Here is a 144179-nt window from a genome sequence, read left to right as displayed (position 1 = left end):
TAAGTTTGCCAATGACCATTTGGATGATCCAGAGGAGTCATTGGAGAAAGTCATGTGGTCAGATGAGACCAAAATATAACTTTTTGGTCATAATTCCACTAAACGTGTTTGGAGGAAGAAGAATGATGAGTACCATCCCAAGAACACCATCCCTACTGTGAAGCATGGGGGTGGTAGCATCATGCTTTGGGGGTGTTTTTCTGCACATGGGACAGGGCGACTGCACTGTATTAAGGAGAGGATGACCGGGGCCATGTATTGCGAGATTTTGGGGAACAACCTCCTTCTCTCAGTTAGAGCATTGAAGATGGGTCGAGGCTGGGTCTTCCAACATGACAATGACCCGAAGCACACAGCCAGGATAACCAAGGAGTGGCTCTGTAAGAAGCATATCAAGGTTCTGGCGTGGCCTAGCCAGTCTCCAGACCTAAACACAATAGAGAATCTTTGGAGGGAGCTCAAACTCCGTGTTTCTCAGCGACAGCCCAGAAACCTGACTGATCTAGAGAAGATCTATGTGGAGGAGTGGGCCAAAATCCCTCCTGCAGTGTGTGCAAACCTGGTGAAAAACTACAGGAAACGTTTGACCTCTGTAATTGCAAACAAAGGCTACTGTACCAAATATTAACATTGATTTTCTCAGGTGTTCAAATACTTATTTGCAGCTGTATCATACAAATAAATAGTTAAAAAATCATACATTGTGATTTCTGGATTTTTTTTTTTAGATTATGTCTCTCACAGTGGACATGCACCTACGATGACAATTTCAGACCCCTCCATGATTCCTAAGTGGGAGAACTTGAAAAATAGCAGGGTGTTCAAATACTTATTTTCCTCACTGTATATATATATATATATATATATATATATATATATATATATATATATCCAGTGCCTCAGTCCCGGGTCTGGAAGCACACTCTGCGGTTTCTTCCGCCCAGGCTGAGGCACCAGTACTGCAATTATCCAGCTCTGAGGAGCTGGATGTTGTTAGTATTGAAACAGGAGATATTGAGGACTCGTCACTTCAGTCTCCTACAAGTGAGGAGTTAATGGAGGTGCTCACTCGAGCTGTACAAAAATTAAGTATTGCGTGGCCAGCAGATAGGCAGGAGTCTAGACCGAAAAGCAAGCTAGATGAACGTTTTCTGCCTTCTTGTATGCAGCCTCCACATCGGTGCCTTCCATTTTTTTCCAGACCTCCACACTGAGGTGTCGAAGTCCTGGAAGAAACCAGTTTCTTCCCGTATTTATAGTCCTCAAACATCCACTTATTCTAATATATCTGGGGCTAGTCAATATGGGTATGAGGCGATGTCTGGGGCTGAAGAGACGCTTGCTAGCCATCTCTCTCCCGAATCAGCATCGTCTCTCAAAACACCGGCATTACCCACCAAACCGCTTAGAAACACCTCGGCTTTGGTGGGTAAAGCATATTCGGCGGTTGGTGCGTTCAATGTCAATATTGTAGGCATACCAGGCTGACCTGTTAAAGGACATGAGTGAGAGGGAGGAGGTTAGTTCTGACGTAATTCGCAGGCAGTGGCATTCCAAAAATATCTTCCTCTCAGAGTTCAGGTCCCAGGGACTGCTGGGCGGGAGCAGTCCCGGCTGTCGACTAGCTCCTCACACCGGGCGCAGCAGAAACAGTGTCGCGTCTCGCGCTCCCCCACTGAGAAACTGTGGCGCGGCGCTCGCAGGCGAAGTCTTCAAAGGGTAAAACTGATCTGAGGACAGTTATTATCGCTAAGAAGGCTTCGTCTAATAAGAAGTCCTGACGCCACCGAGAGAAAACTGAGTTCACTGCATCACACGGTACCGTTCTCTCTCGGTGCCATCAGGGGCCCGTTCTACCAACCCTGCCTTTATACCGGGGCGTAGGAGGTCCCAGAGAGCTTTTCCCCGAGGGATGCTCGCTCCCTCCGAGGAGGGGTCTAAAGCAGTTAGACCAGTTGTTCCCTGCCGGTCTGTGTCTGCAGCTCAAAGTATTCCAGAGGCCAGCCTCGAGAGACTGGTACCCTTAGTAGATTTTCTGGCAGAGTGGAAAAGTCTTCCAAATATTTCTAAGTTTGTCCTGCAGACGATCGAAAACGGTTACGCTATTCAATTCAGGTCTCGTCCACCTCGATTCAGACGGGTCCTGCCCACAGTGGTGGGCCCCGAGCAGGCTCTGGTAATGGAACAGGAGGTAAAAGCTCTTCTGCAGAAGGAGGCTATAGAACGGGTTCCTCCTCCCAGCAGGGAGTCAGGTTGTTACAGCTGGTACTTCATTGTTCCAAAGAAGGATGGGGGGTTGCGTCCAATTTTAGATCTGCGCCTGTTAAATCGCACAGTAGGGAAGCTCAAATTCAAGATGCTCACTCTCAAGCAGATCGTGTCACAAATCAGATCCGAGGACTGGTTTGTCACGATAGATCTAAAGGACGCTTACTTCCATGTTTCCATCCTTCCACAACACTGGAAGTTCCTGAGGTTCGCTTTCGGGGGCGAAGCGTACCAATATCGTGTTCTTCCGTTTGGCCTAGCTCTGTCTCCCCGCACTTTCACGAAATGTATGGATGCAGCTCTGGCTTCGCTGCGATTCCAGGGCATCCGCATTTTGAAATATATAGACGATTGGTTGATTCTAGCTCAATCGGAGCATCAAGCGGTTCGGCATCGAGATGTCGTTCTCGCTCACATCAAGAAGTTGGGGTTGAGGCTGAATGTCAAGAAAAGTGTGCTATCTCCACTACAGAGGACCACGTAGTTTGGAATTCGACGACGATGCAGGCATGCCTGTTCACCCCTGCCCAGATCTGTGGAAACTGTGGGCTTGGCCTCTGAGGGGGCCCAGCTTGTAAGTTCTGGTCTCTCAACTGAGGTTGTTGAGACCATCCTCCACTCCAGAGCTCCGTCCACGAGGAAGTTATATGCCTTGAAGTAGAGATTGTTTACTTCTTGGTGCAGAGAGCACCAGTTCCTGCAGGAGCGCTTCTCCGCAGGGCTATCCCTCTACACACTGAAGGTGTACGTGGCGGCACTAGCGGCTCTTTGAAGCTGAGGCCAGCAGTTTGCATGAGGGTGCCAACATGGGACCTGGCCGTCGTATTAGAAGGCCTCTCCCTAGCTCCATTTGAGCCCATTGAATAGGTTTCTGAGAAATGTATTACTCTCAAGACTATCTTCATTCTTGCTATTTCGTCTCTCAAAAGAATTGGAGACATTCAAGCACTCTCAGTTTCTCCCTCATGCTTGGAATTCTTGCTCGGCATGGTAAAGGCCTTTCTCCATCCTAGACCGGGCTTCCTAAGGTCCCAACTAATATTGTTAGACCTATAGTACTGCAAGCTTTCTGTCCTCCTCCTTTTCTGATGTCAGACCAAGAGAAACTTAATCTGCTGTGCCCAGTTAGGGCATTAGATGCTTACGTTCACAGAGCTACCCTGTGGAGGAAGTCCGAACAATTGTTTGTTTGCTTTGGGTCACCCAGGAAAGGGTGTCCTGCATCTAAGCAAGAGGATGAGCAAGTGGGTGGTTGAGGCTATCTCACTTGCTTATGAGTCGGCTGGTCAGCCTTCACCTTTGGCTGTACGAGCTCACTCGACTAAGAGTATGGCTGCTTCCAAAGCTTTATTGTCAGGAGTTTCACTTCATGATGCTTGTGATGCGGCAGGCTGGTCCTCACCGCACACATTCATCAGATTCTATGATCTTGACCTCAGCTCCACTCCAGGGGCGCAGTTGGTTTCGTCTGAATGTGCGCTCTGACTTCACACGGACGGGCATTTGCTCTTATGGCGACGTGGGTATTAGCGTTCCCGCAGCATTTCGATGCAGCTCGAGTTCCCTTGAAAGGGAATGTCTCGGTTACGTATGTAACCCTAGTTCCCTGAAGAGGGAACGAGACGCTTCCATACTCACCCGCCTATGACGTTCCGTCTCGCCATTGGACTGATTCCATACGTGCTTCATGACGCACTCACGCAGGGGCGTTCCCACAGCGTCTTGTTCCCTCTTCAGGGAACTAGGGTTACATACGTAACCGAGACGTTCCCTGGGACCTTGCATTGACTATCAAGATTTGAAAAGCATCACGGTGTAGGAACTGAGAGCAAATCAGACAGAAGTAACTCGTCAAACTGACCAAGAAGCAGAATTCCATAGAGAGACAGACTCAACACCCAGGACCAGGAAATCAGAAGACCTGCATTTTGGGTGTCATCCAGGCTGAAACAGACTAACTCAGAAACAAAGAACTTGTAAGAGATAACTATTAACCTACATAATGTTTATAACCCATGCAGTTGACTATCATGTTGTAATCACCAATTGTTTATGTCCTTTTTAATAACTATGGAGTGCTTGGTATAGAGGTCTTCACGGGTCCAAAAATTCGTGCCCGAACCCGAAAGAGACCCGTAATGTGCTACACCGAACCGACCCGGACCCGTCTATTATTTCAAAAGCTGGACCCGGACCCGTGCAAAACCGAGAAATGCTTAACCGGACCCGACCCGGACCCGTCTATTATTTGAAAGCTGGACCCGAAACCGCCGGAGACAGACCCGACTGGACCCGATTGTCACATATTCCACCTTAAACTGCTATTACAAGTCAATAAACCTGTTGCGAAAAATACAACTTTTTGTCTTACCTAATTTAAGGAGCCGTAGTAGTGTAGTAGTCTCCCTTCCTTGTACCTGACTGGCTTTTATCATGCATTACAATCCTCCGACAAGAAAGTTATCCATGTTATTCCTCTCGTTATTCCAAGTCCAAGCTTAATCCACTCATTATTTCAGCTTCAAAAGTCCACTTGATGTCACGGTGACGGATAACAAATGCAAATTTACACATGTAACTTACATTATGACTCGAGTTAACTCGCATAATAACTTTGACTGTTTGCCCTTTTGAACTATTATAACGATTGCTCGTTCAGTGCCATGGCCGCTGACGTTTTTTATTTGCTATCATCTCCGTGCTCTCTGCTCTGCATCGAGTCTGAAATGAATCTGACAAACTAAAACTTTAAGATTAAACAAGATGGTTAATTTATATTGTAAAATCTAAAGCGCGGTTTGGCGGTCCCTCACTGAAGCTCTGTGACTGGTTGCCATAGAAACATGACACGCGCTTGAGACTGCACATGCGCGCTAGCTGGATCATCCTAAAATATGCTTTTTAACGCAATTTATTTTGAGCGTAAAAGTAAATATTCATGTGACAGTTCACCTCAGATTATGTTGCTGATTTGAAATATATTAAATATGAGTGTGTCAAGACTCAAGTCTGCAAGCATTTTTGAGATTTGAACTTTTATTTACTACTATGTCACGTAATAGGAACAGAAACTCAAAATGACACTTAGCTACATAGTAGTAGCCTAGTACATATATCAATAATTACTGCCAAGAATAAAACATAGGCCTATAAATAAAACAAACTAATATAGAAAATAATGATCTGATTCCCCACTGCACACAAAACCATGCATGGCAACAAACCATTTAATGATGGCTATATGACTCAATTAAACAAACATAAAACACCTTGAAGTGTGCATTCTGTGCAATCAACGTGCATTCAATTATTTGCTTGCGAGTATATATTTATATTCAACATAAATGTTCTTAAAGCCTTGCCCTAAAAACAATAATAATTAAATATTCAATGCTAATATGCAATGCAACAAAAAATAACATCAGCTCTCTAAGCTGTGCTTGTCTTATCTTTAATAAAGTGGTGCATAGACAGAGGTCTAGTAGGGCTGCTTTCATTTTCATGTTTGGCCTACATGTTGCTATTCAGAAACAGCAATGCATTTACACTAGCAGTGCTGAGGCAGGTCCGACGATTCTCCAACGTGCGACCAGAGATGCTGAAGGCTGACTCACAACTCACACTAGATGCAGGCACACAGAGTATTTTTCTTGCCAGTTGAGCCATTGATGGAAACATATTTTGGTTGTGTTTCCAAAAACTAAGAATGTCTCTTTCATTTTCCATTGTGGGCTTGTGCTTTAAATATTGTTCTAGTTCATTAACCCCGGTATCCAGTTCAGCATCCTCGACGTCAGCCCACTGGCTAAAGTGTTGCACTGGTCCTGGTCCTGGTGCTGGCCCAGCCATCTCCTCTGTATCCTCCTCTTGCATCTGCTGGGCATTCACCTCAGTTGTAGCTCTTTTAGGGAAGCTGGCCAACTCTCCACGTGCACTTTCATATATTTCCTCCCTCTCTTTTGCAGTGAACATCCGAAGCTGCTTGAATTTTGGCCAGAGCAGCACGGCAAGCTTTTCATGGTGTCCCAGAACTATCCGTTCAGCCAAAAGTCCCATGCACCTATTAAATTGAATAGAATTAGTTGAATAATCCATCAAAAAAACAATAAAAAATATAGCAAACGGTGAAAACATAATAATAATAATTCTTTTTTTTTTTTTTAGCACATGTACATACACAGGCAATCTGTTAGAAAATTAGAAGAGTAGTTATTAGACACTTACCTGTGTTTCAGTATTCTGAGCGGGACTGGATCAGCTTGGAACTGTGATATTTGGCAGTGTGTCATCAGCTTGGTTTTCCAGAGGGCCACTAAGTTAATTGTACAATATTTTGAGCCACTGAGCTCTTCAGTTGCCTGCTTAAAAGGCTGCAGGAATTGGACAAGCATCTGAAGAATGTCTTTGGATATGTGACTCATGCGATGCATCTCTCCTCGTTCAAGCAGAATGGGCTGAATATCTTCAAATGCATTAAGCACAGATTTGACCATCTCCAGTTTAGTATTCCATCTTGTTTCACATTCTTGTTTCAAAGACTGCTTAAGTCGTAGTTGTAATCCAGAGTGTATAAAAAATGTTGTCAGGGTCTTGCATTGCTCAATGCAACTTCTTACTTCTTGCAGTTCTTCCTCATCTCCATCATGCTCGTTATCACCTTCCTTAGACTTCTTAAAGGTGTGCTTCAGCACTGTATTCAGTACATGTGCTATACAGCTTTTGTGCACCCATCGGGAGAGCGCTGCCTGCACATTTGCACCTTGGTCACTGACAAACACAAGTCTTTCGATCTCATCTGGGACCAGACCAAATTCACCTAGTTGCTTCAGCAGTTCTGTCTTCAGGTTTAAAGCTGTTTTCTTTGCCCCGGATGGAAATGCACATGTACATATGATCCTGGTATTAAACTCCCAGGCATCATCTATATAATGCAGTGTGATGCAGGTGTAACTGACCTTCCTATGGTCATCTGTCCACATATCTGTGGATGCTCCGCATGCCAGTCCCTCAGCTATGGCTTTCCTAACTGTTGGCAGGAGCTCTGCTTTGAGAATTTCGTATTTTTTCTGTGTGAAACGAGATACCGTCACACCAGAAGGAAGTAAGTCCTTCACATTACAACGGCCATGTGTTGCTCCCGTGTCTAATATTGTCTGCGCCAAGTCGGTGAACGCGGGAGTTTCAAACATGCTAAAGGCCCTTAAATCCTTTGCACAGACTTTAGTGCATTTTTCCAAAATCGCATCCTTTGCTTTTTTTGGAACCACACCCAATCTATGAAAAGGCGCCACTGAAGATTGGGTCAAAACAGTTTTTCCACACGACCTGGTGTGCTTTAAAAGATGCGATGTGCCCGTTTTTGTTGAATCAAACTTCAACAGGGCGTCACACGTTTTACACTTAACTGCACTTACTTTTTTCTGATGTTCGTCTACAATATGCATGAAGGATGCCCAGACAGAAGAGGTGCCCGTAGGTTTTACCTCTTTATACTCGTTGTTTTTGAGCTTTTTTCGCACATCGCTCATGAAGGTATCCATTATTACCGTGCATGCACTTGCATTAACTGAGTCTGCGCGCTCTGCTTCTAACGGGAGAGAGAGAGAGAGAGAGAGAGAGAGAGAGAGAGAGAGAGAGAGAGAGAGAGATCGCCTTGTACTCACAGGTACAGCTCACACTTTTCTTTTCCTAATTTTACAAGTTGCAAGTTACAAAAAAACACAAGCAGTGTCTAATCACGGCCGGGTTTTCTCCGAGTCTGATCTGATGACTCCGATCGCAACGGGTATTACACACAATGTTAAACAGACCCGGGACCCGAAGTAATCGTTTCGGACCCGACCCGGACCCGAAGTAATAGATTCGGACCCGACCCGGACCCGGCTGATCATTTAAAATATAGACCCGAACCCGTACGGGTCCCGGGTTGGGTCCCGGGTCGACGGGTCTCGGGTTCACTGTGAAGACCTCTAGCTTGGTATCAGTGTGAATGTTGTCTCATTTCTTGAATTATGGTATGGATCAAATCTGTGTAAAATGTATTGTACTCATTTGAGAGTCTCGTTTTCTAAGTTAAGTTTTGCAGCAAAGTTTCAGTTAACAACTTTTGCTCACCTTAAACTTCCAACTTCAGCCACTCCGCTTCCATTCATCCGCCAACACACAAGAATGTGATTGGCCACCCAAGATATCACTCCAGACACAACTAGACCTCCAACAAATCAATGAAATTTGGAAATCACTTTCAGCAAGGACTCTTAAGAAGGGAATCCCAACTGATGACAAACAACAAAAGCAATGTGCTGATGAATTTAATGTCTTAAACTGCTGATCTTTTTGCCGTGCTAATAAAGTGTTTTCACTATAGTTTGAATATTAATATCCACTACAGAGTTGACAGCTACGGCTGGTAGGGGTGGGAATCTTTTACCATCTCACGATTCAATTCGATTCCGATTCTTGAGGCCACGATTCGATTCAAAATCGATTTTCGATTCAAAAAGATTTTCGATTCAAAACAATTCGATTTTATTCATAATGATTTCTAATAAGGTTTCTGATCATGATCTACTCTCATCTGCTTTGCTATACAGAATGACAAACGGAGACATTAAAGTGTCTTTCACATTTATTAAGTTAAATTCTCAGGGAAGTGCCTTTTATCAAAAACATTGTCTGGTTCTCAATTGCTACTCATTAGTAGCTAGCTATAAAATAAGTTGGAACAAAAATAAAGTGCTTCTTCATAATACAAAATGGTCGAAAATTAGGGGTGGGAATATCTAGGCACCTCACGATTCGATTCGATTATTATTCAGAGGGTAACGATTATTGATTATTAACGATTATTAAAAAAAAAATTACTACTTGGTACTTTTAAAGCAAAGTATTTATGATGACCCATAACGAACTTACTTCCAATACTTCCTATATTAATTTTATTAATAAAACAAATGGAAGTGATTTGGCAAGTCAACTGTAAGGTTACATTTGCCAGCATATGTCCCAACATTGCTGAGAACCAACAGGAAAATAAATGTGTGCCTGTACTAGCAGCATACTTGTAGTAAATTAATACAAACTTCAGCATATTCTGAATCTCTAGCATTTAATAATAGACTTCTAACCAACATCCTCTTGTTATTTCCAATGAGCAATATAATCCTTCAGACAAAAAACATTTTGCTGTAGCAAATTCACAAACAGTTTTCGTTCAAAAATATAGAATTATGTACCAGAACTTAAGCTATCATATAATGCTTGTGGACTTATGCATATTATGAATAATTAGTCACATACAAAGTCGCTCTTATACACAACTAAATAATAAAGAGTTATGACTTGAAATGTTTGCTGTATACCACAATCAAAAACAGCTTATACAAAAAAAGTGAATGAACATCTGCAGAGAGTAACTTACAGTCAAAATGTAACTTTTTGTGACTGGCATTGCACATATTGCATACAGATCGGTTTACAGCATATTGATGTGAAAACTAAACAATACAGAAATTAGCTCTCATACAAAAAAATACTAAATAGATCACAATGAAATTGCCAATTTTCCATACGTTAGCTTTTAACGAAGAAGGTGCCGTTCGGATTTGGCGCTCAGCCATCATGCGTCTGTTATGTGCGCGTCTCTGTTATGTGCACGCCACAGACTGTCCGCGCACTGCACGTCCGCTTCAGAGTTCCGCCTTTTGCGTTCCGTCAATGTTACGTTATTATTAAAAAAAAATTTATCATTTTTTTTTTTTTTTTGAAAATCGATTTTTGACATTTGTGAATCGATTCAGAATCGTCCACGTCCCGCATCGCGATTCATCTAAGAATCGATTTTTTCCCCCACCCCTAACGGCTGGTTCAATTGAGCACTGCGCGATTCATTTGTTTGGCCGTAAAATAAGCAAATTTTTCTTTCAAATTTCTTTCAAATTTCTTTCAAAATTCCCTATAAATTTACTAATAGGCAAGTTTTATTTTTATTTTGAGGTAAGTTTATTTATATAACACATTTCATACACTATGGCAATTCAAAGTACTTTACATAGAAAGTAATAAAAATAATCAGAAAATAAAAGCAAGGAAAATTAAAACAGTTATTCATAATGCTTTACACAGAAAGGAATTAAAATACCACACTATGGCAATTCAAAGTGCTTTGCATAGAAAATAAGCACAAGGGAAATTAAAACAGTTATAAAAGGAATTAAAAGAGATAAATGATACAGTTATAAAATGAATTAGAGTAAAATGAATTAAAGTGGTAAAAAGATGATACATAGAATAAACTTCTTATCTGGCAAAATGTACTCGGTTACTAATGTAACCTCGGTTCCCTGAGAGTAAGGGAACGAGTATTGCGTAGCTATACACTGTGGGAAAACTCCTTTTCTCAAGAATATTGATTTTAAATTGATTTTAAACCTTTATTTTAAAACGCAGTGCAGCTGCACAGCGAGCACAGAGCAGAGCTGACTAGCGCGCTCATTGGCTGTGCTGCGGGAACTGCACAAACCTATGGCGAAGCGACTGATGCACGCAAACCAATCATGGTGCTTGATCGGGTTCGACCCGCGTCCAGCAGCTCTTGGAGAAAAGAAAGTACCAGTGGTACTTCACTTGAATAAGGGTCCCAGGCTGCGCACCAGTCGGTGAACACTGACCATTTCAGGGCCTAGAGGCGTCTAGTTGTCGGTGCTCTAACCTCAGTGATGGTGTTTAAGACCTTTTCCGGGAGGCTCCCGGGTACCCGTTGAGGGGCCATACGTGGAGGGCCCACAAGTCGGGACGGGGATGCCAGATCATCCCGTTCACCTGCAACCAGACCTGGGTCTTCCAGAGAGGGGCTATTAGGAGGACAGCACTCTTGCTTTTCCTGATCCATTCGATGACCTGAGGGAGCATCGAGACCGGAATGCATAAAGAGGGCGGCTAGGCCAGTAGTGTGCCAGCGCATCCCTGTCTTTGGAAAAGAAGATTGGGCATTGAGAGTTGCCTTCTGAGGCGAAGAGGTCGACCTCTACCTTGACGAAAACACTCCAGATCAGCTGAACCGTCAGGGGGTGAAGAGACCATTCCCCCGGGGGAATGTTGTCTCTGGATAGCACCCTGGTTCAGAATGCCTGGCAAAAGCGCCGCTCTCAACGAGCGGTGGTTGGCATGTGCCCATAAGAAGAGGAGTTTGGCCATGGTGTGCAGGTTGTTCGACCTGAGACCGCCCTGGCGATTTATATAGAATACCACTGACATATTGTCCGTCCGGACCAAGACGTGGTGCCCCGTCAGGTTTGGGAGGAAGGCTTTTAAGGCCAGAAAAAACGCTCTAATTTCGAGGCAGTTGATATGCAAGCGTCTTTCCGGGCTCGACCAAAGGCCGGAAACGGGCCTGCCCTCGAACAGGGCTCCCCAACCTAGGTTGGAGACGTCTGTTGAAATCACCTTCCTCCTCGAGACCACTCCCATGTTCACGCCCGATTGGTACCAGTCGGCTACTTTCCAGATGGGGGGCTATCTGGATATGAAAGTAAGCGTCTTTCAGATCCACTGATAAAAACCAATCCCCCGGGTGAATTTGCATGAAGATTTGTTTGGTTGTCAACATCCTGAATGGCTGTCTCATGAGGGCCTCGTTCAGGTGTCTGAGGTCTAGAATGGGCCTGAATGGGCTCCTTTTGCCAACAGGTTTGATACCTCGGTGCGAAGGACGTGAGCCACGCTGCTTCTCACCTTCGTCTCGACCACGGCACGAAAGCGCGGGGTCTGCGAGCGATTTGGAGCGAGTAACCTTGTTTTATTGTGTTCATGACCCATTCTGACACATCCGGGATGGCTGCCCAGGCCTCGGCCCAATTGGCTAGGGGTTGAATGAAGTCTGGGGGTGGGCCGCCATGCAAAAGGGACCCGGCCACCCAGATGTTGTGAGTTGGAAAAATGCTCTTTTTGTGCTCTATTTGGGTCACTGACAAAACAGCGTTTGTTTGCCGGGGTGCGTGTTGCAGGGGTGCGGGCTGAGAAACCGGTGCTGCTGGCTGAGAGGGCGGTGCTTTCTTGTGGCGGTCCGGGGTCGAACTGGAGCGTGTCGGCAAGAAGTGACGCATGGCCTGCGACGCCTTCTGTGCTTCGGTGAAGCGCTCGGAGAAGCCCTTCACAGCAGGACCGAAAAGGCCAGTGTTAGAGACTAGAGAGTCCAGAAAAGTAGTCTTGTCAGCGTTCTTAATCTCCATCAGGTTGGCACTCTAGCACAATCAAACTGGCCATACTCCTTCCAATAGCCTGGGCGGTGGTTTTAGTGGCACACAGGGCTAGATCAGTGGCGCTGCGCAGGTCCCTAAAAGCCTCGGGGTTAGGTCCAGACTCGTCCATGGAGTGGGGGAGTTTAGCTTGGAACACCTGGAGGACCGCCATGGTGTGCAGGGCCGATGCAGCTTGGCTAGAGGCGGTTTTATGCTCGGCCAGCGAGAGCTGAAGTGGCTCTGCAGGGTTTCGATGGATGAACTGCCTTGGATCTCCATCCTATAGCAGTGGGCGGGCAGAGGTGCGCATCCACTGCTTCCTCTAGGGGGGGGGCAGCTTCTTGTATCCCTTCTCCTCAGCGCCATCAATGGTGGAGAGCGTTGCGGAGGTGGATGTTCTCAGGCGGGCTGGGTAGGGGGGGGCACGCCATGATTTAGTCAGCTTGTCGTGTACCTTAGGAAAGAATGGCGCTGGTCTTTGACGAGGTGCCTGGTGGCGCCCCGGCAGGAACCATTCGTTGAGCCGGCTCTTAGTGGGCTCCTGAGGCGAAGACCAATCGAGCCCAAGGTCTTCAATGGCTTTAGTGAGGACGCGGAGGAGCTCTGAGTCCAAACTCGCCCTCGCGCCTACTTCACTGGACTGAGATGAAGGGGCAGGGTCAGCCGAGCCCGACCAATCCTCACACTCGGATGCAGCCAAAGACAGGCTGTCATCTTCCTCATCTTCCCCCTCGTCTCAATTCGCTCAGGTATCCTCTGGCCCCATTGTTTATTCCTCCGCAGTTCGAGGAGGGCGGGAAACGGGAGAGCGCGAGGGGCGGGGTCGCCCTCTGAGAAGAGAGCTAGCTGCGAGCACAGCATGGAGATCGGCATACTCTCACAGTGAGAGCAGCCGCCTTTGCCGAGTGCAGCTTCCGCGTGGTGACGTCCCAGGCATGAAGTGCACTCACTGTGCCAATCCGGATGCGGCATTTGAAACAACGCCAGAATTTTTAAATTAGCTTTTTTAACAGCGTGTCGCGGCAGTGAACACACTGTAAAACGCTTTAAAATGATATAGGCTTCTCGCCGGATGACCGCAGGTGAACGGCGAATCAGAAGATCCGCCGTCCACCAGGGCCGGATTCAGCCAGCCCCACTAGGAGGTGCAGGTAGAATATCAGGGGGGGCAAGTCATTTTTGGGGTGTCAAATCCCCCCAAACCCCTAAAATGCATAGAAATCTATACTAACTATACTATCATCATATCAGTTCATCTATTCATATATCTATCTTAGGGCTAGGCGATAAAACGATAACGATATCTATCGCGAAATAACATTTTCTCGATAGAAATATGAGACTATTGCATAGAACTCATTTGTCCAATTTTTTTAAAATAGACATAAGAATAGCCAATCAGAATTTAGTAGCGCTGTGCCGAACCAATCATTGTGGGAACAGAGCCATGTTCCCAGACTTCCCACTGTTACCTACAGCACTTGTGAATTAGCAAGCGGTACACATGTGGATGTCTGGGCTGCAGGAGCCGACCGGGCAGCGGAGAACATTAATGTTCCGTCTGATGAAAAATTTACCGAGAACTCCAGCGTTATACCATAAGAGGGAAAAAAAACAAAGAGATTTAAACATTAAAATAAAATAAGCCTTCACACACAGAATATAACCTAGCAGTCAAAAATCCCCCCCCCCCACACACACACACACCTGATTCTGGTCTGATTCTAAACAAAATAATTAACATCTGGCTTGACACTGCTAATAGCTTAGCATTTCATTTAGTTTATGTTGTCTTTGAAAGCTGCTATAATTTGCACCAAGGATTTAAACAAAAATGTATCTATATTCTGTTTGATTTTTTTGTTTTAAAAAAACAATTATTCTGATAATTTGTTGTTAGTTCCTAGCTAATTCATTTCATATTGACAATATTATCTTTTGAAACTTGAAAACCTTCACTTTTTGTTTAGTTTGTAATATGTGTAACTTTTTTTTTAGTTATCTGAAAAAGTTGTGCTGTGAGGCAATAAATGAAGGGAAATGAAATTACAAGTGTCGACCACACTTTGTCGCTCCTTCTCAACAATCTCTCAGCACTCAGAATAAAGCTTTGAAAGTTGTCATGTTCCTTCAGTACGTCTGTCATGTTTAATCTATGACAGGAAAGAAATATTTCAATCCAAACAAGCTGCTGATGATTTCACATCTCACTTATGAGCAACGGAACATTTAAATTTGACAAATATAGTGATTTGATTTATATTGTGATATATATCGATATGGCCAGAAATGAAAAAAATCCTATATCAAAAAAATATATATTGTGAAATGAAAAAATCCTATATCGCCCAGCTCTAATCTATCAGCTCCTTTGATCCATTTGATTTGTCTTATAGGTCTTATAGTGCAAATTACAAGAGAAAGCGATAAAGAGATATGGAGGGAATGAGAACACGCTTACAGAAAGAGTAACCAAATAATGTCAGTGACTGACGGCGAAGGAAACTCAAAACAGGGGCTGAGCTCAGCTGACGACAGTGTGTCTGCGTGCTCCGCTCTGCAGTGACTGACTGAGACGTGAAGCTCAGCAGGTTCACCACAAGCCGGTGAAGCGACTGGCCACGCCCTCCCTATGCATCTACCAATCAGTAGCTACTTTGAATGAGGGATAGAGAGCAGAGAGCGCTCACTCTGACCATTTTTCTTGAAATATTTTTTAAATTTGGGATCTTTGCATGCCATCACGTTTGGGGGGGCAGTCACGGCATTTGGGGGGGCATTGCCCCTCCTTGTCCATGCCTATATCCGGCCCTGCCGTCCACTGAGCTTTTTTTTCTGCAGGTCGCTCGATCCGCTGCTGGGGCTCGTCGACAGCTTCTTAGCAGGAGAAACAGCGAAGTGTAGAGTTCGCTGAAGGAGATTAAATCTGATTCCTATGGCGAAATGGCCCCGCTTATATAGCCAGAAACCACACCCATTCTGGTCAGTCGCTTTGCCATAGGTTCGTGCAGCAGCACAGCCAATGAGCACGCTAGTCAGCTCTGCTCTGTGCTCCTTGGGTTCGCTGCCCCATGACGCCGGTTTCACACTGCACGCGTTAGCAAAGCGTAAGCAGCAAGTATTTTTTTCAGCGCTCACGTTAACAGATTAGAGCATTCACACCGCACGCAGAGGCGCCGCGGCAGCGCGTAGCAGGAGCAGAGCAGAAGCAGCAGTGCCGCGATCGTTTCGGCGCCGAGTCTATTTTTTGTTGCGCCGCTCAAGCTGAATTAAAGTGACACTGCGTTGATCATGCCCAAAATACACAGCAGTTTTACCCAAAAAGCGCATTGATTATATCTATTGTGTTTTAAACAGTCAATCAAATGACCTTCAGCAATTTAAAAATAAAACAAATGTCCAAAAACAAACTTTTTGCCGGAACTAAAATAACAAGTTTAAACAATTTATACTGCCAATTTAGCTTAAGTTACAGATTAATTTAATTATATATATTACTAATCACAAAATCACAAAACCAGTCACATGTCGCACGGGTATATTTGTGGCAATAGCCAACAATACACTGATTGGGTCAAAATTATACATTTTTCTTTTATGCCAAAAATCATTAGGATATTAAGTAAAGATCATGTTCCAAGAAGATATTTTGTAAATTTCCTACCGTAAAGAAATAAAACATTTATTTTTGTGAGTGAATGCAGCACAATCGCGAACATAAATGGACAACTTTCCGGCGATTTTCTCAATGTTTCGATTTTTTTCCACCCTCAGATTCCAGATTTCCATATAGTTGTATCTCGGCCAAATATTGTCCTGTCCTAACAAACCATACATCAATGGAAAGCTTAAACTTTTTGTCAAAGACCAAAAACTTTTGTTTTTGCCCCCATTTTTCATGAGCTGCACTCAAAGATCTAAGACTTTTTCTATGCACACAAAAGGCCTATTTCTCTCAAATACTGTTCACAAATCTGTCTAAATCTGTGTTAGTGAGCACTTCTCCTTTGCCGAGATAATCCATCCACCTCACAGGTGTGGCATATCAAGATGCTTATTATTGCACAGGTGTGCCTTAGGCTGGCCACAATAAAAGGCCACTCTAAAATGTGCAGTTTTATCACACAGCACAATGCCACAGATGTCGCAAGTTTTCAGTGAGCGTGCAATTGGCATGCTGACTGCAGGAATGTCCACCAGAGCTGTTGCCCGTGAATTGAATGTTCAATTCTCTACCATAAGCCATCTCTAAAGGCGTTTCAGAGAATTTGGCAGTATATCCAACCGGCCTCACAACCGCAGACCACGTATAACCACACCAGCCAAGGACCTCCACATCCAGAATCTTCACCTCCAAGATTGACTGAGACCAGCTACCCGGACAGCTGCTGCAACAATCGGTTTGCATAACCAAAGAATTTCTGCACACACTGTCAGAAACCATCTCAGGGAAGCTCATCTGCATGCTCGTTGTCCTCATCGGGGTCTCGACCTGACTGCAGTTTGTCGTCGTAACCGACTTGAGTGGGCAAATGCTCACATTCGATGGCATCTGCCACTTTGGAGAGGTGTTCTCTTCACAGATGAATCCCGGTTTTCACTGTACAGGGCAGATGGCAGACAGCGTGTATGGCGTAGTGTGGGTGAGCGGTTTGCTGATGTCAACGTTGTGGATCGAGTGGCCCATGGTGGCGGTGGGGTTATGGTATGTGCAGGCAAATGTTATGGACAACAAACACAGGTGCATTTTATTGATGGTATTTTGAATGCACAGAGATGACGTGACCGTGACCGCAATAATGACCGTGACGAGATCCTGAGGCCCATTGTTGTGCCATTCATCCACGACCATCACCTCATGTTGCAGCATGATAATGCACAGCCCCATGTTGCAAGGATATGTAAAGAATTCCTGGAAGCTGAAAACATCCCAGTTCTTGCATGGCTAGCATACTCACCGGACATGTCACCCATTGAGCATGTTTGGGATGCTCTGGATCGGCGTATACGACAGCGTGTTCCAGGTCCTGCCAATATCCAGCAACTTCACACAGCCATTGAAGAGGAGTGGACCAACATTCCACAGGCCACAATCAACAACCTGATCAACTCTAAGGCACACCTGTGCAATAACCATGCTGTCTAATCAGCATCTTGATATGCCACACCTGTGATGTGGATGGATTATCTCGGCATAGAAGTGCTCACTTACACCGATTTAGAAAGATTTGCGAACAATATTTGAGAGAAATAGGCCTTTTGTGTACATAGAAAAAGTCTTAGATCTTTGAGTTCAGCTCATGAAAAATGGGGGCAAAAACAAAAGTGTTGCGGTTATAATTTTGTTCAGTGTATATATATGTATATGCACCTGAAAAGACGACAAAAATGGACGACACTCGTCTCATCGTGGAGGTTGAGAAGCATAAAATTATTTATGACCCACATAATGTGCTTTATAAAGACTTTCCGCAAAGGAAAAAGCATGGATGAAGTTGCAGTGGCTCTTGGTGCCGATGGTAATTTAAAAGTGTTTTTGACAACCTTTCCCTGGCCCACGAGCGAACAACTCAACTCAATATAGAAAGGTAAATAGAATAGACAGATTAATATAGCACACATACAGTATAGACATCTATGATGTGCATGATTTTGTTGAATTTTTGACTTTCCAGCAGGTAGGAGAGGTGGGGGTGTAGCTGCACTATTTAAAGATGTCTATCAATGTAAGCAAGTATCATTTGGGAATTACCCGTATTTCGAATATCTGGGTATTGTGTTAAAAGGTGCTCCATGCATTTTACTTATTATTATTTACAGGCCTCCAAAAAACTCTCCAGCCTTTGCTGAGGACTTTACAGAGCTGTTATCAACAATTTCCTCGTGTGGCACTGAGGTCAGACAGATCAGACCACATCCGCAGAAAGTTACTGTGTCTGATTTAATATGTCTGCAGACACTCATAAAAGTAAAGTTAGGAGGGGCTGTTTCATTGAGGACTGTTGCACTGCAGCTGTCTTCTAGCCACGTTTCATTTAGAAGCATAAAATCCAGGTTGTTTGTGGATATTAAGTCATTGACCAAAAGTGATTTATTTTTAAGTGATCGGATGTTTAAAAGTGCTAACTTGACGTATTAATTTTTCCCCCACAGCAATATTAGTTTAACAGGCAGCAGATTAGATTGGTTTGCTGTATGGCTTGGGAAGACCTTAGACTTTCTAGCATGTAATAGAACAGAAATAGAGAAAGATACAGGAACACTGGGTTACCGCTAGTTCTGTTAACATTTGAGAAAGTTACTGTTATCATAGCGGGGACCCGACACATATCACTGAGAGCTGGTATCAGTTGTTTTTGGTACACCTAGATCAGATGGAGGAGGGTGTGGACCCTGGCGTTGTGGCAGAGGCCGAAGAGCTCTCACAGGAGGAGGGGGAGGGCGAGTTGGGCCCACAGGCTTTGGTGGTCGCCCCTTTTTGGTTGATATCTGGGGGCTTGCAGCAAAAGAGTGGGATAGTTTAGTTCCAGCATACATCAGTTCCTCCAATTTCTCGGAGAAGCTCAGAAGCGGGGACGCTGGATAGATAAATAACACGTCTGGTGAGAGGGGCTGTTGCTCTGGTGTTTCCGGTGGCTGTGATATGTTGTCCTGGTTTTCCTGGCTGTTTTTCAGAAAGTCATCCTTGGGTGATGAAACTTCGAGCAGTTCTAATCCGTCACAGTCTGTCTGTGGTGAGCTCTGTGGGCAGGGTTCAGCTGAGATTGTGTCCGTGAGCAGAGGTTGTTGTAGCTGCATGGTGTTATCATTGTCCTGATAACACGGTGGTATAGGCGGTGGTAGGAAACCAGTGTTTGCAATCCTTGTCATAGTCCTATCTGGGGTAGAGGATGCTACTGTGGCAATATGTGATGCTTGTGACAATCTGATGCCTTGAGTGCCTTTGGGTCTCGCTCCGTTTGTGCCATCGATTAGCGTGTTGATCGGCTTGTTTCTCTACACTCAGTATGGCTAGTGGAGGAGCACTAGATTCATGGGACTCACTGGCTGTATGTTGGGGACGTCCATGACAAAGCTCTGTTGTGTGTTCCGTCTGGTTTGGTAACCTTTCGTATCCTGCAGTCCTTTGTTACAGTTTGGGCCACAGTCTGTGGCAGTTTGTGCAGCAAGTAGATTTTAGAAGAGGCATTTTCTTTCTTATCCTTTTGGATGTAGGCAGCTGTGTTTTCCCTTCCCCGGAATGTAAGCTGATGGCAGTGGGAGGCTGAAGTTTTGTCCTTATGTGCAAGTCCTTAGTCCTTGAGGCCCAAAAAAATAATCAAAATATCCTGGAAAAAATGAAATTATCCAATCCACCAAAAGTGATAAAATACCAAAAATCCCAAGTCTTCTCTCAAACCTCGATGACAATTAATCCATAAACAACTTCAATGAAGAAGACGCCAATCTGTAAACAGTTCCCAGAACCATCTTATTCCCCAAACGTTCTGTTTGGTTCAAACAGGTTTTTCTAACATGCATGCTGCCATGCTAATTCCTGGCTTGGCTTTTCCTACTCCAGTAGGCCTTCCTGTTCCAAGGTGCTCTGCTGTTAAAATTAAGTCAATTTTTCCAACTACAGGAAGTTTCTGTACCAAACATAAAAGTCCCATATACAAAAGACAGAGAACTTTAATTAGGGCCTGAAACCATTTTTTTACAGTATTTTATCTTCCTTAATTTTTGTTAAATAACAAAGTAGGTATATATCTCATTTCAGTTGTTTTGACAGTGGTAGACCGGTTCTCAAAGGCGACTCACTTTATTAATCTGCCCAAATTACCTTCAGCCAGAGAGACAGCGTTTGCGTCATTGACACATTCATGGCCTTGGTCTCTGACAGGGGACCTCAGTTTGTGAACAAATTTTGGAGAGAGTTTTGTCCTTTGCTGGGGGTGACTGTGAGTCTTTCCTATGGGTTTCACCCTCAGAGTCAGACTAAATGGGCCAACCAAGATCTGGAGCGGCCCAAAGTTAATAACTAATGATTTTTACAGTGCAAATGAATCAATCAAAAACTTACTTAGGCTAGACAATGACTTTCTTCTAGAGCTGCTGTACAGCCTACCTTTGTTGCATTAAATTCTTATTATCAATGTAAAGCTGATTTGAAACAATCTGTATTGTAAATGAAGGTGACTTGACTTGACATTCCTCTCCACTCCATTTGTTATAAGCTTTCTCCCAAATTCATTGGCCTGTTTCCTGTCACCAAAATCATTAATCCAGTGGCAGTCTGCTAAAACTCCCTCCAGCATACAGGAGAATTTATCCCATCTTTCAGGTGTCCAAATTAAACTTGTTTTTCATTCTCCTCTTAATCTGCCCGTCCTTGTTCCCCCACTGCCACGACTCATAAATGGGGTCTATTTCAGTATTTGGTGGTCTGGGAGAGTTATGGTCCTGAGGAGATGCATTGGGTTCCTGTGAGACACATATTGGATCACTCCCTTATTCAACAGGTAAAACGTCCTACGGGGAAAGGCACTGTCACAGTATATGGGTTTGTGTGTTCAATTTTGTGTGTTTTCCTTGGGTTTCTGTCATTGAAGTGATTTGCTGTCAGCGCTGCTATGGCAAACTCATTGAGCTGGTGAGCTAATCAGGTCAATCTGCACCTGCAGCTCATTCTCTCTGTTCTTTATAAGCTCTAGTGTGTGCATTCATTCTTTGTCAGATCGTTATTCTCATGTCCTGTCGTTTTCTGTTACTGCCCAGTTTCTGAGTATTGCTTGGATTTAATCTCTTGGATTACCCATTTGCTGTGTGCTATTCTTGGATTTCCAAGGGTTCACCGGTCTGTTGGTCTGCTTACCTGCCCAATTCAGGCTGTCACCACGATGCCAAAGCCTGCTTCATTCATCTGTTTTCAACATCTGACCATATGAGTTTCTGCACTGTTTCCCAAAGAAATAAAAGTTTTCTGTGAAGTAAATAAAATAAAAAATCAAATACTTTGGAAATGATAGGTATGTTGAACAGAAACCATTTCAGGAATGGCGCAAAGGTGTGTGATTGTTCAAGTCTCTGTGTTTAGATTAGTGTGCTTAATAATGTGCCTCTTTGTCCTTTATTATGTATATTTGGATTATGTTGTAAAAATGCAACAAATCAAAAAGCCATTATTTTAATCTCCTTACATTCTTTCTTCTAGTCCCATTCAGCTGATAGGGCCACTAAGGGTGAGGAGTCTTTGTCTTCCCAGGTGTGAAACATCAATATTCATGATCATTCACGCTTCACCACATACTGCCTTACTTACACAAAACAAGTCTTACAAATTTTAAATCAATATAGTTTGATAGTTTTGAAGCAAAATTTGTAGGCTACAATATCATGTTTTCAAAAGTCTTGTGAACAAATATTCAGTATGGGTTGGACTTTCAGTGGCATTTTTTTTTTTTACTTGCCACACAAACAGTTTTCTCAAAACTACAAACTTTTACATACATGCTGCTCACATGTTATTGTAGCAGAGTTTGTGCTGAACACAGTGACATTTTATAAGTAACAGAAATAAGCACAAATGTCAGGGCATGTCAAAACACCTCCAGGGCCCAGAAAACACCTCAGACCCCAGAGGGTTAGAAAAGTTAAAATACAGTTGATTTTCTATTCAGGCAGATAAACTTGATAACTTCAAAGTGTTTTGAGAATGTGTATGTCCAATGGGAATTAATCAGCTGCAGCATTCAGTAATGAACACAGAAGTCAGGCTGCTCTCCTACACCTCACAATTAGGAGAGTCATTCAAGGCATGATGAAGAAAGAGCTTTATACTTCACACGGCCATCAGTCAGTCAGAGATGATACTAACCAGAACACTCCTTCTTCTTTCCCTCTCTTCCTACCCTTTTACTTCTTTGCTCTCTCTCTCTCATATATTCTGTCTGGCTCGCAATCTTTTCACATCAGCAACACTTAGCTTCCAGGCCTCGCTAAGGCATGAGACTCCTTGTATACTTTATTGATAATAAATTTATGAACCAAACCTTGGAGGGAGGAGTATTAAACGAGTGAACGAATCGCCGCAGTTCACTTTGCCAAGCCGGCATATCCTTTTCATCAACAAAAATAACTCTTTAAAGGCAGTAAAAGCATGCTTAGAAAGTAAAGGGCCATTTGAGCGAGTATAGAGAGAATTGTAGAGGTGGGGGTGGGACAGATATGATCCAGTATGAAACACCCCCACTCTCATCTAAAAGCTAAACCCAGCCTTTGAAAAACATACAGAGCCTTTAATAATTCAGTCTTTGGAGAGATTGAGTAGCTTCTTTAGCGTAAAAATCTGCAATCTCCTGACATAAGATCAGTCCCCACGGGGGCATCTTGCTGAGTCTCATGCAGTCTCCTTGAGTTCTCACATCTAAGCACTGCGTTCCAAGACAGAATTCTGTACTTACAGCATTCACAATATTCCAAAATTACCTTCCAGATAAATAATTATTGTTATAAACATTGACACATTTCACAAATAGGCAACAAGCAAATTCAGTGAAAAAGTTTAATGTATTGACAATTACTGAAGTTGACTGCCGACTTAATTGCTGTGCCCCACCAATACTAGGCTGTAAATATTTTACAAATTTGCACCCTAAACACATTCATATTTTATCAGGTTTTTCAAGCAGTTTATTCTCAAAGCAAAGTGTTGGACTGCATAATTATTTCAGTTTAGCATTTTTTTTTTTTTTTTTTTGACCTATTACTTACATAAATACAAGAATTTGAGTTATTGCTCCTTGGAGGGCTAATTTGAGCTAAGGCATGCATTAATTAATATAACCTAGATGGAAAAATGATATCTCTAAATAAGCTCTTGGTGAACATCCAGGATGATTGCCTTCTTCAAAGGAAATTGGGACAATTATTGCACAGAAAGGTGGTTCATATTTTATGCTCTCAGATTCACTCCCTTCAAATTGGTAGGTAGCCTGCCTTCATGCGAACCTCAGGAGAACATGTTTCACATCTATCAGTAACCACAAATAATTACATTTCATTGGTGAGGAAGAAGGTCAGAAGATGCATGCAAAACACAGAGGGCCACATTAAGTCAGATACCAGTTCAAGGGCACACTACAAAACACCCCATGTGTTATTGAAAAAGTCAAACATGCTGATTAGGACACAAATACATTTGCAAATGAGATACATTAAATCTTAAATACTTATATCCAAATATTCAGTCATTTTTTGTAACCCTTTCTTTCCCATCCTAGTCTAGCATAGTTTAGTGCCAACTGCCAGTGGAAGGCTTTTCTGCCAGACCTTGTTTTCTCTTTCTTTCTGTTTCTCTTTCTTTCTGTAACAAATGCATTGTCTGCTCATGCTAACCCAATCCATCACTCCTATTCTGGCCATGAAAAAAGCACTTTCCTGGGGTGTGTTTTTTATTTTTGCCAGCACTGCTGTTCCTACAGCACTCGAGAGACCACACTGATGGACACTCTGGTCAACGTAGGCAAGGTGCAGAGGGATGGAGGAATACACTTCCTATGTGCGTCTCCTCCAAACCCCCACTCCAACACTCCCTCCCCAAGCCAACAGCTCTCCCTGTAGGCCATTTCCATGTCCCTTGTGTCTCAGTAGACTGACTCATCCTTATGATAACCTGTGCACTATTAAATCTCCCAAAGGACCACAAGTCTGTCAATGTGCTGCTGTGACAAACAAGAGGGATGCTTTCAAGGAAACAGTGGTGTTGAGGTGTTTATGAGTGAGCAATCAAGAAGCAAACAAAAAAACACACTCTAACTGACCAGAATTTACACTGACAGCTCAGAATACAACTATAAGGTCAGTGACATAAGAGTGTCCATGATTAAAAAATAAATAAATCTTGTTCACATAAGTGCATGCAACCAAAGGTATTCTTTAAGCTTTGAACATGTCATCTTTAATAAAGTAAATAATAAATAAATAAATATTTGTAAAGGTTATAAGTAATTTTTTTAAACATCATGTCGTCATAAACATCATTATTAATTAATAATAAATATCATTACATTTTTTGGGGAGTCACACCACCTTACATTTTACAATATGAACTAACCTTAACTCGTAACACAATGGTCATATTATCTGATATTTTAAGATATTTTTTTCTGCATTAGACCATGACTTTGTTTTGTAAGCAGTGAAGCAGTTTTGGTTAAAAAAAATAAAAATAAAAAAAAATCTAAGAAATATTAATAAAAGACCAATTTTATTAATAAAATTTTAATTTCCAGATGATTAAGTTGTTTTCCCTTTATTATCATATCAATTGTCACCCTGACATTTTAATTAAAATACTCAAATGTATTAGTCACTGTATATATTAATTGCATTTTAATGCATTTTTAAATAATAATAAAAAAATAAAAAAAATCATGTCATTCAATGACCGCTAAGAATATGACTAGATTAAATGGAGGCGTGATCATAGAAGTCTACAAAGAAAATCTATCATTTCTTTACATTTATGTAGGCAATTGCACTACAAATTCTGTTGGCAGTGTTTTAACAGATGTCATTTAGACGTTTTAAAGCTTGCTTTTGTGCAAGCTTTGAGTGATGTGGAGAGATGTGACTATGTATTTGCAGCAATTACTCTATTAAATCTATTCAAATTAGAGTCTGTTTCAGGTTTCCCCTGACAAAATGAAATTTGATTTCCAAAATGTTCTCTCGTCTTTGCTGCACAAAGAAGCCATTGGGGATAGAGCGAGTGATCGCTGGAGAGGGAAGTGGGCTGGAAGGCAAATCTAGGTGATGTGTATGTTCTTAGAGTGCCCCTGGGTCTATCTTGGATAGGCAGGATCTGACAAAAAGATCTGTAAGGAGGAAAAAAATCCTCCACTCTGCTCAAGCACGGGAAATTAAGCCCAGATAAAGATTCTTACTTAAAACACACCCTCAACTCTCGTTTTCTACATCTTTTCTCCCAACAGTCGCAGGAGAAATTACCAATTGTTTCATTATATAAACTCCCAGAAGTACCTGCCGTTAAGACCTGTAGGTTCTGGCGCTGTCCCAGGCTGGCCTCCCTCGGGTATTTGTTCAAAGGGAAACTCCACTGAGCCTCCCGGGGATGTTTAACTGATTGCAACAATAAGTATTTAGAGTATTAACTTCTGTGGGAATTCAACAAGTTTGGTTCTGTCAGAAGCTGAATTTAACTGTCAGGTAGCTTTACTTTCAAAGGGTCCCGACAGAAGTAATGACTATTGGCAGGTGTTTATTTTTTATTATTATTTTATTTCTTCTAATAAACATGCAATTACCATTGGTGCGGTGATACAGAATTTTAAGTCAGGAATTCTCAGTTTATCTCAATCAATTTAGATGATAGTCAAAATTTAGATGATTGGCAAATATTCCAAAAAATGGAAATTGAAAGCCTTGTTTGATTCTTCATATCAAAACCTAGATCGGAAGAAGGTTAAGGGATTTTTTTATGAGAGGAAGGATGAATTATTAAATGTTTTCAGGCGTGAAATATTAAGTTGAAGTATATAATTTAGGGTTTCACATATAGATGTAATTCATATTGTTTAGGTTCAACATCTTTAAATATAGCAATTTGAAAATGAAATTGATTAAATTGAATTGATTAAAAACTAACATTGTGCTAGTTTGATGATTAGATTTAGTAATTGTGGGTAAATTGATAGAATTCCCTCCTGCTATGACAGTGACATATGATGGAATATAACAAGAGCTTTACAAAAGAGAACAGTTATGTGTCAGTTGACATCAAAAGACAAAAGCCTGACTGACACTGAAATGAATCTTTGAATATGTTCAAAAAACTATTCTGCTGAACACTGCAAAGCTATACTATAGCGCCCTCTGTCTTTTGCAACTAGTACACAAATCTTCTGGCTAATAGAGACCAAAGTAAATTTCAAATCACATTTTGATACCAATAAAAATATCCTCTTTATAGCTGCTCCAGCTTTCTGACCTCACACAATCATCAAAGGATAGCAAACTTACCACTGGAGCGCACATGCATGAAAACTAGTTACTAGTTTTGAAGTTCCATAATTCAATAAGTTTACATTTTGAATAATTTATGATGAAAAATGTGAAAGTTTAAGAAGCCATACTGCACAAATAAAAGTTATTTCTGGGGGGGGGGGGGGGGGGGGGGACAGTTATTTCTGTCTGCATGGTGCCCTGCTGGTGTGTAATTTGTGGTGAGGTGTTCTGGCCTTTTCCAGCCCCTTTTGGGCCAATGATTTTCTCTTGTCTCTGTGTAGCACTGACCTTCTGAAAGGCAGCTGTGTGGTTAAAGCAGTCAATTTCCAAGGCCCTTGTAGCTCAACTCAAAACTCCATTATAGATTTTACCTCCGGGGGAACCAGAGGCCTTGCAAGGTTTTTCACAATTTTACCTGTGGAAAAAACCTAAAAGGACGGGCCACTCTCGAGAGGGCTGCTTAGGGTTGATTGGGGATTGTGAGGGACTGAGAGTGCTAGGTGTGTACCCCAGGACACCAGCCTCATCTTCATGTGATAAGAAGGGGGGAAGGCAAGAGCGAAAATGGAGCTTTAAAAACATTCGGATGGCACTGAACCCTTGGCATGACAAGGCCAGCACCTGAGGGAGATAACGAGAACACAGCTCAGAATCTGATAGCAGCTACGTGGAGTTTAAAACACCTCCTAGCAGGAGAAAAAGAAGAGAGACGGAAATGGATATATGACGAAGAATGAGCAAGTAACAGAGGGTGGGAAAGATGGAGGCCTCCGAAGAATACAAGTAACAGTTATTAAAAAAACCAACAGTTCTCTTCCCTTGAACCATGTGTACTAACAAGCCAGGCGGGGGCCAAAGACTCAGCCAGATCCTATCAGGACATCTGTCACTTTGTGGTGACAACCTCCTTTAATAAGTGACAGGGCCTTAGTGCTCGTGGGTGCATGCTGGGGGAGGGTTCCTCCACTCTGAGCAATAGAGAGGCCACTGCATCCATCAAAGTCATGCAGAGGATGCCCTTTTTAAAACAACTTGTCCCAATTACAACCAATAAGCACCAAATGGTGCCCGGAACACCCAGGCGGGGGCATCTGACATCAAAGATTCCAAGTGAAAATGCCCGCGTGAGGTTTGTGTGGCAATTAGAGGACGTAAGCTGCATTTCATCACCAAATGTTTTCAGAATAAGTCTTAATTTAGAGGTGGTAGTAGTAAGAAGAAAGACACTGAGAGAGAGATTGTAAGAGAGGGAGGGGGAGATGCCCTAAAGAAATCATTAAAGCATAATTACTGCTCATCATCTCTGCAAGTGCTTACAAAGTGCCAGTTCTGGATTTGTGCTCTTTTCCCTTGGGCAACACACACACATAAACATACACACAGACACAAATAAATTCAAGGCCATACCCTAGATAAAAGTTTTACAATCAATCTCTCACTGGATTTAATGCCCAATTAAAATTGGAGCTTCAGCATCTAGAACAGACTTTTTTTCTTTCTTTGTATATCAGTAGTTCTTTTTGGTCTTTTCTAATAGAATATCAACATACATTTATTGCACAGTCTGTCACTTGTCTGTATAGTTAAAGCATGTGCTAATAAATTTAGCTTAGCATAGTGATAGTTTTATGATTTTTATAGAAGGTTTTATTTTTATTTTTTTCTGTAAAGCATATGTGTTCCATTTTAAACTTCTGTCATTTCAGACCACATAATGAGTCATGATAATTCAGTGTGAACAATCATTAAAATAATAAGGTTTTGTCATGTTTGGGTATGTACTGTCCCCACCTGACATGGAATTGTGGTCTCCTTAGAGGCAAAGTTAAATTAAATTGCAATCGCAATATTGTTAAAAAAAATATCGCAATTAGATTATTTTCATAAATCATTCAGCCCTACATGTCAAGGGATTAGGACACGTGGTAAAAAGGAAAAAAATAATGACTTAACTTGAAAAAAAAAAAAAAGCCACAGTTGCCATGCTTCAAGAAATGCATCTATCGGATAGTGAGCATCTGAAATTGAATTGGGATTGGGTGGGTCAAGTATATTATTCTTCATGCGCAGCTAACCCAAGGAAAAGAAGTATGATTATTTTAATTATCAAACACTTGCCATTCATTCTTGAAAATCAAATTAGAGACCCAAAGGGTAGATTTACTTTGATCACTGGCCTAATATGTGGCCATCATATTACTGTTAAATGTTTATGCGCCAAATGAAGACTCTCCCAAATTCATATCCAAAATGATTTTGATATTCATAACACTGCAAATGACTAGGAGTCTGCGCCAGAGAATTGCGTGATGGATGAAAGATTGGACAAATCCTCGTCAGGCACTCTAGTCAATCCTAGATCCTCTTTGGTTCTTAAAAAAACTATGCAAAGAGAGTGGTTTAATTGATAGCTGGAGAGAAATGAACCCTCTTAGTAAAGACTATACATTTTATTCCAATCCCCATCGTTCATACTCAAGAATTGATTATATTTTTATCCAAAATAATTCCTTCAATCTTACATCTTTTAGTCAAATTGGCTCAATTGCCATTTCAGATCATGCTCTGGTTCAGATACTGTAGATATTACATTAGGGCCTCCGACAACAAGAAGCAAGGTATGGAAACTGAATCGTCGTCAGACCCCAAAAAATGAGGTATGCAGAGACAATCCGGGATACATTAGCCTATTTCTTATACTGCTGCACATAAAAAGGCCCTGATATCTAAACACCAAGAATTGGAAAGGGAGATTAAAAGATTAGAGCATCTACATAGCACAACACCCACTCAAACTAACTGGTCTGTTAACTGGTTCTAGACCCAAACTCAATCTTGATCACACCAATCATATTAAAACATTTCTTTCCAAACAATATTATTATGAGCACCCAAACAAATCTAGTTGACTGTTAACATATCAGATAAAGAATCATTCTGAGAGAACAATTTAATCTCTAAAGATGTCGGATGGTATCACTACATATGATCCTGCACTTATAAACAATGCATTTCAATCCAATTATGAATCACTATATTGTTCACAAAACAGTGCTTCACAATTAGAATTTGAAACTTTTTTAAAATAATATTTCCCAGTTATTTCAGATGAAGACCGAGATTACACGGTGTAGTTTTTTTAAGTATTTTATTAGCTATAATCAATGTCTTTATTCATAAATATGTCCTCATTGGTGTAAAATTACCACTGCCAATGATCTGACTTATCCTCGTAAGTGAAAAAAGCATCAGGACAGCAAAGGACACCTGCATTCACAAGCTAAACTGGCCGATTACAGACAAAGTCAACAGCCCTATGGCAAAGGTACAGTGCTTGATCAGCTAAACAGAGACAAAGTAAACGTATCTTTTGTGGAGAGAAATCGGGAAGAATTAAAGTTGTGCTTGATATTGTACTTTTTTGTGCTAAGCAAGATATCCCATTGTGTGGTCACAGAGAAAGTGAGGAAGCATTAAACGGGAATTTTTTTGGAATTGTTCCGTTTGCTTTGAAACTATGATCAGGAAATTCAAAAGCGCCTTGACCAGCTGCCTAAAAATGCGACGATGACGACCTCAGATATTCAGAATGATTTACTAAGTCTGCCGCTTCCTTGCTGCTGCGCAAGATAAGAACAGAGTTGCATGTAACACCGAACACATATTATGCCATTGGCAGACGAGTGTAAAGATCTCTCGAAAAGAGAGCTTGTTGCAGTTTGCATTCGATACTTGCATGGAGGATTTGTGAAAGAAAGGGCCATTGGATTTTTTGATACATGTGACCTGACAGCTGATGCGATTTCAGAGAAAATATTTATAGTGTTAGCACCTGGACCCTGAATTGTGCGTGGGATTTTGTTTCACCTCTGTGATGTCAGGTGCAAAAGGCGGAGTACAGGTCATCCTTAAACGTACTTTTCCTCATGGTGTTTATGTACATTATTGTTAACATCGCCTCAATCTTGTTCTCAGCAATGTTGCAAAAGCATCTAGACATGTGAATACGTTCTTTGGAACACTGAATTCTGTTCATGGCTTCATGACTGGAAGCAGCCGTAATGCACGATTTATGGAAAGCAGTGCTTGGAGTTAGAACGGTCCGTGGACACGAGATGGGGCTCTAAGTCAGGCTCAGTCACCAAGATCTTGACACTACTCGATGCGATCCAAGAAACATTTGCCGGGTATTCCGAAACTAGACATGGTCTAACTAAACTAGAAGCTGACTCTCTTTTGCAACAGATGCAAACAAAAAAGTTCTGGTTTATTCTAGTAACATTTGGATTTTTTTTTTTTAGATTAGCAGAAAGGTTTACAATCACCAGCTGTATCGGTCACAAACTGAAATTTAATTGAGGGACTGAAATACAATTTAAAAGTGTTCAGGGACAACACAAAGCACGATTTTGAAAGTGCTTAAATTAAGACAAGACCTGATGGAAAAACAAGACATACGCAAATGGGACATCACTGCCTAGCGAGAAAGGATACTTCCTGCTAAACTGTATGCCTCCGTAGTCACAAGCTCTCTTGGAAAAGGTGGCAACATTAAAAGTGATGAAGATCTGAGGCATCTGTGGAATGGGGTGTTGGATCGACAAATCATGGAGCTAAACAGCCGTTTCCATGACTACACCTATGGCTTCATGCATGCTGCTGTTGGCTGTTTACCTGGTGCGAACACTTTTGGAGACATTGACTCACTAACAGTTGCATGCAAACATTATAGCATAGACATTGGTGATGCTGAGCTTGCAGTGTTCATGCAGCAACTAAAACAGAAGGTGGATGCTGGACAGGGCTTCACATCACTTATGGACGTATTGGATAACAGTCCTGAAAACATGTCTACGGTCCTCAATGCTTACTGGACGCCTAAACAATTTGTCTCTAACAAGCAAGTTAATTAAGAACCTAGTTCGGTCCTAGAGAACCGCTGTCCTGCAGAGTTTAGTTAAAACCCTGAAAAAAAAGAACCCTCACCTGCCTATAGCCCTAGTAATCCTGAAGACATTGATTAGACAAGATAAGACATAATTATATGCTGATGACGTATTAATATTTATGTCTAAACCAGACCAGTCTATTCCTGTATTGAATATCCTTCCCAAACTTTTATATTTATTTCAACCTAGTTATTTAGCAAGCTTTTTTTAAAGACTTCAATAAACACCTTACAAAGTTTATTTGGAATAAAAAAAATGCGCCGGATTGCGCCAAATCTTCAGTTATATTATTGGGTAGCCCAGATAAAAAATATGATTAGTTGGTGCTGTGAGAGGACCATTTTATCTGGTAATAATATGGAAGCAGCAGCTTGCTCTCCACTACCAATTAGATTTGCACCATTTGTTAAGAATTATACAAAGGTAAAAAATAATAATTTAAAAAAAGATTTCATTATTTTGCTGTTTAATGTGTGAGATATAGTTTTTTCCTAAGTGCAAAATATACATTTTGCTAAAATATTTTTTGTTAGAGATTAAATGTGCCATATGTACAATTTTAAACCTACATTTAAGTGTATTGTTATGATATAGCAGTAACTGTAACATGATTATTGTCATGGAGTAATCAAATGTAGACTAATATAATTAATTACTAAGCTCAGATGAGTGAATGCATGTTTCTCTTACCAGTTAACATAAGTCTGCGCTTTTGTTTTTATTCATTTTCACTTTTAGTTTAGTGAATTTAACTTCTGCTTTACAAAGCAGAAGTTTGCAGTCGGTTCATTTTCATTAATAACCACAAAATAACATCTAATAATACAGCTAATACTTCCCACATAATCATGTATTGAATTATAGGCTTGGAATAATGCAAGATGACCACTTGGCCAAAAATGACGTCCACACAATTCAGTATGTTTTGTTGCATCATGACAAATGATACAAAATATCTATTATAAATAATATTTAATAAAAAGTAGGGATGCTCCGATTGATCGTCCACAGATCGGTAACGGCCGATAATCGCATTTTATGGCCCTGTCCCAAATGGAACCCTTGCAATCTTCCTCTAAGACCCCACTTTTGTGACATAATGGCACTTTCATGGGCTCAGCAAAAGTGCGTATCCAAGGGAACATCTTGGCCACCCTTCTGAAACCTAAACAACATGTGGACTTAACGGACATGTGCATACGGTGACCATTGTAAGTCCACAAGACCATAAGTGCACATGAAGTGTGCCATTTGGAACAGTGCCTATGACTTGATCGGTAGTCACTAAATTTGGATGATCTCAGTAACCAATTGCAATTTGATGACATTAAAACCGTAAAAAGTCACCACTGACTTTACGCATGTAAACAGTATACAGAATCAAATTAAGCTTTTGTGCCCCATGCTGCTTTTTAACTTTACAAAACATTAGTAAACCATAATAAATTGCTCAGTATTGTTAAGAGCAGGTTGTTCTTGATTCAAACGAGCCCACACACATAGCATGACCTACTACTTCTGCCATAATTCTAAAGTTCACAACCAATAGACACTTTACTATCCAGTATCCATAGGCCATGGGAGAGGAGTCATGAATACAGGTAAATTACACAACTCACTCTATAGCTCACATGATATCCTCTCTGCGCTCGCAGCTAGCTTTCTTTTTAGATAGCGACCCCGCCCCTCACGCCCTCCCGTTTCCTGCCTGCTAAGAACCTTGGAGGAAGAAACGGCGTGGTCAGAGGACACACGAGCGCACGGAGACGAGTGAGCTCATGCCGGCTCAGACCCCGCATGCCTCACTCTCTCCACAGAGAGAGATTTCGCCGGTGCTCGTGACCAAAGCAGACCAGCTCCCCTCCTTTGAAGAGGCCGGCCTCGTCTCGTTTGGTGGATCGGAGGAAGACCTCCACGATGACAGCCTGTCATTGACGGCCTCTGAAGGAGAGGATTGGTCGGGCTTAGTCATTGACCCCGCCCCCCTGTCTCAGTCTAGCAAAAGTGACGCGAGCACAGACGCCGAGCTTCTCCACGTTCTTGCCAGGGCCGTTGAAGTGCTCGTCCTCGACTGGTCTTCACCGGAAGAGCCCACTAGAAGCCGCCTCGACGAATGGTTCCTGCCGGGGTGTCAACAGGCCCCTCATCAGCGATCAGTGCTGTTCTTCCCTGAAGTTCATGACAAACTGATGAAGTCATGGTGCAGAGGAAAAGGGATATGAAAAACTGCCCCCCCTAGAGGAAGCGGTGGCCGCGCATCTCTGCCCGCCCACCGCCATTGGATGGAGGTCTAAAGTGGCTCATCCGTCCAAACCGTGCAGAACAACTTCAGTTCTCGCCGGCCAAGCCTATGCTTCCGCTGGTCAAGCTGCTTCAGCCCTGCACACTACGACGGTCCTCCAAGTGTTCCAGGCGAAACTCCTCCACTCCATGGACGAGTCTGGACCGGACTACATTGCTTCTTGATAATATTCATACTATACGCATGCATACTGTTGTAACAGTCATGAAGTTCTTCATCAAATGTACCTACTTGTACCTACAAACCTACTAATTATGTGATTTCAGATGCAGTAGATGAGGGGGAAAGGCTTCAGGAAAGACAGCTTAGGCCCAAACAAAGGAAGAGATGCCAACTCTGCTCAAAATTATGCTTAAAAAGGTGCTAATCTTATGTGAAATGGTTTGTCTCTGTCTGCAAAGATTATTTTCACAAGGTCTGAGAGAAATGTGGGGAGTGAAGGTTCAGACTAGAAAATACTTTACAGTAGATATATTAGTTTGGAGTACAACTGCATTTTAAAAAGAATACATTTCATCTTTTGTAATGCATATAAGGAAAGTGGAAAAATAAACATGTTCTATTAAATAATTTATGGATCATCAATTATTTTAATCATTCAATTAATGTGACACTTTTCTGAAGAAAATCATTAATCCCACGTGTCATTCTGACCACCTTTATGCATTTGAGTAGGTTTTTTGGTTCATGCATTCTAGGGTTAAAGAAAAGGCTAAGCAGTAGAAAAAAAAAAAAAAAAAAGAAAAAAAAAGGATTTTGGCATCTGCTAATGTGCCTTAAAGAAAAATCTGAACAATATAGTTCAAATAATAATAATAATAATAATAATCCTGTCATTTACTCACCTTTATATTTCGTAGGGGGAGAGAAAATCCCTTTATGTTTCGTCCTAGGGGGAGAGAAAATCCCACTCCTCTCTGAGCAACCCATTAAAAGCCTGGGGAGGCAGTACACGGCAGAGTTTACGGACAAACAGATGGGGAGAACCGTGATGAAACAGCTCTCAGAAGGACTGGCAAAGATCGATCTAAGCCAACTCCCAAGGAAGTACAAGGTCTGGTGCTACCAGTTTACGCTCTACAGGAGGGTGATGTGGCCACTGAAAATGAGTGAGATCCCCTCATCCACCGCAAGCAAGATGGATGGAAAAGCCAACGCATTCATCCGAAAGTGGTTGGGGCTGCCACAGTGCCTCTCTGAAATGGGCCTCTTCAGAAGGAACACCCTGCAGCTGCCGCTTCAATCAGTTTGGGCTACAAGCAGGAAAAGACCAGGCTTGTTCTCGAGTTGAGAGAGTCCGCTGACCAGGCTGATCGTCCTCCCAGGGACACTACAGATGGCACCACGACCAGGTCCTGAGAAAGCTAGCCGAGGTGATAAAGGGGCATTGACAGGGTAGCAAAGGGGTACCACCAACAGAGAACCACAACCACATCAGCTTTGCCACAGAAGATGGGGGAGAAGAAACCTCAGGCCAAGAGAAACATCTCGGCCGTTTTCCCCTGACCAGGAGTGGAACATGAGAGTCGATCTCGACAGGCAGCTCTGTTTCCCGGTCGAGATCACTGCTACAGCTCTCTGCCCCAACATAGTGGTGTGGTCTACCAAGGCAAAATCTGTGCTCCTCATTGAGCTCATAATACCAGCGGAGAAGGGGATGGAGGCCGCCTACGAACGCAAGAAGGCCAAGTACTCAGAGCTGGCTGCTGAGTGCCAGGAGGCTGGCTGGAAGACCACCATCTGTCCAGTGGAGGTTGGATGCCGAGGCAACGTGGGGCTGTCAACCACACGCCTTCTGAGGGACGCAGGAGCGACCGGAGGGAACCTAAAGAAGTCAACCAAAGAGCTAGCGGAGGAGGCTGAAAAGGGGAGCTTTTGGCTCTGGCTGAGGAGGAAAGACAAGAGCTTGGGAAAGAACAACTAACCCCGACAACAGCCGCAGAGGGTAACACCTATCAGCTGCAGGGGGTGACAGGGAGACGTCCCTGTCACTGCTCCGCCACCAGGAGACATTCCAGGATTAAAGGAGCGAAACGTTGGTGAATGTTGGTTCCTAGCTGATGACCCTGCAGCTGACCCCGGCAGCAATGCCTAGCAGGTGTTCCACCTACCTGTACATTTCACTCCAAACTGTCTGATGTTTTCATCATTGAAACAAAGAGAGTTGAGGTGATAATTGACCCCAAAACGCACTCCAAAAAATTTAAGTTGCTTATAGAGCTGCCATTAGTTTGTTTCCTCCAGTAGAGGGACCTCCAGTATTCTAAGCAGATGTAATGCTCCACGCTGTTAAATATATTTTCACAGCAATCACATCTGGTGTACAGTAAACATTTAATGGTCAACAGATCTAATCTCAGAACAAACAGTGAAAAGGCAAATTTCCAATCCCAAAAATTATCGGGAGCAACACAATCCAACACCTGCATTCAAATATAATACTGTAAAGTTTAATGGCATTCAGAACAGTGGCAAAATATTTTTACTCCAAATATGCATATACTACAGTACAAATTAATCTCAGACTCCACTGAGAAGAGTATAATTTTTTTTCAAGATAGAAAGAAAATGCCTACACTTTGAGCCTACACTTATTAGCATGAATCAATGTGGACTGAATTATGAAATCAAAATGATGAAAAATTTATCTCAGGACTTTTACATTACAAGTTCATCTGAGCATTTGAAGTTATAGAACAAGAAACTACCGTAGAACGAGCCTTTCCCTCTTTTCTCCATTCATTACTTATATCCATTCTTATGAGTCACTCTTCTCTTCGTCTTCCTCTGCTTCATCAGATCTCTCGGGGTCCTGAGAATCAGAGCTTGTGTCTTTGGCATCTGTTGCAAATGGATCTTCTCCCTGTCACATTAGAAGAGAAGAGAAATAACTTCAAATATTCTTTAAAAAAATTAAAACCTTATTTTGTGTTTCAACATGCCACAAATGTTGTTACCTTCATGTACCTCTCATAGCACACTTTCACATTATCATTATTTATTATGGCTTTGGCTGTGACCACGCTGTCTCTTTTTAACTGCTCCTTGTAAGCCTTTGAGGGGGGAACAACATGATAAACAAGATATATACGCTATTATAATATATACAACCCAAACAAACACACCCCTCACTTCATTGCTCCGCCCCAAAATGCACAAACATGCAATGCAAGAGTCGATGACCCTTTATCATAACTGAAGCGAAGCAAAATAATGATACGCAAAACAATGTGAAGATGACGAACAAATGACAAGGAGAACAAAAAGAGAACATACAGTGCACAACAGTATACAAGCAAATGTTTGTTGTTAGCCACCAATAGCACACCAGCTCAAGACAAACAATGACACTCAAAACTGTCCTGTTACTATAGCTAACACTAGAACAACAGCATATCTTAGTTCTGTGAAACATAGCAAAACCAATGTTACTTGTGAATGGAGCAGAAACAGAAAAATCTGATTCATCCAATAATTAAACAGATGAAGTGTTTATGAGTGAGTCATTGAATTATTTTTTAAAACAATCGATTTAATTATTCATTCAAATTAAATATTTTTAAAATAGACTGCGGCAATTACTATTTTGTCAGAACCTCTAGTAAATTACGTTTTTAGTTGTATGTTCAGAATCGTGATCTCTATTTTAAATAAATAAAAAAGTGATTCACAATTTAACCAGAATCGTGCAGCTCTAAAATAAATAAATATATTAAAATAATAATATAAATATACAAATATACAGTCAAACCAAAAAATTTTCAGACACCAGATATAACTTTTGATATGTTTTTACTAGTGGGTGCAGGACACTATAGTTCATTTATGTAAGTGAGGATAGCAAAATAAAGTAAACTGTGACATATTATACCCAAAAATTCTTCATTAAGTGGACTAGCAGTAAAATTTATAAAAAAATTGGGACCAAAAATGATTCACACTTTGACCTGACCACGGTTTAAGTTTTTTTTCTTTAATTGTTAATGTGACCTTTTTACACCACAGACTGAACAAAATTAACCATTGCTTGGTAATTGGTTGACCTAAACTGGTATTATCTAATTGTGTATTTAATTTAACAGCTGACAGCTATTCAACCTAATTCATTTGTGAGACAGTCTAACAGAAAGAATGCCAAAACCAGTTAAATATCAACTGATTTGATAACTCTGAGTTCTTGTCATATTTTATTACCATTTTCTAAACTATAAAAAAAATGTCTCCCAGTTTGTTTGAGTTTAATGTGAGATTTTTTGAGTTTACTGCTTGATGTAGGCATTAAACGCTAGTTACGCATGTAACTGTGGTTCTGTGAATTCTGGATGACCGCCAGAGGCAGTGTAAACACTATGGATTATCGCAGCGCCAGCTAGATAGGTCGAGAAAATATACCAACTAATAGCGCTTTTCCACTACACAGTACTAGCTCACCTTTGTTTGGTTTTCCACTGTGTAAAAGTTGTACCTGTACCTGCTTCCAGGTACTTTTTTTCGTATCACCTCCTGCGAGGTTCTGAGCGAGCTGAGGCGATGCTAAAATGTGACATGAAAACACGGCAGACTGCTGATTGGTCAGAGAGAATCGTCACTATTCACTGTGTCATCATTGCACGCGCCAGACGCGATTTCCTTCATTGTCCTGTGTGTGTGGGTAGCGGGTGTGTGTCGCGTAGAAGATTGCGTCACGGCAGTTTCCTGCGGCGTCGCTATGACGACCAGGTACTATTGTGGAGGTACTATCTACAATGGAAAACGGAGCGAAAAGCGAGCCGAGCCGAGCCGAGGCGAGTTGAGCTGGTACTGGTAATGGAAAAGCGCCTAAATTCACGTGGCGTGACGTATGCTGAGCCCTGGAGGGTTATAGGCTACAGTATCTCAGCACTCTACCTCGGTATGGCTTTCTCGCGCATTCCGAGTGACTGAGAACTCTGGCGGTCATCCAGAATTCACAGAACCACAGTTACATGCGTAACTAGCGTTCTGTTTCATTCTTACTAACTGCCAGAGGCAGTGTAAACACTATGGATGACACATACCAACATAGTCATGAGGAATGCCACCCACCTGATGAAATTAAGGCTGCTCCAGAAGAACCGCAGAACTAACGGCATTATGAGCAGCAACGTTGACCTTATAAAACCGGGCAAACGTGCATGGAGAAGCCCAGGTAGCAGCAGTGCAGATATCCACCAGGAAAACTCCTCTAAAAACAGCCCATGAAGATGAGATGGCCCTAGTGGAATGGCAAGTTAGTCCCCAGGGCAGTGGTCTCCCTGCTGCCTTGTAAGCCAGCGTAATGGTCTCTACTATCCAGTTCGACAACCTCTGCTTCGACACTGGAGCATCTTTCTTCACACCACCATAGCAGACAAATAACTGGTCTGACTGTCTAAATTGAACAGTAGAGTTCAAATAACACTTCAAGGCACGAACAGGACACAAAAGTTGGGCACTTGAATCAGACCCTGAAGAAGTCTGAAAAGAGACCAGTTCAATGTGCTGATTTATGAACTGAGGAAGAAGGACCTTCGGAAGAAAAGAAGGATTGGGTCGTAGAACCACCCCGGAGTCATCCAGTAACTAGCGCAAGCACAGTTCGCTAACAGACAGCGCATGCAACTCACTGACTTGTTTCGCAGTAGCAATAGCTAACAAAAAAGAAGTCTTCAAGGACAACCATTTAATGTCAATGCTTTGCAAGGGCTCAAACTGGGGTGAGCACAGGAATGCAAGCACGAGTGACAAATCCCACACAGGAAAATGAGGATTCCGAGCAGGGTTCAGACGCCGCGCGCCCTTCAGAAAACTGCAAACAAGACTGTGAGAGCCAAGAGAAGAGCCACCAACTGGAACATGATATGCAGAAATCGCAGCTACGTACACTTTCAACGTGGAAGCTGCTTTTCCTTCCTCCAGTAAACGTTGAAGAAAGCTTAAGATACTCTGAATGTCACATGTTGCAGGATCGAGCCCCTGTTCCTCACACCATGCAGAAAAAAGCTTCCAACGGGAAGCATAAATCTGTTGTGTGGAAGAAGCCCTAGCATTAGAGATGGTGTGAATAACAGCAGGGTCACAACGCTCCAGGGAAGGATTTAGCCCAATGGCCAGACCCAAAGCTGCAGACGAGCCGGGTCCGGGTGCCAGACACTGGCCTCCAGCTGGGAGAGGAGGTCCTTCCTGGGGGGAAGCTTCCATGGATTTCCTGTCAGAAGTCTCAGCAACAAAGGAAACCATGATCTGGCTGGCCACCGTGGTGCCACAAGTAACACTCTGTGCTTGCACAGGGAGATCCTGTGAAACGTCTCCCATAACAGAGGAATAGGTGGAAACGCATATAGCAGGCAATTTGGCCATTTGTGAGACAGCGCATCCTGGCCCAGGGGGCTGGACACTTCTGTCCTTGTGAACCATAATCGGCAGTGGGTGGTCATCTCTGAAGCAAAAAGATCCACCTCTGCTCTTCCAAATCGTAGCCAGATCTCCTGCACTACATCTGGATGAAGCCTCCATTCCCCTGGATGTACTTGATCCCTGGAAAGAGCATCCGCTGTCTGGTTGCACGCTCCTGGAATATGAGCTGCCCTCAGTGAAGCGAGTCGTGGCTGACACCATGTCAGGATCTCGTGAGTCAGCCGTAGAGACCTGCGGGATCTCGTGCCGCCCTGGTGGTTCAGATGGAACACTGTTGAGGTACTGTCGGACCGAACGAGAACATGGCGGCCTGCCAGAACCGGCATGAAGTACTTTAGAGCCAAGAACACTGCCCTTAGTTCCAGCAGGTTGATATGTTCTGTGGCCTGGATCGGTGTCCAGTGGCCGCAAATACCCCTCCGATTCCACGTTGCCCCCCCATCCTGTGAGAGAAGCGTCTGTCGTGACCAACTCCCGACGAGAGGGAACAACACCCAGAGGCACTCCTGCCTTCAGAAACTCTAACTGTCTCCACCGTCTCAACGCACATATGCAATGGTGAGAAATTATAACCAGTCGATGGCGATGCCTGGTGGGATCTAGCCTCAAACTGTTGTTCCATAACTGGAGTGGTCTGAGGTGGAGTAAACCCAGGGGGATCACCACTGTAGCCGCTGTTAACATCCCTATCAGTCGTAAGACCACCTCGTACTGCAAAGACACCCCCGGGCGAAAGCGAGCCAAAAGTTGCAGAATGTTCGTCACACGTTCCTGAGACAGGGAAGCAGACATTAGACAGGAATTCAGGGTCATTCCTATGAACGTAGTGGTCCGTGATGGAATCAGACGGCTCTTTTTCTCGTTCACAGAAAACCCCAGCTTCTGTCTCAAAAGCAGTCTGGAGTCTTGTACAGCCTGCCGCTCTGTTGGGGCACAGAGAAGCCAGTCGTCCAAATAAGGAAGGATACGCATACCTCTCATCCAAAGAGGAGACAGAGCTGCGCTCACACACCTTGTGAAGACGCGAGGAGCAAGGGAAAGGCCGAAGGGTAGCACTTTGAACTGGTAAGCTTGATTCAGGAAACTGAAACGCAGAAACTTTCTGTGATGTACAGCAATTGGGACGTGAAAGTATGCATCTTTCAGGTCGACACTTACAAACCAATCGTCTGCGGTCACAGACCGAAGAACATCGGCTGTGCGCAGCATTCGAAAAGGAAGGACCTTCAGGAACAAATTCAGAAGCCTCAAATCGAGAATTGGGCGGAAACCACCGTCCTTCTTCGGAACAAGAAAATATGTTGAATAGAACCCATCTCCCTGAACGAGGGGATGAACTTTTTCTATGGCTCCCTTCTCTAACAGTGAACAAATTTCCAGAGAGAGAGCCACTGCGCGAACCGCGTCTCTGACAATCGTAGGAACAATTCTTGAAAATCTGGGAGGCCGGCGTCGAAACTGTAGAGTATATCCCCTGCTCAGAGTCGCCAACACCCAGGGGTCTGCTGTGTTGGATCTCCAGTACTCCAGTTGATCTATTGAAAAACAATCGACCGCCGGCCTGTGTGCGATTTTTAGTGTTCACGGGGGGACGCTGACGGGGTCCTCCTGGAAACTGTCAATGAGGTGGGCGAAAAACTCTCGCATCTTCAGGAACACAAGGTCTTTGAGGGGGCTGTGACTGAGGTGTAGCGTGCCGGCGGAAACGTTGCTCTGAAGTGGCATAGTGATGTCGGGTCTGAACCGCTGGCATCCTAAAGGTAGGGTTGCGCTGCACCTGTGTCAGTTGACGAGTGGCTTCAGACAGCTTTACCCTCTTTTCCAACAGTTCCGGAACATTTGTACCAAAAAGATGCCCGGGAACAAATGGAAGATCTCTCAAGGTTTTCTTACAGTCCTCCGGCAGTCGTGCTTGGGCAAGCCACACTTGGCAGCGGGCTGCCAGAAGCGTGGCTGTAAGACTACCCAGCTTGCGGGTCACATGGCCTGTTGCCAACAGAGCAGTTTGCAGAAATTGTGAAATAGAGGGATCCGCATTTGCAGGTTCCAGCGTACTGGTGGCAGCAAGAAGTAACTGGCAGATTGTGTTTTCTGCTCAAGTAATGTAGGCAACAGACTCATATATCTTTTTTAGCAAGGAATCCGTACTACCGCATTGCGCACTGGGACATTGCACATTCCCTCATAGAGCCTCATCAGGAGACACCACCAAAGCTGCCACAGGCTGCTCTATTTCCGGAGCACGACCACCCCGATAGAATCTGCTTCAGCAATAGATGCTAGCGTTCAAGCAATCTTTGAGCGCCGCTTAGGTGGACCAGAACCAGTGAGAGCATTTGAGAATTCAGCCACAAAATCCTTACATGGTGGCATGGCAAAAGAAGTTGCAGCTGCACAGCAAAATCCCCAGTGTTAAATTAACACTGCTCAGTGTTTATATGAGTACACACTCAGAGTGTTATAAGTAACACTGAAGCAGTGTTAAAGTTAATGAGATAATTAAGTGATTAATTGTGTGATGATTGACCATTATTGAAGACACCTGATGTCAATAAGCAGAATCACTGAAGGAGAAAATTAATTTTAAAAATGGTCACCATTATGGTGATTTTATTTATTAATTAATTTGATTGATTAATTATCTCATTAACTATCACTGCTTCAGTGTTACTTATAACACTCTGAGTGTGGACTCAAATAAACACTGAGAGTGTTAATTTAACACTGGGGATTTTGCTGTGTGTGGTCTGTCTGAAAAACACATTTGTTTGGGCAGATTGGACAGGTGACTCATCAAGTCCTAGACGAGCAACTGCCATTCGAAGCACAGCCAAAGTATCATCGGAGGAGGACTGGGCTTGTCCATACGACTGAACTGACCCCCCACTAGACCCCTCCACTGCTGAAAACAGCCTGAGGTGATGGTTGTGCAGCAACATCCATAGTATCCCCATGATCATGAAAAAAGGAATCTGAAGCACTTGTAGAAAGCACATCAAACTCTGAACGATGAGAAAAACAAGGGGAATCAAGAGACTCTTCCCCAGCTCCCTGATTCTGAACATTCTCATCCTCCTGTGTCATCTTCACAGGTGTAGCAGATGTGACCGGCTGAAGTGAGTGAAGCAGGCGTTTCAGCTCTGCCATCTCTGAAGAAAGCACCGACACCATCATAGAAAGTGAACTTTTCTCAACATGTGAATGTTCATCACCTCGCGATTTGGCCTTCTTAGATGGGAGGGGAGCACCAGCTGCCGCCGACGCCCTGCGCTTCCGAGTGCGCGAAGGGGCTACATCTAACTGCCCAAGTTTCACTGTTGAATTAGGGTCTAACTCGGCAAGACGGAGCCGTCGTTCCAACATAGGCAAAAGGCTGCAGGGCATGCACGGGTCCGTGAGAGCCTCTCGCAGATGTTGAACACCCAAACAAGATGGGCAGATGTCATGACCGTCATCAGGGAGAAGATGATTAGGGCACAGCTTACAAGTCAGTGGAATACCAGTGGCGATCGAGCTGTGAGCCATAGTTACTCGCTAATAACACCCTCGGATAGCACCGTAAGTTTAAGTTAAGCGGGATGAAAAATTAATAAAAATAAAACAATTACCTCGGGTGAACCAACAGGTAATACCAACAAATATCTCACGAAAAAGAGAAAGTGTCTAAAATGGCCGGCGGATTGAACCGAGGAAAAAACACTCTGAGTAGATATGTCAACGGGAGACCGTTAACTCATAGGCGCGGAAAAACACAAGCCACCAGATTGCACCGAGAGGCACAGAGTGTTACCGATGAAGCAGTATAACTCAAATAGAAATTTAAATTTGATCCAAATCCTTTGAAATGGCGTAGACGCGCGCTGTCACAGCTTGTGAGGAAGAATCTCGCTGCTCTTGTAAGCTGCACTTGACAGCGCGAATAATCACTCAACCAAATACAACCTATCTCAACCAGGCGAGAAAACGAAAGAGGTAGAGTGCTGAGCTACTGTAGCCATAACCCTCCAGGGCTCAGCATACGTCACGCCACGTGACTTTGTTGGTATATTCTCTCGACCTATCTAGCTGGTGCTGCGATAATCCATAGTGTTTACACTGCCTCTGGCGGTCAGTAAGAATGAAACAGAACGACTTTTCACAGTGAAGTAGTTCACCAATACCAGCAGCTAAAAAGGCTCCCCACACAATGACACCTCTTCCTCCATGCTTTACTGTGGTAGAGATGCATTTATTATAATATTTCTCAGCAGATTTTTGAAGACATCGCTCTAGAACATCATAATGCAACTCGTGTTTCATTGTGATTCATCACTCCACACACAATCCACCAAGTAGTGGATTTGCTTAAATTTAGCTAATTTCCTGAACAATAATTTGTGGTTAACAAAATCAAAAGATTTTTTTGTTTGTTTTTTTCTGCCCAAGAGTGTGTGTATGTTATTTTTTTCATTAGATTGATAACATCCATTTTGAAACTAAATGAAAGCATGCAGAGGATTGGTGCGCAAACGGTAGCTCAAGTGGGTCAAAAACACAAGAGGCGAATACAACAGTATATGCATATATATGAATAAACATGAAGGTTCGGAAATTTAGAAGAGACAGAACAGAGATACCTTACCATTTTGCTCTTGAGGTGAGTGAGTGAATGAAGATGTTGCTGTACAGAGCTGAAAACCACAGGAATGTGACTGTCACATGCAACACAGTAAACCACCTCCATCCTTCTCATGTAATCATCTTCTGTCACCCCTGTAAGATTATGAAGTTTGAATAAAGTGTTAATAATCATCTTTGTAGTTGTGTAGGCTAATAAAGCCTATTTCCATCAAGTGGGGAAAAATACCTGTATGCGTTGCAATATACCGTATTTAACAATATAATACAATGTATTTATTAATTTCATATTATGCGTATTTATAACGTTACATCATACCTTCCATTATTTTCACCCACTCATCTTTGCTTCGTCCACAGGAAAACTTTAGTTTGTGTAGAGTAGAGACAGTTTTATGAAATTTGTGAACCATGCAATCCTGTGCAATATTAAAACAGGGTAAGATCATCAACAACTATAATACAAATCCATACAAAAACCTCAAACAATTAAAAAAAGAACATTTCAAAAGTCTTACATGCAAAAAATTGATGACCTTGTCATCAAATTTGGCTTGCCGTCTTATATAGTCAAGAGTCTCTCTGTGATACGTGCTTTCAAAGTGTTTCTCAATGTCTTTGTCTTCAAACGTGTGGAATTTACAAAAAGCACATGTAAAAGCCCACCTAAAAAAAACACACTGTGAACACTAAGCTGACATAAATTTGCATTTACCTTGACATTTAATGTATTTGTACAACTACTAATGTAAATGTACAATTTGAACTATTTTGTATTAACAAGTGAATTTAAATTCTTTAGCCTTTCTACAGATGTCACAATTCAACATTTCACTGCCTCTAAAAGGAATACAGCAGCAATTCTCAATTCCTACCTCAAATAATAAATATTTTTAAAAATATTTTTATATATTTAAATAATTTAATTAATATACAACCAATGAATGTAGATGCGGTTTAAAAACACAAGTGATGCCTCACTAGAAATGTCAGTGTTCACCTGTGCTTATCTCCATATTTTTCATGATTCTTCTCTCGTCGTCTTCTGCGCTTCTCTCTGGTTCTAACTTTTTTGCCAAGGTCTACACACAAATATTAACCCATGTTTGCATTCAATTGTGGTGTTAGATACAACTTTTTTTCCCCAATATAATAAACAATGAAAATATTAAAGCCGTTATATACCATGCTCTCCAGTTGTTTCCTTGCTATTGGAAGAAAAGCAACGGTCCTGTGAAAAATAAAAACTGTAGTACCACAGGACTGATTCTATAATGCACCTTTGATTGTAGATTCTTACCTTTGAAATGTGTGGTCCTAAGAAAAGTAAACAAAGTAAAGCATCATAAGCATCAATGCAGAGCAGCATTTTTGAAAATTACAGTAAAGAACGTGCAACAATTTAGCAGTGGAAACTTTGTTTTGCCAAACCATGTTTGGTCTAAAGCAGCACATCACATACCCACAATGCTGCTGATGCTGGGACCTGCTTTGACAATCCTCTTTTTTTTAACCAACTTGCAAGGAGGCACTGGTTCCATCATCTTCCTCTTGGTCCCTCGAAACAATAGAGCAGCTGATGTTGAGTGGTATCTCTCTATGCAAATAGATGGGCTCAGACTTGAGCACTGCAGAAGAGAAGAGACAATTCAACACTAAATGTCATTGATTTTGTTTAAATGATAAACTAGATACCAGACGTACCCTTACACCTTGTCCTTCAGCCTCAGGTACAACAGCACCTCTTCCCCGGTAGTTTCTGTCCACGTATGGGTGCATGTCTCTGCCCCGTGAGCCAATTGGCGCAGGCCGAGAGTGTGAGGGAGAGTACAGGCTGGAGGAATCAGAGAGATTGGAAGTGGAGTATTGACTCTCTCTGCTGCTGTCTGAGAATGGAGACCTGGACCTCTGGGAAGACATGGCATAGGGCCTTTCCCAGTTTGACAAGAGGTCTGCATTCCAGGTGGATGAACAGGAGTTACTGTACCCTCCATTAGAATGATCAAAAACGCTATCTGCATCTTCAGTGCTCAAGGCCCTTTGTTCAAAAGACTCATAGGCACCATATCTGAGGACAAAACAAATGGTAGCACATTACAATATGCATTTATATATATATATATATATATATATATATATATATATATATATATATATATATATATATATATATATATATATATACACACACAAGGCCAAAAGTTTGGAAACATTACTATTTTTAATGTTTTTGAAAGAAGTTTCTTCTGCTCATCAAGCCTGCATTTATTTGATAAAAAATACAGAAAAAAAATGTAATATTGTGATATATTATTACAATTTAAAATAATTGGTTTTCAATTTATTATACTTTAAATTATCATTTATTTCTGTGATGCAAAGCTGAATTGTCAGGATCATTACTCCAGTCTATCACATGATCCTTTAGAAATCATTCTAATATGATGATTAATTATCAAAGTTGGAAACAGTTCTGCTGCTTAATATTTTTTCATAACCTGTGATACTTTTTTAGGATACTTTGATGAATAAAAAGAAAAGAAAAAAAAGAAAAAAGAAAAAAAAAAGAAGCAAATTTTTTAAAAATAGAAATCTTTTGTAACAACAATATACACTACTGGTCAGTAATTTTTTTTCTTTCTTTTTTTTAAATAAATCAATACTTTTATTCAGCAAGGATGTGTTAAATTGATAATAAAAAAGTGATAGTAAAAAAGATTTATATTATTAGAAAATATTTTTTTATTTTGAATAAATGCAGTTCTTTTTAACCTTTTATTCATCAAATATATTAGGCAGCAGAACTGTTTCCAACACTCATAATAAATCAGAATATTAGAATGATTTCTAAAGGATCATGTGATAGACTGGATGTCACATGCGACACTGAAGACTGGAGTAATGATGCTGAAAATTCAGCTTTGCATCACAGGAATAAATAATTTTTTTAAGTATATTCAAATAGAAAACTATTATTTTAAGTTGTAATAATATTTCACAATATTACTGTTTTTTTCTGTATTTTTGATCAAATAAATGCAGGCTTGATGAGCAGAAGAAACTTCTTTCAAAAACATTAAAAATAGTAATGTTTCCAAACTTTTGGCCTGTACTGTATATATATATATATATATATATATATATATATATATATATATATATATATATATATATATATATATATATATATATACATATACATTTAAAATGTTTAATTTAAAATTTCAACTTCAATATAATTTTTTGTATTTATTTATTTTATTCAGTTTTTCAAACCTTGTTTATAATTTAAGCATTTTTTTTAAAAAAGATCTTCAACAGTTTGTATAGGAAAGCGATTTCTATTGCCTGCTAAGAAAAGCACAAGGAAGATCTTCTGACAGTTCTTACCTGTCAGAGCTATTGGTCTCAAAGGACTCAGAGGATGCAAACGATCCAAATAATGTCTGACTGTAGCATTTCCCTGGACATTTGACAAGTGAAAGTGATTATTCGAGAATGTACCTCATTCAGAAACAATAAATACGAGACAGCTGCATATAACATTATAGCAACATAAGAGTGAGAGATTTATGTAATTACCTGGATTTTCAGCTGAGGCCGGGAACATATCTTCTTTATCTTAAGTCCTTTAAAACAGATTGCATAATGTCATAATTAAAGCCCTGCTTAAATATAGATTATTACCAGCAGGAAGACATAGCATATTAGCTGACTGCTACTGTCAATTAGCCTAAGCAGGGGAGTGTGTTACCTCCAAAATGTAAGCTTTTAATTCAATGTTTTGTTTTTTTTAATCATTCTACCTTTTTTTCATAAATAATGATTGCGCACTGAAACTTCCATAAGATTCAGATTTTGAATGGGCCTTGTGTGAATTTTGCCCTTGTGTTTGGGTCCTCTGATAAAGATTTACTTGTCAGATCAACTGAAACTGGCCAATGCATTTTGCCCCATTACTTCTATTTGAGCAGAATGTGTTTTGTGGTGTGTGTGAAATGTTACATTGTGTTTCTTGGCCAACTCCAGGCATACAGTCGATTTGAAACTTTTTGAATAATGGCTTATTTTGCTAAAGTTTCTCAAACATGTAAGTAGGCTATAGCCTACTTATGAAAACCAAAGGCATCACGTTTAGTAATTAAATACAAATAACTTAGTTAAAGTTCTAAATACATGTGCAAGTTGCCGTAAATACTGAGCCCGGTCCCAATTTAAAACGTACGAATCCTTTCGTTTCAATTATTTATAATTATTTTATTTTTAACGAAAGCAACGTTATTTTCAAATGCACACTTACCACATAAACGAGGGTCAATCAGTCCTACTGCGCTAAATTAAAGCAGGTGTCACTGAAATCATTTCCCCCTGGAAACAAACTAAACAACAGTGTCAGGCAACTTCGATGTCTTCCTCTAGAGGGCGCTTGTCGTTCACAAACAGATTTGAGACTGCCTCATTTAAATCGTTGCTGCTTTAGTCTTAGTCTCACTAAGACATTTTATAAAACATGCCAATTTAATCTTCTAAATGCACGGATTGATACAGACTTGTAATATAATAAAGGTAAAATAGAATTTATAAGTGTAAAACTGCCAGATAATTCTCTATAAAATGATTAAATACAGGACGTTTCCAGTTATCACACCTGAGCAGCGCTGTGAAAGGTTACTGTTACCACGTGACAAGACCATATGGATGACTCTTAAGGTGATGATACACAGGGCAACTTTTTGAGCAATGTTGCTGGGCAATCTTGCCGAGCGGTTTTTGCTTGGGCACATTCCCATTGAAAATGGGCAATACATTTATATCTGGATAATTCAGATCGATCATAGGCCCTGTGTCTCATCTGGTTGGCCATTGATGTCAACATTGCCCACAAAGTTGCCCTGTGTATCATCACCTTTACATCTAGCTATGCACAATAATTTGCACCCATCACAGAGTAACAAAACAGTTAAATGTGAGAATTGCTGTTATAAGGTACATAACCAATTCGAGAACTTCAGGCCCACCAAATTCCGCCCTGTTGTGGTCGGCTATTAGCCTCTGCTTTCTAGATTATTCACAAAAATATAATTCATGAATAAATATAGTTACGAATTAATTCATATATCATAATATAAAATAGTATTCATCTTGTTATCAAATATTGTTTTTTTTTGCAAAGAGCAACAAAACAATGTTTGTAACAAAGACGTTATTGTTATTCACCTCTAGAGGGAGCTTAACGACTGTGCAAGGATTCGGCTGAATTGTCCAAGACCATGTATTTGTTTAACCTGTAGGTGACTTACCATAAATAACCAAAATTATGCTTATTTGAAAAGGTAAACATACAAAAAGTTTTATAGAATATACAGTGTGTACATTATAAAAATCATTATGCCTATGTAGAGTCCCCCACAAAGATAAACCTAACTGAATTTGTGGCAAAAAAAACAACAACAAAAAACATTCCTGTATGTTTTGATAGTGAGGTCCTGTATTTATTAGAAAGTTTTAACTTTGGGTCTTGGCTTCACCTCCTCGTATACATATGGGTTTTACTTTCTTTAAGCTGTAATTCAAATTTAAATGTTTCAAACAGCACATACACCAATGTATTTATTTTCAATATATTTATTATATTAAAAATTGCAAGTTGCAAATTGAACGTCCTTTAAAACAAAACATCTCTGATTAGGAGCAAAGCAGACTAACTTCACTCTCCTTTCCATCAAAAACAGAAAGGCTAAACCATGAAGGGATGCAGTATCAGGCTACATTCAAGGCTGAAGAGTAGCGTAAAGTAGCTTCTGAAAAATAAAAACAAAATTGCCTTCATTCTGAAAATAGGTACTCAGTTGGAATGAACAATAAGTGTACCTGAATGGACACAAATCAGGTATTTCAAAGTTAACCTTTTTGTAGGCTATAGAAATGGAACATACATAAATCTCTACATAAATGAAAACAATCTTTCATTCAAAACATCAAACAGAACCATTTTAACAGTGCAACATAGTTACATTTTACAAAACCTACAAAGTAATCTAATTTCAACTCACGCAAAACATTGAAACCCATCTTTAGATTCACATGTGGTTATGATTATTGTTAGTCACACATGTATCAAAAATGATTTTCAAGCCTCATCTGGCAAGACATCAACAAGTCTGAAGATTCTTGAGGGGTCAAAAAGATACCAATTACAGATCAGACCCTGCAGCATTTCAGAGGGACAAATATAACACAGTGTGGGAAGAATAATTCCACAAAACTGGACAAGTCTTCTTTGAAATGTGAATAGGACAAAAAATAAAAATGTGAAGTTTGTGTCCTTTTGAACTCCTTTTGGTTTGGTTTGGTTTGGTTTGGTTTTAAAATAAGGAAAACACAATTAACTTTATTCCAAATTATTCAATTCATGTTAAAATCAATTGAAATCTTTCATTAACAACTGAATGGCTTGAAGCAAACACCACTTAATCTGTTGTCAACATTTTGTACGTCAATAAATTTTGTTTCAACAGATTGAGCACATACTGTAGTTGCACCTCCTCTTCACAAATCAATGGCTTAAAAGTAGAAAATGGTTAATGAATATTTGGATGCAACAGTGAAACCATTTTAGTTATAATAGCTTGTTATCTTAAAGGTATAGTTTACCAAAAAAAAAAAAAAATTCTGTCATCATTTACCCTCATGTCGAAACAACTCAAAGGGTCCAAACAACTTTCAACTACTTTTTATGTTCCACAGAATAAATAGTCATATAGGTTGTCTGGAAGGACATTAAGATGAGTAAATGATGACCATATTTATTTTTGATTGAACTATCCCTTTATATCTTGACCATGTTTCAATCATTTCAATCAAGAAAACTTTAACAAATCAACGAAGGTTCAGGATAGGAAATCCAATCACTGAAGTGAATATCGGTAACTAACATCTGACAAGTCACCTTTTTGTGCATTTATCTCAAAAGCTGACTGCATGGGCATTCACAGCACAGAGAATGTCAATTGCAAGGTAACTTAAAACACTGATTCACACAATGCAAGCATTTCCGTTAGTTTTACTAGCCAGTAAGGGCTAACAGTTAAGCAGATGGTAGTTGTACACATTTACTGACTAAGATATGATTTTAGAATATATATCAGGGCATGTTTACAACTATATGTCTATTGGGAGTTTCTGAGCAGCAAGGACCATGCAGTGTACACATTACAGGTCTGTCCCATCATAATATAGTGTTATATACAAAACATGCACAAGTCAAATGAGGTCACTGTAACTTATGCATTACTTCTCTAAGCCACATAAAAAGATGTTAGCAGGACAAGACTATTTTGTTGCCAAGACTTGCATTGCAATGCACATTATTACCATTAGTTTGTACATCATCAAATCCAAATTACATGTTGCTGCAAAAGCATCGATACATTTTCAATGCTGAACACTGTTATTACAGTTCAAAATAGTTTGTTTAATAGTAATTGAATAGGTGGACACAAACTCATTACAGAACGATGAAACAGACTGTAACTAAAGTATAAAATATACAGTTTGATCGAGCTAGATGGATATGATAATTTTGTATCAACGCAAACATTCAGTCCTCATCTTAAATTACTTTAGTGCACTTTTCACTAAACTCAAATAAGAATTTATTTTTGAGGAATTCCAGGTAGACTCTTTTACCACTTATACTCAAATACTGTAGTTGTGATTAACTTTGTAATAAATGTCAGTTGTTCTGGGTTCTTCCAAACAATGTATACAATCGTTAATGGCACCACAATGCACAATGCATGTGATGCAGACTGTGTGTGAAACAGCTGGTGAAAACAATTAACATAAATGCTAATGGAAAGTAACAGAAAAAAAAAAGATCTGAATTATATCTACACTGTAACATGGGCAAATAATAAAAATAATAATAAATATAGCTGCAAGCAGCAATTATCGGGGCCAAGCACAAGAAGACGATAAGACATGCCAACATGGCAGGGAAACAGAACATACCGAAGAAACATACCGTGTTTCGTAATGGGACAACAATGTATTCGTAAAGTGTAGCATTTAATATCATGATATTATATTGTAATTAATGGCAATTTACTTGTTTTGTTCTATAATAGCGCCAACAAGAGGCACAATCCCAAAATTTTTGAATTGAATGTGTATGAACACTGAATGTGTCTTCAGAGTGAGCCCATACATGTGTCAAATTTGGTGAAAATATCTCATTTCGTTTTGGAGTTATAGATATTTATATGTATAAATACATAAAAAATGACCCACACCTGATTTTGTTTGTATTTTTTTCCACTTACTATTGATATTTTGTCATTTGGGCATTAGCGTATAGCCAACAACCTATTTTTCGAACTTCCTACAGTGGTTTCGTCTCGATTGTCAAACGGTTTCGAAGATATTGGCAAATGTTTTTTAAGCGCTCAATCACAACGTTACATAAACAGTAACGCCAAACCTAGCATGTTTGGTATCGCTGAACTCGGAAAGGATTCAGGAACCTAAGGAGATGACTCCCGTGAAAATAAGTCAACCACACCCAGAGTTATAAACATTTGAAAAATATTTTTTGCCACTAGGTGGCTTTGGTTCGAAACTTCTCAGGCTCCTTCATCGTATTGATGACCCATACGGAGTTTCGTAACGATACGTTAATGCGTTCATAAAATACAACATTTTGGTACAAAATTCAAAATGGCCAACACCTAAAATGGTCGATATGGGAAAATTGGATATCAGTCGACTCGGCATGACGCCCTGAATCTCACTTTGATTTTTGGACAAATCTTTCAGAAGTTATAAGCAAAAATATTTTTCATATCTCCGGACCAGTAGGTGGCGCTGTGCTGAAACACAGCATGTAGCCAAGTCATGCTTGTGATGACTTGTACCAAGTTTGGTCTGAATGCGATAAAGAATTGCGGAGATACAGCCTTAAGTCTGTTTTTGCAAGCGCTACGTAAAATTTGTTTGTGCGGTATTCGAGAACAGTTTGACGAATCAACTTGAATTCCATAATTTTTTCTCGGCATGGTCTAAAGATGATCTGATTACATTTTCGTGAAAATCTGAGAAACCGTCTAAGACGAGTTCGAAAAAGTATGTTTTTCAAAAAATTCAAAATTGCGGAAGGATTTACGTGATGGAAAATGACGTCATAGGGTGCAATTTAATCGGCTTCAGCCAAGGAATCAGAGGGGGGAAGAATTTTGTTTCTAGCCATTAAGGTTAAAAAGTTATTAGCATAAACATGAGTGCAACTTTGGACAGTTGGTGGCACTAGAGGGATTGAGTTATAGACTCCAAATTTGCTATGGTGACTGTTCCGACTGTCCTCTATCAGTGTGCCAAATTTCATCTTTCCCGCAAGCGGTTCTATGGGCTGCCATGGACTTCAATATGGAAGAAGAAGAAACAAAAGAAGAAGAAGAAGAAGAACGCCAACGATTTCAAGAGGTGCCTACGCACTTTCAGTGCTTGGCCCCTAATAAAGAAGAAGAACAAAAACCCATGCAAACAGGCATAATAATCTCAAAGATTTGAATAATTCTTAAGAATTCTATGCACTATGCATACAGTAGTTAATGTTCAAAAAGTTTTATATTGGCTTACTGGCAATTTGTTTTGGCCTGTGCAGAAAATTATAATAAATGTTAACATAAGCTTTGATACTGGACTCATTCTTTACACCTGGAACATCCATTCATGCCAGCAGTCCTGGATAAAAATTATTTCAATTAAAAAAAGAAAAAAGAAAGAAAGAAGAAGCAGCCTTAAAAAATAAACAGAAATATTGAAACATTGCCTCTTGAGCTCTCTAATTCCGTTCCACTTAGAAAACCATGACTAGGCTTTAGGTCTAAACATTTCTTCCCGATTCACAATCACACCCCATTAGCAAAAGTAGCAGTGATTTCCTGACTTATGCTCTCTTTGACCTCTAGGGGCAGTGAATCAAAAAGGTGGTCCTCCACAATGAGACCATTTCGGCGCAAGAGTCGGCACTGGCCAAGCTGTGCGGGTAGGCGATCCAGGCAGTTCCCCTTCAGCTCAAGATGAGTCAGCTGCAACAACTGTCCGATTTTCTCTGGTAGCGACGTGATGCAGTTGTGTCCAAGGGATAGGTTACGCAACTTTGTGCATTTGAACAGCTGCTTGGGCACCACTTCTACCTTGTTTCCTGTGATGGCAAAGTGCTGTAGATTTTGGAGGAACCCCACCTCTGGAGGAATCACTACGATGGAGTTGTTACTAACATCCAGGTATCTCAGTTTGAGAAGATTGAATAGAGTGGTAGGCAAGGTCTCAAGTTTGTTATGTGACAGATAGAGGAACTCTAGGTTTTTTACGTGACTTATGGACAATGGAATGGAAATTATTTTATTGTGCCACAGTTTGAGGCAGTTAAGCCTTTTGAGGTGCTGGAAGCTGATGACCTCTTCAATGGTACGGATATTGTTCGATTTCAAGTCCAACTCCTGCAGGTTGGTCAAACTAAAAATTGCATGCGGTATCCTCTCCAGCTCACAATTGTGCAGCTCGAGCTCAGCAAGATTCATCATCTTTTTCAAGCTATTTAACACCAAGAGTTTAGTACCATCGTTGTGAACCACAAGTTTGATCAGGTGGGGTGATAAGTCCGTAATGTTAGTTGGGATCTTGGTAAGGTTGCTCTTCAGATGTAGAATCTTTAGATGCCTCAAGTCCCTGAGGGACTCTAATCCTATCATTTTGTTATTCTCGGAGTTCAAGTTTCCCACCAAGTAGAGCTCTCTCAGGTTCTTCAGCATGTAAACCCAAGTGGGAATTTCTGCTACATCCGTAAACTTGACGTGAAGGCACCGGAGGTGATCGCGGAGGAAACTGAATGCAGTCTGTTCGACTTTGGCGGGGCAGTGGTAAAAGTGCAACTCATGGAGATTGATCATCTGGGAAATTTTTGCTGTGATACGTGCCTCTGGGATGAGTTCTAGTTTCAGGACCTCTAAATCAGTCAGGTCAAAGACAACATCAGGAACACCTGAGAGCATGAAAAGATGCAGCTCAAGCTTATCCTGTGCATTACGAGTCACGTGTTGCCGTAGTTTCTCAAAGGTCCACTCGTGGTTTAAGCTTATTTCCCGCAGTTTGTTCTCACTTACCTCTGAGAGAAAGACACCAAAACGTTTTGAGTACAACTGGTCATACTGGTCCACCATGTGAAGGAGGAAAGCAAAGTCATTCTTCACATCTGGGATGTCACTAAAACTGCTTTCTTCTCGAACTTTTTCAAAGGAATACTCCTTAAGAGGCCGTCTAAACAGCCAAAAAAGAGTGTAAATGCAAACCAAGCCATAAACAAAAATGAGGACAATGTAACTAACGAGAAGCTTTTTCAACATGAAAGCCATGTTGTGGGTGCACTTAAATTTGGAGTATCCAGTTAAATGCTTAATGTCTGGCTCACAATCATGGTCGAATTTAATGGAGGTGACAAAGGTCATGGTGTAACACAGAATCAGAATGAATTTGACAGTTTTAATTATAGTCTGAGCAACATAAAGTTTGTAGATCAAGTCACTATCTTCGACATGTGTGCGGAATTTCCTCACTTTCTCAAAAAGTGCTTTAGCTTGCTCTCCATCTTTCTTATCAAGTATAGTCATGCTTGGAACTTCGATGACTGGCTTCTCTGCAGAAAACTTAATACTAGATTTTACAAGCATGGGTGTGGACTGATTTGGACTTCCCTCTTCACTGCTGGTTGAAAAATGCTTTGGTAATGTGGAGGCTCCCGTCAATCTCTGCTTATTCTCTTCTGAGTCTTCACAGGCTGTCTCAGACAATGCCTTGGTTGTCCAAGGGGACTCAAAACACTTCCCCAAAATAGACACAAAATGCTCAATTTTGGAACTGGTCTTTGGATACTTGAACCAAAAGTTACTGCTTACCATAAGAACAATAGTGTGAATGAGAGCTAGATATGGAAAGTACTTTGAATACCATGGGAGGGCAACATGGTAGCACATCTGATTAACAAAGACATACTGCTGAAAATCCAGATTTGTTCGTAAACCCGTAGGCTGAGGTTGCCTGACAGCAGACGACTGTGGGAAGTGTTGGACAACACTGTCGGTTTGTTCTTTGCTTGCGATAGGTGCAGCTGCTAATGTCATATGGCCTCCTCCTGTCCCTGAGCCAAGAGCTTTCTCTGGTGTCCTTTCCGTGGGCACAGGGGTTCGGTCCTCCAGCGATTCCAGAACAGGAAGACAAACCACCTGATCTTTGGTTAACTGCATGGTCCCGGCAAATATGGCCAGCATAAGCATGACCACACCCAGGTAATCCATAAAGACGTCCCACCATGGTTTCAGTATCCGATAAGTTGGCTGGATGTCATTTAGAGAGGCAACTTCTGTGAGGGTAAACATTCCTACATGAAAACATAAAAACAAGTATTTAGTAAATAGTATTATCAATGACAAATAAGAGTGTCCATGAAAATGACAAATCCTTTCCATGAATGGCAAATCTTTAAAAAATCTAGTTAAAAACACATGAAATCAGCATTTTATAAACTCTTAGAATGTGGCTTTGAATACTTTGAATGTGAGTATACACATATTAAACATTTAAAAAGTATACACATTAAAATTTATACAAAATAATTTTAAAAGAGTCATTAAAAACATTTTTTACAAATATCATGGATTAGGCTAATTAATAAATGTAATTTTGGGGGAGTCGCACAACATTATGTTTTATAAACTGAACTACTCTTGCTTTGTCAAAGAGGTCAAATGATTTGACATTTTAAGACAATAATGACTTGAATAAACAAATCAAGTGTCTCAATGTTACACTCATTTCTATGTGAAATACAGGCTTGACAAAACATAAGTCTCAATCTCAAATTCCATTAAATCAATGTACAAATATAAGGAGTGGCCTAATACACCACTAAAGATAACAAATGGTCCCATCGCTTGGGGAGACACCCTAGTGTCTCTGCCCTGTATCACTTTCCTCTGCACAGAGCTTGATCAGTGCTGAGGCACTAAAGCACAGCATTAGACATCCTTATTAGATTATCAGCCTTAATGTACTGCATGAAGACAATAGTACTGCAGTGGTGAGTCTTGCCAAAGACAATATTGTCTTTAATATCAAGTTGCAAGACTGCTCTAACATACATGCATTTTGCAGGGGTAATATTGACGAGTGGAGCTCGACTTTCACATTGCTAAGACATAACCATAAACATCCAATAGGCAAAACCAAATGACCTTCTCACTGTCAAAAAACAATTGGCTGAATGTCATAATGATTAATTAACTTGTATTTCACTTGGCTAATCAAGCATTTATTAAATAAATTATAAATGTCAATGTTTTGAGCAAGATGAATTCATTGCTGGATGATTGAGTTATTCTCATTGAAACAGTGTTATCAGATTACATGTAGTATTACTTAAAACTTTTAATTTTTCTACCATGAGGCTTTAAGCACTTAATTTACAGCCTCTATGGTCTACTAATAAAACAAAGTCTAGACTTGCTTCACAAGACAATCACATTCCTTCCATTCATCACACCAACTATTCAAGTCACAAGCACTTTGTTCTTGGGCTTTGCCTGTCCTACAGATCTTTCGTTCAAGCCTTACACAGGCTTTGATGTCAACATGTCAACTGTAAGGAATATGTAAGAATTTAAGAAGGATAAGAAAAATGTTTAAGTTTAAAATACATTTTATTTTGTATTTCAGTCAATTAACATGCAAATTCAGTGTGTGTCACAGATGAACATCTTTAAAGGGGTGCAATCCAGTCCAAGCTTCAGTTAGCTGTTAATGCATAAGTCCACACCATGTATTTTCCTCTAATTAGTCTCTAATTTAGTGCAATTACACAATCGCTTATTTAGTCAAGTCAGATTGCCGTAAACAACAATTATTACTTTCTTTCGTGTGTTGCCTTGGGTTAACAAAAACACTCATGATTTCTCAAAAGGCACAACATAATTATGTACTGATGCATATTACATGACAGCATAGAGATACAGTGCATTCTAATAAAAAACCCAAATTCTGGCTGGATATTCCAACATGTTGATCTATTTTGGCAGATTTGTCATTTTACAAGTGTGAACATCTGTAGAGTCAATCCTTATAAATATATCAAATAAAGTAGAAATTAAGAGCACAGCCACCAGCGAGACTGTGAAAAATATTGAGTCACCTAATAAATGTAATGCTCAAAGACTGGCAAAGTAGGGCTCAACAAGACTTCAGAGAACATCTGAGAATTGCTTTTCCCACCGCTTACCCAAAATAAGTTGCTATACACCAGTTCCCAAGATCTACAGCTGGAAGGTTATGCACACTAACCCTATGAGCTGAGAAGTTAAGAAGGCTTGTTGTTTTGTTTTTTGCTTCTTTTTAATTTTTTTTGTTTTTTGAAGAGTCTACAATAGGCCTTTTCTGTTCCACAGCAGAAATGCAGTAATATATTATATATAAGACTATTATGATTATATATCAGACTATTGTAGCCATCACTATACTTGCATTCAGACAGGAAATGTAATATATCCTTATCACTGGTACAGATCCAACAAGCAATTGTCAATTTCCTTAACTACTCTCATCATTCAACATGCTCAACACACCAGTGAACTTTACATACTCTAACCTTAACCACAACAATTAAATATAAATTACTTATTATAAGTTGACTTCCCAAAAGCATAAGGCTAAAGGCTCTGTGGCAACTACAAAACAGCTGTGATTATATTAACCAATATTCTGAGTTCAGGATGAGACAACCTGTTTGTCCAAACAATGATATGTTGGAGTGTAAACCTGTTTGGAACGATTTGCCATTTCATTCAGCACAGAAATTACTCACTTCATTTTTAAAGACAATTTGAGGTAAACAAATGCTTTCATCTGAAAATGAATTAATTGTTTTCTAAAACAAAATATGCCAAAATAACAATTAATTTACTTATTTGAAAATAGTCAAATAATTCCTTATTTCAGAACATTCCTTGAAAATATAACATTACTCTGTATTACTATCCAATCAGTATGGATCACTTTGGATGAGCCAATAGATTTGGACTAATAAATCAGAAATGCATTTCTAATTGAGGGCTTTCACTAATTTTTACCAGTCTATGGTGATAAGAAGCCTCAGTTTTTAACCTCACCTTGGTAACACAACCCTAAACCACCAAAAACACAATTACCATAACGGCTAGCCTTATTTAACCTTCGTCTGAGCTTTTACCCCAGAACTAGGTCATGGCTGCTGCTGATATTTTCATTTGCTTTTTTTAAATGACAATGCTACTAACCAATCATGTCTTTTCATGTCATCCTACAAATTTCAATGTTGGAGTAACCATTTATGACCTATATATATGTATATATATATATATATATATATATATATATATATATATATATATATATATATATATATACATACAAACACACGTAGAGGTTGCTGTAGTTCAGTGAGTTAAAATAAAGTGTTGTGCAATAGTGTAGCTTATGTATTTAATGTATTTAACGCTAAATATGACCCACACCAAAGAGGCTTACGTGGTAATTAAATAGAAGCAAACATAGTGTGTATGCATATGTGTAGAAAAAAAGGATGAAAGGCTGAAACTTAAATTGACTATTATGTTCACATCTGCCAAGTCAAGTGTAAGAAATCAAAATCAATTAATCTAGAATAGAATCAAGTTCATTAAAAAAATATGAATATATTCTGCTCATAAATATGGCAATTTGATATCAACAAATATGTCTCAAAAAGACAGCAAAAGAAACTAGTAAATCTAAACAGGATAAATTCACACTTTTTTAAATTAAAACTGACTTAACATGTGCTGTGTCAAGCACACTAGTCCTGCTGGATAACCTTTTGGCAATTGGCAAAAATAAGTGTAGTCTACAATATAATAAAACAAATTATGTAATGTGTATTATGTAGAGTTTGTGCATGGTAACTTCTTATAAGAGACCTGAAATCCATTTAATGTAATATTAGCCTGTGCAACTGTACAATTTGTTGAGTCTCATCCAAAAGTGTCCAAAACATCTTGCTTTATGTGCTCTGAACTACTCTGACAACCTTCACTAACACAACCTTAAGACAAGATACTCGACTAATATTTCAGAAATGTATGCTTAACATAACGTTTATACTTACTGTCTCATATAAACGTCATCAAACGTCATCCATCCACTTTAATTCCTGAGAATCTGAAACATTTCATCCACTTGTCCTTGCAGTAATGGTGACTGTCCGTTCGCATGGGAGACGTCACGCCATTATGTTTCTATACCGGGTCACGATATGTAAACGACAATGGCTTTAATTTTCAATGACACGTAAACTGCGAACAGAACGCGATTTACAGGGACGGGCTGGAAATATTCCCTATGAACGCAATCCGGTGTCCTGTCACGTCTTCGTGGTTCTGTGCAGATTAACGCCGCTCAAACCTTTGGATGTCTGATGATACTGTTGTGTTAAAGCGGAAAAAGTATCGGTACAAAAGGACAATTTACTAATCATTTACCCGAGAGGGCTTAATGAACATGTAAGGGTCCCCGCTCATCTCATTATTATGGTACATTCAGTGCCGCGCGCACAGCAGCAGAATCAACCAGTCTGCACCAGTTCTCTACACTGCATATCCGTCACATTTAAACCCCACACAAAGACACATTCACAGGCTGATACATACCTCAAACCAAAGCTGTCATTTTAAAAAAACGTCAAAGCTTGCACTATGTCCATGCGTGCGATATGAATGAGAAATGTCTGTAATAAACACATATATGCTGTCAAATAGAGGAAGTGTGTGGGGGCGGAGCTAAAGTTTACGGGAGGATTTACGCGCGAAACACCTGACCGGTTTTCTGAAGTTACTAAGCAACCAAACCCAGTATGTTACACTTGAACTGTTAAAGGTTGAAGTCACTTTCCACGAATACAGTGTTACAAAATTGGGTCATCAGAAAAATGTTAAATTCTGTGAATTATAGCCTATTATGTAAATCTGACATAAGATTGTATTTTTCGTGTATTTTCTATAGGACTTTATAGGTTATAAAACAAGTAGACACTTTATTAAATGTAAAATATATTTTAAAAAAAAACAAAAACGATAGGCTATGTCAAAATTGGCAACAAGGCTGTACATTTATTCTAAATTAAGCTGTCGCTCAGAAAGTTCTTATTATTTGGCTTATTATTATTATTATTAATATTATTTGTTATAGTGACTTGGGCAATTGGTTTGAATGATTGAAACTGATTAAACAGTCAGTACTAAAACATGTAAGAAAAAATTTGAGAAGAGATAATAGGATTATTCTCCTTTTCTCCTTTTATAATTTTCATATTTTTTGTGGCAGATTACAGACTTTTTTTAATTATTATTATTATTATTATTAAAATGATCATCAGAGATTATGTTACAGATTAAGCATAGTTCTAAAATAAAGGTGGCTGAACATAATGTTTATGGTATATCAGGCAGCTAAATGTTAAACTCTGTATACTTTTTGAGTTTGTCACCTTAGATGCATAGAACAGATAATATTTAAAATATACAATTATATTATTTAAAAAAGTGTAAACATGAAGTGAATATAAAGCCTAGTTATTACCAGACACCAGAATAATAGGGGAAAAACTCACCTTATGCAGGTAAATACATGCCTTTGCATGCATTCTGTGTTGTTTATATGTAAATGAAATCCTTTATGTTTTACAAATGAACCATATGGTTGCAAATAAGATTAAAGAGACTTTGCCTCCCCCAGCCCACTGGGCAGCCAGGTCCTGCTGAGCGGTTGTATTTAATTTCCACATGAACCTTTGGTGTGGGTTATATTTAACGTTAAAGTGCAGGTGGTTGTGGATGTTTTGTTTGACTAAGCACCTGCGTCCACACAGATGGAGACAAAAGACAGATATCAGAAAACCTCACAGATCTAAGTCTTAGAGTTTGATCGAAACAGAGGGTGACAAGGTGAATCCCACATTCCAATTTGTGCTGCAGGCAGATTCTGGGTATGAGGACGTTTCTTGGCACTCAAGCTCTTGCCTTTTCAGCTACTGTGAAAGACTACTTGTTATACTGTGAAAGACTGACTTGGCTTTAGCTTTGATGACTCGTCTATAAATGACAATTTAATGCCCAGTTTCACAGACAAGTCTTAAGCCTAGTCCCAGACTAAAATGCATGTTTGAGCCGTGTTAACTGAAAGCAACTTGCACTAACATATCTTCAAATATGTCAGTGCCATTGTTTTGTCTCAAGATGCACACCAGTAATGTTTTTTAAGCTACTTTAATGTCCTAATTTAACTAAGGCCTAGTCCTGGCTTAGTCTAAGACCTGTCTGTGAAAAAATGATAGACTGTGGAACAGCAATTAAGATTTTAGTTATGTTTAGAGTTAGTTATGCTTATGTTTATTTTGCATTCAAATCAGTTTTCCTCTAATCACAACTTTGCAAGTGTCCTTTTGCTTCTATTCACAGCTCCACTTTGACAGCTGCTGCACCTTGCCTTTTCATGGTTGAACAGAGAGCCATCTTCTCTTCAGGGTAAATTTTCAAGATCACACTGTCCAGGGTCATCAAGCTTGTCAAGTTTATTAAGGCTTGAGGTCTGCTGCAGAACTTTCTCACTCCTTAATGCAACGCGAATCACAGACCTGCAAAAAATTTCCAGACAACAGATTGATGAACTTACTCATTGCTATTGCAACATACTCTATTTTGCACTAAAAAACTTGCTAAAATATTAAGTTATTAATAATAATAATAATAATAATTGATTCACTCCCAGCAATACCGTCGTGGTCCCCTTAGGGGTCGCAACCCCCTGGTTGAAGGCCCTTAGACTTACTACATTTGGACTGCATCCGAAATCACATACTTCCCTATTTTTTCACCCTAGTACGTGAAAAACAGTATGTGACAAAAGTAGTATGTTCGAAATACCCGGATGACCTACTTCTTCCGGCGCGATTCTGAATTGTGCATACGATGGACACTTTACTATCCCATGAGGCCACGGGAGAGGATTTTTGAATGTCAGTGAAGCGACGCAACAGACGCTGGTAGGTCACGTGATAAGGGCAACATGGTGAATGTAGTACATCTGGATTACATTCATATTACATACATTCATTCAATATTGAACATACTTTTTTAGTGGTCGTGAAGTAATTACTTATTCAAAATAAGTACCTATATACTCAAGAGAGTCTCCGATTTCGGACGCAGCCTTGGTCCATGGAATCCTGCATACTAAGTGATGACAAGGGATCAGGCAAGAGTTAAACATCTCCATCTTGTTGGAAAAATAGTGTTGTACTCTCTATTTTAGGGTGCAAGTACTTAGCCGCCTGCTGATCTTTTCATGGTGTTGTGTTTCAGGATGGTAATTATACAAGATGTGCTCTAAATAAAGGCATGCGCTGTTCACTTTAGTCATAGTTAGAAGACATGCCACAAAAAACTGAAAGCTGTAACAATATTAGTATCCAATTAGTATGCTTATAGTTATAGCTATAGCTGCCCTCTGCTAATGCATAAAAAACGTGGCCTAATTTGGAGAACATAAGAGTAAATAGAAGAGTTTGTTTTTACCTTAAAATGTATGATAATTTGTATCAAATAACCACATGCAAGGCAGAGGTAATGCCTTTGAAAGTGGCTGAAGCTATAGTATGTTCCCTCTCCCAGGCCATGATTCAGCTATCAATAGCCATATCCATCACCGCTGATCATGTGACTGAAACATGAGATATGATGGGAGACAACACCCACATACAAATTATTCTAAAGGCATAATGTTACACTGCTCTGCTCAAGGATTTTTTTGTCCATTTGACAATTCATTTTCAGAGTTTAAACAGATAAGACCCAGACTTATTCGAATAATGTCGTCATCATACTGCCTTCTCTCCAAAAATCTAAATTCTGAAATTGCCATCTTGTTTGCATTTTCATTTTTTTAATGCCAGCAACGTTTCAGACTTTCCGGTGTGTGCATGCATTTGAGGTCAGCAAATTATCCTTAAACATTGCACAGACTCTGTGTTGCATTTACTGCACAATACTGCCACCTGGGTGACAACTCTCCCTTGAGAATTACAAAACATTAACTGAACTCAACGCAAGGGACAAAAAAAACATGCATTTTATTTATGCCGTTTTACAAATTAAAAACACTTTGGTAGAATGCAAATTATACAAAACAGGAAAATAATTATGTCAGCACTTATATCTAATGGCAAGAAACAACATCCTTCATTTTATGCACAGATTTGCACTTTGGCATCAACATCATTATAACCTTTAACATGCAGACACAAGACCAGAACAGCAACTGACCTTCCTAACCATAGACAGGTCTACTGTTAAAAAAATAATAATAATAATAATAAAAAAAATATATATATATACTATGCATGATCCAAAGCTATTGTAGATAATATTACTGAAATACAACATGAAAACCACACACAAAAAGGCTATGTAACTCAAGTATTCAGTCTTAACTTCTTAAAGCGCCTAAAGATGTATGAATTCCAAGACACTGGTAATACACGTGAAACACTGATTCAATACCTCTTTATGATAGCAATGTAACTGGCAGTCTGTAGAAAAAGGCCACATGCTGATCTCAGTACATCAGACAAGTCACCTCTCTCAAGGCAATATCAGATCAAATACAATGTAATTGCCATGTACATGACCTAAAGACACTCATAATCTATCTCCTCCAAGTATCTGAGAGAAAATACTAAGGAAACTAAAGTCTACCTGATTTATCTTGGTGCACCTTGAGAGATCTTTGACTATTTATTTATTTTTGCATAAAGGACATTATAAAATAATACATTTCTTAAAATGCATTTGCATATAATCTTTGAGCTTTGTTTCTGACAAATGTTTTCCTTAAGTTTGCATGAAATTTACAATTACAGCATACAATACAAGATGGACAAATACTGTTGACTAATATGATGATTAAAATGTCTATTAGAGTACATTGTTGGTTTCTGAGAAAAATGTTTGTACAAAAGGCCAAGATAAGGTAAGAGAAATCCCTTCTGCATCTGGATTCTGTCTTGCACTGGAGATATCAAATCAGAATAATTGTTTAAACTAGGCAAACCACAGCAGGATACATAACCATTTAAAAAAAAAACTATATGACCGTTGAAGCTGGTACCACTAGTTTATAAGATGTATACTGCAATGCAGTTGTCTTTATCTGCCCTGGATCCACTACCAACAGCTGTAAAACTTTAACCTTAAAACAGTGATGCAAGGAAAAACGTGTGAAGTCTACCTGAGAAACAAATGCACAAGGATCCTTCTCTCCAAAATCTTTATAATTATTAGAGTAAATATGCAGGAAAAAAAACACTACTAGTATGAATGATTACATGAACTGTATATTTTCCAATCATATATACTTCAAATCATTGCAAAGTCCTATATACACATTAAAAAGAAAAATTAAAGGAATGGTAAAGTTTCCAGTGCAAATTCTAATATCGCCATTTCCAGTGCAAAACATGTGGTACAGTACTTGACCTGTAAAAGCTTAATGGATTATGAAAGCAAATGTCAGTCATAAGCAGTGAAAGCATACAATGGAATTGCATGCCACTGTCTGTAAATGAATCCCTGTCGTAAGTTGTCTTTTATGACTTACAGATTTACATTATCTTAGAAAATTAAGATAAAAGTGTTTTACATTTTCATAATATACAATATAAGGCATTAAAAGGTGTTCATCCCTAGATATTTAGATTTTCTTTTTTTGCATTAAAATACCATTAAGCTCAAGTCCAGCTTTAAACATGAAATTGCAGGTACTCACCCATATAGATCGCAATACATACTACAGGATGTAACACTTGGAGTCTTGTCTCCTAAGGAGTCAGATTACAACATTTGGCATTAAAGCTAAGCAATCACTCTGCTTGCATTTGCTCCTTGATGTCTGAAGGCAGCGTCTCAAACAGAACGTCTTCTACAACAAGTCCACTGCTCTTTAAGGCGCGACAAGAGCCAAGTTCAGCTGGTAAGATCTCAAAGTGATTGCCCTTTAACTCCAAGTGAGTCAGTACACTTAGGAAAGAAATCTTTGGTGAAAGGACAGACAGCGTGTTTCTGCCAAGCTTCAGAGTCTTGAGCTTCTTACAGAAGAAGAGCTCATCAGGAATATTTTCGATTTTGTTGCAACTAACAGAGAAGTATTGAAGGCTCTGGAGAACGCCTATCTCCGGTGGGATAAAACGGATGTCGTTGTAGGAAAGATCGAGGTAGCGCAGTTTGTTGCAGAGGAACAAGTGTGAAGGTAGGATCTCGATCTTGTTATGGCTTAAGTAGAGGCGCTCCAAGCTCCCGAGTTTTTTGATGTGTTCAGGTATAAAAGTGATGCCATTGTGCCAAAGCTTCAGACTGGTCAGTTTACGGAGGTGCTGGAAGCTGAGGATCTCTTCAATGGAGCGTAGATTGTTCTCCTTCAGATCCAACATTTGTAGATTAGACAGGCTGAAAATGGCATGTGGTATGCGTTCGAGGTCGCAGTGCACCAACTCAAGTTCTATTAGATTCACCATCTTTTTCAGGTTGTTAAGCATGACCAGCTTGGTGCCATCATTGCAAATACAGAGGCGTTGTAGATGGCTGGCCACATCCACGATGGACTGAGGGATCTTGGTGAAGTTGCTCTTGAGTGTCAGGGTCTTCAGCGCTTTGAGCTCTCGTAAAGAGTCCAAGGTTACGTTCTTTGACGCATCAGAACTTAAAGAGCCAATCAGATGGAGCTCTTCCAAATTCCGCAACACATACAACCACTGTGGAAGTTCACGGCCATCATCAAACTTCACTCGCAGCACCTTCAAGTTCTCCTTGAGGAATGAGGTTGCTGCACTGTGGATCTTGAGCGAGCACTGGTAAAGCGAAAGCTCCTGGAGATCCTCTAGTTGGGCAATGGCTGCTGGTATGGTAACATTATTAATGATCTCAAGCTTCAAAGACTGCAGCTCTGTCACCTCAAAGATGGTATCTGGGAGTCCAGACAGCATAAAGAGTTGAAGTTCTAGCCTGTTATTGCTGTTGGTTTGCAGCTTCTGCCGAAGCTTTTCAGCTGTCCACTCGTGGTTAAGGTTGAGCTGTTTCAGCTTGTTTTCGCTCACCTCTGACAGAAACACTGCAAATCTCTTGGAATATAGGGGATCATACTGATCAATCATGTGCAACATGAAAGCAAAATCGTTCTTTACATCTGGGATGTCATCAATTCCAGTCTCTTGCCTAACATATTCAAAGGAATACTCCTTGAGAGAAATATAGAACAGCCAGTAAGATGTATAAAGGCATGTGAGTCCATAAACACCAACAAAACACAAATAACAGTAGGAGAGCTTTGAGAACAAGTGGGCCATGGTATGATTGCAACAGAAGTACCGGTAACCTGTCATGTCCTGCATGTTCTCAGTGCAGGTAACATTGAACCTAACCTTTGACACCAGAGCACTGTTGTATGCAATTATAAGGATAAACTTGAGCACTTTTACAACAGTCTGACGGACATACATCATATATAATATATCACCCTCCTCCACATGCAGGCGGAATTTTTTGACCTTCTCAAACAAGGCTTTGGCTTGTTCTCCTTCCTTCTTGTCAAGGACACTTGCTGCTGGCTTGTCAACGACAATCTTTTCAGGTATTGATCTTAAAGATGAAGTCTTCTCCAGGTTGCCCTCTCCAATCGGAGTATCAAGGTTTGACCTACTGGCACTGTTCTTCTTCTTGTCCTTCTCTTCAGGATTCTCCCCAGACACTTCTGACAGTGCTCTGGTAGTCCATGGAGAGTCGAAACACTTTCCCAGGATGGATATGAAGTGCTCAATTTTAGAGCTGGAGCCAGGAAACTTGAACCAGAAATTGCTGCACACCATGAAAATTAAGGTATGTATGAGAACCAGGTAAGGGAAGTACTTGGCATACCAATGCAGTGCCTTTTCGTAGCACATCTGGTTTATGTAGTTATACTGCTGAATATCCAAGTTGGTCTTCAGTCCTTTCAACTCATGGACAGGCACTAACGCTACATGATTTGTGGAAGGTGGTGGGCACATCAGCTCGGTCTGGTTTGGAGAGAATGTCCTTTGAGGAAGGCATATGATTTTGTCTTGCATCACCTAAAAGGATAAAAGAGTGTAGCTATCAGAATCAACACAATGAAATTAAGACATAATTAGACTATTGCTGATATTCTATCCAAATGTTTAGCATTTTTATAGCACATTTCTGAAATCTGACTAAATAAGAGAATGCAACATTGCCATTCTGGAGCAATACTACATAGCATGAAAAAAATGTGGGTGGGTCATCCTCCTTTTTTACTGGAGTAGACTAGAGGTGTTCCCGAAGCCAAATACCTTATCTAAAATCTCTATGCAATAATGAGTAAAGTGAATGAGTGAGAGTAAAAATGAAACGAGCACAAATCCGTCTATGTGTGCATCTCTCAGAAATCAGAGCTTGGCAAGAGTAATATCAACTCAAATAGGCTACTACATCATATAAATGTTCTACGATATATGATATTGTATATTATTGTATGTATATTTAAATGATTTAAGCCTAGTACAATCTGATTTTTCTTAAGAGACATCCCTGCTTATTTCAGCAAGACAATGCCAAGATTCATTCTGCACATGTTACAACTGTGATGTTAGAACCGGTTCCCATAGGAACCTGAGACTCGCACTTAGGACAGCACATGCACATTGGCTCGTCTAGCCTGAAAAGTAAGGGTTTGGTGGGACTTTGAATGAGCCAAGTGGAATGGATTTGAGCAGCAGCGTGGAAATCAATGCTATAGCTAAAACGCGGAATGGAGTTTAATTTATTAGGGCATTCCTCAAGTGGAATGGATTTGACTGAAGGCGCTCTGAAAAGTGAACAGACATATGCGCTGAATTAGAGATGGTAAATTTGAGTGGGTCCAATATCATTGGTCTTAAAATGTGGGTGGGTCTTGTCCCACCCATATACAATGGTTCTGACGCCCATGCTACATAGTGTTATAAAATGCCGCCAGGAGATATGCCGAATCATACGAGAGCATTAGCTCATATATAATGAATGCCATCAGACATCAGAATTTATGTCGATACTAGGGGTGTAACGGTATACATATTTGTACTGAACATTTTCAGAACAGGTCTTTTGGTTCGGTATGCATGTGTACCGAATAAATAGTGTTGTTTTAACCGCTGCATGTGGAACTTCATTTCAAACTCCATGTGTTCCCCCCTAGAATGGAACAATATCGTTAATATTTATATACTTTGATGTTGCAAACATATCTAAAAAATAACTAAAGACAAAGAGTGATCTGCAGCCAGATAGGTGTACGATACAAGTTTTCTTAAACATGAGATATGCTTTATATAAAGCACTTCAAACTAAGTCATAAACCTGCATGGCTTGCCATACAGCAGTGGTTCTTAATTATTTGGTCACACCCTTATTTAAACCTTTTTTTTTTTTGGTTTAAATCCCCCCCCCTCCCCATATGCTTTTCTATGGCGGGGACTTATATGCTGGGCTTGTTTAGACAGTGACAAGTCTGAATAAGAACAATTCAGTGGAATTGTTGTTTGTTGCCTCTTTATAATGGCAGAACGACAACCGCTATTCACGCACTTGAACACTACCGCAACATCTGTTTTCTGTTTTGTTTTTTTCTGCTGATCTCCCACGCCCCCTCCCAATATTTAAGGACTTTTTTTATTTAAAGACAGACATAGTTTGTCCAGTAAAACATTGTTTAATTACAAAAAAAACAGGGTTTGTTTTCCCCCTGCTGTACCATTGACATACTGAACCGTGACTTCAAAACCGAGGTATATACCGAACCGTCATTATTGTGTACCGTTACACCCCTATTGCATACCCACTTATAATTAATGGGTTTTGTTATTCCAGTATTTTCTGTGTAGACAAATCTTAATGCTATGTCATACAATAGCATTCTGGTGAACTGTGTGTTTTTTTAACTTTGCTACAGCTTGGAGAGGTGTTCAATAGGGGTTCAGGTCAGGTTTTTGTGCAGGCCAGTCAAGTTGCTCCCCACCAGAGTCAGTAAACCCTGTTTATGGACCATACTTTGGGTAATCCTGAAAATCTATACCTTTGAGAGTTTACACACAGATTAAGAGCTTGCTTCACATAAAAGTAGCATTCATCCATGTAGTCATTCTAATTATACGAATATGCCCAAGTAATTTTCCCTGAATATAAAAAATAAAGATATGAAATAAACAATAAAGATGAAAGCTAATAAACCTCAAACACATCAGAGAGATAAACCTCCAGTGTGTAAAACGGTAGATGAAGCTCATTTTATGGTTTGAACTTCCAATCCCACACCACCTTTAGATTGCCGGGAACAGTGTAACAGTATCTGATGAGGAGAATATCTTTTAAGATAACCATTTTGGTGCTATGACATAAGTGTTGTGACTCAGACAGGAAATGAGAAATCATTGCACTGGCCACTTGAATTCTCAAGGGAGGTGAAATACCTTTGAGTTAGCAGAAAAAGGTGCTCAACAACTACTCAGTTTTGCATTAAATATTTTCAAAGGACACACTAGGCAGAAAAAATAAAGAAAAGAAAGTATGTTCACTTGAAGTGAAAAGCAGTAAACAAAAGCATTCTGTATTCATTTCAAGATGTGTGCCCTTCCCCCCTTTTCCTGCAAAACAGTTTAGTTTGTCTGGTAATTGCCATGTGGTTTCTGCCTGCAAAGGCAATGAGAAATGAGAAAAATCAGCTAAAAAGAGAGGGACAGATAATTGTGAGAGCTCTATACAGCACTATAGTGTAGTACAAGCACAAAAGGCAGACTGCAAAGTAAAGTCTGCTAATGAAGCATCAGCAGCTCTGAACATGGCTTCTCTGCGTTAAAATGGATGTGAGGCGCAGCAGCCCCAAGTGGCTAATAAAATGTCCATTATGCACTACAGGCCACTCAAAGTGCCCCCAGTCACACATGGTCATTTAGCAAACCATGGGATTATGCAGTGGCATTAGTAAAATAATTAATTAGGAAAAATTTTACTGCCTCACTGAGATCATCATGAACATCCAGTTGCAATTTACAAATTGCAATTCATCATACAGCTGTGCCATTCTTTGATGCACACATCCAGGGACAGTGGGGGATATCCCTGTCCTAACAATGGGTTCCTGTTAATGTTGTTTGTTGAAACTAAAAATAATTCAGGATCATCTAGAGGAATTGTAACTGAAGGGCAAACTTGCTGCTTGAAGCTCCACCCACTAGTTTACGAGGCCGAGCAGCTAGACTACAGGAGTCATTTTGTGTTTATAGAGGGGCCACCATGAGGGGAAGAAGGGGTAATCTTTTCGTGTGGGGTGACTGGAATTTAGCAATTTTCCGTAAGCAAACTCCCACTTCTTTATGCAGTATGCACTGCCCAACAGTGGGCTGTTCATGCACAGAGGAAATACATCTATGGTGTGAAGTCATTTATTATTCCATTGCCGTTGATCAAGGAAGACTGTCCTCCCGGTGTCACAGACAAGGCTTAAACCTAGTCCCAGATTAAAATGCATGCTTGAGCCGTGTTAACTGAAAGAAACTCGCACTGGCATATCTTAAATTATGTCAGTGCCATTGGTTTGTCTCAAGATGCACATCAGTAGTGCTTTTTTTTTCTCTAAGGCATGTTAATAAAAACTACTTAAATGTCTTAATTGAACTAAGGCTTAACCCAGGCCTGTCTGTAAAACCAGGCCTGTATGTTTTGGTACTGCTTAAAGTGGAAATGAAGCAGTCAGTCAAGTTAATATGATCTAATAAATAGATTTCCACTCTAATCAAATTATATTTAACAAACACAAATGTAACCATTTTTGTTATAGCTTTTGTAGCAAGGTCACCTCCATTTTGCAGTACTACAACCTGTGACATCATGCCGTAGGTTGGCTCTGTTGGATTAATGAAGATTATTATAGTTTCGATTCTGGTCTTTGATTTTTCTGCTTAGCTGCTGTAATTGTTACTAGTAATAGATAAAGTCATAATATCTGTCACCAAGAAGATGACCAATAGAGGGCTCCAGTACTATTTGCAAGGCAATTCTGGGCTGATTTAAAAAATAAAATAAAAAATAAAAACAGAAATAATTCAGGACTCCAGTAGTGAAGAAAAGGTTGGTTAAAAACTATTGCATGGAATGCAAAAGGATAAAAAAAAATAAAAAAAAAAGATAAATGGCAAGGGAGATGACGGGATTAGGGATAACCTTTGGAGACTATCCAAAGTATGGAGTCCTGATTGGTAAACGTGGAGTTGCGGTAAGAAATATTTATTTTGCTGTCAGATGGGTGTTTATTATGGTTGTGGTTCATTTTCATTTCTGACAGTCTTTTCGGCAAGATGCTGTATTTCCAAGTGTAACTATGGATATCTTGTGGTGGTAGGACTTGTGTATCTGAATGTGTATCAGGAAACAAAGCAACTATTCTCCCTTTCAGCGGCAGTTTATGAATATGGACTCTTTTGTCCTTTGCTTTAACACTGTAAAACTAATTTTTACATCCAGGACTAATGCAATAGTGGTCCAGTTTCCATATTTCACGGTCTCTGTCTTTATCCTTCACTATCGGTCCTCCACTGTCTTCTTTAACTGTCTCTCTACCATTGTTTCTGATGAGCAAGACAACAAACCCTGTGACATCACAGCAAGTGTAGTACTGTAAGATAGCGGTGCTCTTGCTACAAAAGCTATAACAAAACATATTCATTTCTTTTAAATGGTTACATTGATCGAGTTTGTTATATAATTAGATTTTAGTTGAAATCCATTCACTAAATAATGTTAACTTGACTGAATGCTTCATTTCCACTTTAAGACTCATTTTTCAGCTATAAAAAAAATTAAAATAGTAGTTTTCTTTTGGTATTTGGTTTAAAGAGAAGAATAGTAATATTTACCTGCAGAGTGCATCCAAACACACCTATCATGAGCATGACCACAGAAAGGTAGTCTGTGAACACATCCCACCATGGCTTCAAAACCCGGAAAGCCGGCTGCTGTTCCGTGAACTGCCGGAATTCGGTCACTGGAATCATGCTCCTGTAAAGGCACAATGAATAATTATGAATTATGAGCTATGAATATTTTGAATAACATATTATACTGTAGGGTTTACTGTAAGGTTTTTGCTTAATGACTTCAATGACCAGCCGGAATTGATCAAATTACAGCACAAACATCCTCACTAAAGACAGCTGATATGCTAGCTAGAGTTGTCACAATACCAAAATATCAGTGGTTGTATCAGTGCTCATAAAAATGTCAGCACTATAGCAAAAACTATTATAATTATTTAACTATTTGAAAATAAAAAAATATATATATATTCAATTAAATGATTAGGCCTAATAAATAACTAGATGGAAAAATGTTTTGACTTCAATTACAATATTTTCCAATTAAGTAAACAATTCTATAAAAGTTAAGTAAAAACTTAATAAATGAAGAACAAATAAACACATTATTCATTAGTCAGCATTTACATTCCAGGACTTAAAGGATTAGTTCACTTCAAAATGAAAACTCTGTCATCATTTACTCACCCTCAAGTTGTTTCAATCTTTTCATTTTGAAGTGAACTAATCCTTTAATGCAGGTTATCAATCACTGCAATTTTGTTTCAGTCTTGCATGTAAATACGTTTTTCACTCTGAAATGACAACTTTGCAGTGTTTTGTCAGGAGTAAGAAAAATAAAGATTTTATTCATATTCTAAATTGTCAATCACTTCTTGTGAAAACTTTGAACAAATCCTCTGATTTGCCACTGTGTTAATGAGTTCAACAGTCATGTCTGTGATTGGCTACAATGTGCAACGCTTCAAAAAACACATTGTAAATAGAAACCTTTGACACGCTTCACAAAGCATGCACACAAACGGCTTTTGACTTTTGACAAGACTGCACTAGTCTAAATATAAATTGATGGATGTTTAAAATAAATAAGCTCTGGAATGACAGCCTACCAGAATTATAGTGTCAAGCAGATTGAAAGGCATTTTTAAATTAGTTATTATTATTCTCATATTCTGTACAAAAAGAAAAAAAAAGAAAAAAAAGAAAAAGTTAGTTCTTGTAGCTCAACTGGTAAAGCAAGATGGAAAAGACATGGGTTTAATTCCCAGGGAATGCATGGCCTGATAAAACGTATGCACTGGAATAAAAGCCACTCAAATTTTTTTATTGTTCTACAAAATTTTTGCAGTAGCCAAATAATTCTCAGACCAACAATAAACATGTTTACACAGAAGCAGCCAATTTATATTCCAATAATAATTTCACTTTGTGATAATCCCACCACAATCCAACCATCACTAGTAGCCTATGTAAGGCCGTAACCATGCAGCATCAAGAATATCGAATTGAGAGGGACAATATAGCCATGTCTAATTATTGGGGGGAGCGGGGGGACTTGTCCCCCTCAATGTCTATGGTGGTTACAGCCTTGCTGGTATGTGTCGTCTGGAAATTGCATGGCTCTATGGTTGATTCTTGATTCACTTGCTACATTCAGCAATCAAATAGTTCTGAATAAAAAAAAAAGACTTGTCCAGGTCAACACCTTATAACTGGCTGCTCATTCATGAGCTATGCTTTATGTCCTTTCCATCAATGGTCTCTACTAGTAAATTAATTTAAATTCAAATCCATGAATTTATTTGGCAAAAATCCAGGTAATAAGCAAAATAAAATTGCACAAAGCAAATATCTCTTTAGTCTGGATTAAATGTACCTAACTGGGATATTAATACCTTGATGTTTTATTGCAAAACAAAACAAAATGCAAAAGCTGCAATTAAAAATGTCCTATCGATCCTGAAAGACACTGGATAAGAATTTAGGTCATCTTAAGTATTGAAGACACCGTCATGAAGGCTAGCATAAAACGCTCATACTGATTCCTAAAGAAGGCAGTCCAGCAGACTTAATCTAATATATTTTGATGCAATTCTTGCATCATGCCGTACACAATGCATTTTCCACTGATCTTATTAATTATTGAGATTAGTGCTGCATTGGCTTCACTTTGCAGCAGTCACCCAGTCAAAAAAAAAAAAGGGTTTACATTGATGTACCTATAAAAGGCCTGCACAGATGGAGAGCATTGACAACAAACACAGTAGTGAAACATAAAATGCAACGAGGAAGGGGAGTAGTATTAGACATGTTCATCATCTAAAAGTCCCCCTTAGTCAATCATTTGTTCCCTAAATCTCACCTTTGATCACATATTTAAATGTTTTTTTCCTTGAAAAAATAAAATAAAATAATTGACATGCCTTAAAATAGCTTAAATGTAACTTGACACCCTTGCCTCATTTAGTATATGCGGTTCTATGAATATGCAAATTATCCCCACCTCCACTCACACCAGCTCAGAGAGCCACTCGTTGTTGATCACACGTTGACGTGATTACTGATTACCACCAGAATGGTTACAAGGTAGCTTGTGACGTAAGAAACACCAGTGATTTCAATCCGCGTTTTTGAGACTGTCTTTGGTTCACTGCCGTTTTAAGGAGAAAATACTCAGCAATGGTGTTTATTTATTTTATTTTAACTTTATTTTAACAGGGGAACCAGACTGAGACCGAGATCTCTTTTTCAGCTGAGCCCTGTGAAACATGTAAACATATACAATGTCACACAATGAAAAATACATATACAATAAAGTGTTGACTTTTTAAAGTGTTGACTTTAAAAAGCTTGTTTAAATGAAAAGATTTTCATTAAAAGCTTGATTTTCACTACAGGGGGACTTTAAACACCATTAATGAGTACAAAGCACCTTTCACAAAATGCAGACAAGTACCCATGTTGTAGTCCTGCACTTGATGTAACACACCTGAAATCCACTTTAAGTCAGGCAGCCTAAATTACATCAAAATGTCAGATAAATTAAAACATCCCTCATATAATTTACATGCAAGACCAAACCAAAGACAACACTTCACAGTCTGTAAAAGGCCCCAGAGTCAAAATGTGATTGCACCAAAGTAAAATGAACACTAAAAATACACCATTGTGTATAGGGGTGGGACAAAACATCAGCGCCAAATATTGATATTTTAATTAATAAAATAAAGTGCTCCAAGTAGATTTCCCTGCTCCCAGCATCGCTACTTCAAATGTCTGTTGCTAAACTCTAATCCTTATACTGATATATATATATTGATATTCAAATTTAACATTTAAAGCTAAACACAATTTGACTGATTTATGAGTCTATTTAAATAGTGTCTTCACAAGCCAGTTGTCAAGGGAATTCTCACACACACACACACAAATGTCCTTTACAAGTAGCCTATAGCTAAACGTGCACACACAAAATTACAGGAAAGTGTACAACTCTAGTAGCTTAATCATCACAAAACAGTCAGCAAATGAATTAGACAACCCCAACCTCAGCTGACCATAAATCCTAGAAGTTGTGTACTTGCTGAAAATGTTAGTCATTCAATGGTGCTTACATCAGAGTAAACACAATCAGTCTTCTGCAGGTTAAACACAAGTATCCACATACTGTTTGTACTTTTATAAATATTTCTCAAGAAAAAAAGACAACATAAAAGCTTGCATATTTAGATGCAATCTGCTTGTGTACTGTGCAAAGAATGAGTAACCAAAACCATTATTTTAAAAAAAAAGAAACCCATGGCTACAAGATACTGCATGCAACATGCTTTAACAGGCAGCCTTCTTCAGGCAGGGCAAAATATTTGGACATTTGTGAACAGCTGCAGCAGTTCAAGTATCTGGAACTCCTGATTACTATAGCTGATTTGGTACAAGATATTTTCCACACAGAGGTTTGACACACTCACACACACACACAAGCAAATAATGATCAATAATATTCAATAAATGTTAAAGGATAAAATGTTATGACTTAAATGCTAAACTATATCCAATGTTCACACACTACAAGACAGATAATAATAAAATGTTGGCAGACTGAATGGAAAAATCCAACGTGTTCTGGTAGACAAGAAATAAGCAGTGCATAAATGGATGGGAGTATGCATGTTCCTGCAGACCTGCTTATTTAAACTAATAAGGCTAGCTTTAAGTATCCTCAGAGTAAACTCAGAGCTGTACCATCTCCTGGAGCAGCTTTTCCTGCCAGGAAATGGGGTGGTTCTCAAATATAGTAGTGGAAAAAAACAGTACACTACTGAATCACATCAGCAGCAGGACGAAGAGGAGCTCACTTTCAGATAGCAGTAAAAGCATGAGCACGGAAGAAAGATGTTTTGTAACGATAGCTGGAGCTGATTTCCTCTACTGCTAATTACGGAAACCGAAATAAACAACATTAATTTACTCTCACGGGACAAAACAAAAACAGTGCACGTTCATTCAATGCGATATTAATTTCATTTAAAATCCGCCCATTTGATTGAAATCTCAAGAGACATGAAGTTATTTTGAGTATTTTAAATGGAGGCCTGTATAATGACTACCATGGGTAGGCTAATATAACAAGCCTAATGTAAAATAAATATAAACTAAACAAAGATGAACTTCAGTGACGCAAAATTCTAATTGATATTCTATGAATCTACATCGACACTTTCCTCACGGTCCTCAGTTTCCTTTCGTCTCACGTGTCTGTTTTAGTAGTTTCAACAAATTCGCTCCACCAACACGTCTTTGGAACAATAATTGCTACCACGTTTCCTCACTGAGGGGGTTTGAAAAGTTAAACGCTGTCCCGAGCGCGTTTCACTGCTTAACGACTGTCCCACAATTACGTCACGAAGATAGAATAATTCAGCATAAACATTTGCAATCTTAATGTTTGGTCGCAAAACACCGATGACGTGAAACAAACGGTCCCGGTTTTCTCTCACCTTTAAATGGGTTGAAGGTGTCTAGATGAAGATTCTAGCGGGGACTACAGCATGTCCTTGTGGCTGCGGTTCTCAGTCTCTTCTGTCCTCCAAGTGCTATAGGCTGAGCTGCCTGGGCGGGACTTCAGTACATGGGGGAAAATGAGAGACACAATAGCGTTCCGAGAACCGCCTTTCTCACTTTCCGTTTACATTTCACGTGTGTCATGTCGCGCTATCTGTCCATGACTTAAAGCAGCACCTCATTGTTACAGGAATTCTCAAGGACATTTCCTCGGCTCCACATCCCCAGTTCCACACCATTTTAACTAACTAAATAAAGACATTTCCTATGCGTCACGCTAAAGTTAATGATGGTTTATGGTTTGTGGTCCTTGTTTAACCAAAAAGCTGTGAGAATGGGCTGGAGAGATAATATGGCAAGGCAGTGGTATTGTAAAACACTGTAATTCACACAGGGTTTCTGACCACATTGAATGACCCTGCAATGGAACTGCTGAACAACAATTCCTGAAATGTATTTTATTTCATTTTTTAAAATAGACATTGTAAAATAGAGTAAAGGAACTTTTAAAAGTATGCATTTTTAGTGGCCTATATATCAGAAATGGAAACAGCAATGATCATGCAAGTGTCCAAAAACTAGCTACTGCCAGACTCCTCCACACCAAGCATAGCAGACATTAACTTTGTCATCCCACTGTCTCCATTAGATCATATGTTTACAGCATGTCTGATTGGCTGCACCATCTGCTTCAGGCTTCCTTGCACGCTCCCTCTTTGTTCTACAGCAGTGGTTCTCAATTCCAGTCCTCGTGACCCACTGCTCTGCACATTTTGTATGCCTCTCTTATCTGACACACTCAGTTCAGTTCATGGAGTCTCTCCTAATGAGCTGATGATCTGGTTCAGGTGTGTTAAATAAGGGAGACATACAAAATGTGCAGAGCAGTGGGTCACGAGGACTGGAATTGAGAACCACTGTTCTACGGAAACCCTCTTTGACATTGGGCTGCAGAGACTTTAAAAGGTCTTCCTCAACTAAAAGCCTTTCACTGTAAGGCTGGCATTTTATAAGCTCTGCTAAAAGACTGGTATCTTAGAAATGCAGTATAGAGTTGGGTTAGAAAACTTACTGATCTGTGGTGGAATATATGTGGAGTGTGGACTAAATATATGACTAAAATTTATTTTAAAAGGCATATGCTCAGACAACGTTCAAAGAAGAGTGTCCTGTCAAGGACAGAATTCATGACCCACCAAATAGTTGTTTCAAAGTGATTTATTTCTTGCAAGTGGGAAATTCCAAATATAGTCTTGTAATGTTGCTTTACTCCTACATCATAGAAGTCCAGTCTAGAACATTGCAGTGGGTTTTCTTTAACCAGCTAAGGTTTTGCAAAATCATAAAGGATAAAGGCAGAGAGAATTTAATTTTATTATTATTATTTTTTGCTTTGGGTAATTGAGGGCCATTGTAAAAGGTGTAACATGTATGATTTGGTTTTGTGTTCCTGTTTGTCTGCGTTTCTTATTAGGTTCCTTAGTTACTGATTATCACCACCTGTGTCTAATTTAATTATCTTGTTACTGTTCAGTTCTCTGTTAGTTCTCATTAATGTATGGATTGGTTTGCGTTTATCCTGATCTTCAGAGTCTAAAGCCTGTTATTTGAATCATCTTCGTGAGTGCTTGCATGTGACAAAAGGTTTATGCTGTGCATTTTAAAGCGATGGTTCACCCCCAAAACAATATTTATCACCCCATCATTCCAAACTACTTTCTCTCTTCTTGTGGAGCATAGATATATACAAAAGATATTTTGAAAAATGTATCAATGTTTTGTTTTGTTTCCGCAATTCAGTGTGTGTCTCTCTCTCTCTCTCTCTCTCTCTCTCTCTCTCTCTCTCTCTCTCTCTCTCTCTCTCTCTCTCTCTCTCGAGAGAGAGAGAGAGAGAGAGAGAGAGAGAGAGAGAGAGAGAGAGAGAGAGAGAGAGAGAGAGATGATTTATATATATATATATAGAGAGAGTATATATAGTATATATAATATACTATATACACACACACACATATATATATATATATATATATATATATATATATACACACAAACATATCCCTTTAAACTATCCCTTAAAATATACTTTTAATGCACTCAATGAACTATTATTTTAACTAGATCCCTTAGTTCAAAAACAGCATTTCTGAAAATAAGGTTGATGTCTTCTTGACCCTTAGAATTTCAATAGCTTCTGAATTAACTTTGCCAGAGGCAGAAGCACAGCGGTTTCAGCTGCTTTTTTGATTGATCCCAAACAGGAACCACTGAGAGTCTCTTAAGAACAATGAATTGTGCTGATCCAGTGGATGAAATATGAAAGCAAAGTCATTCTTGAAATCAGCAGTACCACTATAGCTACTCTCATCCCACATTAGGTCAAAGGATACTGCCTAGAGAGTTTTTGATCATCCACAAGAAACTATAAATGCTAGTTTGGCCTCTGCATATACTGTCCAAAACACCCCGCAGCTTCACTACATTTCTTTTGTGTCCTCCCTTTAAACAACCAGGTCCCCTTTGACAATGATCTTCCATGATGAGCCACAACACTTACGATGGAGAATATTTGGCCAGAGGTGGTTTAGAGCTGTGCTTGGGTAAGCGAGCCAAAATATATTCACCTGCTTATATCAGCAACAAAAACCAGTTTGGTTGATGACTGTACCTACATTGCTGACATTAGCATACTGCTCCAAGTCAAGCTTATATACCAAGAAAAAAAAAAATTAATACCTAAATGGTTGGTCAGGGCTACTGATATGTAGGCTTAAATATGACGTGCCTCTTCCTCAAAGGTTGTTTTGGAAACATACTGTATGATCTTGTAGATGTCATATGAAGTTTTCCTCTAAGCACGACAATTGCAAACATGTAAAATGTGAGATAATGACAGGAGACATCTCATCAGGGCTAAAAAACATGGTAGACTGACAGACTGACAAATGTCTTCAGCTTCCCTGTTCTAGCAGCATGCACAGCTGGTAATTTCATACCAATCAACAAATTGCTTTCAGATGGTTGAAATGTTTGTAAAGATTTCATATATATATATAGGGTTCACCCATTTATGTCAAATGATAGTCAACATGTTAAAATGTTTTCCCCAAAAGGCACACACTATTGAGATCATCTATTATTTTATGTCAGGGTTTTATTGACCCCTGGGGGTCTATGAAGGTACTGCAAAGGGAGAAGGTACAGCATAAAGGATTGAATTATGTAATAATGTTAGTTTTTTATTTATTTATTTTGAACATTTAGGGGTTCTTGGGTCAACTGAGAGCCTTTCAACTGAGGAAGTGCCAAGCGACTGGAAACAGTGCAAGCATAACACGAGCTCACATGGTGTTCGTTCCCGTTTATCTCATGGAACCAAGGTAGTAACCGAAACATTCCCTTTCGCTAACTGTTCACTCACATTGCGTCGATAGCTAATGCTATGGGGAATGCAATCCAACAGCACGCTGTTATAAGCGCAGGACTGTCCAAGCCAAAGGCAGAGAATAGGCCCTGCGATTCTGGCCCAGGGATGGCTCCGATCCGGGGGGCTCAAAAGTGGGGAGCATGACAGTGGCCACTCCGGGAGCTCTGATTGATCTCAGGCTCTGCCTTTGGGTGGGGCTGGGCAGGTGTTGGGGGCATGCCACAACTTCCCGTGCGCCTCTGGAAAAAATGGGGCAGGTCTCTGGTGGGTGGGCTCACTCTGGCAGTGCCCGGGCTGCAGGAACCACTCTAACCCCAGCTCCTCGGTGGCCTTTGAGAGGACTAGCCAGCCAGGGCAGGAGAGCCTAGCCAGGGCTGGGAATCATCTGGCACATTTTGTGGCAGGGTGGCGGAATCCTCAGCGGGATTCAATCACTTCTCTGCATCTGAAGCAACCAGGGACATGGCATCATCGCCATTTTTCTCAGACCCTCCAAACGAGACCAATCCACCCGCACCGGAAGAGGGGCGTTGGTCTTCGCAGGTAAACAGCACAAGGGAATCCTCTCGCTGTGGGGAGAATGAGACTCTCTGGATCTGGGCCGACGTGAGCTCACTGAGTCCCGTTTCCCAGGCTACGTGAATCCGACTTTCTTCCTCTTGGGCTTGTGAGAGGAGGGGGTAGAGAAAGGAGCATGAGCATTACTTCCTTTAAAGAAAGTGATCCACATGCGCAGCGAGGTGAGACATTTGTGGTGCAATAATTTGCAACAAACACAACTTCAAATATGCTCTTTTATCAAGAGTAAACTCGCTCGATCACTCGCCAGGTGGCCACATGGCAGAGGCGCCTCTCAGCCGAGATTGCTATCGCTGCTGGGCTCTTCAAAACGGCAAGCAGGTAGGCTTTTTTTCTTCTTTTTTTTCTTGATTCTTCTTCCTGAGATCAGCAAGATGTTCTGCACACTTGGGAAAGATTCTGATGAAATTGCATTCAGCTGCGGCTTATGTAGGCAAATGTGCCCGCCCATTTGGCAGCGCTGAGACGCCATTGGTCTGTGCAGTTGCACAGACTTTATTCAATCAGGCTTCAGTATTTTCAGAGAAAGGGATTTCCCATAGCGTCAGCTATGACAAGGGAATCCTGATTTAATGTAGTAAAGCCATGAATTAACTAAACAAAGTAAGAAAAGTTTGTGATTTAACTGGAAAATAATTCTAAAGTAAATAAAAATGTATTGTATGAATTTAAATTACAAGAAAAGTTGAAATATGATAGCTAAAAGATTAGCAGAGAAATTAGAAATCTTTGGGTGAGCTAGACTGCTAGAGTTAGCATACACTGGCGATTCATAGACAGTTCTATTCAAAGTTGAAATATGATAGCTAAAAGATTAGCGGAGAAATTAGAAATATTTGGGTGAGCTAGACAGCTAGACAGTTTAAGAATAGAATCAGTGCATGCTATCTCTAGCAGTTGCAGGCAAGTTTACTTCCAAATAATAAATTTCAGTGACTTGAAAGGATGTTTATATAAACAGTGAAATGTGAAGAGAAACTTTTCAACTCTTCTTTACTTTACAACATTAGCAGGATTAGCCTCTACTTCAGTGAACCTGTAAATAAATAGGCCTTATAAAATGAGAAATTACACTACATTCCAACTTCATTCATAATGAACATTCTACATTCATTCTACATTCATTTAAAAGAAGGAAAGTATGTATTGTCTTGACTTGATACTAAAACTTTTTACAGCTTTAATGTGCTGAGCGCCTGAGATGTATAATGTTAATTTATTTACTGAATTATTAATCCTAATCGATTACTAATGAAAGTAGAAGGCAACTGAGTGACATGTCTCTGTGGTTACAGCGCCACCTGCTGAGTAAAAATACATGTTGACGAATGATGTAAAATGCTGAAAGCTTAGATAATCTCACTGTCCTTCAGTTTTCCAAGAAAATATGGACTTTATGTCGACAATTGGTGACATGCAATAAGTAATACATTGTCTAGGTGAGGATACCACCATTAATGATTAATTTAACCCTGACTACAAAAAACACAAAACTCTTGTCTCTGTCCCAAGGCACGTTCTTGCTTTTCCTGCAGGAGCCTTTACTTTTAATAGAGGCGTTAACAAGAGAGAAAATCACAAATTGTTACTGCGAGCAAACTGGAAGTCATTTTTAGTTCAGATCCAGCATGTGCCAGTCTATAAGGTATATAGAGGCGTTAACAAGTGAGACAATCACAAACGTGAGTATAAAATTATTACTGCGAGCAAACTGAAGTAATTTTTAGTTAATGCATCCTTTAGCATGTGCCAGTGTCTAAAAGGTATAAAAAATTATAATAATTTAAAAAAAAAAATAGCCTAGCTTGATACATAGCCTACACGCATCAAGCTATTTGACCTAATTATATATTTTATCGAGTTGGTTTTAAATACCACTTAAAACAGAAAAAAAAAAAATACTTTCAATCAGACGTAATAACTTGTATTTAGGTGACGTTTTTGTGAACTGAATGGCTATACCGCAAAACGGACACACTTACAATAAGCACCCAGGCTTAAACTTTAATCGGTAAAAATGGGCCTGAATAAAAACGTACAATATTTGAGGAACGGTATTCCACTCTGGAGATGAATAGTCCACGCTGTGAGATCTGGAGTCACTGAATCGTTTTTGACTCGGTTCTTTGAAATGACTATTCGGAGAACTTATTCTTGGGATTGATTCGGACTTCCCATCACTGCGAAGAAGATAGATAGTTCATACATATTTAAACAGGTTATGCGGGCTTTAGAATCATTGCATCGAGAGGTCCAAAAGAGAAAGGTCATCACGTAATTTAATTAACCCTTACCATTCCAGACCAAAACACACAGAACTGTATCGGATCTTTAAAAAGAGCAATCCGATTGGTCCGTTTTAGAGGCGTGGGACGTTTGCGTCAGACAGAATCTGCTCCCGTCAAACACAAAATAGATTTACAAAAACAGCAACCAATAAACTGAAGGAGTCTTATATCTGTGACAGCAATGTTTTGAAGTGAGCAATGAATATTTGATACGATTTCGGCTTATTTTTTGGGTTGCAGAAATGAATCTACTCCCTATTTTCAGATCTGCTCCACGCATATTACAAACTAATAGATTTAGAACTTTATCATCCTGCAAAGTGAGTGCAAGTTTGACTGAATTACTCATTTCTCTTTGACATTCCTTTTATTTAGTTCTTTCACTTTTTTAGTGTAAGATGGCATCCATGAAACACAAGAATACGAAAAGAATAGAAGGTCTGGACAAGAATGTATGGTAAGAATCAAGCTTTATTTGCAAAATACTTTCTTACAGACGTGTTAAATGTTCTTAATAGTGTTTCATGTGTTGTTTAGGGTGGCCTTCACATCAGTGGCAGCAGACCCTTCCATTGTTAACCTTGGACAGGGTTTCCCAGACATCCCTCCTCCCACCTATGTGAAAGAGGGTCTCGCTCAGGCAGCAATGGTAGACAGGCTGAACCAGTACACACGTGGCTTTGTATGTTCTATCCACACTTTATCATCCTGTATTATGTGTTGAAAAATCACTCAAATGGTTATTTTTCTGTTTTCAGGGCCATCCAACACTGGTTAAAGCCCTGTCAAAAGTATATGGAAAAGTCTATGACCGTCAGCTGGACCCGTTTAAAGAGATCCTGGTAACAGTGGGTGGATATGGATCTTTGTTCAGCGCTATGCAGGCTCTGGTTGAGGAGGGAGATGAGGTGAAAACATATTTAGTACTCATTATACTTATCCACCTTATTCCTGAGGACCTTACTGCGATTTGAATTATGGGGGGCACTTCCGGTTTGGGGAACTTCCATTCAAAAAGGCTGAAACAAATCATTTCAAATCATAAGGTTGCCCTACAAATAAAGCTGATCCATCAGTTTGACTGGATGAGCTGTCAATTTTCCTTCATGATTTATTTTCAGACATCATGAGAATAACGTTATACTTGGTATTTTAACGTGACATGTTATAACAAGAATATCTATGGCAAGAGCTCTTTTCAGTCGCTGCTTTCTTTTCCTTGTGATTATTTTCTTTTTTCCCTTTGCAATCCGCTGTAAAAGTATGAAAAAGGACAACATATACTGCACATTTGTGGTCTGTTCTCCGGAATTTAATTTACGATATAATCCATTAATAATTCAATGCACGAAGAATCTCTCGTTATTCTCCTCAAATCCTCATGTCTCTTTCCAGGTTTGTTTTCACAGGTAAATGCAATTTAAAATGTAAATGAAATAACTCTTGAAATAGTATCATGTAATGCTGAAGTTAATGAACATTTTTGATTAAGGCAACATAAGTTACTGTACATAATACATTATATATATATATATATATATATATATATATATATATATATATATATATATATATATATATTACTACAGTGATATTTAACCCGTCCGTTATTGCTGTGGAAAGACTAGTACTTTTGGGGTTATTTGGTCTGTTGAAATACCTTGATGCTTTTACACTTTTAAATTTCCTTTTAATGTTCGATGGTTGAAGGGTGAGTAGATTAATGTCATCTCATTGTGACGTTTTTTTAACGTATTGCGTTCATAGAGCGAGCGTTTCACTGATTGTTTACAGCTTAACGGAAGTTACACTCATAATTCGCGCAAAGCGCCATGGGGAGTAGGAATAAGGTGGATAGCATTCCACTAGATTATGATTCACTCACTCTCCATTTTCTCCATTCAGGTTATTATTATAGAACCTTTTTTTGACTGCTATGTTCCGATGGTGAAAATGGCAGGAGCCAAACCTGTTTTCATACCTTTGCGACTGGTAGGTTTGCCTTCTCTATTAAAGTGATTTTCATATTTCTATGAAACATAACACTTGATTGACCTGTTCTGTAGAAGTCACCCGCAACAACCAGTGTAAATAGTGCTGACTGGGTTCTGGACCTGGAAGAACTTGCTAGTAAATTCAACTCCAAGACCAAGGCTATCATCATCAACACTCCTAATAACCCTATTGGAAAAGTAAGGTGACGTATTGCATTTAGTTCCAAAATGGCATATTAATATCCTAAAGCTCTCTTCCACTCCCAGATATTCAGTAGGAGCGAGTTGCAAGCGATCGCAGATCTCTGCATCAAACACGACACCCTGTGCTTCAGTGATGAGGTATATGAATGGCTCATATATAAAGGCCATGAGCATGTAAAGATAGGTATGTGATATTTCTCCAGCTGTGCATCTTATCTTTTGTGTCAATGGATTACATGTGCTATTAAGAGGTGATGATTCTGCAGTATTCTCTCTGAACAGCAACCCTCCCTGGAATGTGGGACAGAACCATCACTATCGGCAGTGCAGGGAAAACATTCAGCGTGACTGGATGGAAGGTATTTGACCGTTATCTTCATTATTCATATTTCTGTCTGGCTTTACCTTAAAGGAATAATTCTTCCCAAAAATTATAACTGTCACTATTTACTAACCCTCCTCCTGTCAATTTTAACCCACCCCCTGTTATTTTTCTCTGTGGAATAAATAGAGATTTTTAGACTTTAGATTTTTAATTTTAACTCCAGTCTCCAAAAAAGTACAAAAAACTCCATAAAAACAACATACAATGTTGAAAAGAGCTATACAAAATTATGCATCATGGCAAGTTTGATGCCAAAGCACGATAGAGTGCAAGTTCCCATTCTTTTTCTCTATAGGGGAACTGATATATTATAAACCTTTAAAAACAGACCTATTGTGAGCTATGAGGTGGTAAATGGTGATATGCTTTTGTTAAAGCCATCAACACACAATGTAATTTTTTTCTTGGTGAAAAACTACATTACCCACAGAATCTCCATCAATCAAAGAACCAAAACAAGCAAATTATAGGCAATGGCATTTTGGGGGCCTGAAAATGCTAACTTTTGAAAACCGGTTTTATAGTGCAAGTTTTTTAAAATTATACTATTATCATCTCCGTGGAAAGTATACAAATGTTGAGGTTATGTGCATGCGTATTACGTGTTCAGTCTATATGCGCGTATAAGGTCTGTGGTAAAATAAGGTCTGTGGTAAACTTGATGAAACTTTGCTCTGCAGCATAAATGATCAAAAACGTTAATTTTAAAGCTATGGTCATTAAAAAATATATATGTTTGTAATAAGTAACTAGATAAGAACATTTGGTGTGTGAGTGTGTGCAGTTTATGTACAATACAACAATTTTATTTTATTTTTTCAGTTGGGTTGGTCAATCGGGCCTGAACACTTGATCAAACACCTGCAGACTGTTATGCAAAACAGTCTCTATACATGTCCAACACCATTACAGGCAAGTTTTGTCTGTTATTGGTTTTTACAGTGTTGCAACGCACTATTCTATGCATTCTATGGGTTTGTGACATAATTGTACCGCACAATAGGAGGCTGTTGGCCAGGGTCTTCTTCGGGACTATGAGCTGATGGGTCAACCCGACTGCTACTTTTCCTCTCTAGCATTAGAGCTGGAAGGCAAAAGAGACCGTATGGCAGCCATGTTGAGACAGATTGGCATGACTCCAGTGGTCCCTGAGGGAGGATACTTCATGATAGTGGATGTCACAGCACTCAGTAAGTGGGCTGAAGTCATGTATGTTAATAAGATTATATTTACAGAGGCAAAGGTGACATTGGTTGTGGGCGGTTTAATCTGATTTATGTTGTTCTGTCTTGTCTGCTAAATATAGATCAGGACCTGTCACATATGGGAGACGAAGAACCATATGACTACAAGTTTGTCAAATGGATGATAAAAGAGAAGGTACTCTCTTTTTTTTAATTTTAGGAATATATATAACAGAACAAAAGCATATTGATTTATTTTTTTTATTTTTTTTAAGAAACTGGCTGCAATTCCTGTAACAGCTTTTGTGGGGGAAGATTCAGTAAAGCAGTTCGAGAAATACATTCGTTTGTGCTTTATCAAGGTAAGGAATGGGTTTACAGGCTTTTACAGTAAATACAAAAGATAATTCGGCTATCTACAGACCGCCAAATCTATATTTAGCTGTATTCCCTTTCTGAATCTGTCTGAATGTTGCAGAGATTATTTTCTATAACAAATTACATTAAATGCCTTGCCAGTGCTAATAGTATGTAATGGATTTTTTTTTTCACTACAGCAAGACAGTACCTTGGATGCAGCAGAAGCCATTCTGAAGAACTGGAACAAAAGCTGATTTCTGAAAGCCTGATAATCCAGTAATAAATATGCAGCACCTGTCAGATTTATAACATATTTTACTTGAATTGCATATTGTTACATCCTCTTACAATGAATAAACAGTGGCTGAAGTGTATTTTAGAGCTTGTGTTGACAGTTTTCTGGATCAGTCATTTTTAAAACTTGGTGGGATTATGGTTCAATTTTAAATTGATATTTTGTCACAGGCTACTACTAGTTGTATTACATTTTCTGAATTTAATTCTTGTATAAATAAAATCCTCTCTATGTGGGAAATCACAATTTATGTCTGGATTTTTTAAGGTACCTTGTCTACATATAAAGTTGACTGCACACATACACTGCCGTTCAAAATTTTTCAATATTGAAGACTGCAGTTGATCCATTGCTGAAAATTCAGCTTTGGATCACATGAATACATTACATTTAAAAAAAATATATATATATTGAAATGTAGCCTGAGTGAGCATAACAGACTTTTTTTTTTTTTTTTTTTTTTTTTTACCCCACATGTTTCAATGGTAGTGTAGGTAGAATAGAATGTGTAGAAGGTGCTGTTAGTTCAGAGCTTGTGAGATGGAAACAGCATGTTGTATCTAATTTAGTTGCATTTCTGATATCAGTTCCCATCAGTATATATCACAATATCTGTGACCCTCCATGCAGAAGTCAGGAATTATGTAGTCCCAGTGTTTGCATTATTTTACAATGTTTACAGTGAATTACATTTACCCACAGAGTACAACTCATGTCATAACTGGTGCAGCAGTTAGAAAACATACTTCTAGCATTTTGAGTTATGGTGCTCATATGAGAGAGACAGGTTTGAGTCTGACCTGCAACATGTCCTGGTCCCATTTCTCTTGGATCAATATTTTTCTTTTATTCTCCAATGTCTTAGTTTTTTTGTTTTTTAAAAACAAACTTTTTTTTGTTGTTTTTTCAAGACAATATCATTGGTCAACCTCAAGATGGCATTATTCAACCAAAAATATTTCATATAGGTGGAACATTAACCTGTTTGAAAATTAACCTGCCTAGTCTCAGACTAAAATGCATGATTGAGCTGTTTTAAAAGCAACTTGCACAGATATTAAAAAATCTTAAAATATGTAAGTTTCGCCTGATTCTAGGGCACATTTATAAAAGCTACTTAAATGTCTTAACTGAACTAAAGCCTAATCCTGGCTTGATCTAAGCCGTGTCTAGAAACCAGGTCTGAGTGATATAAAATATATATTATTAGACAATTAATTTGTAGCTATTTGACTTCTTGGCTCTTTTTTGTTAGCAGCAAATGTTCAATGAAGTTAAAGTTCCCCTGTAGTCAGTAATTGTATCCCTTAAAACTCATCTTTGATCACCAAAATAACATATTTAAACGTTTTTTTTCTTTTTTCTTAAAAAAATCTTCATGCCGTGCCTCATTTAGTGTACGGGGGTTCTATGAATATGTAAATTAGCCCGCCTCCACTCACTCACACCAGCTCAGTGATCCACTCTGACAATCACACATTGACGTGATTGACGTTTCTAGGTAGTTTGTGACATCAGAAACACCAGTGATTTCAAACCGCGTTTTTGAGACTCTTTGGTTCACTGCAGTTTTAAAGAGAAAATACTCAGCAATGGTGTTGACATGCATTTGTACATGGTTTGTCTTAAAGCATATTTACATATAAACATCATTAAAAGCTTGATTTTTACCACAGGGGGACTTTAAAGTCTTTTATCAGTGATACCCTAATTTCCTCCTATATTTTTGTTCACTTCCTTTCAGCAGATAAAAAAATTCTCTGAAGCACCAGCAAGTGAAGGGCGCAGCCTCTCCTCTCCAACCTATTTCCCAGCTTCCTTTTCCTCTTCCTGTCTGTAAATCTGTCCCATGTCCTGACTATCCCCTGGAGAGCATGTAGCCTATTGCTATGACAGTTTTTCAAGATAGCGTCTGGTCACTGACTATCAGACAGAAAAATTTACAGATTTACAGCACTGTTCAAAAGTCTGATCAGGTTTGAAAATCTGGTTTAATCTAATTTAAACCTGAAAATTAAGTTTGAAAGGGGTCAGACATGCCCCTTTTTATTATACTAATATGTTCCGGATGATATAAAATAAATATTTAAGATCTGTCACTAATTGTTACGTCCCAAGGGACGTATGTGTGTTTTATTGCTGTTGTAGTGCTTGTCTCTGTGTATTCCATTCCTTGTTGCTCCTCCCACTATCCACTTCACAGGTTTGGGAGTGCCACCTGATTTGTGTTCCAGCTTGTTAAGGTGTGAGTGGAGCAGTGTATATAAGAACCCAGAGAGTTCCAATCCAAGAGAGAGCGACTGAGGCTTTCCTCTGAGAGACTGTCATCTTCCGGTCCCAGCACTTGTTGGTTTCATTGTGTTTGTGGTGTCAGTTATAGTGGTTAAAAGAAGGTGTGCTAACTTCTATGTGACTTTGTGGTAACCTTGTGTTTATAGTAACATCATCTAACTGGAGTGTTTTTCTTTTAAGTTAATATACTGTTTGGTTGTTTCTTTATTGGGATAATTTGTAGGGAGGTGGATGCCATTTTATTTGAGAATTAGTTTTCTCCTGTGTTAAATAGAGAGGAAGTAAGGGAAGTGTTTGTCTTTTTTTACTTTTGAAGCTAGGCAAGTTATTTCTAAAAATATTTAATAATTTATTTTGTTATTTTGGCCGTTTCCCCTCCTGAAGTCCTATCTTTATATCCCACTGATTATGTAAAAATAATATTTGTGAAATCTTTTTACTTTACAAACTGGTGTCCTTGTAATGTGTGCTTTTCCTGGGACCTGGAGACAGGAGTTCTCTCACTCTCTCCCCGCAACTTTTGTTACCTTCCTTTCCTGCCCCTAGACCTGAAACGGATCGTAACACTAATCAAATAAGTACATTTTGACATTTGCCCTGTGAACTCTTTGTACAAATGGTCAGATGTTCTAGCGTCCACTGAATCACAAGATGCTCTGGAATATTCTCAAATCATGCTGGATAACATGGTGCGTTTTCATACACCTTTTGCACCAAATAGTTGGTTTCTCAAATACGAGAGAGGGAGTATTTCACATGTTTATGATACTGTGCAGAGGAGGTTGTTAAACTTTAAACACATTAGAGACTACCTTAATCTTGCACACAGAGGAGGGAGTTTTGAAAGTGCACAGAGTGGATGAAGCTTTCCATGGGAAAGCCTAGTTACTCATGCAATACACACCCAGACAGGACCAGTTAGACCCGCAGAGCGATAGTTTGTTTCTTCCCTGCAGCAGTTAGGTGACTCAAACATTAACTGCTTCTGCTTTTTGCACATTTGTCACATGCCACCCACTGCAGGAAACAGTTAAAGAAAAGTAGCTTATTGGTAATTCTCCTAGACCGGTTTGCATTTGTCACTGATACAAAATCCCATTGTAACAGCAAGTACTAAAACTAGACCAACAGGTTTGACCAGTCAGGTACGTCAGTCATCTTCCACCTGTTGTAAGATTTACATTTATCACATTAGGCTATCACTCAGCAGTAAAGCCGCCAATTCTTATTTCATAACAGACAGCCCACCAACAGGTTTAAATGCAAAGTTATATTTAAGCAACATTGTCTGTCCAAATGTGCAATCAAATATGAACTATTAAACATGTCTTTCGTTATGGCAAGCCAATCATTACATTAGCCTATTTGATAACAAGCATGCTTACGCCGTCTATTAATCCAACACACACACAGACAGACACACACACACTAAAGAATCAACATATTGTTTCAGCCTGCCTTAAGTCTAATTCTGAAGTGCATGTAAACCATAGACTGTAAAAACAATGATGTAAACATGATAGTTTGGGTGTGTGTCTTTATTAGTTTGTTTGGAGCACACACATTCTTCTGTGAAGTTCTTACCAAGAGGAACAGACAGAAACCAGGTGTCAGTTTGTGTACAGAATGTATTTGAGGAAGGTTTCGTGATACACTTGAGTGGAACTGTTGGCAGGAGTCCATCGTAAGCTACCTCACAGCTGAGTGAGTTCACTGGAACAAATTATGTCTAACAAGTAGGAATGGTAATCACAGACTAATGAAACCATTTCTATTAAAATGGTTTAATGTTGACATACAACCACAAAATGGCTAAATTGTGAGAAATCGTTGTAAAATGATCTGAAATAGTCAGACTACAAATTTCCTTTAAAAAAAATGTCAACTAATAAAACATACAGCCAGCTTTGGCATGACCACATGCCAAAAATATACATTTTTTTTGTATTCACGAATATACATTTTTACATTCCATTTGAAAAGTTCAGAATTGCTCTCAACTTTGAGCTGCCCTCTCCAAAAATGATAATCTTACAATTCATATATGTGTACAACCATTGTCATAACATACAGCAGATCCAAATGGCTAATATTCTAAAAATACAGTATAAAACTATAACTTACATTTCTTTTGATGATTAGAGTACAAGGATGCTTTTATAGAAACGAAAAATTCTTGAAAGATTAATTAAATCGCAGCTTTCTCTCATTTTACCTTAATAAAATTCAAGTTAATCTGTGCTCTTGCCCAAGGTTTTTTTAATCTAACAAGAAGGGTAGAACAACATTTGGCAGGAACGCTTTGGTAGGTGTTTCTGTACCTGATAAGTTATTATTTGGAAGCCCTGTAAAGAATTTAAGGCATTAAAGGGAATACATGAAAATAAATTATTCAATAGAATTCTCCTTGAGCTTTCTCCTCTTGTAAGATGTTTCTATTATGGAGTGAAGAATTTGCAATTTGAGGTCTTGGCCAGGTTCAGATATTCAGTTGTGTGTCTGCCCCCAAAATCTGAAGACAATAGGCACATTTTAGTCTTTGAAAACAGAGAAAATGTGTTGAAAATGGAGAGAGAAGCTGCAGTTGATCCTGATGAATCCTCACAAGTTTGTAATGGTCACTAATCAGTGTCCCAGTGCTCTGACAATGAAAAGACGCCACATTGGGCTACCAAGACTCAACCACTTCATTCTTGTTTCTTAAAGCAGGTTATTACCAATCCCTTAAATGGCACGAGTAAGAGCATAGAGGAAAAGAGGTTTCTTCTCTAATGTGTCCTATAGAAAAGGAGTTTTTCGGCTGGTTCAGTGTTGAGCATGTGTGATTAGGGTTTATGAGGATCTGGGTTAACACCAGTCAGCAATGTAGTCAAAGTCTGCAAACTGCTCCTGCTCGTTGACTGTCAGAACCCTCGGCTCACGAGGTGGAGTTAGTATCGGTGCCTCTGAGGTGAATTCGTCATCGAAGTTACTAACGTCCTCACGGCTTTTGATGGTCGGCACGAATGGAGGCCGGATCTTCTTTGTCAGCAGTCCCTCCCAATCCATATTCTAAGGGAGAATAAACAAATGTGTGGTAAGGACTTTATCGGTGACACATGGAAGTAAAAAAAAAAAAAGAAAAAAAAAAAGGTAAAACAGATGGCCTACTCTGAAAAACGGATGCCTCTTCACTTCCTCCGCATCTCTTTCCCCTGCACCAAGGCGCCGCTCTGGATTTCTCCTTAACAACTGGATAAAGAGAAGAATGTTTTAAGCTTATAAACATAGCTAGTAAATTCATGCTAAGTGCCATAACAAAAGAGAACTGCCTTTCTAAAAAGCGGTGTTGATTTTAAGGATTGCCCTATACAATAAAATGAGGTGTAGCCTAGGACAATAGTTAAACCAAAGCAGGACATGTCCAAACATACCCTTCTCATTATGGAAATGGCTTCTGTGGAGAGGAACCTTGGATAGCGAACTTCATCATTAACAATACTGTCAAACACCTCCTCTTCATCATCGCCAGGAAATGGGGACTGAGAATAAAATGAGAAATAACCCATCACCACACAATCTCTCCATGTCATTTACAATTACACGACTTCAATGCATAATGCACTTCAATTTAAATTATTTTTTAAAATAATTATATAATTTCAGTGTACTATTTCAGATAATAGAATAATGGAAATAACTGAAAAGTGTCTTAAAGTGAATATATAGCTTTTTATTTCCATATCACTTAACATGAATTTATCAATATTATATCACTATAATAAATACATTTAAAAAAAAAAGTTAAAAATAATTATTAACTACAGTCTTAATAAATTTTCCCCTTGGGATCAATCAAGCATCCATCCATTTATCATACCTCTCCAACCAACATCTCAAAGATGAGAACTCCCAGACCCCACCAGTCCACCGCTCTTGTGTACGACGTCTCTGTTAAAACTTCAGGTGCTAAGAACTCAGGAGTTCCACAGAACGTACTAGTACGATCTTTAAAGCCCATTCCTACATGATGGGAGATGGAATGAGTTACACAAACAGTAATGACAAACACATAAATCACACAAACATTAGTAATACAAGTACATTATCTACCTTCTTTGCAGAGACCAAAATCTGCAATCTTAACATATCCCTCAGTATCTACCAAAAGGTTATCTAGCTTCAGATCCCTGCAGAAGAAAATGTATGACAGTCACATGTGGTTCACAGAACATTCATTAGTCTTCAGTTTTTACATTCAGCACTGACACTTACCTGTACACAATTTTATGGTCATGCAAAAATTGCAGCCCCAAGACTACACAAGCAGCATAAAAACTGAGGGAATAAAAAACAACTTTTAGCATTTTAAGTAAGAAATGATCATGTCAAAGTGACATCAGCAATGGTAAATTCAGTCACTCACACAGCACGAGGTTCAGAGAACACGTCTGCATGAATGTGCATCATCAAGTCTCCTCCTGCTGCATACTCCATGACGAAACACACATGCTCCTTGGTCTGGAAACAAGCGAAGAGGTTCACCAGGAACGGATGCCGAACACTGTTCACGGTCTCAAAGATCCTCTTCTCACACATGAGGCTGTGGATATATATATTAATAGTTAGAATAAATGGATAGTTGACGAAGAATGTCCATTACTTTTTTTAACATTTCTGGTTAACATAGGCATACATACTTTAGGTGCTATATTTAAGATGGTCAACTTTATTAAATGGTCCTGCAGTGTAACAAATGCATTTTTAAAGACTCCCTTGTGGTGAAAATCAAGTTTTTAATGTTGTTAATATGTCTATGTGGTGTTTTTAATATGCTTAAACCATAAACCATGTGCAAATTCATAAGTCAACACCATTTCTGAGTATTTTCTTTTTAAAACTCCACTGAACCAAAGACACAGAAAACACAAAACACAAAACGCGGTTTGAAAAATTGCCGGTGTTTCTTACGTCACAAACTACCTTGTAACCAATCCCATCAACGTGCGGGCGAGCTTTAGCATATCATTAACTTTGCTGTGAAGCAGGGGAATCTCAAGAGAAGCCAGGTTATACTGGTATATTTTTCTGTTGATATGAAACTTTGAGTACATTAAGCAATATAGAGGGTGAATTATGTATATGATGTATATTACGATGCTATGATGAACTATGCGCCTTCCTCCACTGACTATCTAAGTTGTTCAAAGCGTTTCTAAGGATGCTCTTTTTTAGAAGGCAGTTGTCTGACTCTGAGATGGCGAACGGGAACATAGTTTGTGTAATATTAGCAACACATTATTAGCTGTTTTATAACGTAGTCAAGCAAAAGACTAATCATATTAATCACCGTTATGTGTCTGACGTTGTAAAGAGCGATACCATCGTGTAGCATTTACTACAGTAAAGTTGGCCGAGAGGAACAGGTATTCTGAGCTGGTGTGAGTGAGTGGAGGTGGGGCTAATTTGCATATTCAGGGATCTGCATATACTAACTGCATATTACTGAAGTAAGGGTGTACAGTAACATTAAAGCTATTTTAAGGCGCACAAAAAAACCCAGGAAAACCGTTTAAATATGTAATATTGGTGATCAAAGATGAGTTTTAAGGGATACAACTATTGACTACAGAGGGACTTTAAAAGTAGTAGTCTGTTAATTAACATGGCCACATTAACTGTATGCATAATAATTATAACAGAACATGCTAAATCTGCTGCTTTGGAATGGAGCGTTGCATGTCAAAATGCATTTAATATGTAACAACGACTAATGATAATGTATGTTACATTACAAATGTATGTAGGATATATTAGAAGCATACAATTTTTATTGAATTTTTCCTCAGTGCCAATCTAAACTTAATGTTAATCTAAAGTCAATTACTGATAAAACAAATATAAATACATAAAATTATATATATATAAAAAAGATTTAAAGTTGGCACAATTTTCACAATTCTGCACATATCATCAATAGTTAAGTTAACTTAATAAGTTAACTTATGACATTTAAGACAAAGTAAATGAAGACTAAAATTAATGAATACGACAAGCTGAAATTTTGTCGAGCCCCTAAAGGAACATTGGATGGGAAAAAAATATGAGATGGACGGAAGTTCCCCAGAGAAACTTTGTGTCCACTCGCAAAACGTTAAGAGTTCTTTGCTAGTGAGTTTCTTGAGGGAACGCAAAAGGTTTTGCTAGCAAATGCAAAGTTTCTCGAGAGAATGCAAAAGCAATGAAATATATTTGTTCCATCAAAATGTCACTTTAGGGACTCCGTAGAAATAGACCATTCAAAAAGGACAGTCTGTCAAAAGACAAAAACTGTAAGAACACTATGCTCTGTGGCTCCAACATGTCTAGAGTACAGCTCTGACTCTTTTCGCCTTTAATAATAACAGGAAGTAAAACAGGAGCAGAATAGTCCCCACTGTATACAATTACTGATGTCTCTACAAATGCTTCCAAGCATTGTCAAGTACATGAAGTTATAAGTATAAGTTATAAGTCACTTAAACACACATGCATAGCCTTTACCTGTCCACTTCATCTCTTGCAACAATGTCACCTTTTTTCAAAGCTTTAATGGCAAACATTTCTCCAGTGGTCTTGTACTCAGCAAGTAAAACCTGTTGAACAATTAAAGAGATGAGACAATGAAACAATCTCCTGCAGAAATCACAAACTGGTGGTGTGTAGAGATAATCTACAATACATTACACAATTACCAAATACAAATGGTTAATGCACTGTGACCATTACATTATGGCACATTTGCAAATTTTACAGAGCTTGCCTTATTGCACATGTGAAAGCATAACGTTTACCTTTCCAAAGTGGCCACGCCCCAGTACAGCTATACATTTGAAGTCTGCCAAACTGAATTGAACTTCCTCTTCTTCCCTAAAAGCATGAACATACACTTTGAGCATTTGACTACAGTTAATGAATGCATGTTTATATGTAGGCATGATGTCATCAGGAAATGGGAAACAGACTACCTTATTTCAGTTTTTCGTTGAATTGCAGTCAGTTCCAGGTCAGGCTGCTCATTTTCAACCAGACTGTCATAATCTGGTTTAGCTACTGTGTTGTTCAGGAAGTCAAAGGTCGCTAGGGCATCCTGTAGGCAAGAGGTACTTAAGAGTCATTCCAAACCTTTGCAAAATAACTCTCCTTAAGGGGCAGTTCTGCCAAAAATGAAGATTCTGTCATTGTTTACTCGTCATCATTTTGTTCCAAACCCATGACTGACATTTGCCCATCAAACACAGAGCAGCATGTTGGGCAGGATGTTCACGCTGTTCTTTTCCTTAGAACAGGGGCAGTCAAGCCCATAAATGACAAAAAACATATGCCATATGATAGCTTTTTGCAAGGAAAAAAAGTCTTCATTCGCTTAATTCACATGACTTGGCATGCTATATTTAAATATACATGAAGGTCAATGAGATTTGAGAGATGAGGTGAAGATTATCAGTGAACAATATTGAGTTCAATTTCTTTTCCTTACTCAAAGCAATCATATTACTTAAAAGTTGTATGAACTACATTAATGGTGCTTTTGGTCATTTTGAGGGCTTGACATTCGGTGATCATCATCCACTTTCATTGTATGGAAAAGAACGCCATCAACATTTTGCTGAAAATTTTCCTTTTGTGTCCCTCAGAATAAAAATAAAGTCAGATGGGTTTGGATCGACATGAAGGTGAGTAAACAATGACATCTTTCACATATCTCAGTTTTGTGTAAACTATCCCTTTAATACAACCCCTCCTTTACCTGCACCTCTTTTCTATCTGGGATCTTATCCGGTGGTGCTGTTTCCTCTATCTCCACTTCGATGGAGTGCCGTTTTGAGGGAGGGGTGGCTGCTTTGTCAAAGTCTAATTTGGTCACAGTGGGGTCGCTGATGAAGAGAAGACAAATCATAAAAGTTACTGCATAGCAATAGTAACATTATGGAATGCATACACTGGGATACAGACCAGGAATGTTAAGTCATCTCATTATCTAAATATAGAGCACCAATTATGTTTCCAGACAGATTAGTCATTGTTTATCAAAGACTGCAGAATAATTTGAGGGCTTTCCGCTACTGATGCTCTTTTAGGGAATTAGTCTGTGGATGAGTTGGAATGAATTTGTACACATATGCACCTGGGTAGGGAGTGGGCGTCTGGGTGGCCGATGGGTGCCATTTCATGGCTAAATGCTGAGCCCAGATCAGCCGCCTGAGGACTGAAGGAGTTATTGATTGACGGAATGGCTCTTCTCACCAACCTGCCCCAGGTGGCGATGTTAATGTTCATCTGAGGGGCACGCGGGAACGTTTTACCTAAGAGGAACAAGGTTTGAGATGAATAAACTTCTGAGCAGCAGATAACATTAGTTCCAAAACCTAGTGCGCTACTTATGGAGGCAATATTTTAAAGCATCGTAGACATGTTTTCTAGCAGGGTTTATACAACTAAGGGTGTGTTCACACTTGTTGGTTCTTTTGGTCTGGACCAAAAAAGAAAATTATACATTTAGTCCTGGTTCGCTTAGTGTTCACTGGGATTTATAACTGAGCCTAAAGATAAAAAACAAAAAAAATGCTGTGTGATGCTCATTATATGTTATTTATTATATATGAGCTCACAAAGAGCTTATAAAATGTGTAAAGGAGCTGAAAGAGTCAGGAATTCCTCTGTTGCACACACAAACAAAGGTCTGCTGCAAGACAACGATGTTTCCAATGCCTGTACTGAACTGTAATAGGGCAACATCGCGACTATGTCGAGACAAACCAAGCATGCTTGAGCATTCTGTGCTTTTTAGGGTCGCATCTTGTGACATCGCATCATATTTTTGGTTCGTTTAGATGTCTGTGGTTTGTGTTGTATTCATATTTCAGTCGAACTGCTTCGGAGTTCATTTGGAAGTGGACCAAGGCCCACCTTTTCAGGGGTCTCTAACAGAGCAATCGCACAAGAGTTCGTTTTAATCAAACCAAACCTGCCAAGAGTCAACACCCCAAGATACCTAATTTTAGCTACACTGAGACAACATAGCATGTATCCTTCAAATGGTGTAAAAAAAAAAGAAAGAAAAAAAGAAAGTTATTTATTTATTTATTTACAGAGAGGTGTTCTAATATCTTTTCTATTGCACTTTGAATGAAGCTGGCCACCAAATAAGATTCACACGCTCAGAGTAGCTGAGGTTACAAAAAAGTACAATTTGGTGCTGCTTACGAACAGTGTTTTGCTAAGAGACAGTGAATAGCAGAAGAATCCAGAACCGTAAATTGGATTTATTTATATTTTTTTTTTATAAACACCATACCAAATACTAAGATCTGAACAGCTGTCTAAAAACATGTAAACAAAGTTGTGCAACTCTTGTCTACCAGAGTAACCAGGGCAGTATTTCTGCTTTTCTACAAGCGCCACAATATCAGAGAGTGATAAAACAGCTAATGGACCAAAATTACGTCCCAAACATTTGTGTTGGTGTGAATAGACTGTTAGCTTAGCAACATGCTAACAGAAAACTTGAGTCTCCTATGCAGATCACTATTTGTATGACACCTATAAGTTAAGCTGCCAGTTCCAAATTGATCCTTTATGAGGATCCATGATGGATAAGTGCTTTCTTAGAAGGCAGCTGCCTATGTAGGCAGTAGACAGACAGTTCATGAGATTTTGGAACATAGCTTAAACCAGCTATTCACCCTTTTTGTAAATACATGGTTCAAGCGAGTTCAAAAAGAAGGTCAAAGTTCATTCTGACTTCACCGTGCAAACACTGGTCCCGCAGCAGAGCAATATTGAACCACAGAACTGTGTTAAGAGTAGGCTGCTTAATCTAATCTGTTTGAGTGAACATGTCAACCATTCTCAACACTGAGGCATATTTGCCACTTCATAATCTTACCTTGCTGTTTGGAGAAGATTTTCTTTTGCCTTTGTAGTTTAGGTCGCCTCTCAATAACTGGGTTAAAAAATGTAACCTGTGTCCAAAGAGACAGAGATAATCTCCAAAATATTCACAATAAGGCCATCAAATTTGTGTATTACATGTCTGTGTGTAGTGGAAAAAATTAATTACCTCAGCAAACAGTGTTCCTTGTGGTTCCAGGTAGAGGCACATGCCATGACGCTGGTTGTCCAGGAAGTCCTCTAGACGTAAAAACTTAACAGCACACAGTGAGCGCCAGTCTCTCCAATACACAGCTATCTCCAGTTCACGAGACTACAGGCCAAACAGAAAAATTATTTAAGATATGATATTAAGTATATTACACACTGTATACACTCTTTTTTTAAAGACAAGAATACTTTTATTCAGCAAGGACAAATTAATAGTGGAGACAGTCAAGACTTTCACATTGTTATTTGTTACAAAAATGTGTACTTTCTATTCATCAAAAAATCCTGAAAAAATGTATCACCACATTTTCACATAAATATTCAGCAGCACAAACGTTTTCAACTGTGATAAATTATTTTTGACCCACCAAATCCACATATTAGAATGACACTGAAAACTGAAGTAATGGCTGATTAAAAAATTGCAATTGCTTTGCAATCATACAGGAATAAATTACATTTTTTTAAAAAAGAGAAAACATTTATTTTAAATTGTAATATTATTTCATTATTAGTTTCAGTTTTTTTTTTTAATCAAATAAATACAGCCTTGGTGCAGAAGAGACTTACCAATCCTAAACTATTGAACAGTAGTATACATGCATTTAGGCTAAAACTACAAATGAAACTAGTTTCGTTACAGTGTTGTGCATGGTTGCCAGGGCATTACTATGTGGTTGCTAGAAAGTTATGGGAGGTGAATCATTCATGTTCAGTACAAAAGCTGAATTTTAAGGGCCTAACACCTCACTGTTTATGCTGTGAGCATGAATCTATAGTATGAGCAACAGTAACAGTGAAGCTTAACCCAGCATGCACCACTTATGAGTATTACTACGGTTCACAGCCAAAGGTCTGACATTTACAGGCCTTTTACAGGTCTTTTCAGAGTCTGTCTGCCATAGCACAACTACTAATTAGAGCTCTCTTGTTGCCTGCCGTGAGATTAAAAGATTATGCCGTCACACATTCAAAAGCAAGTCAAAACACACAGACATGCATGTGTAAGTTCATTCAATAATCAATCCTCAAATATAAATTGAATACAATAACATAGCAAGTAGTAAGCCTCCAAATCAGTCTTACTATGAACTATTTTCAATATCTTCCCTAAGGAGTAATTTAATTTACAGTTATTTTGGGAAATGTCAAGAGGAAACCTGTGCAATTCCATCAAAATAAAAATAAAAAGTGTCTGAAATCAACCAATTTCTTAATGTGGAGGAATGGAGATACATTATAAAGATGAACAAATAGGGAACTAATGTTGATTGTGAATATAATGACAAACATTAAAAGTAAACTGAGGTTTGCTTATGCAACAGTGTGACTCAATAATAAATATACTGCAGAAAGGGAACATTTATATATGTTAGAATTAAGAGATTACGAGTGATGACTTCTGATCCGCCTTTTGAGTGTTTCCATAAGAACTGGGTCAAATCTGGGATTAACATTTCCAAAGTTAATTGAGAGAGACTGGAATGGTGTGCATGTGTGCATATGTGTGCCCATCGACTCATGTGTTGAGGGGATTATGGGATAAGACTGTGGTTTGACAACTGTGCAACTGACTTTTATGCAATTTCTCATGCATTACCCGGTCAAGTTCCAGTGTGAACTTCTGGTCCCAAGATTGGTTGCTGACTGGCTTCCAATGGGTCTGTCCCACAACTGTGTTGTCCAGCTTCAGAACGGCACTGATTTCATCTGCCATAACAGCACAAAATACCTCTTAAATTATTTGTCTTTAACAGAGGCATGAATATATTCACAAGATATTTGTATTTACATTTATTTATTGTGATTCATAAAAAAATGCTGTGATGAAAATAAAAATATCCCTTAACGACATCAGTCTGCACGAAAAAAAAAAAAAAAATACTTAGACTAAAAGTTTTAAAAAAGCAGATGGAATACAAGAACAGATCTTGTGTAACTGCCTTTCTTGGACAAACTCGATTTAAATGACTGAATTTACAGGGAGATTATCGAAGCAAATATTGATATATTCAGTTACTTGTGATTTAATTAATCTGCAAATCATGTAATGAATCATTAGCATTTGAATTAAATGTAAAAAAAAAAAAAAGTAAATCAAATAAATTCCTATTTTTAATCGACAGACCATTCAAAAGTTTGGGATTGTCAAGTTTTTAATGCTTTTGAAAGAAAACCAAGGCTGCATTTATTTGACCAAAAATACAGTAAAAACATTAATATTGTGAAATATTACAAAATTAAAATAATTGTTTTCTATTTTAATATCTTCTTAAATTTAAAAAGCTAAACTTTCAGCATCATTACTTTTATGAAACATTTATTTTTATATTATCACAGTTGAAAACAGTTGTGCAGCTTAATATTTATAACATTATAAATTACTTTACTGTCATGTTTGATCAATTAAATGCATCATAGATAAAAAAGAAAAAAATACTGGCCTCAAACTTCTGAATGGTAGTGTATTCACTTGCATACAAGTCAGAATAAGTCTCTCTTATTTTCCACACAACTTTATAGAATAAAAGTCATTTTGATGGGGAGACAATGACTGAAGATGAAATCAAGTTAAATTCAAGAGCCTTAGTTTGTAGTTCGCTAAAAGCAGACTGTACGTGAGTGAATGTAGTGTAATTTATATTGATTACTCGCTTTGAAATGGTGAAGCCCAACGGCAATGCAAGATCCTTAGGAATGATCTTAAATGGGATTTTCAAAGGGCATTTAAAACAAATACAAAGCCACTCAACTGGACAGATCATCGGACTTGGATAGGGTTCTGGTGCTGCCAGATTTGTTCTTGTTTCCTCGGCTCATAAATGAGGAGCGTGCCTCACTGGGGCTCCAGCCGGGTAGAGGAACAGCTGCTGTCTTTGAGCGACCCGGGACGTTCTCCAGGAGGTCCTGACAGCCCATGAGCCTCACGTCTAATGTGCCTGAGGATTTACAACAGAAACCCTACTCAGAGCCAAAAACGCTGCATGATCTTGAGATGTAAATCACCAAACACATCTATTCTGATTAACACAAGATAATAAGTGTGCAAACAATTACAAATGTCTATTTCAAGACACATGCAGTAGTTATAGAGCCTTATATGGAAAGCACTACATGGTACAAGTCTATAATGGTAACGTAAGCTCTCTCGTTCTCCTTTAGAGTGAAGGTCAACGTTGTGTGTGATAAAGCCAAGGGTGGGGGAGGGGGCCGCTGGGGCCGAGTGTGTGGACACTGTGCGAAAAGTCGAGTGTAGTTCCTACATGCCTATACCCAGACAGCTGTTCCCCCTCTCAAACAGAGTTGAACGTACAGCACCATGTGTTGTGATAAAGGACTAAAGGGCCCATTCACACGGGGAGCGAATATTTGCAGAGAACAAGACTATAAATTGAAACAATGCATTCTAACGGAGACAAAAATTCAGCTGAACACAGGAGACAAAAATTCAGCTTAACCCCCCATACCTTTATTTGAATTAAAGCCTAGAACTTTTACAAGCCCTTTGTTAACCTTTTGAAGTATTACAAGCTGCCATCGTTAAAACCAAGCTAAAATGGGACCAGTAAATAACAACAGAGTACCATGTGACTGTATGAATTTTGTTTTGTTACCGGTCAGAGCAGCAGGTTTGGCCACAGTGCTGTACTGGTTGCTGGTGGATATGATGCTTTGGCGGGGACTGAGAGGTGGGGAGGACACCATGGCTAACTCCTCCATAATCAGATTGCCCTTCGGGTGATTTTTGGGCAACTCACTGAGTCTCTGCTCCAGAGAGAACTTCAGCAAGTCTAGCTTCTGACTGGACTCATTCAAGCGGGCTTGAGCCTGCAAGACAAAGTTAGACAGCATTTACAAATGCATTGAGACATAAATACACACATTTTAAATGCAGTCAACAAAACCTCCAAAGACCTTTGAAAGACAAACCAGATTTAGAACCTGTTACAAAGATAAACAGTTTTATGTGCGTAACATTGGCAGTGTGAGTGGAAAACTGTATGGTAAATCTATGGGATAGAGTCTGGACGGATGCCACAGTTGAACACAAACTCTTCACTACCTTGTGGAAGTTCAGGATTCAAATTTCTCTGTGAAATGAATGTGTATCAGAAATTGTTGTAGATGATGTTTTTTTGTTTTTTTTACTTTTTTTGAATTAATATTTCTTTGTGTTAATTATTTGCTTTAACTCGGTTATTATTGTGTATAGGAATGCACAATATATGGGTATCAAATCAGTTATGGACAAATACTAATGATTTTGCCATTTATCGGTATGGGTAAATTTTGGATATAATCACCCTATATTGGAAATTTTGCAGTAAATACTGCTTCATATGAACTCTAAAGTGCTGTTAGTCACTTATAACATATTTGGGAACGTAACGTGAATGAGAAGCATTAATAAACCTGTTACCAAAATAAAAACTTGATGGTTTACATTTGAAAATGAAGAAATTATGTAAATATTGGTATTGTAATATTATAGTTGTGCTATAAAATTGTTCGTTTGTTTAACTAACGCCATGCCAGCTACCCCGGCTATATTCATGGTGAGAAAGAGATTAAAAAGGAACGATTAAAATAGGTTTTTGAATTGTATCTTAGATTAAAAAAAATAAAAATGTTAAACTAGATCTGGTCTTCATTAAAGGGTATCTCTCGCCAAAATGTAACCTAGGGTCTTTTTGTTAATCTACTTGAGGCAAACTTTCGTTTACAAGCATAATTAGAATGGAAACGCCACTTTTAAGTTTGACCATATTTTCGTTTTAGGTTAAATGCCTTGTGAATGGGAGTGAATGGGGCACTTTTATGATAGCATCAAAAATCGCTATTTGTAAAGACTTCTAAATTGAGAAAGGCTGTAAACATTTGGACCTTGAGGCAATGCAGGCTATTACAAACATCTAGTTAAATGAATAACTGGATTAAATGGATACAGAAATGAAAGCGTTTATATAAGCACAAGAAAACAATCAATCAATGAGAAGCAACTATAAAAACAATGATTTAGAAATGAAGCCAACCTCTGAATGAGCTTTCTTCTCCGTCACCTTCCCTGTTCCAAGCAGTTTCATCACGTTTTTGGCACCCTCTGCCACAGCAGACTCTATCCGGAAGTGATGTCGTAGCTCTTCTATCCTCAGGTCCAGGGGACTGATGATAGGCTTGCTTGAAGTTACTGCTAACATCAGATTTATGACTTTTTACCACACTTCTGCCCATTTAAAGTGCAAATCATAGATATAATTAGAGAGGATATCAGCTATACCACATACCATCATTGTTCTCATAGTTCATCTCGCTGGTCTGGCTGGCTTTAAGGATCTGCATTCTAATGAACTCTATCTTTGTCTTGCTGTCTTGAAGCATCTGCTGAGCTGCTGCGAGCAGTTTGCGGTCCTACAGATGTAGCCACAGCAGAAAAGTAAAAACAGAGGAGTTCAGAAACAAAAGGAGGAATAAAATATGCAGAACCATAGTTTATAAACCTTCAAATATGAATATAAAAGGAGATATGCACTTGAGTTCAATTTCTATTCAGACAACAATGTCAAATAATCCCCGTTCACACAGATCAGCGAAAACAAATAAAAACACTGTATTTTGCACACCAGGCTAGTAGTTGGCGATGTCACTAAGTAAAAAAACACTACGTGATAGACCGAACACGTAATACGACTGCGCATAACGTCACCGTTTTCACAAATTCACACTTTTGTAGTTTACACGGATACGATAGTTTATCATTTTCAAAAACTTGCACTTTAAAACCCATTTTCAAAAGTTTGCGTTTTCAGGCCTCCATAACGCTGTTGTCATGTAAATGAACAGCCAAAATGCATAAAAAGTTTTTAGTTGAAAACCGTATCGTGAAAACTGCACCTCAGATCCCTTTTGAGGCGCCCTAGAAAATCCCCTTAAACATATTCTTAAACACCTGTCAGTTTGGACAACTGTAAAAATTGTATAATATGTATTAACTGTTTAATAAAAAAAAGTATCTGAGGCCATGCTGTATTGTGCATATAATCATAGTTGAAACATGACCTATCATACCTTCATTAATTCATATTCTTAGTATGTCTTACTTTTATGATTTAAAAGTTATTAAAGTAAAACCAACAAATGAAAACCTTGCCGTTTGTCTGAAGTGTCAAGGGATGTTTCCTTGTCACACCAAGCATTTAAATCTAGTGAATGTGAGTGAGTCAGGAGTCTCTATGGACTGAACTTCCTGTAAGGCTGACGTTACCTTAGAGGCCTTTCCTCCGGATGTCTAAAGCAGCTGGGGACCTGCATGAAGGACTCACCACTTAATTTTGACTGACCAGACAAAACCCACATACCGGTGTGTATTTTTTTCAGGGCCTAATATTAGCTTAACCAATGGTGTGAGTTTGGGACAGGGTTACCCGTATGTCCCAGCATTAAAAGACAGGGAGTTTTGTTTGCATGCAATTTGATTTGTTGCCACAAGTGGCGCAAAAATGACTTTAAAAGTTCTTGAACAGAGCATTTGCGGGCCAAGAGAAACGTAGGAGTATCTCTTAATCAGTGCGAGTCAAATTAAGTCATGTGCCGCAGTGCTGAGCATGTTTTCGTGACAGCTTTTTGGAGGGTACTAAACTGTTCATACATCTGGAAATGAGTCAGAGTCCCTTGTTCTGTCTCCCTGTGTTTATCACTCCATATATTTCGCCCACAAAGACTGTGCTGATTTAACACAACTCCTTTGTGAGTCCAAGATGATAATTTTAGCCATAGAGCCTCTTTAATTAACCGTTCTTGATAAAAGGCAGGAAAGGAGGGTCGGATACTCCAGACAAAAACCAAATCAAACCATGGATTCCGCTGATACAACATGTATGTAATGAGACGCACTACATGTACAGTAACCAGCACTGATTTCCTGAGGGGGAGGGTGGAGAAACATAACTGAACGGTTCTATTCCAGTTCTCCTTAATGTCAGCTGCACCCTAGGGGGTTACTACCATGACATTGGCATATGTGTATAAATGAGTCTGGTCTGGCTTCCTTTACCTCTTTTGGAAAAAGGAAAGGAGATTTCATCTAATTTTAGAGAACATATTTGCTAACATCTGTTTTCATTTCTTGGGATGAATCTCTCACAAGATCTTTAAGAGATCAAACGGTTTATCTTCTCTGCGAGTAAGAGTGAAGTACAGTATTTAGTTTAATTTAGACCTGAAGTGTATTTTTTTTTATACAGTACTGTACAAAAGTCTTAGGCACGTTAGTATTTTTTAAGAATCCATAATCGATTACATGAAGAAACAGAAAAAAATTAGAGACTAAATCCAGAAAAACTGCTCTAAGACCCACCGGCAAAGCTACAGTACTGAGCAAAGTTTTAGGCACTTGTGTGAAAATGCTCTAAAGTGAGGATGCTTTCAAAAATAATGTCATAAATAAATATGATCAATTAACTTATATTATTAACTAAATCAAATCAATATTTGGCGCGACCACCCTTTGTGTTTTTTTTCCCCTAGCTACACTTGCACATAGTTTATCAGGTAGCTTTGCAGGTAGGTTTCTTAAAGTGTCTTGGATACATTGCCGCAGTTCTTCTGGATTTAGTCTGTCTCAGTTTTTGCTGTTTCTTCATGTAATCCCAGATGGACTTCGGTGATAGTGAGATCAGGTCTCTGTGGAGCATACCGGCTGTTGTCAGACTGGATTATTACAATTGATGGAAAAATACATTTTTGGAAATCTAAACATATTTCCTACTGTGAAACACTGGCTTAAAACCAATTTTTCTTCTTTTGTTAAAAATACTAATGTGGCTTAGGTTACAAGTTTGCCACTTGAAGGTTGATTTAACTGAAAAATGTAAACACAGTGGCTCCATCAGTACCAACACTGCAACATTGGCTCAATTAATGCTGTGAGTTTGTTGTAGAACTATTAAAAAGGGGGAATGTTCAGTAAACCTGTTTAAAATTGGGCATATTTTTTTAACAACTGCACATTGTAACAGTCATACAAAACAAAACAAAACCATCTTGGCCATTCTTTCCAGAGAATTTATGTCCATCAAAATGATTGTTCTTATCACAAGCAAATACATTAGACCACACAATCCACACACCACAGATTCTCTAAATGCAGGCTACTACCTTGGAAGAGCCGTTGGAATACATTTGTATCATATTTTCCGCTCCCTGTTTCACTTTGAGCTCGATGTCGGCCTGTTTCTTCAGAGCAGCCAGTCGGCTATTGTTGGTGGACGTCCGGGCTTCACTCTTGGGGGTGTCTGGGGTTAGTGGGTACTCTGACATTGAACAAACACAAATCAACATCAAAGAGTTAATAACGCACTAAAACAACAATAAATACAGCATGTTTGAAATGTTGTAGAAATTACAGCGACTGCAAACATATGGGCAGGAAATGCACCCAAGATTATGCACCCGAAATCACACTCGATCCTTCAGGGCAGGTAGAAAATGCTAAATGCAGGACAGCTAGCATGAGCACAACATAATTTTCTTACGATAGTAAGCCACAAGCAACTACACAGAAAAACAAACAAAGTGTAGCTGAGGATGATTAACTTAATTTTTTTGCCTGTTTTTGCTTTAAACCCTTTAAAGGGTAGTCTCATACAGCCAGGCTTTTAAACGGCAAAAGGTCCAGTTCACATTATAGCTAATTCTGTCAACCTGAACCACATACATTACAGCTAATTCTGTCAACCTGAACCACATACATATCCATCCAGAAATATAACTGATGGAATATACAGTTCTGTTTATGGATATCTTGTTTAATGGCCTCTTAAGTGCCTTAAAGGATTAGTTCACTTCAGAATAAAAAATTCCTGATAATTTACTCACCCCCATGTCATAATAAGATATTGATGTCTGTCTTTCTTCAGTCGAAAAGGAATTAAGGTACTTGAGGAAAACATTGCAGGATTTTTCTCCAAATAATGGACTTCAACAGTTATCAACGGGTTGGAAGGTCCAATTTGTAGTTTCAATTCAGCTTCAAAGGGCTCTACACGATCCCAGCCGAGGTATAACTGTGTTTTCACACTGCCGCCGGCGAGAGCGTCAAAGTAACCGGAAGTCATTCATTTTCAATGTGAGCTGGTTACGAGCAGCGCGGCGTGTCTTGGACGGTGTGGGCATCGAGGAAAGTTGAAGTCAGGGCAACTTTATGGTAATAAGCTATGGTGCGATTCGGCGACAACCAATCAGAATGTAGAAGTCCTCCTCTTGAGAGGATTCCAGAGAACGCAGACGTGTAAACTGGTTCTGACCCAACATTACTGCCCATTTCCCACCAGATAATTGCTGTGGCGGGTTTCCCAAGGGTTTACAAGACCAAGAATTCGATCTACGTTAGAGCGTCCATAAATCTTTCAACAGCGTTGTTGGCAGGGTGGCAATAGAGAATTTTGACACACTCAAATATCTAATACTTTTTCTATGTACACAAGAGGCCTATTACTCTCAAATATTGTTCACAAATCTGTCTAAATCTGTGTTAGTGAGCACTTCTCCTTTGCCAAGATAATCCATCCACCTCACAGGTGTGGCATATCAAGATGCTGAATAGACAGCATGATTATTGCACAGGTGTGCCTTAGGCTGGCCACAATAAAAGGCCACTCTAAAATGTGCAGTTTTACAGTATTGGGGGGTCCAAAAACCAGTCAGTATCTGGTGTGACCACCATTTGCCTTGCGCAGTACAAAACAGTTGATCAGGTTGTTGATTGTGGCCTGTGGAATGTTGGTCCACTCCTCTTCAACGGCTGTGCGAAGTTACTGGATATTGGCAGGACCTGGAACACGCTGTCGTATACGCCGATCCAGAGCATCCCAAACATGCTCAATGGGTGAAATGTCCGTCCGATTGTTTTGCTAGATAAAACCCTTATTCCTTGGCTGGGATCGTGTAGAGCTGCAATGAAACTGCAATTTGGACCTTCAGACCATTGATAACCGTTGAAGTCCACTATATGGAGAAAAATCTTGGAATGTTTTCCTCAAAAACCTTAATTTTATTTTCGACTAAAGAAAGAAAGATATGAATATCTTGGATGACGTGGGGGTGAGTACATTTTCATTTAATTCTGAAGTGAACTAATCCTTTACACTAATCTAAGCACCTCAGACATTAGCGTTTAATCTGAGGAAGAAGAAGAAAAAATAAATAAACTTTAGGAGATAAGAGTTGTGACAACACATAAACAATACTATTATAATTATCTTATGGTATTTTATAAGATAAAGAACATTTTACCTCCAAGCCAAAATTTCAACTTGTTAAAACATGTAGCCAAAAACTATGAAGGTGGTTTTTGTTTAACTTTAGCATGATGAGTTGTGTAATAAGCAAAAATGACAGTGATGTAATGACACCCAGTGAAGGACTTGTGCAGGCAGGAAAAATGCAAATGTTCTCTCAGGTGACAGTGTGCCAGTTTCTCAAAGACTCTCTGTGAGAACAACTAGGCCATCATGGAAAGACTTGCACAAGATTGAGCAAACATAAACATGAACAGAAAACACCTTAGGAGAAAAACTGAAAGAACGGGGAAAAACTGGATAGTCAGTATGAAATGTATGAAAAACTTGCCTAAACAAGCAATACTAAAACTACTCAAATTCACATACGATTTAAAACATGATCAAGTTAAAGGAAAAATGGCTAATTGTGTCATTTTGTTCCTCTGAAACTCTCTCTCTCTCTCTCTCTCTCTCTCTCTCTCACACACACACACTCTTCAGGCTTGTTTTATGACGAGCTGAAGTTCAGAATGAGGAGATCATCCACTCATGTCCTGACAAGAACACTTAACCACAAATTATATACACCTGCAAAGGTAAGGTGGAAGCCCAGTTTCTGACATATAGCTCTGTCATGACATATAGAGGACTAAAGCAAAACATTAATATTAATAAAAATAAAATTCAGTGTCACCAAAACAACTGATAGCTGACATGAAATACAATGTGACATGCAATACTAAATCTACAGTTTTAAATAGCATTAAGCTAATTATTAGCCATGCAGCTTATATAACCTGAATACCTTAAACACAAATTTTTTTTTAAAACTGGTGGCCATTCACAATGACAAACACATTTAAAATAAGCAAAATCCACTGTCGCTTATCTCGAGCTTGCTGATTTAAAAACTGCCCAGTGTCCACACAAATGCAAATCTTTAAATCTCTATGCACTAATAAACACACACATTAACATCCAATGTAACCAGAAATCAATGATACTCATAGGGCTGTCTTATTTAAAAGCATTAAAATCCATCTTAAATGCACAAATCTGATCTTTTCACCAATCTGAAATCATTTGACTTGGATCAGATGACTCCCTGATTCACATGTTGGGAATTCCCATGCATTTACTCACTGCACCTGAGTACAAAGAGATGATTTTAGATTTCTGAGCAACTCATCAAGAGAGTATAATAGAATTCAGAACATTCCTGTATAAATGGTTGGGATATTTCTGAATAAACTAAGACATGCTCATTCTTTTTGTTATTCTCTTCTGGAACTACTGAATATGCTCACTTGCACCATTTATACTTATTTCGCTTCTCCCATTTTACATGTTCTGGAAAGAAACTTATGCATAGAGGCTTATATGCCTTCTTTCACATTATTATTTATAATGTATGAAAATTGTACTGATTTATACTTTTAAAAATGTGAAGAAAAAAAATCCTTTGTGCAAAATGTGAACTTGACATTTCACAACAACTTGGCATTTTATAGCTCAGGAACTGCTTAGGTTAAACATCCACAGCTATAAACATTCCATTAGAGTGGATATTAATCATATAAAATTGTAAAAATAAGAGGAAATTAAATAAGTTTTTATATGCAAAAAAAAAAAAAGATTTATTTATATGCATTTTTGCTGTGTACATGCTTGAAACAACATTCAATCGGTACCTGATATTAGAATGTAGCAGATAATCCCGTTGTTTTTCAAACAGAGATCACGATTCTGAACAGACAACTAAACAAAATAACATGTAATTTACTAGAGGGGTTCTTACAAAATGTTATTGGCTATAGAGTATTTAAAATGTTCGATAATTCTGAATAAGAATTATAAAATAAAATAAAAAGTTTGAATGAATGATTCAATGACTCACTCATAAATAGTTTAGCCTAATTACTAGATGAATCAGTGCTTATGAACAAATCTCTTGAATGAATGATTCAATAAAATAAATTTAAGTCAGTTGTCACCACCTGGTAGTAGGGCTGAACGATTAATCGCACTTTACATGTAATGGCACTTAAATCGAGATGGCTTATTGCGATTAATCGTTCAGCCCTACCTGGTAGCGTAACAATGCGTCAAACTACTTTCAAAAGGTGATTTTGATCGCTACCGTAGATGTGTTTATATCCAAACTATAAACTTTTCTCCCAGTACTTCTGTGATAATATGAATATATTTTTTACACAGAAATAACAAAACTGTGGTTGAAAGACTTTTTTTGAAGCTGTTTTATACCAATACTTTACATGATAACTGCTCTCTCTGGCTCATCGTCAGCATGGACGCAGATTTGAATCTTCCGCTGTGATTTTGTCAAAGGTTTAATAGATCTTTTAACGATTAATCGTTGGGTGCATTAGTTAGGATTAGATTATGTAATTGATTTTTATCTTAGCTGTTTACAGTCGCATCTCCAAATATCCAAATAATCAATAATAAATTCATTTTTAATTGATTATTAAATTGTTTAATAAGGTTTATACATGCTAGATACCAAGAAAGAGTTCAAGATAAATCTTTTCATTACTACTGGAGCTACTAGTGTGCTAAGATTATTATTATGTAAACAGTTACTGGAACATGCATCTCGCACCATGCATTGTAGATACACAGAAGCATCATGCCCATTTTGAGCACCTTTTTTTATTTTTATTTTTTATAATGATGTGTGATTCATCATACCTTATATGATACATCACACCTTATATGATACATCACAAGAGCAGCATCTTTGAAATATGCATTATATTTTGAACTGTTAGGCTATATGATGTGCATGCAAAATTAGGAAAAGCGAATGTAAACTGTATTTGCAGTTGCGTTTCAAACACATTGATCAATAATATGCTAACAAAGACTTCAGTGAAAGGTGCGCTGGATTCTCTTCGTGTTCTGAGCTGGTGTGAGAGACTCATCAACAATAAACGCAAGCTCTTATCAGCCATATCCAGCACATTTACATTAAATGTGATTAATAGTGGATCATTTCACATGCTTCTGTGTCAAAGTGTTTATCATCAGATTTGTTGAACATGCGTTTTCTGTTCATGTGTGCCAAGTAGGAATGGGTATCGAGAACCGGTTCCATTTTAGAACCAGTTCCAAATTTGCAAGAACCGGCTATTCGATAAGAAACAGACATTCCGATTCCGCTTATCGGCTCCTGGGAACATTTTAATGTGATTTAAACCATTCAATCACAAATGACTCACGCTCTGTTTTCTGTGCTCTGCACACATCCAAAACGTGCACACAGAAAAAGTGATTCTAATATGATTTTAAACCATTCAAGCGCGAGACCACTTGCGCACTGTTTTCTGTGCTGCACACACAAGCAAAGCGCGCTCATAGAAAAGATGATTTTAAACCTATACTTTTACACATGCACGCAAGCACACAAAACAGCACGAGAGTCGTCTCGCGCTTGAATGGTTTAAAGTCACTTTTATCACTTTTTGATGCTTTATTGCATCAGATATGTCTCACAGCTGATTGGTCCAGTTTTGGTTGGTTATCTTTAACCCAGAATAAAATCTGCTCCGGAGCAGGAAAGCAGTGTAGCGGAAATTAGCAATGAACTTGGCTTAAAGCCAATCCACCTTCTTAAGCCTGAAAAACTAAAGTTTGCTCAAACTAAACTCAAACTTACCTGGGTAGGAACTAAAACCTGCTTAATGCAACAGGCCTTAAGAGACATTTAATGCATCTGACTAAAAATGAAAGAAGGTAGCCTAATATTGTGGTTTTTATAAACATACAGTACAGTGATTTTCATGAAGCATTTGTAGAACTGACCAGGAAAAGCCTCACATTTGCCATGGGTTTCCCCATTACTAAGTGCCAGGATAGAGACACTTCCTGTCCTAATTCTGCTCTAATCCCTCCATCGCCCTCACCCTCTTGAAGATGGGCAGGTTGCTTTTACCAGACCAATAAAAACATACATTTAAACATTTAGAAAATGCATTTAAACACACCATACCATAAACGTACATTGATTTGAAAAACCTAAAAAGAGTCAACAAATATTTTGGTTTGATCTGTTCACAGTCACACCAAGAACAAATTCTATAAAGATAACTATAAACAAAGTTTTAAAAATCGTTCTAACTGGGAGTCCACTCGGTCCACACCAAAACTATAACAATAAGAATACAGAGGAACAATAGGCTACTGTTGGAATCACTTTCATAGATGAACAATAAAAACAATCAAAATACTTCCTACTTTAAAAACATGTGATGCAATTATGTTCATGGAACATAACTGAAGTGCACTTAGAATAAACAAGAGTCAACCGTTGGTGTAGACGGTATATAGATATCGTTTTGGCCTTAACCAAGAACACAGCTGGCCTTAACCAAGAACAAGGAATACAGATGGTGAGACAGTAACAAATGCATGCATCTACAGAGAAACTAAAGACACGATTCTAAATGCAACAGAAGTCCCCTGAAGCAATGCCAAAAAAATAAATATAAAAAAATACAGCTTTATAATCATGAGTCTGCATTCATCATTTCAAGTCCACAAAAAGTCACACTATAATATGTCACACCACAATGCCATGAGCCAAATACAACACTACCACTTACAGACACAGAGATGCAAAGACAGACACTCTTGCCATATTGCTTCTTTGAATAAATTTATGATTAACTTGGCAGGTCATATTATACTACTGTAGTATTATCTATAATAAAGTTCAAAGGGAAATAAAGACAGCCGCATAAATAAAGTGTTCTTTCAGTAAGCGGCTGATGGTATAAATAAAAAACAATATAAAAATTAAAAAGCAAGCTGTTTGTATAAGTAAAAAGGCAAATATAAAACCATCTATTTTGGTTAATCCCTTAAACCCCTGGCAAATCATTAACATTGGTCTTTGTTGTGATTTTGTTTTTTCAAGAGTATATTACAGTGTAGAGTAACATCCATGGATAACTGTTGTTTTGGAAACAAAGCCCTTGGTTGTACTACCACAGTAGAGCAAAAAAGTGTTTTTGTTGTACCAAGGTACAGTGACAGTATTCGACATTAATAACATGGTACTTGAATGCATACCATTATACTGATGATAACAATATTTATATGTTTATATGTTATATGCATGTACCTCAACAAGGTTCAATGACTGCTATGGTATTACCACAGCCCAAAAACATGGTATTGCCATGGTACCATGTTAGCTACATGGTTTCTTAAAGACAATGCCAAAATAGTTTTGCAATCTGCCCTTGCCGCACATGAGATTTAATAGCATTTTGATTTATTTGAACTTTAGTAGCAAACAATTGTGATAGAGTTGGTAGGTTTGATTCATTTCCATGCATTGGTTCAGTCTATCGGTTTAAATTAACGGACTAATTTTTCAATTAAAATTCTCACATGGAATTTATAAGATTTAGTACAAAAAACATAAAAATATGACAAAAAAAAAAACAACTTTTGGTAAGTTTTTGTCAGTGATTAAAAACAAATATACAATATACAAAAGCTAAAGAGACATGGATGGAGATGGAGTAAAGTCAGCCATACCTACAACCTCCTCTGGGTCCTTCACCACTATGTGTGCGTTCAGTTCCTGAAGCTCCTGATGCAGTTCCTCCACCTTCTTGTTGGACTTTTTAAGCATGTTGTCCACATAAGCCAGACTCTTCTTATCTGTGGTCACCTTCCTCAGGTTCTCGGCTCCTTCTTTGATCTTCAGCTCTTTGCGGATCTCTCGTTTTATCTGATCCTTGATCTCATCCAACTTTTGTTGGACCATAGTGTCTGAGAGGTCCAGATTATGGCCGAGACCCAGACGTTCCGAAACCATCTGACCCCGAGTGTCACCCTGAGGAGCAGGAGAGAGAAAGAGATAGCAGAAATGTTTACAATTATCTGAAGCGTTCATAGACATGGAATGCATCCTGGAATGTAGCATCGTTCTCAAGATGCAACGTAATGGCAAGTTCTCAAAATAATAAGTGGTTTGCATTCTCTGAGTAATATCCTTCTATACTGCAGAATGATGGGAATTCACTTTAACATACACGGTGGTGTGTAATGATCCGGTTCAGGTTGTTATGCAATGGAATAAAGCACTAGCTAATCAGCTTGAGGAGGCCCAGAGAGCTCCCAAGAACAATGAAACACCTTCAGACAAGCACAAGGGTCAATGAACAAGAGTGTACATGATTGAGATAAAAAAAAATCTAGTTTTAAAATACATGTACCAAGTTTTAAAGAATTCTAGTTTGGAGTTAGAGAAGGAGTTGGTTTTATTTGATTTTGAAAACAATTTTATAATTATTTATTTTTTTTAATTATTTTTTATTATAAATTATCTAAAACATGGGAACGCTTTATCCTATATTTATAAAACGGTTAGTTCCAATCCTTGATTCTGATTGGTCAATAGCTGTGCTTTATTCACGATAATGACCGCTTCACCCAACTGTTCTATGTATCACTACACAACACCCCTAGCAACCACTCTTAGTAACTTAAACACATGTTTGATCTCATTGATATTGTTCATTGAAGCTATATTAGAGTAGCCTAGAAATCTAGACGCACCCTAGCGGCAGCAAAATGTATTTTGCAGCCAGGGCAGTCTAGCAACTCTCCATTGACTTTCGAGCTGCAAAAACCTAAATTGGGTCAGGCCAATCAAGTCGTGTATAGAGAAGGCGGGGCGGGCTTAACATAATGACGACAGAGTTGCGACGGTTCCCTGCCACTTGAAAACAAAGAATGGCTGCTGCTGCTGGCGAACAGACTTTCGAAACGGCTTTGGCCGCGACTCTGGAGGACTTGGAGTTAGGTTTCTCTTTGAGAAAAGAGCATAGAACAGCACTTAAGTCATTCTTAAAAAAAGGAAGATGTGTTCGTAGTTTTGCCAGCCAGATATGGCAAAAGTTGAATCTATCAACTAACGTTAGCTCCGCTGTTGGGAAAACGCTCTGGTTGGGTGAAGCGCTGTCCTATTGCGTGCAGAGGGATTTTGAAAGACAGCCGTTTATCCCGCCCCTCGGATTGAGCCGTGTCTATGGTGAGTTGCCTGACCCAACATCTTGATGTAGGTCTGGCTTGCCAGGCTAATAGTAGAGTATTGTGAGAGATTGAGTAATCGAGTGTACCTGCATTTACAGTAGATTTAGCATTTTCCTTCAGGTCAGTCATATTCATAAAAAAAAAAAAATCCGTTTGAATGTCCGCTGCAATATCTTGTCCTTTTAACAGTTAAGGGGTTTTTCCGTGCCCGTAGTCATCTGTCAGTTGCGTCTTCCTTCTCCGTGTTCACAAGTTTGATTCCTTTCAATGTAAAAGTCTTCTCTACTGACTGACTCACTCATAAAGACGGTCTTTGCTGCCATCTATTGGCGAAATAATGTATGTAACTTTTGTTGCTGTTTATGGTAAGGGACTATTTTTTCCAGCGGAAGGAAGGCTTTTAGTGATTTTACTTCATAAAAGTTGCATAGATACATGTTTTTCGGCTTTAATAGTTGTATTGTGTGGTAACCGTTTTATAAAAGCAATAAGGTACTCGAGACAAGTGCTGTATCGTGAATAAGTAACGGCTGAAGGGGTTTTGTTGTTAACCCCTAAGTAACTAATAAGTAACGGCCTTCAGCTGTTACTTATTCACAATACAGCACTTGTCTCGAGTACCTTATTGCTTACTTATAAGTGCTTCAAACAAAAGCATAAGTGTTTAATACAGCGTCCCCTTTTGGGCTTTGAGAGATGTGTGTGCCATTTAATGCTTCTGAGACAAGTTTTCCTCAGCGCATAACTAAAATTTTACGGTTATATAATTATTTGTAAATGTTAGAACATTTCCATTTTGCATATTCTGACAACAAGCAAGTGTCCATTGAATTTCACAGACTTCAGTAAATGAGAATTTAAAATGGTAAGCAATCAGTTGTTTTTAGGTTTAGAATGTAATGTTTATTTTAACAAATAAATAAAAAAACTTTATTTACTATAGAGGTTTTGTAGCCAATCACAATCATATCTGTTGAGCACGTGAACGCCATGTAAAGTCAGAGAAAGGTGCGAATCAGCAAGTTAGTTAGAAATTGCTTAACACATCTGAAAACCCACAAGGTTTTGTTTTGTTCTGTTCTATGCAAGCCGCATGCTCATGAATCCTTACATTATATCCAAAGTGTAAACAATGTAAATAATAGATTCCTTGTACAATTAAAGGGGACCTATTTTTTGGCCATTTTTACAAGATGTAATACTAGTCTCAGGTGTCCCCAGAATGTGTCTGTGAAGTTTCATCTCAAAATACCCTACAGATAATTTATTATACCATGTTGAAAATGCCAATTTATGGCTGGGAGAAAAAAAAACATGCTGTTTTTATGTGTGTCTCTTTAAATGCAAATGAGCTGCTGCTCCCCACCCCATTTCCAGAATAGGACGGAGCCTTTACATCTCAGGTTTGGATAACTATGGCAATAAGAAATCAGGAGAAACAATGACTGTCAAAGAAATAGTGGTGTTCAGCACTATACGCATGACCAGGAGTCGGACACTGATAAAGGAGAGACTCCGGCAGAAGCAACAACTATGAGAATAAACAAGGAAGTTTATGAATGTTTTTTGATTTAATTATTTAGTTGAGTTTTTTCAGCTGTTTTCCAGCGATGGATGAGCAACACACACACTCACAAATACAGTTGCAATGTTCGCTATGCGCTATACAACACACACACACAAACATGTTGCATCATGTTCACTTATTAATTGTTGTAGGCTACAGGTGCTCGTGTCAAAGTGACAGGATGCCTACCTAACTAGAAAATATATGCTGCATGGAGATAGAAGAGGTATTATTTTACTTATAGTTGTAATTTCTGTAAACAGATTTCATTTATGAAACACGGGAGATCAGCAGAAAAAAAAAAAAGAAAAAAAAGAAATTGTCGTTGCAACGGCGTTCAAGTGCGTGAATACTGGTTAGTGCTCTTGCCTTAATAAAGCGGCATCGAACGGCAATTACACCGAATCGTTCTTCTTCAGACCGTTGTCTTGTCACTGTTGGAACACAAGCCCGACAGAAGTTGCTCGCTATAGAGAGTCCCTCCCCTTCTGGTGGAACACCATGGGACCTTAATTCGGAAAAATATTGTATGGTAGTAAATGGCGCGAGACAACAAATATTTTGATCTCATTTGAATTGTGCCCTGAATTACACATATGATGTTTGTCAATTTAAAAGATACATTTTAAAGTCAAGAAAGTCGCAGTTTGATGTAAAACTGTTGAGGTATAAGACGTAATTACATGTTGTAATACGTAATTACAAAGACTACAAACTCAAAAGGCGCACATGTGACGTCATAGCTTTTCTCTTAGTCTCAGCCTCAGACGTCACGCCCACGGAACGTTGGCTAAACGTCTGATGCATATGGTACACTTAACTGGAAACACTTCAGGAATGTCGAAGTCGTCATCTGATTGGTTGAATTTTATCGGATTTCCGGGGGGCGCGAGTGTCGCGTTTATTTTCGGTCCGCCTGGAAACAAAGCGCAGACGTGTAATTGCGTTTCCTACTGATTTACTCGGTGTTTTGATCAGATGTGGTAATGCAGACGCAATTGTTGTTATACGTGCACAAACAGATCAATGACTTACTGCTTGTTTTCTTCTCCTTCTTTGATTTTCTATGCTGACTGACTTGTTGCAGTCTATGGTTGCACGCCGATCTGTTGTTGTGGGGACATTTCCACGCAACGAAACGTGACACTGAACGAAACGAACTGTAATTGGTTGTTTGACATGTCGGTCAAACGGCCTTATGGGCGGGCCTTGGCCAAAGAAAGCTGCTATGAATTCCAGACCTTCAGCCGTCAGTCTGAAGGTCTGGCTACGCGAGACTACTTTTCTCTCAATGAATGAAGCTAACTTTACTGAAGCTAACGTCTGTCTTTCTATAGTCTTACGTTATAATCGTAACGTTACGCCGTCATGCCTGAGTGTTTTGTACCAGACTGCACACATAAGAGATCATGTTGGTGACTTACATAGTGCGAGACGAGAGATGTAGTTCATTGAGCGATTTTCACATAAAACTAAGGCCACATCCACACGAAGCCAGAGCTTTCCCTATCCGATGTTTTTTTTTCCTCGTTCAAAAAAAAAAATCCGTAAACACGGTGTCGTCTCAAGAAATATCTGCGTACACACGAAACCACTGAAACCGACTCAAAACGATGTACTATACATGCCAGTCCAGTATGTGGCGCTTTAATTCTGCCACAGAGATGGCAAAAAACGCGGAGAAGAAGCACGCACATAAGGCATAAATCTTTCTTATAGCCTACTTTCAATGGCATAAACCCTATGGATAAACCGTGCGCACTGTATACAATAATATTAGGCACAGTAGCTGCTTCTTTTCTTTTATAGGTCTTTTTTTTACCTATAACTTATATTGAAAATATTGAACAATATGAACGGACGCAATATGACATATAGCGGACGCATAAAGCTTGCACAAAGAACCGGCAAAAGTAATCAAATATGAATGTGTCAAAAATAGCAAGGAGATATTTTAATTGTTTATTAATAAACTAGTGTTTTCTGTGTGGCTGCAAAGATGAAGTTGACGATGCTGACTCGCCACCTTCGCAGTATTATGACCGTGACATTTAGAGAAATGCACACTTGATACGGATTAGCCTACATAGCTATATGTTTCTTAACTTTCTTTTCATTTTGAATTTTTGTTCTATGTTGTTTAAAAGTTATTTCAAGCTTTCTAAATAGGCCTATATATATATATATATATATATATATATATATATATATATATATATATATATATATATATATATATATATATATATATATATATATTTCTGAGTTTCGGTTCATTTATACAGCAAGTCCAGTTCACGAGCAATGCAAGACATATGGCGCCGGCACGTCCATGTCTTGATTGTCTGCTATTTGCTATTAAATCCAGGCAATTCGTTGATGAAACATGGATTAAAATTAAGATACAATTTATACAAAACGAAATTCACTTTAAAGAAAGGCTTTATACAAAACGAAACTTAATGGGGTCAAAATTAGGCCTATGTCTCCCGATATATCTTATGATTACTCGTTCACTTTTCAACATTGATGAAATTAAAAAATAACATTATTTAAGCATAAATATGAAACTAAATACATTTTCTTTAATGGCTACAAATAGGCCTACAGATAAATTTAATGTCGGAGTGGAATGTTTTGCTGGTTAGTGCGTTTTTTGAATAATTCCCAACGATCGTCTTAATCAGACAACAGACCAGCACCATATAATGAACAAAATAGAAATAAATAAGTAAAATGAGAATAGCTATATGTAAATAAATAAAAGAATAAAATAGGCTCAGTAGGCTATAGCTTCTTCTGCAGCATTATAGTATATTTTTATACAAGAATATCGTCGGCAGTTGTTGCTGTTACGTGCGGTGTCTGACTAGTCGACACGTGGGGTGATGACATCATCGTTTCACAAAATGTACGGATTGGCCGTACACACGAAAACGCAAGGGCGGCGTTTTCAGATTTATCCACCTTGGGACCCGGTTTCAAAAAATAGCGGTTTCAGTCTCCGAAAACGCCGGATCCGTGTGGACGAAACGCCAATACGATAAAAAATGTATAGCCTACGTATACAGCGAAACGCGTCTCCGTGTGGACGGGCCCTAAATGTTACTGTTCTGTTTTATGACAAACTGCGACTTTCTTGACTTTCATAATTATCTTTTAAATTGACAAACATCATGTGTGTAATTCAGGGCACAGTTCAAACGGAATAAAAAGATAAGTTGTCTCTCGCCATTGACTACCATACATATTTTTTCCGAAATAAGGTCCCATGAGCTGGAAGCGGAGGGGAGGGACTTAGGCTCTCTATAGAAAAGCACATCTTCAGCGGACCGAATCACAAGCTGCGATTGTGAACAAGCAAGCAATTCCGCTGCTGTGCGTATTCCGGTGAGAAGACGAACAAGAAGCTGAGTTTGTGACGTGAGGCGCTGTCAATAGCAGTTATATATTTGCGCTTTTATATATTGTTCATCCAAAGCATCACTGAAATATTTAAATGTTTTTGTTTATTTAAATTAAAAGTTAATATTCTGTATTATTCTCTCTTGCTGTTATATAAAAACAAATGTCAAAAATAATGACATTACAAAGTGAAACTATTGCAGGTGTTTTTCATTGCATTTTAAAAAAATCTTTCCGTTTTTATTTATTAAATTTGCTTTGGGGGGGTGGGGCATATTTTTTAAAAGGTTTAAAGGGGGGCACGACAAAAAAAAAGTTTGAGAACCACTGGCCAATGTGACGCACATAGAACAAGCCGTTTTCAAGCAATGAGACTTAAGGTTTTATGGGGATTTTTTTAAGAAAAAGGAGCGGGTGGATTTTCATCATTATAGAGTGGTTGCGTACACAATGAATTTTGCTTTATAGGTCCCATTTGCGACTGCTTTTTTGATTATTTAATAGGTTTTTGCAAGCGTGCAGAGCATGCACTTCAGAGATTGACATACTTAATGATTACAAATGGATGGCTCTTGTCTTGCTTTTTATTTATTAGGGATGCAACGATACCATTTTTTCAGAACCGATCCGATACCAAAAATTCTGAGTATCGGCCGATACCGATCCGTACCGATACCAGCGCAGGTTTTTTTTAATCAAGCAGAATTTCTATAACTCTGTGTTGAACTGATAATAAGAACTGAAAAAAAGAAAAACAACAACAAAAAATATATGATCATAATCTGACATAAATGCTATTATAAACTAGATTAGTGGATAATTCAGCAGTAAAATTTAGTCTAGAAAAATCACGAGTGCACAATAATTGTATAAAATTTGAACATTTTGTGAAAAAAAATGTTTAGTGGGGAACAAATTAGAGACAATAAGTGTAACACTAAATCTGGTAAAACTTTACACATTGCTCTTTGTATTGTTGTAAAATACATTCATGAAAAACAACAACAAAAATCAAAAATATAAATTATTTTATAGCCTACAATAAAATTGAGACATTTTTTAAATGTATAGCACAGCTGTTTAATGAGGTAGCAACATAATAGATAGGACAGAACAAGAACGGCTATTGATAATGTTTCATTGCGTCACTGTATAATATGAAAGGCTCCAATACAGTGCGGCACAAAGCGCTTATGCGCATCCAGAGCGCAGAATGATGCGCTTGAAGCAACACGAGTCACAGCGCGCAGCGCGTCGAGTCCGCATTGAAAAGTTTAAAGCACAAAGAAAATACATATTGATGCGTAGTGTATTATACAGTATCTATCTATGCAATAGTCTATTCAGCATTTTCTTTTAACAGTTTTAAATTTCAGTTACTGTGCGCGTGAAGAACAAATAGTACCTGACTTTACTCCAGTGTTGTGATCTAACAGACACCCTTAGAAAGTAGGCATGAGGTACAGCAATAAAGTCCAGCAAGATAAAGTTGTTTTATGCGAAACCATAGACCTTTATCTACAGATCAAGTATAATAATAGTAACATTGAATCATCTTGGAGAGACTTTCATCTTGTTAACTGTCGTAACCGAACGCGACGCGCTGTTTGAGTGCTGAATGGAGAATGACTGACAGCGCAGCTGAGGGAAACGTTTACGTGATCTTGAATTTAAGGACTTAAATATTAATTTATATCTCACATTATACTATATAATGGCTTCAGAACACTTATAATATTGTGCGCGAAAACTTATGGTGCTTTATAATGTTTGTGTGTCTTTTGTGGGGCTTAACAATAACACTGAATAGTATACACACAATATCGGATTTGGATCGGCCTTGTCTGACCGATACCCGATCCGCCAAAAATGGCAGTATCGGAGCCGATACAGATACTGAGTATCGGATCGGTGCATCCCTATTATTTATCACCTGTTCACAATCTGACAAATTTAGTGTTTCGTACACTTCAAAGTTTCTGGATTGACAACCGTATTTAAAATGCGCGTTTGAATCGGAAACTGGAAATGCTTAATTCAACAGTTTTTGCTCTGGTACCTAAATTGGTACAGAGAACCAAAATTTTACTGTTTTTGGTACCGACGACTGCTGAAATCTTGGTACCGTGAAAAGCCCTAATTTATAATGCTTTATAAGCCATTTACAGTCTTTAGGGTGGTTTGTCTGCATCCATCCAACACAACTAGACATCAAACTGCTTTTGCAAGGTCAATATCAAAACAAGTTCAACTGAGAATAATTTTCCACCATAGGTCGGTTCACAGCCTTCTCACAACAGCATGGCCTGCCCTGTATTCTCAAAGTTCACACAAACATGCCTGCGCGGTGAATAAGAAGACCCCTCCTGAGAAAGATTTATAGAGACACAGCAAACATGGGGTTTGGCATTCAAAGCGTGTGTTATCAGCAGGGTGGGGTCAGCGCACACAGATCACTGACCGAGGAGCCCAACTGCTTCAAATCAACTAGATGTGGCCACACAGAGCGAAAAACAAGTGGTGTGATTTAAACTAGAGGCTTTCTGAAAAAAAGGGAAGTATAAACGTCTGGAAGGTCACCACAAGCTTTTAAGTGCAACAGTCTATAAATCGTAAAGCTATAGACCATATCTGGAAGAAATAATGTCAGTATCAGTACTGGGTAGAATAAAAAAATGCATCATGATTCTTCGAGGGCTGCAACAAATTTTGATAATGATCAAAATGTCTTTGATTAATTAAAAAAATATATCCCACAGACTATAAATCAGTTTGTGGCGGGGGGATTATTAATCTCCGTTAATAATATCCGTTAATAATCTGTTACACATAACTTTATTATATTAAATATTAATCAAAAACGATTCACACCTTCACAAAATCCAAATATTCAGTGTAAGAGTAAAAATGACATAACATTATTTATAGTAAGTTTATTGATTCACATCTTATTTAGAGTTTTGACCTCGACAACCCAACTGCATTTACCGCAAACAGTAAACTAAAAGATTGTTTTGGTTGAATCGGTTCAAAGGAGATCATTAGTTCGCGAATCGGACGTGTCATTAGCGGACTTGTACACGTTGTGTGATTATCCAGGTGTCGTGCCGAATTTCTACCCCCGCCAAATTATTACCCCCCTAGTATTGGTAGGTTTAGATTAGTTGTGGGGGAGGGGTTAGGATTAGGGGAGGGGTTAGGATTAGGGGAGGGGTTAGGATTAGGCAATCAGGTACTGACTTCAACGAGGGGGGTAATAATTTGGCAGGGAGTCGAAATTCGGCACAACACCGGCAGTTAGGACATCGCACAAGATTTGTCAACACAGAAAACATTTCATCATAGTTTTGTTTTGTTTATTGAAAGTGTTTTTCATGTCATCTGAATGAGCGGAACGCTTTTCAGAGAAGATAAGGCAACGTATTTTTTATTTTTTTTTGCACAACACCCAGCAGATGAAATACCCGAATGCTCCACATGAAACTTAGGTCTTCCGATCTATTATCATCGTGTCAATTCTCAATTGATTTTGATTAATATGCGCAAGGGAGCGAGAGAGAGCAAGATAGTTTGAAGACGGTGAGGGTGCGCGCGCGCGTGACCGGGCCTCTCTCTCTCTCTCTGCTCGTTATTTCAGTAATAGGGCTTGGGCGTCGTGACGTCATACTTGGCGTGGCGGCCATGTTGATGGCCTCGCGAATGTAAACATACAGCAAGTCGAACGAGGAGAAGCAGAGTTGGGAGAAAGAAAAAATATGTTAAAATCCCGAAAAGGATGTGGAATTTACCGGGATACGTTAGGGAAACCAGGGACCAGTATGTGGACAAATTTTCCTGTAAAATATCCCGTATTTTAATACCTTACTCTCTCATAACATTAATGTTAGCCCTTCCATCGGACCTGTCAGTCTCTGTAACGTTACTGTTGTCCTGTTGCTACCCCCTTGCCCTTCCAGCGAAACAGATGTTTTCAAAGCATCGTTTTGCTTACTTGAAGGCAACCTTAGCGTGATATTGGCCTTTTTAAGATAACAGCGTGGTTATTGTGAGAGCACGATTTCACGCCAATCTGTAAGCAAAGTCACGTTAGATCTAGCTTAACAACTCGCTTAGTTAATGCTGTAGTACGTTTTGTAGTACGAATTTTTGCTGTCAGCAGAGGGATAGCAACAGAAAGATGAATGTTGAAATTTTCATTTTTCAGGATATTTTATAGGAAAATACTAAAACGGAAAGACAGCGGGAAAAGAGCTCAAATGCGTGAGAAACCCGGAAAAAACGGGAGGGTTGATAGCTACTAACTACACTTTTTTTGCCGATTTTGTCCACATAACGTTACTGGTCTCTGGCTTCCCTATTTAACGTATCCCCGTAAATTCCACATCCTTTTCGGGACTTTAATATCTTTTTTCTTTATTTTCTTTCTCCCAACTCTGCTTCTCCTCGTTCGACTGCTGTATGTTTACATTCGCGAGGCCATCAACATGGCCGCCACGCCAAGTATGACGTCACGACGCCCAAGCCCTATACTGTCACCCTGTCACAAGCGCAGCAGTCATCTACATCACTCACCAATCAAATAAGGCTTTGGCGAGACAAAATCGCTTGTGAGAGAGACGCGTGAGTGACAGAGAGACGGAGGGAGAGCAGGGAAAGGAAATGCCGCTGAATGAACACGCTGCGTGTTTTAAATAGCGTAAACAATTTTTTTTATAACGAAACGCAATTTGTGGCGGCCGGTGTTGATTCTGTGGCGCACCGCCACGAATTAGTCTATGTGTGGGAAACACTGATATATACACACTAGGGCTGTCACTTTTGTGAAAAAATCCTGTTAAATTTTTGAGATAAGTGTTCATTGAATCGATTGTAAAATCGATTTTCCATGTCTAAAGACGTTTCCATTTTAAACGCCAAATATGGTCAAATCCACGGACAACTAACAGGTATTAGGACGAACGTAAAGAGGGCGCTTGAGACGCGCACAAGTCAGCAATATTCCTGATGATTTATTGGCGTGAAGTTTCGTGCACAATGACAAACAGGAGTGCAACATTCTCGAAAAACAAGAAGTATTTGACTTCAAAGTCCGTATACGTGCGTGTAAAAAAAAAAAAAATATTTTCTTTGGATTAATCGAAGACATAATTAACATTGATCACAGTGCTGGGAGGTATACGGGTTCATATGGAATACGGGTGTTTATATTTGTTATGATATGAATTTTTAATACACCGCAATACCGGTGTATGTCGCTTTAACAACGATCGGAACGCAACGCTACACTGTTTGAGAGGGGTCTCTTTTCACTGTTGCACGGTGGTGAGGGCACAGCTGTAGGTGTTACTAAGCGTGACGGTGAAGATGGATGGGTTAAACTTAGTGCTGGACGGTATGACCAAAAATCCATATCACGGTATTTTTCAAAATGATACCGGTTTCACGGTATACTGTATGACGTTTTTTTTTTTTTTTTTTTTTAGCATGACTGGGTGTTTGATCAAATTTTCTACTTATTGAGAGAGGACATACTGCAGTAGATTGACCTATTTTACTGTCATGAATGAATATTGTAGAACACATCCACACTAATATTAATACAGGTTTGCAAGGCTGTTTACAAAGAGGTGCCAGCAGGAGGCGCTTTAGGAGCGGCAGAAAGGTTTCCCCAGTAACGGCTGTACACAAACCAGCGCAGGGCTCATAAACGCTGCTTTATCAGGAAAGATAAAGAAAGATTCAATTGAAAGAACATCGAAACTTTTCTAAAGACAGTCAGTTCACTTCAGATACATTCATATAAAAACACCCGCTTTGACTATGAAATATGCAGTGCTCATGTTTATTCAACGATGTCAATGCCAACCACAAATAGATTTTCCAAAAGGCTGTGTTGATATTGTGAACCAATGTATGGGAAACACTGTAATATAATTAGACAGCTATCAATTATAGTTTAACCTATCCATCTTCACCGTCACACTTTTATTTTTCTCTCACCGCCACGCTTAGTAACACTAGGGGCTGTGCCCTCCTCACCACAGAGAAACAGTGAAAAGCGACCCCTCTCACACACCGTTCCAAACTTTGTTAAAGCAACATACACCGGTATTTTCAAAATTCATATCATAACAAAAATAAACAGCGTTATTCGGTATGAATCGATATACCGCCCAGCACTAGTTAGAACTATAATTGATAGCGGTCAAATTATATTACAGTGTTTCCCATACATTGGTTCACAATATCAACACTGCCCGCCACAAATAGATTTTCCAAAAGGCTTTGACAAAAACATGAGCACTGCGCGACTCAAAGTCAAAACGCAGCGCGGGTGTTTTTATATGAATTTATCTTTGAAGGGAACTGACTCTCTTTAGAATTTTCGATGTTATTTTCATTTAAAATCTTAATTTATCTTTTCTGATAAAGCAGCGTTTATGAGCACTGCGTTTGTTTGTCTACAGCCGTTGCCAGGGAAACCGCTGTTTCTTTGTAAACAGCCTTGCAAACCTGTATTAATATTAGTGTGGAATTTTTCCTTCAATATTGACTCATGACAGTAAAATAGGGCATTCTAAGTCAATCTACTGCAGTATTTCCTCTCTCAATCAGTAGAAAATGTGGTTAACACCCAGTCATACTTGAAAAAAAAAAATATATACCGTCATATAAATTTTTGGTCATACCGCCCAGCACTAATTGATCATTATCAAAAAATTTTACGGGATATCTGACAAAATGCATTCAATTTCACACTAATGCACAGATCTCTTTTGAAATATAACATATGGTTTGTCCTGTCTGGTTAATCCCTTAAAACATAACTGCCTGTGTTTACATTAATTTCACGTCATAAAAGTATTTTTAAACACAAGTACATTTAACCACACAGAATCGCACACAGCCGCATGTGTGAGCGTTCACAAAGCGCACTTGAGTATTTGAAATTTGAAAGCAGCCTTGTGTCAGTGAGTTTTAGAATTTGAATTAGAGGTCGGCGATAGTGGATTTTACCAATACCGATATTTAGGTTTGACCGTACATGCCGATAACCGATTATTCAACCGATATTTTTAAAAATGGATACTGGATTAAAAACAAACGTAACACTCCAAGTAAAACAGTGCTGAACTGAAATGTGCTAAATGAAATAAATATATAAATATGAATATATTGAAATGAGAAGTTCTACAGAACGAACTCTACAGAAAATAATTTAAACATTAAAATATTAAAATAATTACGTCAAATGTGTTTCTTTAGCTATAACCTAGAAACATATGTAAATTTCATAGGTAACACTTTGCAAGTCCCATTTGTTAACAAGAATGTATTAGCTAGTTTTCATGAACTATGCATTATGCAATATACAATATACATTTTTACTGCATGTATTAATATGAGCAATACAATTGTAGCCTACCTTTATCATTCATTTTAACTGCTTGAGGCAGCCACTAGGCTACTAATGTTAGTCATCTCAGCCTCGACGGCAAACATCCCAGAAAAACTATCGGTATGGACTTTTGACGATAGTGATAGTTCCACCAAACAACTATCGGTACCGATATATTGGTAAAACCGATGAATCGGTCGAGCTCTAATTTTAATATAAGAAGCAAGCAGAATACGGGTGTTTTGAATGCTATGCAGCGTCTGCGGTTTAAAAACTAAGCGCAGGATCGATCCAGAATCGTTGGAGAGAGAATCTTTCCTTCCACCCCTATTGTATAGTATGAACAACACAATATTAGATAGATTAAACAAACTGTTCTTTCCTGTATGCCAGGCCTATATGCGTAAAGTGCCAAGTTGATGCTTCCTCTGCAGACTTCTTTACTCTCGTATCACGTGATTAGAGTGTAATTGCAGCATTTGTGGTTAAATATCGTTTTATCATATTGCAATATTATCGCAAATGCAATTAATCGTTCAGCCCTAATAGTTATTATACATGCTTAAGCTTTTTATTTTAGGCTTTTAAGTGGAATTTGACACAGAATTAGGCAACTCGCCAACGATTCCTTGTGACTCCCTCAATCAAAACTCAATCAACTTGTCACACATTAATCATATATAAAAAAAATAAAAAAAACGTGTGCATAGTTTAATGACCATAAACCAAACAATAGCCTACAGAACTGGTTCTTACCAAGAAATGGAAATTAGCAAAAAAATAGCAAAAAACCCCTCAAGCAATCTTAAGAGACTTAGAACTCTCTTGAAATATACATTCCCACTCCAAATGTAAAACTATAAAGCAGCACACAGCTCCAACAAGGACAGCCTGTGAATGAGGAATGTGAAACCAATCCAGCGTTTAAGCTAGTTTTGGCAGCGAAGAGTTCCATTCAAGGTATGGCTGATGCCGGATTAGCCTTATGTTAAGCTATTGCTAAATGACGGCAACTTGGTCATGGTGGTCTTAAAATAACGAGGGTCAAAGACTAACAGGCACGCTGCAGTTCCAGCTGCTTTAAAAATCTCCTTCCTCAAATTCAACCAATCAGAACCACACAAAATACTCAATTAAATCTGGCCACATGAGAAAGTTGCTTGTTTTGTGTGTAGATTTAGAATTACGGTCACAAATTTGGCTGAAATTTCGCAAGGAAAAAGGTTGATTGTGTATTATCAGCACAGCTCACACTAGGGCTGCACAATTAATCACAATGAAACCGCACACGATTTGGCAAAGGCTGCGATTATTTTATGCGCAGCACGGCTGGATCAGTAAATGCTGCTCCATCTGAACGCCAGAGGGTGCTCTCACGCAGACACTACAAATATGCAGCCTATAATCGTGCACCCCTAGCTCACATTGAAGTCACTTTGAAACCAAGCGACCAACTTGAACCTCTTTAGCCATTACACAAAATTCATGTGGATTCCTATTGAAATTTCTGTTACAATTTTTTTTTAAACAACTGTAAATGTGACTGGACCTTGAGGGTCATGAGTAGGGCTGGAACGATGCATCAATGTAATCGATTACATTGATTACTTACGCACTGTTTATGTTCATCCCTAACCCCGTCATGTTTTGCACAAAAAAAAAACTCTATAGCAGATGCTAATGGCTAGTATGGCAGCGCCGCTTAAGAGCCTGCACATTTTCAGGACTCACAACCGCATTCAGCAACAGTTTCAAAAATGGTGATGTCCACAACATCAGGAAGTTTTAATCACAACTGACAGTGTTATTAAATAAATGAGTTCATCCTATTTTAAACAACCAACAAGGACTTTAAATGCGTAGTAACCAAGTGCAGAGTATGTTTAAAGGTCCCGTATTATGCCCCTTTTCACAAGATGTAAAATAAGTCTCTGATGTCCCCAGTGTGTATGTTAAGTTTTAGCTCAAAATACCCAACAGATCATTTTTTACAGCACGTTTAAATTGTCATTTTTTGGGGCTCAGAAAAACACGCTGTTTTAGTGTGTGCCCTTTAAATGCAAATAAGCTGCTGCTGCACGACACAGGGGGCGGAGCCTCACGAGCTCGCGCTCAGTCTCTCAGGACAATTTCATATGAATTTCATCTCACGGAATGATGATAATATCAGAAACTCTCAGTAACGGTGTTCATTTCGAGTCGGACAATAATGCCTACAGAGTCAGAGTGCTGTATAGAGATGGAACAGGTATAGTTTAGTAGTTTAATTACGGTTATAACGTATTTGTCATCTGCTTGTATGTATCCATTATTAATAGCCTACAAGTCTGCTGTTTCGGACCAGGTCCGAATGATGATCAAACATATACTGATGAGTTTAATAAAGTTTATTGTACATCACACAAAAGATGAAGCGTCAGTTTTACTTCAGAAAATCACCGTAAGAGCTGAGTAAACACAGTAAGTTATAAGAAGTGCGCAAGTAACGTTACATAAACAAATTTCGGTAGAGTTGAGGGAGCATTTTCTTTAAAAACTAAATAATTCCACCTCGTCTTCAGCGGCTGCCTCAGATTTCGGGAGTAAATAGAGAGAGCTATGTGGATTAATACATCCAGCCACACAACACCTACAACTCTTGGGAGACACTCTCGTCAGTGCAGCAGCTGTGAACTCGATCAGGGCGGGTCTATGTTGAAACGGCAGTGTCTGTCAACACTCGTGGGCGGAGCCTGTATTAGTGACGTCACTAAAACAGCATTCTGAAAACAGGTCGTTGGGAGACACTGCTTATGATTTATGGGGATTAATAAAAAAGGAGTGAGTGGATTTTTATCACTATTGGCTGGTTGTGTACACACACTGCCAACACACATTTATGTCCAAACAGCATGCAAAAGTGAATTTTGCATAATAGGGGACCTTTAAGACACACACATCGCACCATTGCAGCTTCGGTGGATCTACGGATGAACACAAATAATTTATCCGTCTCTGTGAGTAAACTAAACCCGTCATGATTATCAGGGATGCACGATATATTGGCCACCATATCGGTATTGGCCGATATAGGTTCATTTTAATGTTATCGTCTGCCTGATAAGAAAAGTTGGCGAATATATTTCCTTCAGCTTTTGCCTTGATGGTTTTGAATTACTTAAAATATTATTGGAATCACTTAAAAAAAGAAAAATACAGTTAAGTGCAACATATAGGCTTCATAAAATAATAATGAGAACATTATAATTGTGTGCTTGGGACATTGCTTTTAATGTTGAGACTTTTGTTTTTGCTCTCACAAATCGTCCAATATCAGATATCGGCTTTCAAAAATAAAGAATTATCAGTATCGACCAAAATTTTCATATCAGTGCATCCCTAATGATCAGGGATGTAGTGGAGGCTAAACGCACGTAAACGCCGTTTACGCACCTCCCAAAATTCGGAAATAGCGTTTGCCCACCTCCAAAGTGCGTTTATCCACCTCTACATTGCGTTTATCCACCAATAAATTTCACGTTATTTGAGCGGACTTTGTTTTTCCAGTGCGTTATCGCCGATCGGTACATGATTCGAGCATTTGAGCCGTTAACGACAGAGCAGAAGGCGTAGCACAAACACGGAGCAGAGAGCGCAGCGCGCCGACACACACACACACACACACACACACGGAACAAAGAGAACGGCGCACACACGTAGCAGAAAACACACGCTCGTGAAGTTACTAAACAAGCTGCGCGAGAATGAAACTTGATCGCAGCCGCAACAGGAAATCATTAAAACAATGCAAAAAAGGGATTTTTTAATTCATTACAGGCAGCTGGTTTAATGTAGGGAGCATGTCAAAAAGAGATTCAGAGGGAATCCTGCACCAGGTTTAAGACTTTTCCCTACAGGGAAACACTGATCCACATTTTTCTGATAGACCAAAAAATTAATCAATTAATCGAGGAAATATTCAACAGATTAATCGACTATGAAAATAATCCCAAATCACTAATCATTATGCACAAGTGCATTGCATTGGAAGCCCTGGATATAAGCCTCCCTCTCGATCTCTCATAAATATTTTTGATCTCTCTCTGTTTTGTCATTTAGTAAACTTTATAGATTTCAACCATATTATTCCTTTTTGAGTCTCTTTAACAAGAACTTAGATTAATGTATGAATTGAATAGTGATTGTGTGACCTATGATGAGGGAACAACCAGTGATACCCTTGGTAGTACCATCAAATGATAGCCTATAGCAATGTCATCAGGATATACATACACCGGTAGGCAGTGGCCCACCTTACCGGGTGCCCACGTCGTGGTCCACCAGAATTTATAGTTTACCCACCTCTTTTTTTACCACTACACCACTGCTAATGATTACACAGTTCACATTATGACGTGCCGGACAACTAGTACGGGTTTGTCGAGAATGCGTTTGTGAGCCCTGCAAATGTGCAGGTGTCAGTTTGGTTATAGAATGGGCACTCGTAAAAAACAGAACGCTGTATGAACGCTACCATATTAAGCTGTGCAGCCATACTAGCCATAAGCATCTGCTCTAGAGTTTTGACATATGCTCATAACATATACAAATGTACATGAAAAAAGAAAGGAAGAAATAAAGAATAAAAGGACATTGGCCATGTCTATGGTTGGATTTTTCTCCAGTAACAAATGCCCCACCCTGTGAGAAGAACCTGGCTGAGGAACAAATCCACTCACAGGGAACACATTGGCCACATTGCATAAACTCCCATACAGCAAACAGCAGGTTGACACATGGCCTGTGACACACTGAGGCAGAAAGTGTACCATTTACCTGTACAAGATTTCAGAGTCAGACAAGTGAGAATGTGTGAGTAATGTTATGTCACTGACAATGTTAAAGAGAGAGTTCCAACCCAGGTTCATTGGAAAAACGTGCCTTTTTGCAAACCTAAAAAATAAATAAACTGCAGTTTCCAGCTGAAATGAACACTAAAAAAATAAAAATAAATAAATAAACACCAACATTTACTCTATTGGAATTACAGGGGCAGATGATCCATTAATAAAGACTTTTTCTGTGCTTTTTCTTTTTTGTAGAATGCTATGTTATGACATTAAAAGTCAAAACACTTCTACCATTGTGCATGATTAGTAAACTAATACGTTTAATATCACATAACCAGCTCCAAATGTATGGTTTTCTTCTGATAATAGTAAACTTGCTCAGTAGCTCACCTGCTAAGTATTGCACTTGTTTAGTGTACGTTATTTGTTTTATTATAACCGGGTAGATTATTAACCTTTTAAACTAGACATTTTATATTCCATATGTAGCCTATGTACATATATGTAAATATCTAAATAAGCGGAATCTCTGAAACGGCTGTTCCTCAGTGCGGTCAGAGTTGTTTCAATGAGACACATACTGGACAATAGTGATGTTAACAGAGAGAGAAAGCCTGAAACTTATACAGAAGATTCATCTTCTTTTTGACATTCTAAGTTCCTCTCTATAAGAAAATGACAATGATTTTAATGCATCTAAAATTTTGTACCCTTGGTGAGCATGAGTCGTCTTTTAAAAAAACAAAACAGAAAAATTGCTTTAGAGTTTGGTTCACTGATTAAGTGAATCAAAGCTCTGATTAAATACTTATTTTGCATTGCGTTCAGGTTAATATTGCTATCTATTACTATATATTATTGTTATATTATTGCATGTATATAACTACAATTTACAGTAAAAATAAACAAAATAATAACAAACACAGCAATTAAAAGATATTTAAAAAATATATAAATATGCATTTCATATATTTTATTATTTTACAATATCACAAAGTTTTAGTGTCCATGTTCAGATTTACTTTTGTGATTATGAAAACTGTACAGAAATTCAAAAACCAAGTTAAAAACTGGAAGCAAGAAGAGCTCCAACATGTGAAGACCTTCACAGAACTATGCTGGGAACTCCATGACATCATCAGTGACTGGCCAGTTCTTTGAGACTCCACCCACAGAAGGGAGAGTCATGAATGAGCTCAGAGCCAATGAGGGTTTGAGAATTACCCTTTTAGTTTTATCTCAGAGCTCATCCTATTATGGTTTTACCATGACCCCCCGGACCAACAGCAGTGAAAAGAATCTCCTCTAACCCACTACCGTATCTGCTCCATTACCTTTACCACGTGTTAACTCACACTCACAGCAAATACATAAGACCTTGTGCTCCGGCACGGATCACTCAGGATACGTCATGCTTTATAGAACTAGATTAGCCTAAACAAAGTGAATATGGTGTTATGTCAGCTGACTTGGCAAGTAAAAATGAGGGTTAAAGGACAGACATACATTGACATGCAAAAATAATTTGCTCATTCTACACGGTTCTTAAACAGTCTGAGGCTAATTGATGGATGGGATGCATGTTTACCTAAATGTTTTACCTAAATGTTTACCTTAAATTTCCAATTATAAGCACATTAAATATAATAATTTTAAACAACATTTAATTAATAACCAATCATTCATAAATATTAAATATTCAAACAGTTCAACCTTGCTACCTTATTTACATGAGAGTCCTACTCCTCATAGGGAACAAATTTGGCACCAGGTTGACCCATAAGCCTTGATCTTTTTTTTTTTTTTCACAGCATTTCACTTCTAAAGAATACTGTCACCCAGTGGATCTGTTATTTTAAAAGATTTTAGATTTTAACAGATTTTTAGATTTTAGTCATGGAATAAAAAAATAAAAAAACCCTGAATGATTAGGCTACAGCTTTTGAATATTATGGATGCAATTAAGATACAAGTTTTACACGCAGTACATTTAGATTTTTATATATATATATATATATATATATATATATATATATATATATATATATATATATATATATATATATATATAGATGCAATATTATCAACAACTGAAAACTATATGAAACAAATACACATCTAGTCTTCAAATTCTGTCAGGTAAAGTTAAGTTTACTGCTAAATTGTTATATAGTCAGATGAAACAAAACAAACATAAACCCTGTAACTTGACTGCTCTGACATTTATCAACACAGAAGTCTATTTCATGTACTTCTTTATTGTAACTTCCTATAGCATTTGTATTCTGTAAACTGTTACCTACAGCTATATTTATATTTTGCAATTGATTGCAATGGAATATTGGGCAGTACATTGCAGCCTATTACGTGACTGCATGCAGCCAGAGCACAACAGACTGAAACCAAAACCAAAGGTACTACAAAACAATGAGACGTCATGGCTAAACACATTCATCTGACATTTTGTACATGGCCCAACCGCTTAAAAACATAATTAAAAAATTGAATACCATTGTAGTGTCAAACAGTGCACAGCTTGTTTTTTTGTTGGCTGGTAACTAATCAAAACTATTTAAATACATTTGAAATATGCTAAATGTATATATATAAAAAAAAAAAAAAATTATAGCCTAAATAAATAGCTTATCCTTACATCCTCTTCCCTCAGCTCTACAAATAACTTCCCACCCAAAAACTGTGGCATTTCTGAGCTAATGCCACTCTCTCCTTCAGTAACTGGTGATTTGGCTCCAGATAAGGGCCATGCCAAAGAGGATACCTGTCCCACACTCCAGCCAAAACCAACCCGCCGGAGTACCTCTGAACATTTATACTAAGAGTAGCAGTTAACTTGCTGGGGTTCAGTTGTGCCTCACTGCAATTAGATGGGGAGGAGACAACCCAAACACAGCAATCAAACTATTCTCTCTCAAATCAACAAAATGACTGGAGTTTAAAAAAGGATCATATTAGCAAGTGCATGATTTTTACTTTCTATACTACTACTTTACTGATTGTTATTAATTGTTTGTACTTTTTTCTATCTTGAGGTTTGAAACATGTCTCATTACAATGACAGTTGCTGTACAATGTGTCACATAAACTGAATGAATAAATGTAAAGGGTTTAGGCTAGCTAATTAGCCTAGTCAAAAAGCCAAAACAGCACAACATGGCATTATATTTGATGGAACATGCCTTACAACAAGAAATAAACAAATCTATGTCAGACACAAACTTTGGTTAGATTACCATGTGAAGACCATCAACATCTGGACTAAAACCCTTACGTAAGACAAAATATTAATTTACATCTGACTTTCCATTCGCAAAAAGCCAGTTTATACTTTTCCCTCACTCCCAACAAAATCAAACATTGCATATTGTTCAGTTTTGCTCTTGACGTCAGTTTTATTTTACTACATTTTCTTGAAGTAACTTCCATCGTTTTTAGAAACGCATTTCATAAAAAGCAGGCAAACAAACACTGACATAGCCTCACAGTAAATTCAGAAGTGTTTCAGGGAGTTGCCAGGGTGGAATAATTCAGGATATGTTACTAATAATAGATTTTACTCCAGATTTTCCCCTCACGACACAGACACGAAAGAGGGGTTCTGCTCCAGTTTACATTTATTTTGTGCGCACAAATTCACTTGTTTAGCTAAATGTTTTTAATCATTTAATATTTCCTTCCTGAAAACAGCTCTTATGGCTTTAGAAAGAAGGAAAGGACATTATTAGTCAATTTTAGACAGTAGCCTATGCACACAGAAAACTCCTTTACTTTTCAAACAGTCAACATAGCAAATAACGTTAATAGCATAACTGTATGCCGTTGAAAGAAAGAAACTAACGTTAACTAAGTTAAGATCATCATCATTTAAAAGCTAAAAGTTACAGCGAACCAGCACAAATAAGTAGCTACAAGTAAAGTGCTGTTCTGAATGCTACTGGAGTTATGTAAATACAATATCGTTATACAATACACTGCATTTACAATAAAACGGATAGTTTAACTATAGTTATGGCCTGGGATTAAAGCAACAGTTGGTCTCTGTGTCAATATTTCTAGGCCACATTTAACCCTTTCAGACACAGTTATAAGTCACTATCTAATCCTTAAGATAAGTGTATTTTAAAGTAGTAAACAGATGAAAACATGGATGTTGAGATCAAAGTGTGTTGATGTTGAAGCGCGCGGTTAGTAAATAAAAGATAAAATAATTCTCTCACCTGCACGGAATCGGCCGCCATCTTGCCTCTTAATAACTTTGAATCAAACTCAAAGGAAGCAAAAAGGAGGAATGTCTGTATGAAGTTAAACCTCTCCACTTCTCTCCAAGTTAGCTCGTATTTCCTGATACTGAAGAAAACACATCGGATCCACGACTTGAGCTATTCCATAGCGCAGCCGGTAAACTTCCCAATTCCCATGACGCTGCCGAAATATCCTTGAATGATGTATAAAAAGCAATTGGGTAAAAGCTTTAAAAGTTTCAAGAAATCGATGCAATAGTTTTCCGTGACAGATCCACGAATAGGAACGTGGACATGCGAGTGTTTTGAATGCGTGTATTGTTGAACACGCTCCTCTCCCCTGCTCTCCCAGCTGGAGTCAAATCCTACACTTCCAGTCATGTGATCAGAAACTCGCAAGCATTTTCCCATGAGTGTCCATGCACACTGCCAAATATAGAGCTTAAATCATTCTTGTATATTTACTAGAGCGTCGTATCAGATTATATCAGAGCTTTAATGTTTGATAATTACAAAAACACACAGGTCTATAACAGGGGCAAAATTCCAAATTTGTGGAATTACATTTTTACACAAGGCTGATACTAGGTGGGGCTATGTGTATTCTGTAGGCTTTAACCTGTCAGAAATGTAGAAATATGTTTTAGTTAACAAATAGGCTATTGTTTATTTATGATATTTATACAGGGATTTAAGTTAAGCACAACATATTTGTAGGGCTTGATAAAAATATAATATAATTACAACATATTATATTACATTGTATTATATTATTAGAATAATTTAATATAATATAAAAGTATATCATTATAATAACACTTATTGTTATAAATTATAATATCACATTTACATGTGAATTAGGCCTAGCCTATTAGCCTATTTATCCTATTTCTTAAATGTCTTTTATAAAAGACAAAACAACAGTTTTTCTGTTCTGCAGCAAGTTTTTAACCAAGCCAAGGCACAAATATAGTATGTATGTAAATCATTTGGTTTGACAGCTGCATAGTGAAATAAGAGCAAAGAATAATGCACCCATTGTAAGGACTGCGAGCTTGCGGATTCAAATTTCTTTAATTTTCCTCTCCTCTTTATTAATGAACCCTACATTATTTAATGTTTTAAGTTTAGATCATTAAAATGGCTCTGTACATTGTTCATAAATCTGTACAGCCTTCTTTTCCTCTGTTTTCTGAGCTATCTTTGGTTTGAATTCGGTTCATACCATGAGGAGTCATCTCCTGTTTGAAACCTCATAACCACCATTGGCTTTCTGACTTCCCAGCTTCCAAAGAGCTAAGAGCTAGAAACTTCCTGTGGTAACAATTGGGCTTCCTGTGTTAGACCATGTGTTTCTCTATCACATATGATAATCTGCTGTTGCTTTTATAATAGGTTACACCAATAAGCTCAGTAAAGGGGTTTAGACATCGGACTAAACTAAAGCATGAAATGGCAATAGCATCCCAAGAGTTCCTAATTTAGAATGACAGTGTATTATGGATTTCTATGGCACAGTTCAGAAAAAAAGACTCCCTGTTGTACTGCACGAGGAATCATTGCCTTAAAAGCACAGCATTACCTTAAAACTGCTGTTCTAATAAATATAAGGTGCTTGTTATAAGGTGCTTTCAGCTGTATGGTGATGAGAACATTACCATAAAAGCATAATGCTCTGTGCGTTCACAAGGGAAAACCAGTAAAACCTGACTCTACCTTATAGGGGTAATAATAGCAATTGATTATTTATTTTTTTATCTATGTTGCAATGGGAGCAGGGTGGCTTTGAGTCATGAGTCATGACTCATATGTGAAGGAGGGATTCTCTCACTAGTGAGAGAGACAGTACAGTATAGGGTTAATATTCAACACAGAGCTGATAGTAAAGGGACATTGAAGAACCATGGAATTTATATCATTAAAAAATGAAATGATATTGGTCATTCTCAGTAGTTGTTTCACACACACACACACACACACACACACACACACACACACACACACACACACACACACACACACACACACACACACACAACACACACACACACACACACACACACACACACACACACACACACAACACACACACACACACACACACACACACACACACACACACACACACACACACACTATGGTCAGACTGCAGAAATCACATGCATTGAGTATAATACTGTTGAATACTGTATTCATTTCAGTGTTGGGAATAGCAGTCCTTCTGGTACAAAATTCCCATTAGAGGTCTAAATAAAATTCTTCCATTTGGCTATTACCATGTATTTTATCGCCATCTAGTGGCACATTGTAATATAACAATTACAATGTGAGACATATCTGGTTTAGTTCTAACTTTTTCTTCTTATTTGTTATATTCTTCGCATTATTATTATTATTATTATTATTATGAATGAAGAATGAAATTCTTGAATATAAAATCTTATTAAATAGTGTGGCATAATCTTTTGTTATATAAAACATTTTAACAAATCAATATCCACAAAATCAATGTCATATGTTGTGCGACCAACATGCAAACCAAAACACCATCATATAGCCTATTTTTTTTTATTGTTTCATAATTTATGAATTAATAATTCATGATATTTAAACAACAACGACAACCAAACCTCTCTCTCTTTTTTTAAACGACATCAGAACGTTTAGCCATGAATGAATTATATATTTACGTCATATGGACCCAATACTTATTCCCATGTGTTTTGCGTCATCGTGTGGTAAATTGTAATCTCTAAGAAGAAATTCTTCTGCGGAACACAAAAGAAGATACGAACGTTGGTTGGTAACCAAACGGTTTTGGTGACCAAATGACTTCAATTGTATGGGCTTCATTTGGGTGAACTATCCCTTAATCGATGTGTGGGCAGATGGATCACACAAACATAAAGAACACGTGTGACAATATCTGTGACATAAAGAACACAATTTGTAGATCTGACATGTAGCCTAAGCAATGAGACATTGATTGTATGCTTCCTCGATTTTTCTCCTCTCTACTTTAATGACAACGAGTTTTCAGGAGCATGCAGTTATTATAGTTTACTAAAACTAAAACCATAAAACGTTTAAATAAAATGGGAAAGGAATGTTTTTATGCTTTTTTAATTAACCATATACAATTATCATTACATGCTAACAGTTTACAGGCTCTACAATAATGAATTTGGGAATTTCAACCCAAACCTACCCATCGTGTGGGTTTAGACAAATCGTACGAATTCGTATGAGTGAGGTCGTACGAATTAGCCACATTTTACTCACTCATACGGATTCGTACGAATTGGTCGTGAGATAGCGTTG

At 38.7% G+C, this 144179-nt stretch overlaps 5 protein-coding genes across 14 annotated transcripts; 1 reads left to right on the top strand and 4 right to left on the bottom strand.

Moving 5' to 3' along the window:
* Positions 1–36478: 36478 nt before the first annotated feature.
* Positions 36479–61668, bottom strand: znf326 (zinc finger protein 326). 2 transcript variants are annotated; one of them, XM_084128213.1, is made up of 12 exons: positions 61397–61668; positions 48378–48424; positions 48186–48258; positions 46500–46863; positions 46258–46423; positions 45981–46112; positions 45796–45877; positions 45314–45461; positions 45115–45214; positions 44800–44930; positions 36732–36817; positions 36479–36627 (listed from the first exon to the last, which is right to left on the bottom strand). In XM_084128213.1, exons 2-12 carry the CDS (start codon positions 48403–48405, stop codon positions 36507–36509), a joined length of 1431 nt encoding a protein of 476 aa, XP_083984339.1. In that variant the 5' UTR covers positions 48406–48424; positions 61397–61668; the 3' UTR covers positions 36479–36506. The 2 variants fall into 2 exon arrangements, with proteins under 2 accessions (XP_083984339.1, XP_083984340.1); XM_084128214.1 differs by lacking the exon at positions 61397–61668 and adding an exon at positions 49096–49191.
* On the bottom strand, positions 50282–61674 carry lrrc8db (leucine rich repeat containing 8 VRAC subunit Db). Of its 3 annotated transcripts, none has more exons than XM_084128210.1 (3): positions 61565–61663; positions 61024–61153; positions 50282–57231 (listed from the first exon to the last, which is right to left on the bottom strand). In XM_084128210.1, exon 3 carries the CDS (start codon positions 57227–57229, stop codon positions 54704–54706), a length of 2526 nt encoding a protein of 841 aa, XP_083984336.1. In that variant the 5' UTR covers positions 57230–57231; positions 61024–61153; positions 61565–61663; the 3' UTR covers positions 50282–54703. The 3 variants fall into 3 exon arrangements, with proteins under 3 accessions (XP_083984336.1, XP_083984334.1, XP_083984335.1); XM_084128208.1 differs by having other exon boundaries at positions 61024–61338; positions 61565–61652; XM_084128209.1 differs by lacking the exon at positions 61024–61153 and having other exon boundaries at positions 61565–61674.
* A 3347-nt stretch (positions 61675–65021) lies between these two features.
* On the bottom strand, positions 65022–78970 carry lrrc8c (leucine rich repeat containing 8 VRAC subunit C). The gene is made up of 3 exons (XM_084128212.1): positions 78861–78970; positions 73906–74047; positions 65022–69069 (listed from the first exon to the last, which is right to left on the bottom strand). Exons 2-3 carry the CDS (start codon positions 74041–74043, stop codon positions 66829–66831), a joined length of 2379 nt encoding a protein of 792 aa, XP_083984338.1. The 5' UTR covers positions 74044–74047; positions 78861–78970; the 3' UTR covers positions 65022–66828.
* Positions 78971–84401: 5431 nt separating this feature from the next.
* Positions 84402–89877, top strand: LOC311092181 (kynurenine--oxoglutarate transaminase 3). 6 transcript variants are annotated; one of them, XM_084128621.1, is made up of 13 exons: positions 84402–84609; positions 85608–85672; positions 85753–85897; positions 85974–86123; positions 87121–87207; positions 87282–87407; positions 87477–87597; positions 87696–87772; positions 88621–88710; positions 88802–88988; positions 89105–89178; positions 89258–89344; positions 89540–89877. In XM_084128621.1, the coding sequence occupies exons 1-13, from the start codon at positions 84556–84558 to the stop codon at positions 89594–89596; spliced, it is 1320 nt and encodes a 439-aa protein (XP_083984747.1). In that variant the 5' UTR covers positions 84402–84555; the 3' UTR covers positions 89597–89877. The 6 variants fall into 6 exon arrangements, with proteins under 6 accessions (XP_083984747.1, XP_083984750.1, XP_083984746.1 ...); XM_084128624.1 differs by having other exon boundaries at positions 84417–84609; positions 85591–85672; XM_084128620.1 differs by lacking the exon at positions 84402–84609 and adding an exon at positions 85311–85535.
* A 3820-nt stretch (positions 89878–93697) lies between these two features.
* Positions 93698–141242, bottom strand: pkn2b (protein kinase N2b). Of its 2 annotated transcripts, none has more exons than XM_084129049.1 (22): positions 140835–141242; positions 117897–118197; positions 110206–110360; positions 107337–107460; positions 107085–107242; positions 105666–105879; positions 104805–104990; positions 103652–103761; positions 102011–102154; positions 101837–101912; positions 100076–100253; positions 99698–99824; positions 98916–99037; positions 98742–98817; positions 98452–98543; positions 96335–96511; positions 96184–96246; positions 96022–96098; positions 95789–95931; positions 95343–95450; positions 95080–95160; positions 93698–94980 (listed from the first exon to the last, which is right to left on the bottom strand). In XM_084129049.1, the coding sequence occupies exons 1-22, from the start codon at positions 140853–140855 to the stop codon at positions 94777–94779; spliced, it is 2937 nt and encodes a 978-aa protein (XP_083985175.1). In that variant the 5' UTR covers positions 140856–141242; the 3' UTR covers positions 93698–94776. The 2 variants fall into 2 exon arrangements, with proteins under 2 accessions (XP_083985175.1, XP_083985176.1); XM_084129050.1 differs by having other exon boundaries at positions 107085–107239; positions 140835–141241.
* Between the last annotated feature and the right edge of the window lie 2937 nt (positions 141243–144179).

Source organism: Abramis brama (genome assembly GCF_963993115.1).
Source record: "Abramis brama genome assembly, chromosome: 11".
Taxonomy (NCBI): Eukaryota; Metazoa; Chordata; class Actinopteri; order Cypriniformes; family Leuciscidae; genus Abramis; species Abramis brama.
Note: the sequence above shows the minus strand (reverse complement) of the source record. Positions and strands in the feature narration are given on the sequence as shown.

Excerpts from the sequence above, each read along its gene's own strand:
- znf326 (XM_084128213.1), bottom strand. The coding sequence starts at position 48,405 with ATGTTCCCGGCCTCAGCTGAAAATCCAG. Across the intron at positions 46,864-48,185 it reads GAGACCAATAGCTCTGACAG|ATATGGTGCCTATGAGTCTT; the intron begins GTAAGAACTGTC and ends TTTTGTCCTCAG. Across the intron at positions 45,462-45,795 it reads AAATATGGAGATAAGCACAG|GTGGGCTTTTACATGTGCTT; the intron begins GTGAACACTGAC and ends TGTTTTTTTTAG.
- lrrc8db (XM_084128209.1), bottom strand. The coding sequence starts at position 57,229 with ATGTTTACCCTCACAGAAGTTGCCTCTCTAAATGACATCCAGCCAACT.
- lrrc8c (XM_084128212.1), bottom strand. The coding sequence starts at position 74,043 with ATGATTCCAGTGACCGAATTCCGGCAGTTCACGGAACAGCAGCCGGCT. Across the intron at positions 69,070-73,905 it reads TGTTTGGATGCACTCTGCAG|GTGATGCAAGACAAAATCAT; the intron begins GTAAATATTACT and ends TTATCCTTTTAG.
- LOC311092181 (XM_084128620.1), top strand. The coding sequence starts at position 85,458 with ATGAATCTACTCCCTATTTTCAGATCTGCTCCACGCATATTACAAACT. Across the intron at positions 88,989-89,104 it reads AGTGGATGTCACAGCACTCA|ATCAGGACCTGTCACATATG; the intron begins GTAAGTGGGCTG and ends TGCTAAATATAG. Across the intron at positions 89,179-89,257 it reads AATGGATGATAAAAGAGAAG|AAACTGGCTGCAATTCCTGT; the intron begins GTACTCTCTTTT and ends ATTTTTTTTAAG.
- pkn2b (XM_084129049.1), bottom strand. The coding sequence starts at position 140,855 with ATGGCGGCCGATTCCGTGCAG. Across the intron at positions 104,991-105,665 it reads CAAACCTGCTGCTCTGACCG|GCACATTAGACGTGAGGCTC; the intron begins GTAACAAAACAA and ends GTAAATCCTCAG. Across the intron at positions 98,818-98,915 it reads CAACGAAAAACTGAAATAAG|GGAAGAAGAGGAAGTTCAAT; the intron begins GTAGTCTGTTTC and ends TCATGCTTTTAG.